The 144179-nt window shown below is 43.9% G+C and overlaps 2 protein-coding genes across 10 annotated transcripts in view; one reads left to right on the top strand and one right to left on the bottom strand.

The window, feature by feature from the left end:
• MUS81 (MUS81 structure-specific endonuclease subunit) overlaps nucleotides 1-28985 on the top strand; it is a 219811-nt gene extending 190826 nt beyond the window's left edge. For all 8 annotated transcript variants that reach the window (XM_068260464.1, XM_068260469.1, XM_068260462.1 and 5 more), the window contains 7 exons: nucleotides 7731-7843; nucleotides 9069-9185; nucleotides 11701-11796; nucleotides 13109-13234; nucleotides 16162-16265; nucleotides 25624-25707; nucleotides 27322-28985. In XM_068260464.1, the coding sequence (XP_068116565.1) occupies nucleotides 7731-7843; nucleotides 9069-9185; nucleotides 11701-11796; nucleotides 13109-13234; nucleotides 16162-16265; nucleotides 25624-25707; nucleotides 27322-27388 (707 nt within the window). In that variant the 3' untranslated portion in view covers nucleotides 27389-28985. The remainder of the gene's footprint in view (nucleotides 1-7730; nucleotides 7844-9068; nucleotides 9186-11700; nucleotides 11797-13108; nucleotides 13235-16161; nucleotides 16266-25623; nucleotides 25708-27321) is intronic.
• Nucleotides 28986-47036: 18051 nt separating this feature from the next.
• EFEMP2 (EGF containing fibulin extracellular matrix protein 2) lies at nucleotides 47037-130583 on the bottom strand. Of its 2 annotated transcripts, none has more exons than XM_068261564.1 (11): nucleotides 130493-130583; nucleotides 106283-106360; nucleotides 90405-90453; nucleotides 86578-86847; nucleotides 79691-79813; nucleotides 77190-77306; nucleotides 70937-71056; nucleotides 66209-66328; nucleotides 55973-56099; nucleotides 52950-53145; nucleotides 47037-50140 (listed from the first exon to the last, which is right to left on the bottom strand). In XM_068261564.1, exons 1-11 carry the CDS (start codon nucleotides 130502-130504, stop codon nucleotides 49979-49981), a joined length of 1374 nt encoding a protein of 457 aa, XP_068117665.1. In that variant the 5' UTR covers nucleotides 130505-130583; the 3' UTR covers nucleotides 47037-49978. The 2 variants fall into 2 exon arrangements, with proteins under 2 accessions (XP_068117665.1, XP_068117664.1); XM_068261563.1 differs by lacking the exon at nucleotides 130493-130583 and adding an exon at nucleotides 112631-113055.
• Between the last annotated feature and the right edge of the window lie 13596 nt (nucleotides 130584-144179).

Below are 144179 nucleotides of genomic sequence, written 5' to 3'. Positions count from 1 at the left end.
CAGCCTGCTTGTGTATGGATGTATTTTCTATGTGTGGACATACTGTACATCAACCTACTTCCTGTTTTGGTGGCCATTTTGTTTGTTTATAAACAAACTTTTCAAAACTGTTTTTAACCACTTTTAATGCGGCGAGGAGCGGCGAAATTGTGACAGAGGGTAATAGGAGATGTCCCCTAACGCACTGGTATGTTTACTTTTGTGCAATTTTTAACAATACAGATTCTCTTTAAGTGTGGCTATTTTGAAGCCAATCCTGATGTCATTTCCTGCCCTACTCTCCTTGCCTGATTTGCCCACCCTTCACTATAGAAAGTGCGTTGTCTCAGCATGAGAAATATTGGCCAATCAGAGAGGAGCAGAGGTGTGGGAGGGGAAAACAGGAGGGAAAGAGGCTTCAGCCAATCAGGCTGCATTAGTTAAGTCTGAGGGGAAGTAAAGAAGCAAAAAAAGGACAACTCAGCATACCCTGCAACTTTTTGTGTACAAAATTTTGTGTGTGCCTAATAAGAGTCAGGTAAACTGGGGAATGATCATTTATCAACAAGAAAAGTAATAGTGATTTTAACGTTTGGATTGCCTGGTTAGCATCCTTCTTACTTGTTTACCAGATAAAAATAAAGAATTGATTTTTGATTTTATGCCCAACAGTTACACTTTAACCACTTGAGGACCGCCCCCAGCCGATGGGCGGCGGCAAAGACCGGGCCCAAACGACCGCAATACGCCCATCGGCGGGGGCGGCTGCGGGAGTGTCTGTGCGGCGATCGCGTCATTCGTGACGCGATCAGCCGCCGGGGACTGGCTCCGCCCACCGTTCGTTGTAACCCGCCGGCCGTTCGGAAGCGCCGGCGGGTTACTAGCACCCGGATCGCCGCATGTAACAAGTATAATAGGCTTTGTAATGTATACAAAGCCTATTATACTGGCTGCCTCCTGCCCTGGTGGTCCCAGTGTCCGAGGGACCACCAGGGCAGGCTGCAGCCACCCTAGTCTGCACCCAAGCACACTGATTTCCCCCTCCCCTGCCCCCTGATCGCCCACAGCACCCCTCAGACCCCCCCCTGCCCACCCCCCAGACCACTGTTTGCACCCAGTCACCCCCCTAATCACCCATCAATCACTCCCTGTCACTATCTGTCAACGCTATTTTATTTTTAAGTCCCTAATCTGCCCCCTACTCCCTCCTGATCACCCCCCCACCCCTCAGATTCTCCCCAGACCCCCCCCCCCAGACCCCCCCCCCCCCGTGTACTGTATGCATCTATCCCCCCTGATCACCTGTCAATCACCTGTCAATCACCTGTCAATCACCCGTCAATCACCCGTCAATCACCCGTCAATCACCCCCTGTCACTGCCACCCATCAATCAGCCCCTAACCTGCCCCTTGCGGGCAGTCTGATCACCCACCCACACCAATAGATCGCCCGCAGATCCGACATCAGATCACCTCCCAAATCCATTGTTTACATCTCTTATCTCCTCTAAACACCCACTAATTACCCATCAATCACCCCCTATCACCACCTGTCACTGTTACCCATCAGATTAGACCCTAATCTGCCCCTTGCGGGCACCCAATCACCCGCCCACACGCTCAGATTGCCCTCAGACCCCCCCTTATCAATTCGCCCGTGCAATATTTACATCTGTTATTCCCTGTAATAACCCACTGATCACCTGTCAATCACCCATCAATCACCCCCTGTCACTGCCACCCATCAATCACCCCCTGTCACTGCCACCCATCAATCAGCCCCTAACCTGCCCCTTGCGGGCAATCTGATCACCCACCCACACCAATAGATCGCCCGCAGATCCGACATCAGATCACCTCCCAAATCCATTGTTTACATCTCTTATCTCCTCTAAACACCCACTAATTACCCATCAATCACCCCCTATCACCACCTGTCACTGTTACCCATCAGATTAGACCCTAATCTGCCCCTTGCGGGCACCCAATCACCCGCCCACACGCTCAGATTGCCCTCAGACCCCCCCTTATCAATTCGCCCGTGCAATATTTACATCTGTTATTCCCTGTAATAACCCACTGATCACCTGTCAATCACCCATCAATCACCCCCTGTCACTGCCACCCATCAATCACCCCCTGTCACTGCCACCCATCAAACAGCCCCTAACCTGCCCCTTGCGGGCAATCTGATCACCCACCCACACCAATAGATCGCCCGCAGATCTTCTCTCCTCTAAACACCCACTAATTACCCATCAATCACCCCCTATCACCACCTGTCACTGTTACCCATCAGATTAGACCCTAATCTGCCCCTTGTGGGCACCCAATCACCCGCCCACACCTCAGAACGCCCTCAGACCCCAGCCCTGATCACCTCGCCAGTGCATTGCTTGCATCTATTTCCCCCCTCTAATCACACCTTGAGACACCCATCAATCACCTCCTGTCACCCCCTAGCACACCTACCCATCAGATCAGGCCCTAATTTGCCCCGTGTGGGCTCCTGATCACTCGGCCAAACCCTCAGATCCCCCTCAGACCCCCTTCCGATCACGTCCCCAGTGCATTTATTGCATCTATTTTCCCCTCTAACCGCCCCCTGAGACACCCATCAATCACCTCCTGTCACCCCCCTAGCACTCCTATCCATCAGATCAGGCCCAATACATCCTGTCATCTAAGAGGCCACCCTGCTTATGACCGCTTCCACAAAATTTGCCCCCTCATAGACCACCTGTCATCAAAATTTGCAGATGCTTATACCCCTGAACAGTCATTTTGAGAAATTTGGTTTCCAGACTACTCACAGTTTTGGGCCCGTAAAATGCCAGGGCAGTATAGGAACCCCACAAGTGACCCCATTTTAGAAAGAAGACACCCCAAGGTATTCTGTTAGGTGTATGATGAGTTCATAGAATATTTTATTTTTTGTCAAAAGTTAGAGGAAATTGGATTTTTATTGTTTTTTTCACAAAGTGTCATTTTTCACTAACTTGTGACAAAAAATAAAATCTTCTATGAACTCACCATACCCCTAACGGAATACCTTGGGGTGTCTTCTTTCTAAAATGGGGTCACTTGTGGGGTTCCTATACTGCCCTGGCATTTTAGGGGCCCTAAACCGTGAGGAGTAGTCTAGAATCCAAATGCCTCAAAATGACCTGTGAATAGGACGTTAGGCCCCTTAGCGCACCTAGGTTGCAAAAAAGTGTCACACATGTGGTATCGCCGTACTCAGAAGAAGTAGTATAATGTGTTTTGCGGTGTATTTTTATACATACCCATGCTGGGTGGGAGAAATCTCTCTGTAAATGGACAATTGTGTGTAAAAAAAATCAAATAATTGTCATTTACAGAGATATTTCTCCCACCCAGCATCTGTATGTGTAAAAATACACCCCAAAACACATTATACTACTTCTCCTGAGTACGGCGGTACCACATGTGTGGCACTTTTTTGCACCCTAAGTGCGCTAAGGGGCCCAAAGTCCAATGAGTACCTTTAGGATTTCACAGGTCATTTTGCGACATTTGGTTTCAAGACTACTCCTCACGGTTTAGGGCCCCTAAAATGCCAGGGCAGTATAGGAACCCCACAAATGACCCCATTTTAGAAAGAAGACACCCCAAGGTATTCCGTTAGGAGTATGGTGAGTTCATAGAAGATTTTATTTTTTGTCACAAGTTAGCGGAAAATGACACTTTGTGAAAAAAACAATTAACATCAATTTCCGCTAACTTGTGACAAAAAAAAAAAATCTTCTATGAACTCACCATACTCTTAATGGAATACCTTGGGGTGTCTTCTTTCTAAAATGGGGTAATTTGTGGGGTTCCTATACTGTCCTGGCATTTTAGGGGCCCTAAACCGTGAGGAGTAGTCTTGAAACGAAATTTCTCAAAATGACCTGTGAAATCCTAAAGGTACTCATTGGACTTTGGGCCCCTTAGCGCAGTTAGGGTGCAAAAAAGTGCCACACATGTGGTATTGCCGTACTCAGGAGAAGTAGTATAATGTGTTTTGGGGTGTATTTTTCCACATACCCATGCTGAGTGGGAGAAATATCTCTATAAATAGACAATTGTGTGTAAAAAAAATAAAAAAATTGTCATTTACGGAGATATTTCTCCCACCCAGCATGGGTATGTGTAAAAATACACCCCAAAACACATTATACTACTTTTCCTGAGTACGGCAATACCACATGTGTGGCACTTTTTTGCAGCCTAACTGCGCTAAGGGGCCCAAAGTCCAATGAGCATCTTTAGGCTTTACAGGGGTGCTTACAATTAGGCAACCCCCAAAATGCCAGGACAGTGAACACACCCCACAAATGACCCCATTTTGGAAAGTAGTCACTTCAAGGTATTCAGAGAGGAGCATAGTGAGTCCGTGGCAGATTTCATTTTTTTTTTGTCGCAAGTTAGAAGAAATGGAAACTTTTTTTTTTGTTGTTGTTGTCACAAAGTGTCATTTTCCGCTAACTTGTGACAAAAAATAAAATCTTCTATGAACTCACCATGCCTCTCACTGAATACTTTGGGATGTCTTCTTTCCAAAATGGGGTCATTTGGGGGGTATTTGGACTATCCTGGAATTTTAGCCCCTCATGAAACCTGACAGGTGCGCAGAAAAGTCAGAGATGCTTGAAAATGGGAAAATTCACTTTTGGCACCATAGTTTGTAAACGCTATAACTTTTACCCAATCCAATAAATATACACTGAATGGTTTTTTTTTTATCAAAGACATGTAGCAGAATAACTTTCGCGCTCAAATGTATAGGAAATTTTACTTTATTTGAAAAATGTCAGCACAGAAAGTTAAAAAAGTCATTTTTTTGACAAAATTCATGTCTTTTTTGATGAATATAATAAAAAGTAAAACTCGCAGCAGCAATCAAATAGCATCAAAAGAAAGCTGTATTAGTGACAAGAAAAGGAGGTAAAATTCATTTAGGTGGTAGGTTGTATGACCGAGCATTAAACCGTGAAAGCTGCAGTGGTCTGAATGGAGAAAAAGGCTCTGGTCCTTAAGGGGCGAAAAGACTGTGGTCCTGAAGTGGTTAAAGTGAACCTCCGGACTAAAAATCGACTCAGCAGCACTGAAAAGGCCTAGTGTTTCTTTAACAGTTTCACAGCATCAGAACTTTGTTTCTCTTATCCTAGCCTCATTTTTAGCTGCACAGAAGAAAACGGCCCGGGCTTTTTCCCCCTGATGCTGTGCAAAGCATGATGGGATTTCTGATGTTGTTGCTCTTGTTCTGCTGTTTTGGTGCAATTTTTTTTTTTTTACATTTTGAATTTGACATTTGAAGCCTAGCGTGTGCAGCTGGGAGGGGTTATCGGGACACAGGACAGTTGGAACTGTGTCTCCTGCTCCTTGTCACCTCTTTTCAACCAAAAAGATGGCTGCCCCCATGACAAAGATGGCAGCCCCCATGAATCACAAACATTTGCCTGTTCTTGTAAAACAGGGTGGGTAAAAAATTATATTACCTATCTATTCTAATTAACATAACTAATGTAACTTAATGACAGTATGTTTGTTTAGGCTGAAGTTCCCCTTTAAGAAGAGTAAAGTATGCCATCTATGTCACACTGAAACAACCATCCCTATAAAGGGGAAAGGGCCTTTGACACCATTTGTCATCGTCATTTTTATTATAGATATAGGGCTCTATTCATAAAAAACTTGTGGCGTAAATACTCGTAGAGGTAAAATACCGCAGCGGTATTTTACACTTCTGGGTGGTCATTCATAGAAATCTTGCCAGCTGAGATAGCAGAGCGGAGATCTCCCGCTGAAAGCTGGCGGTAAGCTGTCGGAAGGCATGCGGAAACACTTCAGCCGGCAGAGTCCCTCCGTGCGCTGCTCTCTCTGGGAGGTCTGTCCCATTCACTTGTATGTAATCCGCAAAATCAGAGGAAGCGGTATTTCCCGTCCACATACCGCTTCCTCTAATCTTTATGAATGGCCATTTCGTTACTTTTTTCTAGATAAATCTAGAAAAACACTGGAGAAGGCGGAAATTTCTCGCTCTGCTGGGGGATTGTAGATTTTCATGCGGGAACAGCTTTTATGAATGCCCACTTTGCTAAATGGACGGGAAAATCCGCTGTTTTGAGCGGAAAACTTGCGGTAAGGTTTTATGAATAGAGCCCATAGTGATATAGTGCCAGAAAAGTCTGTGGTGCTTCAGAGTTACAGTGGCACAAGCAAAGTATGGAGAAAAGTACATGGCATCAACTAGGATAGCACAGATAATACACAGCCATACAAAATACTGGGTATGAGACACAAAGGAGAAAGGTAAAACAGCAATTCTGTGCACATTTGATTTTATGCCCGACCGTTACACCTTAAGGGTAGAGAGCCAATAAACTACACTGTACTCTAAATTAACCCCCTTGGCGGTATGAAAAATACCGCCAGGGGGCAGCGCAGCAGTTTTTTTTAAAAAAATTTTTTGTAAATCATGTAGTGAGCCCAGGGCTCGCTACATGATAGCCGCTGCTCAGCGGCATCCCCCCAGCCCCGCCGATCGCCTCCGGCGATAGGCGATCAGGAAATCCCGTTCAAAGAACGGGATTTCCTGGAGGGCTTCCCCCGTAGCCATGGCGACGGGGCGGGATGACGTCATTGGGAGACCCGATCCACCCCTTGGCGCTGCCTGGCACTGATTGGCCAGGCAGCGCAGGGGTCTGGGGGGGGGGGGGCGCGCGCCGCACCAGATAGCGGCGATCGGGCGCGCGGCGGCGGCGATCGGGGTGCTGGCGCAGCTAGCAAAGTGCTAGCTGCGTCCAGCAAAAAAAAATTATTTAAATCGGCCCAGCAGGGCCTGAGCGGCACCCTCCGGCGGCTTACCCCGTGTCACACACGGGGTTACCGCTAAGGAGGTTAAATTGCCTCTTATTACCGGAACATATCTTATCATAGTTAGGGCTCAAAGTTTATTCATTCTTTTTTTAAGGGCCCTCTCTATTGACATTAAATAAAATGTTAGAATAAACTCTCTAACCTTCTGCCCACAAGCACTTTGTGTTTGTTGCCCCAATGTTATATCAGAAACCACGACTGCAAAGGCTGACTCATCTCTGTTTCTTCTCTGGCTCTGAAAGAGGCTCACTGTATCTGAAGACGCTAATTGGATTCAATTAAACCCCCAGCTGGGTAGGAAATATGTGTTGATCATGGAAAAGGCACTGTTGGATGCCTTCCACTTCTGATCTGAAGAGGTAAGGGCAGGTTAGATTTCCATTGTGCCTAGTAAGGGCGTGACACCCTTCCACCCCCTCCCCCACTCCCCCATTAAACAGATCTTCCTGCCCCCCCCCCCCCCCGCCCTTCTGGAGGGTATGTGGGCTCGCTCCTCGTCCGTTCTCCCCTTACAGAGTGAGCGCAGCATAGCACTGTCAGTTCTCCTACTGAGTCCCCCCGCTTTCACTCTACTACAGCATGCCTGACTCCCGATGCATGTCATGTAATCCGAAGCCAGATGGGGCAGCATAGAGCAAGTGGCTGCTGGGAGAAGGAGATGCAATGGGTAAATATACAGTATTTACACAGCGCCACTCTGCATGTGGGTGGGGAGAGGGCCCCCACAGCCCCTGGGCATTGCGAGGGCTATTGCTATAACCCTGGTGCCTAGCATTGGGCTGTAAGGAATTGATACTACCGAAACGTAATTGCTGATTTTTCATGTGTATGTATGGGCTGTAATTCATAATGATTGTCATTTGTAGGACAACTGCGTATCCCTCAGCCTCGGGAGCTGGTGCTAGATTATGTCATTGAGAGAAAGAGAATGGACGATCTTTGTGGAAGCATTATAGACGGCCGTTTTCGGGAGCAAAAAGTAAGTGTTGGCCTGAAGGAGAACTCTGTAAAGTGCCGTTGGATTGGGCGTTCAATAGGAAATTTGTTCTTCACACATCATCAGCTACACAAGTTTGAAAACTTAGCTAAACCTAAAACTGAACATGTCCAATTCTGAAAGCTGTCATGCTAATTAACATAAATAATAGGTATAACCTTTACAACTCTTCTAATTGCAGCCTGGGGCTGATTGCTTGGCTCCCACCCATGAAAGGAAGCCTTCTGCTTCTCGTTGCTCCTTTCGCTTTAAAGGGCGTTGCGTGCAATTTAGCCAAGTAGAGTACATGGACTCTCAAAGGCTACCAGGAACAATCATGAATGATGTAGCCAGGAAAGATGTCTCATTTTGAAACCTTAAAGGACAACTGAAGTGAGAGGAATATGGAGGCTGCCGTGTTTATTTCCTTCTAAATCATACCAGTTACCTGGCAGCCCTGCTGATCTATGTGTTTGAACAACACCAGAAACACTTATGCAGATAAACTTGTCGGATGTGACAATGTCAAACCTCTGATCTGCTGCATGTTTGTTCAGAGTCTATAGATAAAAGTATTAGGGCCCTTTTCCACTAGCAGTCGCTAGCGTTCACGCTGAACGCTAGCGATTGCTGAATCGCAATTACCGGCGATTCCCCGACGTTTGCGGCCGCGATTTTGCTATGCTATACACTGCATAGCAAAATCGCGGCAAATATCGCTCCGCCGCGCGTTCGCGTTCCCGTAAAAAATGAATCGCGGTAGTGGAAATGACCTACCGCGATTCCTATGTTAAAAAGCAAACCGTAGCGATTGTAAAATCGCTAGCGGTTTGCGTCTTTGCGATTCAGCCAGCGCAAACGCGCTGGTGGAAAAGGGCCCTTAGAGACAGAGGATCAACAGAATAACCAGGTAACTGCTATTGCTTAAAAGGAGATAAACATGGCAGCTTCCAGATCCCTCTCACTTCAGTTTACATATTACAATTTTTTACTTTTTTTTTTTGATTCAACGATTTTGATTGTTTTTTTTTTTTTCACTTGAATGAAAAAAATGGCTCTTGGAACCAATGTACAGCACATGTATATTCAATTTTGACACAATCACAACAAAAATGACATCAAATAAAGCATATGTATTGAATTAAAAGTAAAGTTGTCATGTATCTGGTCAATAAAATTTATGTTCATGCCGGTTATTTTCTGCATTTCAATATTTATCTCTCCTTAGTTTCGCCTTAAGAAGTGTGGTTTGCTTCACCCAATATATCTAGTTGAAGATTTTGGCTCTGCACAACACCTGAGTATCCCAGAGGCTACTTTGCAACAAGCCATAGTGAACACACAGGTAATGCCTGGAACATTCACTGACAATGCGCAATCTCCTCTACCTGACTTGTCGCAGCAGGTTGCTGCTAATATTAATATTAATTACTAATATTAATTACGATTACCTACGGGCAGCTATAGAGGGTTTATAGGGGGGGGGGGGGGGGGAATATTATTACCATTTGATAAATGACTAATCTCCTCCCAAACGGTTCTCTTATAAGCAATTCCTTCATAAACTCTTAACTCCTCAGATGAGAACGATATGAATAATATATTGTACGCAAGGGCCTTGTGAATTAATGCAACTAATATTTGGAGTTACGTAACATGATTAGATAATTGGGCATGTGCAGTTACAATTCTACATAGAAGTAGGCTGTGTTTATTTTGTTTGTTCTATTTTAGACCCTTTAGCATACATATGTGTTGTTGGAGGATTGTTTTATGACATTATGCACTCTTTTGCAAATGTTTTTTTTTCCTGTCAATAAACATTTAGAGACATGCATTGACGTCAGTTGTTTTACCTTTCCGACGCCAATGCAGCCTATACCATTCTGAAAGAGGGAGGCATCTTGTCCTGTATAGTGAGTGGCCGTTATTTTCCACCCCTCCGGCCATCTCATGTATTTTTGCCCATCTTGTAACTGCTCTATCTCCATGATAACCTGACTGGCTTTTTGCTCTGCGCAGGTTTGCGGTGGCGGCATCAAAGAGCTCACACAAGCCCTGTAGCTGTGTGTTGCTCTTGTTTGCAATTTCATTTCTGCAAAGTACTTTTAAAGTATTTTTTAGCTGAGAAAGCAGGTAGATATTTATCTGTGAAATGAATACACATCAATTTGCAAACAAGAGCAACACACAGCTACAGGGCTTGTGTGAGCTCTTTGATGCCGCCACCGCAAACCTGTGCAGAGCAAAAGGCCGGTCAGGTTACCATGGAAACGGACAACAATAGGTGTCCGTTTCATTGCCTGCATAGGAAAAGGGGGTCCTTGGTGGCCGGGCAACGTACACGCAGCCGCTCACAACATAGTACGCAGCACGGAGGAGGCTGCATCCATCTCTTTACGGCGGCTGCTGTAAGCTAAGTAACTGCTCGATAGAGCAGTTACAAGATGGGCAAAAATACATGAGATGTCCAGAGGGGTGGAAAATAACGGCCACTCACTATACAGGACAAGATGCCTCCCTCTTTCAGAATGGTATAGGCTGCATTGGCGTCGGAAAGGTAAAACAACTGACATCAATGCATGTCTCTAAATGTTTATTGATAGGAAAAAAAAACATTTGCAAAAGAGTGCATAATGTCATAAAACAATCCTCCAACAACACATATGTATGCTAAAGGGTCTAAAATAGATAAATTTAGCAATAGTGCCCCTTTAAGAATCCAGGGCTGTAAATCCGTTTATTGCCTCTTACTGATAACTTACTAAAGCTGATAAAATTATTTGTAACTTGTACCAGAGATGACATGTGACATGATGAAATAGACATGGGCATATACAGTGGCAAGCATAGAGACACTCATGCTGTGCTCCTTTTTCTTTCTTTTTTTTTTTCCCCCTGCATGAAAGAGTTTATAATTAGCTATGGAACTGACAGTTTTTCTCCCGCCAGGACTCACTGATAACAAATTACAGCTATAAAACACTTTCCTTAACAACAGATGCCCAGGCTTTTTACTGTGAGAGGAAAAGATAAAAAGGTTACTAGTTCATGTATTTTCACTCTGGGATTCTTGAGACACCGTAATTGAGCAGAGACTATGAAACATTAAATCTGCTTAGTAAATGTTTATACATAAAATAAAACCTTGAGATATCTAAAAGAGTCATTTTTAGGAGTAGAAGAACAGATCCAATTATTTATCTCATTAGTTTATTTTCATCCCTGGTTCACTTTAAGCTGCACATACACTACAGTATATAAGAGTTGGTTGAAGCACCATTGGTGTCCCCCAACTGGTTCAAGATTTTCTGTGCGGTTCTGGACCTTTCATAGTTAAAACTATGCCACAGTTGTGGCTGCCGAAGCCTGGTGCGGCGTAGTTTTAACGCCGCCCAATCCCAAGCATGGGATGCAATAGCTCATCCCTGCCGACTTGGATCTCAGTAACTCGGTCAGGAGCCATTTTCATTGGCTCCAGATCATCGTGCGCCAATCATGGATATCGGGAAGTGTTAAATAAAAGTAAAATAGGTTAAACTACAATCAAATACCTGAGACAGTCAAGAGGTAAGGAGGATGAATTTGAAGCACTTCGCTGTATGAATTATAGAGGTGTGTGACATTGGTGATCCATCCCAATGCTTTGCCAATAATCCCCTCAGTGACATCAGGGGACACCAGTATACAGCGATTATTCAACATATGTCAAGCCAATGAAGAACTGTCACTTCAGTCAGATATAATGTGTATATGTAGCTGTAGTGAAAGCATTTCTTCCTTGAATCCATATTTATGGAAGCTAATTGGACAATTTTGTACGCACCAAAAGCAGAATAGTTTCTCTTCTTATTCCCTAGGTGGTGGATGGATTCTTCATAAAGCGTACCAAGGATGTACGTGAGTCTGCGGCCTACCTGACTATTATGACCCGCTATCTGCAGAACATGTTTTTGGTAAGGAATAGTGTGTGTATTTATTAATATTAAATGCAGCTTGCACTGTTCTCCCTCCTTCTCTTGTTATCTCTTCTGCTGTTTGCTTGAAGTTATTTCAATTTTTGTGGAAGGCTGCAATCAAATGCAGACTAAATAGGCATATTATTTTCCCCATGTGGAAAGTGCGCAATCACAAATGAAAGGCAATTGACTATCTACACAAGCCCTGATTTTTTTTTTTTTTCCACACAAGCCCTGATTTTTTCCACACAAGCCCTGATGTTTACCACATACTAGTACACTTTGTTTTATACAGTAGATTAATAAAATGATACGCATTAGGTAAGATTCCTTTACATTCAAAAATGTTGATGAAATTTTCACTTGATAAGCAAGCAACGTCTTCATATACAAGCGCAGAACATATATAACAGTGTCATGCTGATGGTTCTTCTACTTTTGATGCTGCAGGATTGTACTTAATGTAGGGACCGTACAACGTCACATTTAAGGGCAGTAGGCAAAAGCAACTGTCATTGGATAAGTTTCTCGTTAAAGAGACTCTGAAGCCTTTTAAAAAACCTTTTTATTAGCCATTTATGTAAAGCAGTATCAGCCAAGCTAAAACGCTGCATTCCCGCTGCAAAATTAGGTAATTAAACCACCCCAAATACTGGGGCAAAATTCCACGACTTTCAAGATCGTGGATTTTGCTGCCCAGGGAGGCAGAGCTTAGCGCTGTACCTCTGCCTCCATTAGCGTCATTCACAAGCTAATCACCGCCTCTCTCCCGCCCCTCTCAGTGAGAGAAGATTGACACGAGTAGAGGCAGAGCTACAGCGCTAAGCTCTGCCTCGATCAGGAAGCGCTGGGTTTAATTACCTAGTTGGGGGTTTAATTACCTCGTTCTGCCGCAGGAATGCAGTGTTTTAGCTTGGCTGATACTGCGTTACGTATCACACACATAAAAGGTTGGGGTGAGGCAACACGTAGCAATAATTCTGTTAGTTATAGTGAAAGTCCTTTTTTTACATTTTTACTTTATACAGTACAGTACTTTGTATAAAATATTTTCCTATAAATGTTTTTGGATTGTGGAACAAATCAATGATTATGGAAAATTCCCTTTGATAGAGTGTTTTGGATTACAAGCATGTTTTCTGAACAAAGTTATGCTCGCAAATCAAGGTTCCACTGTACTTTTAACTTTTGCCAGATTGAATATGATCAGATCTGAATATGCATGGAAAGCATTAGTCCAGTGTCCAATTTGCGTACATCTTTCTAAACTGTGTTTTTTTTTTTCCCCCTAATTGTTTTATATTTACAGAACAAAACCTTGCTGAGCTGCACTAAGGAGGAGGCTAGTAAATGTGGGCGTACTTTGCAACAGGATGCTCAAAGCTGCATTTTGATTGAATTTAAAGAATTTAATGAGGGAGCCATGAAGAACAAGGTACTGGTGCTCAGTTACAGAATATGTCTGTGGACACAATTACTTTATTGCCCCTCCCTAAACTATTATTAGCATTGGTACATTGTATTACTTTACACCACTGGTTACTGTGTATACTCAAACAGAACTCCTTTGAGACAGCTGGTAAACATGGTTGACTCAATTTTAAGCCAGTGACACCTTTTTGTTCCCCCACTGTTGCTCTTGCCAACTCACTGCCCCCCCCCCCCCCCAACCCCCCACCCCCTCACCCTGCTCAAATTCTCTTTTGAACGTGAATAGCGGCAATGGAGGTCATGAACCGAAGAGCACCTGGAAGATGGTGGCAGCAGAAGAATCTAGGAGACATCCTAGTGGTAGAACCCAGATGAAGTGTAAAGCATGCAGGCGTGAGTAGATGGCTGGAGTTTGGTAGCTATCACATGCCTCCCCTGCATGCTACTTGCTGAATACTCAGGATGGTGGGGGCTGAGGGGTGGTGGGGAGGAACCAATGGCAGGCTGGAAAGGCTGGAAAGTGGATGTCCACACTGCAGCATTGTACACTGCAATACATTACAGGGAGCCACCAGTGAATACTGGATGTGCTGGGGCAAATATTTTCTATGGCACTTGACCCTGAGGCAGGGAACACACTTGACTGTTTTCGTGCACGTTTTCTGCACAGAAAAACTGAGAACTCGTGTTAATCAATGTGCTAGTACACACTTACTGTGTTGTTCGCGCGCAGAAAAAAAACTGACATTCTGCATCCTGATTCTGCACATTTTGGCAGTTTTCTGTATCAATTACATCAGCTGCTGTGAAAAAAACGCGCGCGTTTTCCTGCGTAGGAACACACTTAGTGTGCAGAAAAAGTATGCAGAAAAACGCGCGCGGAAAACTGAAAGTCAAGTGTGTTCCCTGCCTGAACCTTCATCTAAGGGACCAAGTCCTCATCCGTGCGCACTGGGGGACTGGATCTCGTTGTCTGGCTGTCATGCTTGTCGGGCTTGAGGCTTTAGTTGATTTTTGAGTCTCACATACATGCAACCAATGGGAGTGAAAGCATCTGATGTGCATGCATATTCTGGGCCAGTGACTTATCTGAAGTGAAAAATTCACTTCAGGTTTTACATATACCTATGTTCAGAGATGGCTCTTGATACCATAGAGCATTTTCAGTTCGTCCCATCATTCCTGCCACCTAGTGGGTTAACCACTTCAGCCCACAGGGTTGTTCATTTTTTGCATCTCAACAACTTTCACCTCCCATACATTTGCCAATAACTTTAAAACCACTCATCACAATGAATTGATCTATATCTTGTTTTTCCCGCCACCAGTTAGGCTTTCTTTGGGTGATACATTTTGCTAAGAATTATTTTATTCTAAATCCATTTTAACAGGAATATTAAGAAAGAAATGGAAAAAAAATCATTATTTCTCAGTTTTTGGCCATTATAGTTTGAAATTAATACATGCTACCGTAATTAAAACTCATTTATTTTATTTGCCCATTTGTCCTGCTTATTACACCAGTTAAGTTAAGTCCCTATCACAATATATGGCGCCAATATTTTATTAGGAAATAAAGGTGCATTTTTTCAATTTGCGTCCATCACTATGTACAAGCCCATAATTTAAAAAATATATATTACTATACCCCTTTGACATGCATATTTTAAAAAGTTCAGACCCTTAGGTAACTATTTATGTTTTTTGTTTTTTTTATAGTATTTTTTTTTTTTTTATTAAAAAATTGATTTGGGTAATTTTTGGTGTAGGAGGTAAACAGCTAATTTTTAAATGTAAAAAATGTATTTATTTAATAAAAAATGGATGTGGGTGTAGTTTTACTATTTGGCCACAAGATGGCCACAGTCAAAACGTCCTAGAAGCGTACGATCACGCTTCCAGGAACATGAATGAGGATGGGAAACTTTTTTTTAACTCAGTAAAACCGTCCGCAGCCTCTTATTTTTTTGCGGGGGGCTTCGATCAATGAATGGGAGCTGTAATCCCATTCATTGATCGCCGAGCTAACGGCCAGCGGGAACGCGCGCGGCCGGCGGGAGTGCGCGTAGCCTATCTGGATGAGAATGTTCATCCAGATAGGCTGAAGTGGTTAAAAAGCTTCGGCACTCCTTAAACCCGTTATTCCTGCCGCCTTTTGGGTTGAATAGCTCTTCGCACTCCTCAGTCCCATCCTTCCTTCCACCTGATGGGTTGAAAAGCTCTTTGGCGCTCCTTAGTCCTATCATTTCTGCCACCTGTCCCGTCATTCCTGCCACCTCCTGGGCTGAATAGCTCTTCGGCACACCTTATTCCTGTAATTTCTGCCACTTCTTTGGTTGAATAGTTCTTCGGCACTCCGCAGTCCCTTCATTCCTGCCACCTGTTGGATTAAATAGCTCTTCAGCACTCCTCAGTCCCATCATTCCTGCCACCTGTCCCGTCATTCCTGCCACCTCTTGGGTTGAATAGCTCTTTGACACTCCTCGTGCAACCTTCGGAACTGCTCATGTCCCCAAGTAGTTCCGCAGATAAATGCATACATACTATGCACACGTGAGCCCGAGCTTGCGCATGCGCACTATGGATGTGCTTGTCTTTGGAACAACTCGCAGATGCACGAGAAGTGCTGAAAACCTAGAAGAATGAGTAGCTTCCCCCTGGGATGACACAAGAACAAAAGAATGGACCAAGGAACAGGAATGCTCTATGGTATCCAGAGCCCCCCTCCCCCCATATATATTTATTTAAACTATAAAAAATGTATAGGAAGAGATTGTTTCTAGTCTGATGTAAATATGTGGTAGATTAATTCTTAAAATAATGCACAGAGAAAGTCCATGTTCAGTCATTTGTTGGTGTTACAGAGCAATGGAGCAATGTCACAATATGTCACATTTTCCGACGTAGTGACGCAATGTCTTTCCACTGCAGGCTCAGACTGTGAAAGAGGTGTTTGCTCGGCAGCTGATGCAGATCAGTGGGGTGAGCGGAGAGAAGGCGGCAGCCATTCTGGAGAAATACAATACTCCAGCCAGGTAAAGTAACGCTACGTGTGCAAACTTTGCAGTCCTGCTTGTGCAGGGTTTCAGAAACTGGACACATGTGGCATGTTTTTCAGCACTCTTCACAGAATCATAGGTTCAATTATTTTTGTGTATACAGTGGTTTGCAAAAGTATTCGGCCCGCTGGAAGTTTTCCACATTTTGTCATATCACTGCCACAAACATGAATCAATGTTTTTGGAATTCCACGTGAAAGACCAATACAAAGTGGTGTACACATGAGAAGTGGAATGAAAATCATACATGATTCCCAACATTTTTTTTTACAAATAAATAACTGCAAAGTGGGGTGTGCGTAATTATTCAGCCCAGTGCAGTCAGTTCCCATAGACATTGCCTGATGAGTGCTAATGACTAAACAGTGCACCTGTGTGTAATCTATTGTCAGTACAAATGCAGCTGCTCTGTGATTGCCTCAGAGGTTGTCTAAGAGAATATTGGGAGCAACAACACCATGAAGTCCAAAGAACACACCAGACAGGTCAGGGATAAAGTTATTGAGAAATGTAAAGCAGGCTTAGGCTACACAAAGATTTCCAAAGCCTTGAACATCCCACAGAGCACTGTTCAAGCAATCATTCAGAAATGGAAGAAGTATGGCACAACTGTAAACCTACCAAGACAAGGCAACAGGCTCACAACTCATAGGCCAAACAAGGAGAGCTCTGATCAGAAATGCAGTCAAGAGGACCATGGTGACTCTGGACGAGCTGCAGAGATTTACAGCTCAGGTGGGGGAATCTGTCCATAGGAGAACTATTAGTCGCAGGGGCGGACATACGGCCGTGTAGGCCGTGCAGAGGCACAAGGGCCCCTCAGGTTCCGTTTCTAGAGGGGCCCATTCAGTACCGCTGATGATTTTAAATTTTTTTACAGTCAGGCTGTCAGCTGCAGGATGTAGGAGCCGAGGAACGCTATTTGGCCACACCCTCCTTCCCTCCCCTCCCCTCTGGCTGGTGGTACTGAGAGAGACGTCAGTATCAGACATGCGCATGCTGATCTGACGTCTCTGCGTAAGCCAGTAAGTGGCTCGGCGGGAAACAGCTGAGGAGAGGAGAGAGCTGGCAGTAGATCAGATCTTGACGAGGAGCACGAGCAGACAGGAGACTGCAAATCAGATCCAGGGCCCAGCTTCTCTTTGGACTAACCTCCCCCTCCTACCATTGATGGATCTTCGGCCACAATTCTTGTCCCCTGAGGCATATAACAGTGACGCTGCTGGTGATGGGTGAAAAGTCATGCTGCTGTGCCCCACTGACAGGAGACTGAGAAGCCAAAACACACGTGCTGAATCTCCTCTCAGAGTCTCATGCAGGCAAGTAAAACTTCTTGCTCATGCAGGCAAGTGTCTGGATGTGGGGGAAGGGGAGAGCTGGCATGTTTATGTGTAGTCTGAGAGGGGAGATGTGGACATGTCTGTGTGTGTGTGTGGGGGGGGGGGGGATTTGGCTATGGGGGGCAGGTGTGAGTTCTAGGAGAGGGGCTAGATCTGGCTGTGAGGATTTACCTGTAGTGGCAGATTGGGTGTCAGTAAGGATGACATTTGACTGTAGGTAGAAGCAGTAGGAGGGAGATATGGTTGTGTCACTGACACTGAATTGTAATCCATTGATGTTTGTTGGAGGGATTAAGTGTTTATTTTAGGAGGATTAAGGATTTTATTACCTATGGAGGGTATTATTTATTTTTCTTCAGTGAATTTGGGAGCAGTTTCGATGTTTTGCACATATTTTGTATCTTAAAGTCCTATGGGAGAAAAGCACTATAGAAATGTTATTGTATTGTATAAAGGAACCCTGAAATGACTCTAAAAAAGTGTTTCACTTACCTGGGGTTTCTGCCAGCCCCCTGCAGCCGTCCTGTGCCCGCGCCATCTCTGAGCAGTCCTCCGGTCCCCTGTCATAGCTATGTTTCATTATCGTGACTTGGAAGTCGATGGCTGTGTGCATCCTCGTTGGCGCTCCTGGTGCCGGGATCGTCCTGCAGATGCAGTAGCATCGACTTCCAAGTCGCGATAACCAAACATAGCTGCCCCAGGAACCGGATGATTGTTCCGTGATGGTGAGGGCTTGTGGCTGCAGAAGCCCCAAGTAAGTGAAATACTTTTTCTTAAAGTCATTTTAGGTTTTTTTAAAAAAGGGATACTGTAGGGGGGTCGGGGGAAAATGAGTTGAACTTACCCGGGGCTTCTAATGGTCCCCCGCAGACATCCTGTGCCTGCACAGCCACTCACCGATGCTCCGGCCCCGCCTCTGTTTCGCTTCTGGAATTTCAGACTTTAAAGTCTGAAAACCACTGCGCCTTCGTTGCCATGTCCTCAATCCAGCTGATGTCACCAGGAGCGTACTGCGCAGACACAGACCATACTGGGCCTGCGCAGTATGCTCCTGGTGACATCAGCGGGATCGAGGACACGGCAACGCAGGCGCAGTGGTTTTCAGACTTTAAAGTCTGAAATTCCAGAAGTGAACCGGAGGCGGGGCCGGAGCATCAGTGAGCGGCTGCGCGGGCACAGGATGTCTGTGGGGGACCATTAGAAGTCCCGGGTAAGTTCAACTCATTTTCCCCCGACCCCCCTACAGTGTCCCTTTTAAGGTCTCTTAAGATGCATTGGACCTGTACTTTGGATTTCTTGGCCTGCTAGTTACAGAGTACATAGTCATGTCACTAACTGTCCTCAGAGGAGCTAACAGTGTAATCCTACCATAGTCATAATCATATGTCTTACCATATTATTATTATGTATTTATATACCACTGATATCTTCTGAAGCACATTACAGAGTACATAGTCATGTCACTGACTGTCCTCAGAGGAGCTCACAATCTAATCCTACCATAGTCATAGTCTAATGTCCTCCCATATTATGTATTTATATAGTACTGACATCTTCTGCAGCACTTTACAGAGTACATAGTCATGTCACTGACTGTCCTCGGAGGAGCTCACAATCTAATCCTATCATAGTCTAATGCCCTACCATATTGTTATGTATTTATATACCGCCGATATCTTCTGCAGCACATTACAGAGTACATAGTCATATCACTGACTGTCCTCAGAGGAGCTCACAATCTAATCCTACCATAGTCATAGTCTAATGTCCTCCCATATTAACATTATGTATTTATATAGCACTGAGATCTTCTGCAGCACTTTACAGAGTACATAGTCATGTCACTGACTGTCCTCAGGTAATATAATTGCATCTGCACCGGTGGAATATCTATGACGTGCTGTGATCACCCCTGGAGTCACAGGGACATTACATATCAGTTGAAAGGATCCGCACCGTCTAAAAATTGTAGAAATTTATTTAAAGCTCTTTAAAACATCATAGGCAAAATTTGAATGCGTTCCGGATCACCATTGACGCATAGCGTTTCGGATACAATCCTTCCTCAGAATGGTTCCAGTACACACTGACATATTCACTCAAACCATGCCCATTAAACACACAGGTAGAGGACCTGATAGAAGACTTACAACATGTCATAATAATTTGCATACATGCATATTCATAGTAGCTTTATCCAATGAAAATCAACCTGCTGTTCACAAATGTAACAAACCTATGTGCAGGAAGCAACCGAGCAAAGACTCACTTCAGGCCGATCTGACTCGGAGGGATCGCCCAAAAAAGGTTTTCTGCACCAAAGGCACCTCCTCACGCGCTCCAAGATATGTAAAACACATCTAAAGAAACGCTCCAGTCCTCATGCCACAAATGCCAAACAGCGGTGTCGGCTGATCCCAAGCTCTGCCGACCAATTACCGCATTACCTTTGAACTGGGACAGTCCCCCCGTCCCTCAGCTTATCCATAAGTCCCCCGTATCCACTCAGCCCATCAGCATATCGCCGCCAACGTCCGCTTCATAAGCATATAGCCAGCAGCCAATCACAAAGACGCCTACAGCGTCCGCTAGAAGACTGTTCAGCCTGTGGCCAATCAGCGTGACGCCTACTGCGTCCGCCTCTGAAGCTACGCATGGCCGTCCGCATGTACGCATGTGCAGTGGTCAACCAATCGAAACAGCGCCTACAACGTCCGTGACAGAAACTACGCAACCAATCATGCATGGTCCTCCGCATATACAAGACAGCGGTTAACCAGCGGTTACTCAATGTAAGCGGCGCCTGCAACGTACGCCTCAAAGACTATACATGACACCACAATGTGTACAGACTGGCTCCAATCAGAAACCAGTCTACACCATCCGCATATGGTATTGGTCCAACACAGACCAATCTATACATGACGCCACAATGTGTACAGACTGGCTCCAATCAGAAACCAGTCTACACCATCCGCATATGGTATTGGTATTTTACTATATAAAATAGACAGCTATACTAGACACAAACAGCTGCTTAAACGTGAAAATTATTGGTTGACCGCTGCACATGCGTACATGCGGACGGCCATGCGTAGCTTCAGAGGCGGACGCAGTAGGCGCCACGCTGATTGGCCACAGGCTGAACAGTCTTTCTAGCGGACGCTGTAGGCGTCTTTGTGATTGGCTGCTGGCTATATGCTTATGAAGCGGACGTTGGCGGCGATATGCTGATGGGCTGAGTGGATACGGGGGACTTATGGATAAGCTGAGGGACGGGGGGACTGTCCCAATTCAAAGGTAATGCGGTAATTGGTCGGCAGAGCTTGGGATCAGCCGACACCGCTGTTTGGCATCTGTGGCATGAGGACTGGAGCGTTTCTTCAGATGTGTTTTACATATCTTGGAGCGCGTGAGGAGGTGCCTTTGGTGCAGAAAACCTTTTTTGGGCGATCCCTCCGAGTCAGATCGGCCTGAAGTGAGTCTTTGCTCGGTTGCTTCCTGCACATAGGTTTGTTACATTTGTTACATTTGTGAACAGCAGGTTGATTTTCATTGGATAAAGCTACTATGAATATGCATGTATGCAAATTATTATGACATGTTGTAAGTCTTCTATCAGGTCCTCTACCTGTGTGTTTAATGGGCATGGTTTGAGTGAATATGTCAGTGTGTACTGGAACCATTCTGAGGAAGGATTGTATCCGAAACGCTATGCGTCATTGGTGATCCGGAACGCATTCAAATTTTGCCTATGATGTTTTAAAGAGCTTTAACTGACTGTCCTCAGAGGAGCTCACAGTCTAATCCTACCATAGTCTAATGTCCTACCATATTATTATTATTAGGTATTTATATAGCACTGACATCTTCTGCAGCACATTAAAGAGTACATAGTCATATCACTGACTGTCCTCAGAGGAGCTCACAGTCTAATCCTACCATAATCATAGTCTGTCCTACCATCTTATTATTATTGTTATGTATAGAGCACTGACATCTTCCGTAGTACTTTACAGAGTACATAGTCATGTCACGGGCTCTCCTCAGAGGAGCTCACAATCTAATCTCTGCTATATGTATGCCCAATAGGGCATACATTTTCATTAGGAGAAAGGGCTTCATTTAATGTTTCCGTGGTGATGACCACTGTCTTTGAATCACACCACTGCTAAGCTCATGTACATTTGGCTCTGACCATGACCTGTCATTACCACGCCCACTTTCTAGTGTGTGAACACGCCCATTTTTTTGACGCGCAGGTCAGCACCTGCCCCAGCAGAGAATACAGCACCTGCATAGCACCCTCAAAAAAAACAACATCCTGGACCTGCCTCCTGTTTACAATCCACTGTGTTGTCTTCCCAGTGCACCTCCTGCCTCCTAGCTCACTCAGCCTCTGTACTAGGTTCCAGCCTGGTGGTCTTGATTGCAGACTGCACCATCTTTGTCTAGTCAATCCTAGATTTATTTGCATTTGCTCCAGTCAGCTCCACTTTTCAGTCAGAAACATCTGATTTGCATGCTTGTTCAGGGGCTGTGGCTAAATGTAGTTAAGGCAAAGGATCAGCATGACAGCCAGGCAATATGCGTTATTTAAAAGGAAATAAATATGTTGGCCTCCATATCCCTCTCACTTTGGGTGTGCTTTCAAGTTTAAAACACAGAGCCTGTCATGTCAGCCTCAAGGTGGCCACACACTATACAATAAAATGATCCGATTTTACAGCAATTCGATAAAAACGTTCGGATCTCCCGAAAAAATCGAAAGCTTTTTTTTTCATTCGACTGAAAAATCCGATCGGATTTTCCGTTTTCTTCTATTTTTATCGATCCGGAATGCCAGATATTTTTCTTCAATCTTTCTAAAGATTGTATGCGGTGTGTTAGATTGTCAATTTATTAATATACACACTCTAGCAATTTTGTCATAGTTTACAATCATTTTTATCATAATTGAGGAAACATTTAACCACTTCCGGATTCTCGGTGCGTATATATACGCCCCTGAATCCTGAAGTGTATACCATGGAAACGGCCGCTCGTATGAGCGGCCGTTCCATGTCAGTTCACGGAGGGTGTCTCCGTGAACAGCAGGGTAAATGTAAACACACGGGGAAGATCTTCCCCGGTGTTTACATGTATACGGCGCTGCTGCGCAGCAGCGCCGTAGAGGAGATCGGCGATCCCCGGCCTCTGATTGGCCGGGGATCGCGGCATCTGATAGGCTAAAGCCTATCCCATCAGGCGCAGGACGGAAATCCGTCCTGCGCCGCTCACAGGGGAGGGAGAGGGAGGGAAGGGGAAGGAGGCCAGGAAGCGCTGCGGAGGGGGGCTTTGAAGAGCCCCCCCCCGCAAGCGCAAGCAGCCGGCGGCGATCAGACCCCCCCAGCAGGACATCCCCCTAGTGGGGAAAAAAGGGGGGGAAGTCTGATCGCCCTGGCTGCTAGCTGATCTGTGCTGTGGGCTGGAGAGCCCACGCAGCACAGATCAGCACACAATTTCATGGTATGGAAATGGTTAACATAGGTGTGTGGTACATTGGTCATGTTTTTGAAATGTTACAATCCGTCAGAAAAATTGATTGCAATTCTTAAATTGAACAGATATTAAAAAAAATTGTATGGTGTGTGGCCACCTTCAGTCTTAATGATGCAGGGGGTCTACTCTTGGAGATAAGTTTTGCTTTTGTTCAGTAAGCTATATAATGCAGATGTCACATGTATGCATCAAGAAATATTTCTGGGCCTCAGGGAAGGTTGCCATAGACTGTATTGGTAAATAGATGCACTGTGTTACCACACCCAATTTAGTTATGGCCACACTTTTAACTGCATGTTGGGGAGGGGGGGGGGGGGAACAATTGGAATTTTGCACAGGGGCCCGCTGCTGGCTGTGTCCGCCACTGATTAGTCGTGCACTGCACAAAGTTGGCCTTTATGGAAGAGTGGCAAGAAGACAGCAATTTTCAACAGAAAAGCATAAGAAGTCCCGTTTGCATATTGCCACTAGCCATGTGGGGTACACAGCAAACATGTGGAAGAAGGTGCTCTGGTCAAATGAGACCAAAATGGAACTTTTTGGCCAAAATGCAAAACGCTACATGTGGCGGAAAACGAACACTGCACATCACTTTGAACACACCATCCCCACTGTCAAATGTGGTGGCAGAGTCATGCTCTGGGGTGCTTCTCTTCAGCAGGGACAGGGCAGCTGGTCAGAGTTGATGGGAAGATGGATGAAGCCAAATACAGGGCAATCTTGGAGGAAAACCTCTTGGAGTCTGCAAAAGACTTGAGACTGGGGCGGAGGTTTACTTTCCAGCAGGACAACGACCCTAAACATAAAGCCAGGACAACAATGGAATGGTTTAAAACAAAACATATCCATGTGTTAGAATGGCCCAGTCAAAGTCCAGATCTAAATCCAATCAATAATCTGTGGCAAGATCTGAAAACTGCTGTTCACAAACTCTGTCAATCTAATCCACTTTTTACGTGTACACCACTTTGTATTCGTCTTTCACATGGAATTCCCCAAAAATTGATTCATGTTTGTGGCATGACAAAATGTGGAAAACTTCAAGGGGGCCAAATACTTTTGCAAACCACTGTATTTTTAAATATTACTAATTGACACATGGTTATCACTTCTTTGGAGCCTAGAATAATATTTTTGTTGGTCTTCAGAAACAGGAATTACAACTGCAGTCCAGCTGATCTGCAGTAAACAGAGAGACTAATGTAAGAACCTGCTGCAGCAAGTGGGAGGCCAGGGACATCCAGATACCAGAGGATACGATTGGCTGGGAAAATCCAACCCAGTGGATCGGTAATCCACCAACCATGGATGATGCCAGAGGACATTGAGATTCAAATAGAGATAATGGCCAATATGTAATTCACCTTTTTCTCCTAGGTGATATTTTCAAACTTGTCAATAATATTCCCTTTAAACCCCTAACAAGCAAGAAAACGCTCAAAATAATTTTGATAATACTTTAACTACTTTTTGGTACTTTTTCAATTACAACGTGCTGAAGGGTTGTTTTAAGTAGAATAAGTGAAAATGTCACCTAGGAGAAAACTCAGGAGAAAAAGTGAATTGCATATGTGCCCATGACTGTTGCCACAATTGCTTACCGCAAATTGTCCCACACACCGGCCATCTATTGTGTGTAAATGGCTTAAATTGAAAGTTCATGTATCAATTTTACTAGGACTATAATTACAAATGCGGGAAAGAGGCACCCTGGTGTAGGTAAAACTACTAAAACAGTAAAATTAAGAAAATGAGGTGGCTTACCTCAGTAATGAGGTCTTTGTGGAAACAAAGAAATTTTATAAGCATAGGCAACGCGTTTCGCAGGTCTGAACCTGCTTCTTCAGACCAATAACAGTGCCTATAGGACTCTTAACTTTCATATTACTATTACATATAAAAACATTCTATAAACCAGTATTAGCACTCCTCAAATGATTTTGTATTTAAAGTCTATCACCAGGCAAAAACCAAAATCTTTAGCAGAGACATAATACTGTAGTGTAAAAACTCAGAAAAACTGTCCGATCAATTTTAGGTCGAAATCATTTGAAATTCAATTTAGCAATGTTGGGGCAATAGATCACTCTGCTCGAATCTGCCAGAAATCCAACTGGACACTTGGTAAGTGTAGGCCTGCCTTCAATTGAATCAAGGCACCTTATCTTTTTATCTTAGTATAGACGGCCTCCTAAGCACCCAACAAACAAAAAATTATACATGGGAAATCATAGTTAAATTATTATGGAACAACTTCTTTTGATTTTTTGTTTGTTTTTTTTACTTGGAAGTGCTGAGAAGTTATTTGAAGGGGAAAATGTGTGAGATGATTCAGGTTTTGTGGATCTCCCCCACTGTACTATGAAGATCATTCCTGTTGCTTAGGAGGCAGTAATGTACATTACTATATATATATAAATCTTATTTTATTTCTTTTATGTTTCGTTATTCAGCCTCCTGTCTGCTTATGCAGCTTGTTCTTCCAATGAAGAAAAGGAGAAGTTTCTATCCAACATCAAATGTGGGAAGCTGCAGAGGTAGGTGATATATACATATTAATGTACTGAGATATACAGTGTGTGTCCTCTTTGTGTTCCTATCGAGTCTGCTCTACAGTGGACTGTGTACAGAATACAAAAATGTTGTACTCCGTATTAACTGGAAGAGAAATAACTTTCAGCCACTTGGTGCCTTTTAAAACACGTTAATGACGTGACACCACACTAGGTTAAAGAAAACCTGTAACATCAAAAAGTTCCCCTGGGGGTACCCACCTCAGGAGGGGGAATCCTCAGGGTCCCAATGAGGCTTCCCACGCCGTCCTCCGTCTATCGGGGGTCTCGCTGCAGCCCTCCGAACAGCGGCGATGTAAATATTTACCTGCCTGGTTCCTGCGCAAGCGCTGTGGCGGCTCTCGGCTCCGAAATAGGCGGAAATACCCGATCGCCATCGGGTTTGCTCTACTGCGCAGGCGCAAGTCCCCGGCGCCTGCGCAGTAGAGCTGACCCCACTGAGATCGGGTATTTCCGTCTACTTCGGAGCAACAGCGCCCTCGCTGGAGCCTGGAAAGGTAAATATTGAACAAGCTGTCGGATCTGTCTGGCCGCTGTTCGGAGAGCTGCAGCGAGATCCCCGAGGGATGGAGGACGGCGTGGGAAGCCTCATTGGGACCCTGAGGCTTCCCCCTCCTGAGGTGAGTACCCCCAGGGGAACTTTTTGATGTTAGTGTCTCTTTAATACTTACCTCTTTGTGTGCCCTCTGTGGCAGCTACACAGCCTATGCTCCATAGCCTAGCTGTGAGACTCCTTACATTATTCCTTGAATGTGTGGAAGTTGAAGACCAAGTCCTGCCTTCTATCTTTGAAGCACCAGACCTTTTTCATCAACTGTCATTGTAGCAGGCGCAATAAGCAAGTGGCAATATTTTTGTCATTTTGCTCGTGTTGAATTGTGTTGAACTGCAACAGGATCTGCTAAAATCTAAGGTTGCGCACAGCTGTCTGATTTTGATTGGCCAATTTTACCACTTCCATGTAGTATGAGAGCTTATCTACGCAGTCTGTTCATAGTATCAAAATCTGCTGACCCTCATACTGCATGGAAGTGGTAACATTGGCCAAACTAATTTGAATGTGTGCACCTTAAAGGCCAAAATAAACTATAGTTATTTGGGTTGAAAAAAAAAAAAGACATCCGTTCATCGAGGTTAACCAGAAATTATGGTACAACACTAGCCTGCACCCACACATATCTCAGTTGATCTCAGTTTTTGGGAAGTGGGAGGGAACCAGAGAACCTGGAGGAAATCCACACAAACACTGGGAGAACATACAAGCTCGATGCTGATAGCCTTTTGGCCCATATCTGAACCAGTAACCTTAGCATTGCAAGTGTGCTAAATACAATACAAAGCATAAACAAATCGCATCTCTACAGCATCAGCACTGCACTGTCGTCCAAGGGATCGAGTACTTGGTGTGTACAAGGCTTTAGTCCTCTGCTTTTCCAGGCATTGGCTGTTATAGGAATTCTTGGCCAGCACTTGCTACAGTTAGCATAACTTAATCACTTCACACCGTATCCCTTTCCACCAGCCCACACATTTAAAGTAGGTTTTCTTCAGATTTTGACGTCTTTCATCTTTTTGCAGAAATCTTGGACCTGTCCTGAGCCGAACAATTTCCCAACTCTACTGCACTAAAGAAGCCTTATCCTGACGTATCCCCCTGCAACCAACCAGCATTCCCTGCGCCACATGACAGGATGACTCCACCGATAACTGACCAATCGCCTGTTTCCTAAGGAAAGATTAGCCACCATGCAAGGACTCTCTTGACTATTAAGTTCTCAGGAATCTTACGGATATCCTTAATGACTTGTTATTTCAAAATGAAACTGGTTATTTTTCTAATTTAGCTCCCACATGGTTCATTCTGTAACTATGCGGAATAGCATGTTTGTTCTTTATATGTTGACGGTCACATTTTTTTTTTTTCACGTAATGAAGTAACCTTAGATTTCTGAAACTAATAATAATCTTCCATCATTTGGCCGCAGTTCCCATGTAAAATCACTGATGTGTTGTTACAGTAGGCATTGCTATAGGCATTATTGATGAGCTGAAATCAAGAAGGATGCAAGAAAAAGAGCTGTTAGCTCATCAATAAAGGTTAGCTCATTACACTGTTCTCTCTACCTTAAATGATGAGTTTCTCTGGAATTAGGCCTTAATATGGGCCTGAATTCTGCATTCACCTTCTCAATCAAGAAATCTATTCCGGTGCTCTATTCTAGGGCCTCTTTTAGACAGGAGGCTGAACTATGTGCTTGTGTAGCAGTTCAGTGTCCTGTCTGCTGCCTACAAGTGCCATTAGGGTGCAATTTAATAGCATTTGTAATACCACACTGGTCAGTACGTGACGCGGTGGTGTTACCCAGCAGCATGTCACATCTGGGCATGTCTGCGGCCACATTCAGATGTGACTCAATGGGGGGGTTCAGGGGCGTAAATACAAATCATAGGGCCCCCAGCAAAACTTTTATGCTTCCTCCCCTAAAATGCAACCCCCCCCCACACACACACACACACACACACACACATCCCTTCCATTACCTCCTCATGGTAACCCGCCCCACCTGGGAGCCCATCTTGCAAGGGTTACAAAACAAGTGTGGGCATCATAATCTTAAATCAAGCTTAGCTACAAAAACACCTAATCTGAAGGATGGACCCCCTGTATCAGAGGAAATTAAGTGGCAGTTGGGGCCCCTGGCAGTCGCAGTTGCTGCTTCCCTGTAGTCATGCTCCTGGGGGGAGGGGGGGGGGCTGTCCACCAGTGGCACTGAACACTAACAAGCCCCTTGCCAGTGCAATAGAGCAGCTGACAGGCGGCAAAAGAGCCATAATGCTAAAACGGAATAGGGAGTGAAAAAAACCAAAATCATTTAATATGTAAACTACTTGCTTCAATCTAGAAGTTGATTGTTACATGGGACAGCTGTAATCATGCTGGATTGTGCAACTATCTGGCGGATCGTTCAAGTCCAGTCTTATCAGCTGAACGACGGACTGTACACACGCCCGATTTGACGTCCGGATGACTGAACGACCGGATGTCCAGACGACGGATCGTTTAAAAAAATCCGACGTGTGTACGAGCCTTAAATTTGACTAAGATGGAAATAGAGGGTTGTCTCTGATTGAAATGTGAACTTGTTCAATTCCTACAATGCATAGCTGCAGTCTTGGCTAAACGTTGTTTTTCTTTTTTCTATTTTTAATTTTCCTAAATAAATGTTCATGACAAAACTATAGACTAATGTTACACGTAATGTCTGTACAACGCTCACTCCCCACAGTCATATATCCACAAGTTGATCACATAAAGTTCCACTCTTTGCCCCTTTTTCAGATCTCTGCCAGAAATGAATACTCTCACCGATGTGTAGAGGCTGATTTGCCACAGATCAGCTAAATCCATATTTCAGATAAACTTCAAGTCTGCTTTCCTCACACTGGCTCCTCAACTTTGGTTCCACTTGTTCCTCAGAAAGAAAGTTTAGACATAGTGTAAAACTGTAGTTTCAAGGTTCTCTAAACGTGTGGTCATAAGTGCACCTTTGCACCACATGTGTTCCCCACTCCGTGTGCCCGTACTATTCCCATCACCGGATAAAATGTGGGAGAAATTCCTGCTCACCAGATCTCTATGCTGCCCCGTCACAGACCAGCAAGCTCTCGCATGGATGCAACAACATCAATTATCCCTTCACAGGTTTCCAGTATCCTTTGCCTTAGGTTTACCTCAGAGAGAAAGAAGGCCAATGTACATAGCGTAAATCTGTTACAGTCCACAATTCCTATAACCTCTATGTAGTGCCAAGTGAATACACCTCTTCACAGTGAACGACCTCCACACTTAGTGCCCGTATTTACCACTGCCACCAAACAAACAGGTACCCCTAACCGCTCACCAGATATCTTGCTGACCTCACATGGACCAGCAATCAGCGCTTTTTGGTGTCAGTTTAGGAGCTTTCAGCCAGATGTGACATGTAATACCTGCAGGGCTAATATATAACTCTCATAGCGTAATACCGTCTTTATTCCGTCATAAAAGTTTAAAAGTTACACTCACATTTAGTAAAATAGTATGCGCATATCATAAAACCATTTGGACGTCCTCACCGCCGCTCAGCAAGCGTCTTCCTCTCTGCCGCTTGAAGCCACGCCCTACCGGTTTCGTCAGAATGACTCATCAGGGGCTTGCTGGTCAGCGGCAGATTCAGACGCTATACGCTTGTCTCTATGCAAATTTCCTCTGAGCGGTCCCTAGTCTCGCGGTGTTTCCTCTGGAGGTTGCCTAGCAACCTCCAGCCTACGCTACACATCCCTCCCACCCCATAGCGGGTACATATTGGCTGAACCTCCTCTCAAATTAACCCTGTGTTCCCCTTATCAAACTACTCCGTGCTAAAGTGCACATATACTACATGGAGCGCTCATACCACCTTTTTTCCATAAAACTATAGACTAAGTCTTCGTACTTTCAGTTTAGGTCTGCTGTAAGCCATGAATGAGATTGTGGTGTTTCCTGTTCCAGCTAAACCGCTAATATCTGTGACAGAGTATCCTCCAAAGGAAGCACGAGTCATGTTGCACAGGACAGTTTTACATCTCTCTTCAACTGACTGATTTATTTCGAAACGAGCAAGAAAGGTCCTCCAGTGACTCATAGATACCTCTTTACGGTAGATTCCAGTTCCAAGAACTTCTACCAATAACTATCGCCTGCCGTGGATTTTTATGTTGGGCCTGGAGAATTTGAACAAACACTGCAAACAAGCGCTTGTTACGGTCGCAGCAGTCATTGTGTATTTGGTGACTCACATCCTGCAATCCTCAATTTGTCAAAAAAAAGAAAAATATGCATTATGTAAAGGAGTTTCATAAATGCATCAACGTGAACCTGTGCCAGTCCTAGGCAGTGAACTGTATCTCTGTTTTTCCAAAAGCCAATCATGTGCACTGAAAATAGCATATGTAGGAAGTACTCTGGACTTGAGTGGACATTTGAAGTAACTGAAATGAACGTTCACTGCTATTCGCTGTACAGCCTATGTGGGAATGATCTCGGGGGTTATTATCCCTTGCATCAGGGTTATTATGTTTTTATATATTGCTGGAATTGCCTACAGTGCTGTGCAAAGTACATAGGGCTCAATGCACTAAGACCACATTTAGTATTTTAGATTTTTTTTTCCCGAATTCACACATGCGGTAATGGTTCAATAATATACAGAAAAAAACATAGCTTCAATGCACTAAGATCTATTAGGTAAAAAGTAGGAGCCTAACCAGCTGCGGAGTAGGTCTCGGCAGCAAGCTGTGTTCAGCTACAGTGGTGTTCTCCCACTTCTGGCCAGAATTGTGCTGACTCCCACTGTACAATCATGGGGTCTCATGCACTACAATAATCAGCAGGATTCATTGTGTACAGTCAGCAGGTCTTGTGCAGGACTCACACTGTACAATCATGGGGTCTCATGCACTACAACAATCAGCAGGGCTCACACTGTACAATTAGCAGGTCTTGTGCAGTACAATAATCAGCAGGACTCACACTCTACAATCAGCAGGTCTTGTGTAGAATAATAATCAGCAGGACTCACACTGTACAATCAGCAGGTCTTGGTGCAGTACAATAATCAGCAGGACTCACACTGTACTATCAGCAGGTCTGGTGCAGTACAATAATCAGCAGGACTCACACTGTACAATCAGCAGGTCTGGTGCAGTACAATAATCAGCAGGACTCACACTGTACAATCAGCAGGTCTTGTACAGTACAATAATCAGCAGGACTCATACTCTACAATCAGCAGGTCTTGTGCAGTACAATAATCAGCAGGACTCACACTCAACGATCAGCAGGTCTTGTACAGTGCAATAATCAGCAGGACTCACACTCTACAATCAGCAGGTCATGTGCAGTACAATAATCAGTAGGACTCACAACGTACAATCAGCAAGTCTCATGCAGTACAATAATCAGCAGGACTAACACAGTAGAATCATCAGGACTTGTGCAGTCCAGTAAGCAGCAGGACTTGCACTGTACAATCAGCAGGTCTTGTACAGTACAATAATCAGCAGGACTCACACTCTACAATCAGCAGGTCTTGTACAGTGCAATAATCAGCAGGACTCGCACTCTACAATCAGCAGGTCTTGTGCAGTACAATAATCAGCAGGAGTCACACTGTACAATCAGCAGGTCATGTGCAGTACAATAATTAGTAGGACTCACAATGTACAATCAGCAAGTCTCATGCAGTACAATAATCAGCAGGACTAACACAGTAGAATCATCAGGTCTTGTGCAGTCCAGTAAGCAGCAGGACTCGCACTGTACAATCAGCAGGTCTTGTACAGTACAATAATCAGCAGGACTCGCACTTTACAATCAGCAGGTCTCGTACAATACAATGTGAAGAAGATATATCTTTCAATTTTGATGCTGGAACATATTTGTTAATGGACTCCAGCAGTACCTAGCCCCATGACATCATGCATGGTCTACTTAGGGTCTTTATACTATATGTATAAATGTAAAATAGAAGCGCAGTTAACGTCTTTCAGAACTACAAATAGCATTGTGCTGAAATTTCAATGCACTATTCTTGTTTTTGTTCTTTTTTTATTGTATGAAACCACTTTGAGAATAAAAAAAAAGTTTTGTGATAAGAAAATAAATGTAAGCAGTATAATTTCAATACAGAAATCTTTCTTGTGCATACAATCACGTCTTGCTGTTATTTTTCATTTATAAGAAGCACTGGGGTGAGAGTAAATATCTTCTCTCTGGATGTATGGGACAAAAGAGAAGGAAATGTATGGATCATCCATGGGGAAGATGGAAGAAGAGGGAAAGACGTATAGAAAAGCAATGCTAAATATAACTGAGTACTGTACTTGTGGAGCATCTACTTCCCTAGTCCTGCTCGAACTGCCAGGGTACCTGCATATCCACTAACCAGCTAGTCATTGTTACCTGATCTGACGTAAACCTGGCATTTGTGGATTGTATGCAAACAGATTGCTGCGCATCAAATAGTATCCAAAGCACCACAGTGTCCAATTAAGGTAAGTAGTCCAGACACCATAAATGAGAAGGATTATGGATAGGTTCAGTAGCAGAACGTCTAGGAGCTCTGGGAACCGTAAAGGAAAGAAAAAGAGACAGAAAAAACAAGCGAGTCTATATAGTGTAGTATTCTTATAAATAGGATAAGACAGTAAATTACTATTTACAAACCTCGGTTCCTAAAGGTAACCACAGTAATGAGAAAGTGGAGAATCCAGTCTCTTCACAGATGTCTCTGGATGAAACGTATTCAGAATTATTGTTGGTGGCCCACTGGACTAAGTCACTCTCTGAGGCAATCCTTTGCTCCAGACAGCTAACCCCAAAACACTGTTTTTTTCTTGACCGGAAGAAGCAGATAAGAAATGCGTCATCCTGTTGTGTCCAATAAAAATGTTTGTCTTATACCTTATGCCAGTGTTTCTCAAACCTGTCCTCGTGACTCCCCAACAGTGCATGTTTTGCAGGCAACATTACCTATGCACAGGTGGGGTAATTAGTAACTCAGCTACATAGAATCCACCTAGCTGATACACAAATTATCCCACCTGTGCTTAGGTGAGGTTGCCTGCAAAAACCTGCACCTTGGGGAGTCACGAGGACAGGTTTAAGAAACACTGCCTTATGCCCTCAGTTGAAATAAGGGCCCGTTTCCACTATACCTAGGTGAATCCGCGTAGAAAAAAATGCCTGTGAATTTCATGTGTATGCAAATTCACATGCGTACGCAAATTTTTATTTTCCATTTATTACTATGTACTTCCAAATGCAAAGACACGGAAAATTGTTACAGATGCGACTGTTTTATTTTGGGGGGGGGGGCCTGCGGGGGTAAGCGAATTTCGCCTGTAATGGAGCCAGAACCATTGAAATATGCGCATGCAGATAATGCATGTGAATTCACGTAGTGGAAACTGGCCCTAAGATTGCTTGACAAATGTTGCACACACAGAATTTTTTGTTTGGGCGCTTCCTGCGTCCATATGTTCCTTTCATATGTAATTTAGGCGTAAGGAGAAGCCGAAACAGGGTCAGGAGGTAATGAAATTGGCTTCTGATCGGCTCACGGAGCTCTGCTGTCATAGCGACTGCAGAGCGAGTGGCCTTCAGCAATGGGAGAGTGGTGCAAACAGTGAGAGCGATGTGTCCATGCGGCGTGACGTCAGTGAGCCCCATTTTTTGTACAAGCTGTCCCTGGTCCTTAAAGCGGATCCGAGATGAAAAACGGATCTTATCTAAAGTTTAGATGCAAATCTAGCTGCAAACAGATTTATTAGAAAATGATTATTTCTTCCTGTGATACAATGACAGCAGTCATGTTGTTTGTAAACATTACACAGAGGCAGGCTTATCTGCACCATCAGCACTCAGACTGTGAAAAAAAACTAATTCCCCCTCCTCCCCTCTGCCTCTGAAATCAATGGCTAGTAACACCTCCCCCTGCCCAGACTGAGCTCCCCCTTGCTACTGCCAAGGCTCTCTGAAAACCTGTGGACATGGTTTATTTAGTTTATAGGGAATTGGAGTATTAAAACAAAAACAAAAAAGTATTTGGCTTGAGGAATGCCCTATAAACAATAGGAAAGGAACACAATTATGCAATGAGTAAAAGTTCACCTCGGATCCACTTTAAGTGGCCAGAGACTACTGGTATTCAAGTGGGTAACGTCTCAAAGTTTTTTTCTTTAAGGAGGATCATAGGCTTAGACCCCCCCCCCCCCCCCCCCCCCCCCCCTCCCTAGTGACCAGGCTATTTTTTACAATTTAGGCCACTGCAGCTTTAACAGCTCGCAGGGCCGTACATCTTGGCACACAAATGACTGTTGCCCCCTTTTCTTGCTACCAACAGAGCTTTCTGTTGGTGGCATCTGATTGCTGCTGAAACATGTGTTGTTTTTTTGTTTAGTTTTTATTCATTTAAATGTTCCTCTTTTTTTTTTTTTTTTTATAAAATTGCCTATTTTTTTGTTAACTTGTTACCCTCCCTCTTCCCATGAGAGCAATTCAGTGTGATCAGCTGTCATAGGCATCAGCCTATGAGAGGCAATCATCTTTTGAGCCAATCGAGGGGATAGCTCAGTGAAAGAGCTGTCCCCGTACAGCACTGCAGGACATCGCAGCGCTGTACAATGTAAATAAACAGCGGTTTCGCCATCTAACAGTCTGCCGGCAACGATCGCCGCTGGCAGACTGTTTACGGAGCTCCGCTCGGTTACTCAAGCGCACTACACTTCCCCCAATACTTGATGCCAATCGGCGTTAGGTGGCCCTAGGGGAGCCAACTTGCAGCCCCCGATCGGCGCTAAGTGGTAGTAAGGTGGTTAAGCACATGCAATAATAAATTGTTTACATTTGTTATATACGTTTATGTACAATTTGAATTGATGTTCCTTTTTTTCTTAAAATTGGTTAAAAACAATGGAAAACAGAGACCGATGCTGCCAAGAGATTGTGTTCTACTACTTTGGGGTTCCCTGTGATTTAGGACCCCGAATGTAAGTGTACTATGTTTGTAATTTATACCGCTTATTGTTTTTTGTAGGATTTTTAACATGTTTCCCTTTATAATAAAAGAAGATAATTAAGTTTAAAAGTTCAAGGAGTATTTTCAAGATCCAAGACCTAAATACACTTACTACAGCAGAAGATATGTCCTCCATGTTTACCATCTGTACGGCTCTCACAATGTATTCCTTGGACTTATCCTACTAGAAACAGCTGACCAAGAGACTGGTCCTGAAATATATTGTAGCTACAGGCAATGCAATCAGCAGACAAGGTGCGCAGAACCACAGTGAGAACCTTTATTCTATTCTTTATATAAATTCAGGTTGTCCCAGGTTTATTTGTGAATTACAAATGCAATCACTCAAGCATGCACAATGGAAATGTTATTTACATTGCATGTGTTTGTATTTTACTAGTATAATTGTTATTATAACTACATTCATTAAACTTAGTTTTACTCAGGCGCTAAGCTCTACTATGGCCTCAATTCACTAAGCAGTTTATGCTGGGAATACACGTTTCGTTTTTGCCTTCGTTTTAGCCTTCGTTTCGATTGTGCCTTTTGTCCTTTTCGTTCCCGAAATAATCGAACGTACGGTTAATATCACCACCCATGGTTTCGTTTTTTTTTCCGATTCTGATGGTTTCGTTTTTCCAATAATCGAAGGCTGCAAAGAAACGAAACGAAAATCCCTTTTTACAGGGACAGACTAACATAAACGAACATATAATCGATCTGAACAGCCATCAAGCCTACCAATGGCTCGATTAGATGGATAAAGAGAGATAATATCAAACATGTTCGATCACTAGTCGTTCGTTTTTGGGGTCTATTAATCGAAACTATAATAAGATTATGACTATTTTCACATACGTTTTCAACACTCGATTCGTTTACTGAACGAATCGAAGGCTAAAACGAAGGCAAAAACGAAACGTGTATTCCCAGCATTAGACTAGTCTACTGATTGTTTGTTTTTAGTCTACTGATGGTTTGGTCAGTTGCATCAAAGGGGAATTCACTATTACCAAATGGTTTAGACCTGTTTTTAGACCTGGATCCTTTTCCTTTGATGTGCTTTCCTCTGCATACAATTAAACTCCTGCATAATTAATTCAAAAGGTCCCATCCTCACATCTAAATATATAGGGGCCCATACACCTAACGATTTTCCCGCCGATATACAGCAGATTCGATCACTGTGATCGAATCTGCTGTGAAATCTTTGCGCAAACGCTGACAGAACGATCGATTTCCATCCAAAATCAATCGTTCCCGTCGATTCGTCTGCGGAAGATTTTGCTTGATCGCCGGCGGGTCGGGAGTGCGGCAATAACGGCGTTCGAATGCCCAACGACCAACGCTAGCTGTAATAGATTACCTGTTCCGCCGGCGCATGTCCCTGTTGTCACCGCTGCGCCTTCTGCGCGCTGGGCTCCGAGTCCGGCTGGCTTCACTGAACTTCCTGTCCCGGCAGGAAGTTTAAACAATAGAGCGCCCTCTACCGCTCCCTGGACAGGAAGTTCAGTGAAGCCAGCCGGACTCGGAGCCCAGCGCGGAGAAGAAGACAGCGGAGACTGGAGGTCTCGCAGCGGCGGAGCAGGTAATGTATAGCTGGGGGGGGGGGGGGTCTGGGCGACAGCGGCAGCTTCACAAATTTGCAGTAAAGGCAGCCATACGATCCCTCTCTGATCAGATTCGATCAGAGAGGGATCTATCTGTTGGTCGATCTGATGACAAATCGAGCAGAGTCTACCTTAAGATATACCTCACAGAATTACTTTACCGACAACAAATCAGCTCGTCTAATCTCTGTCAGAAAAAGTGGGCGTGGTTAATCCTTGTTTGCCTTTGTGAATTGTGTAATTACTGATAGTTAGATAGACCAGGTCTAAAAACAGGTCTAACATTACCATCAGTAGACTAAAAATCATCTGTAGACTAGTCTAAACTGATTAGTAAATTGAGACCTATGGCTCATTGGAGATTTTACTCTCTTTATATGCCTAAAGAAGCAGGAACCTAGTCCCAAGAAATGTGTTGCAGTACTTTTTTTTTATTTGGATCAATGCAATGACAGTTCTTAACTTAACCATTGAGTTTTTTTCTCCCAAGAGGAGGCAAGTTTACCTTTACTCCTCTATTTTTAAACAGTTTTAAAACCACTTTGTCCTCCTTGACGTATAAAAACGTCAAGGAGGACAGGCGCGCTCCCACGGCCGATCGCGCGCGTGCACGCGCACTCCCGGCCGCGGAGTCGGTAGCCACGGAATCAATGTATCGGGCTATGGAGCCCGATCATTGATTCCTCTCCCCTGCTGAAAAAGCGACAGCTTCTCTCGGAAGCTTCGCTCTTTCTGAAGCTGTGTCCCTCTAAGCGTACATTGTACGCTTAGAGTGACGTCATGTAAAAAAAATCGAGATTGCCATCTTGTGGCCAAAAAGTAAAACTACAAGTAAATGCCCAAAAACATTACAATACACCAATATTTCCCCAAATAAAACACTTTTATATCCCACCCTCCCAAAAATGCCCACATAAAATGTTTAATAAAAAAAAACAAAAAAAACATTACTATAAAAAAAAAAAAAAACACATAAATATTTACCTAAGGGTCTAAATTTTTAAAATATCTATGTAAAGATGAAATATTTCTCTCTATTTTTTTTTATAAGCTTGTAAATAGTGATGTATGCAAAACGGAAAAAATGCTCTTTTATTTCCAAATAAAATATTGTCGCGATACATTGTGATAGGGACATAATTTAAATGGTGAAATAACCGTGACAAATGGGCAATAACAATACGTGGGTTTTAATTATGGAGGCATGTATTATTTTAAAACTATAATGACCGAAAACTGACAAATAATGAATTTTTTCATTTTTTTTCTTATTCTTCCTGTTAAAATGCATTTACAGTAAAGTGGCTCTTAGCAAAATGTACCCCCCAAAGAAAGCCTAATTGGTGGAGGAAAAAACAAGATATAGATCAGTTCATTGTGATAAGTAGTGATAAAGTTATAGGCTAATGAATGGGAGGTGAACATTGCTCGGATGCATAAGCTGAAAACGACTGAGATGTTAAGTGGTTAATATTTTTTTTATTTCACTTTGGCACCTCTGAACCATGTACATTAGTTTTATGGTTACCGTATGTTATGGAATAGAACTGCTGCTATATACATTAACATGGGTTGCTCAATGAAACTAGTACATCTAAAACTAGTAAAAATCTAAGAAACATTAAAAAAAAGTTTGTATACAGAACGCTTCCCTGACTGACTATGCCTGCAATGCACACTTTTTGCCCACCCATCAATTCATGCCACAGTGTCCCATATGGTGCACCAACTGGAATGACACAAGTATCCTGTAGACTCCAGGTATTAACTGGTGGCAGCCAGTTAATGCCAACACCCCACTTAAATTGTATACATAACTCGCTGAATATACAGAAAATTCTGCTGCACGCGGTGAGGGATTTTGGAGGCTCTGTTCTTGATAGTAGTACACCTGAAAGGGTGGGACACTTACCAAAAAGCAAGGTTAGGATTGGTTCTAAATAGACAAGACAAGACAAATAACATTTATATTGCTCCTTTGTTGCTGGAGAGTAACATCTCTACTTTTAGAGAACTGGTTGTTGAAGATCTAAATAGGTTCTCACTACAGGAGAAAGACAAGCTCTTGATGAGCTGTGCTGGCATAATGGCTTTGTGATTCTGCATAGCGACAATGGCAATAATGTAGTTCTGTAGAGCAAAAGTTTGTATTTAAATGAGGCATTGAAACAGCTGGGAGAAAAGAATGTTTATGAAAAATTACACAACAACCCATTTCCAGATGTGGTCAAGAGCAGAGATGTTATTGTGGCAATCAGGAGGGAGCAGCGTCTCATTTTGGACATAGAATATCACTTTATCAAAGTGAGTCATTCCCATATGCCAATTCTATATTTAATCTCCAAAACTCACTAGTGTCTAAGTAACACTCACCCATCTAAATCATTCTCTACCCCCCCCCTCCCCCTCCTTAATAGTTTCATCTGTGGGCAGCCAACTAGAAAAGGGTGTTATTGGATGTGGTGTTGGAGGGGATAGTGGAGAAGCTTCCGTTTACATTTGATAGACTGTTTTCAGGTTTGCCAGGGCAACATTCATTTGGAACTGCTTGTAGGGATGTATATAAATATGCCGATTTTGATGCACACTTCGCCCTCTGGTTACGGTATATTGACAATGTCCTCCTCTTCTGGAGAGGCCCTCGTGAGAGATTTGACTCCTTCGGCAATTCCAATAATCGAAATATACATTTGGCCCACACTACTAGCGATGATGCAAACACATGTTTATATTTAACATATAAAATTACTGGGAATAAGTTGACAACATGGACATACAGAAAGTCTACTGCAGGCAATCTGTACTTAGTTTCATAGCTTTCAATTGGGCACCCTGAAGAGCAACATTCCCACAGTACAGTGGGGATTTCATTTTTTTATTATTCTGATCATTTTCATTTCAGGCACTCAAATGAAACAAATGCCAATTTATTAGGTGTCAAGATTAACGTTATCATCCACAGTGAGTCCTCAGTGGGATTAGTAGATTGTAGGTGATGGAGATTAATTGAACAGTTAATTTGTCAGTTATTTATTGGATTAGGTAATAATGCAAAAAGTATTGCAAAGATGATACATTTGCAAGAAAATGGAAAACTGCTAAACGGCACAATGTATTTTTTTGTTTTGTTATTGCTTCATACTCCATAAAGATGTATTAAGTTGTTTGTTTTCAAGACAGTTATTGCTTCATACTCAGTGAAGATTGATTAATTTAAAAAAATGTTTTTAACAAGACAGTTATTGCTTCATACTCAGTAGGGATTTATTTATTTATTTATTTTTTTTATAAAAAAGTTATTGCTTCATACTCAGTGAAGATGTTTGTGCCCTGGACATATGTCCTCTGATTTTCACACCAGAATGGGTCAGAATTTGTCTTGAACACTTTTAACAGGTCACTTGTAATACAACTACACTGACACACTGACTATCTCTGTAAGGGCCGGTTCACACGGACGTCTGGACAACGCTACTGCCGTGGTGCTCTTTGTTTATGTTCTGTCCATTCAGGTGAAGGAACAGCCACCATCACAATTGTTTACCATAATTAGCGCTGTCAGGATTTCCTGGTGGTTGCAGTGGAACTGCAACCAGGCAGTTCTGATTTCTCTGCATGCATTCAGTTGTTTAGTTTTGCTTACATTCACAATAAGTGACATTGCCATCTGCAATCAGTCTGTAGTTCAGAGCAGCTCAGGATGCTGTCATGAATCCACCTAGGGCTTGCTGCAGCTGAACTGCAGCCAGACAGCTCTGAATTCCCTACATGCAGTGCTCAGTCCTTTCCATCTGCAGTCAGCCTGTAGTCTTCAATCAGACTAGCACAGCATTGAGTAATTACCATTCAGCTGTGTGGGCATAAAGGAGGCAGAAATTCAGAAGTGTGCCCCCCTCCCTAGTACAGGAAGCCTTAGGTCCCCCGGTACAGAAAGCCATATGCCCCACCACCACCACCACACCACCATAAGTAGACATATGTCCACCTTCCCCCAGTATAGGTATCCAGATAACCTCCTCTAGTCACTGATCACTTCTGTTAGAGTGTAAGAGAAATTTAGACTAACAGATAGCTGTGTATATAACTCATTTGGAGTGTACAAAATCATTTTGCATGGTATTGGATGCCTAATTAAGACCCCTGAGATTAGAAAATACAATGTATAATCTGATGGCACATTGACACATGCACATATTTAGCTAAATTTGTGTTGCCTGCCAGGATTGATCTCAAGCCACTTGGTGACACTGCAGGGACCCAAAGCTGTGCACGCTGCTACCTGGCAATGTCGTCTGTCTCTATGGAGGTGGAGGAGAGATGACAGCAGAGCAGCTTCTGTTGGTAGGGCAAAAAGGGGAATAATGGATTCTGCTGCCACATGATCTGGTGTGCAAGATCATTAAAGCAGCCTTGGTGGACGCGTCCGAGATGAATGGGCGGCGGGAGACTTGGGAGCAGGATACAGCCGGTATATGGCTGATCCTGCTGCCGCACAAGTCCCGGCCGTGTTAATTACTATTCCCCCTCCAGGCTGCCATGGATAGTGGGGAATGATGTAATTCGGCTTCCAGCGATTGCTGGAGGCCGGATTACGGTGTTTTAAATGTAACTTCAGCTCCGTCTTCTGACGGCGTCGAAGTTATACTCTGTGCGCTGCTATATCCGTAATTCCTATTACGGCCTGTGGTGGCGCCGGATGTGTCCAAATCTCCTGCGCTGGAGTCTTAGTGTTCATGGTGGACACCTGCACTCAATGGCATAGATGCAGAGGTTGCGACCACACCAGGGCACCTGGACCAGAAGGGCCCACTAGAAGCCCTCCTTCATCCATCTTATTAGCTTTTTATCGGTACTATGCTGGCAATGAACACCTTTATATGTGCATGGAAATGTGGTTATCCTTAACAAGCTGCTTCCTTCCTCTGATTACACCTCACTGACTCTGCAGATTTCCTTGGTAGGTTTTGGGGTTTTATATCAATACAGTTATTGGTGTTATAAGGTGGATGATCCTATATACTGAGTGGTATCTATTTACTCCTATGTGCACAGGAGGAGCGATCTGGATAGGTGGTGTGAATTTGTAGAGACAGCAGTTGTATGATGGTGGCGTGGTGCGGCTCTATGATGACCCCTCACTGTGGTTAGTAGAATATCTGTATAGACAGGGATGGCATAGGGACAAGACAAAAGGGGAAGAGCGCACTCCATTTCAAAACAATATATAGTCGACAAGCCTCTCCGTGGAATATTCTCACCTCTATAAGTTGCTGACTCGCCCGTATGGGTTGGTCAGTGTTGGTGCTTTTGTCCCTTTGTAGGCCAGGTACATAGGCTCTGGATACAGTGTTGCCTTCGCCTGCTGTCTCCTTTCGGTCACAGGATAACTCCGCCTCGGTCCTTCCAAGTGTGGTCTCCAAGCTGGCTGGTACTTGTAGTCCTCCCGGTTTGGGGATAGGTGATGGTGGAATGTGCGGAGTAATAAAGCAGAGAGGTGAAGAGGAGGGAATGGATAGTAGTGCGGCACAGGTGACTATGCGCCCAGTGCCCCTTGTAGCCAGGTATATACAGCCTCACCTGTGGAACGGTGAGAGTGGTGTTCTGGCTGGTGGGGCACACTTGTACGGTGTCACTGGCCATAGAAATGTGCAAGGGAGAACTATGGTATAGCTGCCCGGAGGGAGCTGGTTACATAGGGGAAGAGCAGGTGCGCTTGCAGGTCAGACACTCTGTGCTGCGGCGGCTGTGTGAAACCGTCATGCAGACGAGTGCTGTACTTCAGCGCTCCAAGTGGAGGTGGTTGAGCGAAGCAAGACACTGGCACGCTGTCTGGAGTTGTCACTCACCGCTGCACAGGCTGATCTCAGATGGTCCTGCAGATGAGTGTTCCGCTCCAGCGTGCCAGCAAGATGTAGATTGAGCCTCTATGGAGGAGGCTGTAGCACTTGGCGGCCAAGAAGTGCTGGTAAGGAATGCGTGCAATAAGGAGACACAACGTGTCTAGAATAAAACAAAAAAAGTGAGTTTATTTTGCAACGCATTTCAGTAGATCTTTCTCCCTTTATCAAGCTGACAAAACCCAGCTTGATAAAGGGAGAAATTACATTATTTTCACTGGAGTTCCACTTTAAAGTGAACCTCTGGACTAAAAATCTACTCGGCAGCACTGAAAAGGCTTGGTGTTTCTTTAACAGTTTTACAGCATCAGATCTTTGTTTTTCTTACCAAAGCATAATTTTTAGCTGCATTTTTATCTAACCTCCACCCATCAAAGAAAAAAAACCTGGGCTTTTTTTCCCTGATGCTGTGCAGAGCATGATGGCATTTCCTATGTTGTTGTTCACGTTGCCTAGCAACTGGGAGAGGTGCTCAGGACACAGGACAGTTGCTCCCTGTCACCTCCTTTCAACCAAAAATATAGCTCCCCTCATGAAATCAAACAGTTGCATGTTCTTTTAAAACAGGGTGGGTAAGAGATCATATTACCTATCTATTTTAATTAACATAACTAATGTAACTTAATGACAGTATGTTTGTTTAGGCTGGAGTTCCTCGGTTCGAAAATCCTTTACAGTGGAGCATCTGGTTATACTACTAAACAATCGATTCCTCTCTGATGCGAATCAATTTTATCCATACGCTGCAAAACAACTTTCAGTAGATTCCAGCAGAGAATCTACTGAAAAACGATGCGAGAGAATCATAATTTTGCCCCTGCCCAAAATATCAGTACAGCACTGTCTACATTTTTGTTAGCAGTTCACAAAATTTTATCATAGCACTGTAAAGGATGCAGAGCAAGGCAGCTACATTTTTAAAGCATGAAGTGCAAAAATGTAATTACCTTTTGCTTGATTCAGTTTTGTAGATGGAAACATTATAATCAGCTAAAACATTATTGCAATCTTTCTTATACCTTGTGTCACTACAGTAGCTCTGTTCCAAAAAAGCACGGACTCCACAAGACTTCTAAAGATGTACTTTGGTATTTGCTGCCAAGATGTTAGCTGTAGATCTGCTACTTTAAGACCGCCTCACGCCAACGGGCGTGACCGCGGCGGCAGCCCCAGGACCGCCTAACGCCAATTGGCATCAAGTCCTGGGGCTGCACTTTGCAGGAGATGGCGCTCAGCTTGTGCGCACATCTCCTGCTCGGGGGGCAGAGCTCAGATTGCCGCTCGGGAAACTGTTAGACGGCGAAACAGTCAGCCTCGACCAGGAATTAAGTTCAGGGGGTTGGAAGGCTGTAGCTGAGGGGGAAGGAGGGGACCAGTGGGCATGAGGAGAGCGCACTAAATATGCTTGCTGCCCTTTAATTTTAGGTTGCGCTAAGGTATATTTTAAGTGCCAACACCACGTTCTGATCCCAATTATTTTTCTTTTAGCATTGCTAAGCGCTACGCCTCTGTGTTTCACGCCTCTGTGTCCCCTGCGGAGGTAAAAAAACACTGTGTGCCAGGAGGTGGCGCCGAAAGCCACCAAATGCTTTTCTGCACACTTGCAAAAAGCTTTTGAGCAAGACGCCAAGGAATGCCGATGTGAATTGGATATAGTATATACTGTCATGGCCCAAATTGTTGGCACCCCAGAATTTTTTCCAGTAAGTCAAGTATTTCTCATAGAAAAGTATTGCAGTAACACGTTTTGCCATACTGTACACATTCCCATTGTGTGTATTGGAACAAAGCAAAAACGGAGGAAAAAAAGCAAATTGGACATAATGTCACACAAAACTCAAAAATGGGCTGGACAAAATTATTGGCACCCTTTACTTAATATTTGGTTGCACACCTTTTGGAAAAAATATCAGTCACTTTCTATAACCATCAATACATTTCTTACACCTCTCACGCAGAATTTTGGACCACTCTTCCGTTGCAAACTGCTCCAGGTCTCTCTTATTGAAAGCAAGGGTCTAGTCCTGAGAAAATAGGTGAGTGGACTCACCTGGGAAAAATGGGCGTGATCAAGCATAATGTGGGCATGGTCACGGGTGGGGCCAAATATACATGACCTTAGCAGTGATGTAAAAGGTCTGCCGGGGAAGTTTGAGCTCTGCCGTAGTGTATCCCCCCAAAATAGATGTAATCTGACAGCATTTCACCAAAAAGACACATAATCTGGTAGAAGTTCCTCCAAAATACAGATAATATGGAAGTGGTTCCCCCAAAATAGATAATGTGGCAGCAGCAGTTCCCCCAACATACACATAATTTGGAAGCAGTTCCCCAAAATACGCGAAACCTGGCAGCTGATCACCTAAAATACACGAAACACCCAAAATACATATAATCTGGCAGCAGTGGTCCCCCAAACATACACAAACTGGCAGCAGTTTCCCAAAATACGCGTTATCTGGCAGCAGCCGTTCCCCTAACATACACATAATTTGGCAGCTGTTCCCCAAAATACATAACAGCGGTTCCACAAAAATGCAGATAATCTGACAGCAGTTCCCCCAAAATAGGTACCCCCAGCATAGGTAGCCAGGTCTATAGGTGTCCCCAGTATAAGTAGCCATGAGTATAGTAGTCCCCAGTATATGTAGCCAGAGGTATATGTGCCTAGTATATGTAGCAAGGGGTATATGTGCCAGTATATGTAGTCAGGGGTATGTGTCCCCAGTATATGTAGCCAGGTTGTATGTGTCCCCAGTATATGTAGGCAGGGGTATATGTGCCCAGTATATGTAGGCAGGGGTATATGTGCCCAGTATATGTAGGCAGGGGTATATGTGCCCAGTATATGTAGTCAGGGGTATATGTGCCCAGTATATGTAGGCAGGGGTATATGTCCCAGTATATGTAGGCAGGGGTATATGTCCCAGTATATGTAGGCAGGGGTATATGTGCCCAGTATATGTAGCCAGGGGTATATGTGCCCAGTATATGTAGGCAGAGGTATATGTGCCCCAGTATATGTAGGCAGGTGTATATGTGCCCATTATATGTAGCCAGGGGTATATGTGCCCATTATATGTAGCCAGGGGTATATGTGCCCAGTATATGTAGCCAGGGGTATATGTCCCAGTATATGTAGCCAGGGGTATATGTCCCCAGTATATGTAGTCAGGGGGTATTTGTGCCCAGTATATGTAGTCAGGGGGTATATGTGCCCAGTATATGTAGTCAGGGGGTATATGTGCCCAGTATAGGTAGGCAGGTGTATATGTCCCAGTATATGTAGCCAGAGGTATATGTGCCCAGTATATGTAGTCAGGGGGTATATGTGCCCAGTATATGTAGCCAGGGGTATATGTCCTCAGAATAGGTAGTCAAGTGTCTCCCAGCATGCGGGGAGCAGCGCAGTGGAAGGAGAGCTGTGAGCAGCGGAGGAGAAGAGGGGCCATCTCCCCCCCCCCCCCTTCCCTCACCTTAGGGCTCTCCATCCCTCGCTCTCCCCTCCAGAAGTAATGTGCGGGCAGCCGGCAGCGGGCGGTACTTACCTCTCCTCGTTCCGGCGCGAGCACTCCACTGCCGCTAGACTGGTCTGGTCCAGACCAGAGCAGCGGCACGCAGATCCAGCACCGGAACGAGGAGAGGTAAGCCCCGCCGGCTGCCCGCACATTACTTCTGGAGGGGACAGCGAGGGATGTAGAGCCTTAAGGTGAGGGAAGAGGGGGGAGATGGCCCCCCTTCTCCACCACTGCTCACAGCTTTCCTTCCACTGCGCTGCTCCCCTCCACACACACATGCCAGCCTTGCCAGGGTGGACGGCGTCCACCCTCGGGAAATAGTAAGTGGACGCCGTCCACGCCCCACTCGACCCCTGATTGAAAGGGTGCCTTTTCCCAACAGCAATTTTAAGATCTCTCCACAGGTGTTCAATGGAATTTAGATCTGGGCTCATTACTGGCCACTTCAGAACTCTCCAGCACTTTGTTGCCATCCAGGTGTATAGCAAAACGTGTTACTGCAGCTTGAAAATCTGGGGTGCCAACAATTTCAGCCATGTCTGTAGTTAAACCTCTGAGTATTCTTCTGTTCTCCAATATTTTCCACTGTTCTCCAACTTCGGAGAACCTTAAAAGAAACTGCAGTTAAAATTTCCCCTTTCTCCAACAGATTAGCCACACCATAAAAAGTCAAGGGACAGAAATGTTTAATAAAAACTTACTGAAAGTGTTAAAACACTGTGTTTCACTTTGCTACTAAGGCTTATCAATTACATTACATTGCTCTTTGATCACTAATTGCAGTAGATAAGACACAGCAGAGATGATAAAACACAGCAGAAAGTTTCTCTGCGCAGGATTCAGTGACTGAATTTTCTCCACATAAGAGCTTTTTGAATGAATTAGATATTGTAATGCAATGGCGGTTCCCATCACTGGTACTGGGAAGGGGGTTGATTTTTACACAAATTACATTACTTTGAGACAAAGGCAAGTAGGATAACTATATGGACAAAGAGTATGAGTAACAAGTTTTTATTGTATGCTATCCCATACTGTAATATCACTTTAAGTTATGTACAAATATTTTCGCAGGACAAAATAATTGTCTTGACTGAAATTTTAGAATGTGTACAGCTGTGTCCCAGCATCGCTGGACTCCCTTCCAATGAAGAGGGATGGATCACTCTCGTCCAACTGCTGTTGTCGCTGCAGGAACATCTTCTGACATTCCGCAGAGGGGCACCTAGTAAAACAGGTCCCAGTATGTTTTTCAAGTCTGTGTCTTAAAGTGTATCTAAGATGAAATAACTCAGGATTTATACTTACCTGGGGCTTCCTTCAGCCCCTTTGAGGCCGCTTGGTCCCTTCCTTGCCGTCTCTGTGGGCCGTTTCAGTCCCCCACTGGACGGCCTGGTACTCGATCCGAATCACGCAACGTCATTGCCGGGAGCAGTCTGCGTGGTAGTACTGCGTGATTAAATGGCACTCAGCCAGAGTATTGGGATGTCCAGCGGGAGACTGGAGCGGCCTGGGGAGACAGTGAGGGACCAAGCGGCCCTCAAAGTGGTTAGAGGAAGCCCCAGGTAAGTATATATTCTGAGAGTTATTTCATCTCAGGTTTCCTTTAAGCTAAATATTTTTACTATCAAGACACAGAGACTCAAATTGAAGCTATAGATCTTGCTTTCCATTTCATTTCTGGTTGATTCAATAACTTTAATTGAATCTGCCAGTAATCTATTGCCCAACATATCCCACCGATTTCTTTTTGATCCATTTTAAGAAGTGTATCAATTGAAAGTCAGATTGGACAGGTTGGAAAATGGATCAATGGCCAAACAGCGTGGCCCCGCGTACAACAGTACAATGCTTACAGATTGGTCGGAACATAATAGATATCTGCTCAAATCTATCAAGACAGAGCGTGCAGTGTAGGGAACAAATCTATCTCATTCTGATAGAATTCTAATTGGATACGCATTGGTTGATTGGTTTGGCATATCAGGCCATAATTGACCAGTGTATGGCTAGCTTTAGATGTATGAGAAACATGCATTGAGCTGCCCCAAGACAGGTTTGTAAAGTGCCAGCCTTTGAACACTGGTTAGTTTGCTAGTAGGTTTTTCCTAGTTACTTGATATAGACAACATGGCAAAATAACATAAACAAGACATTTTTGCACAACAATTTTACACATTCCGTATCTCTAACAAAGCTAAATGTTGCTTATATGCCTGAGTCCTTAGCATTTCTCTGATGCCTTGCTACCTGGAAGACAAGGTATACCTCGGATAAGGCCTATTACATCTCTTCCTGTACAACAAATATAAACCCAGCACAATATGAGCCTATCCCTGATTCACACCATATAAAAGAGATGACTCTACTATTTGTAGAAACCCAGCAGAGTCTGCATTATAGCAACTAATAGTGTGCTATTGTGTAGCCACACTGTAATGCTAGGTATACACCATACAATTTTCTGGCAGATTTACCTGCCAGATCAATTATTTCCAACATGTCCGATCTGAATTTCGACCGATTGTTTTTGGTTCTCCGATCATTTTTTTATGGTTTTTTTGAATGGCTTTTATCCATTTTCATAGAACTGAACGGAAATCGATAAAAAAAATTTAAGAAAAATGATTGTAAAATCGATCGAAATTTAGATCGGACAAGTTGGAAATAATCGATCTGGCAGGTAAATCTGCCAGACAATTGTATGGTGTGTACCTAGCATAATACCCTAAAGCATACATGTCGAACTCTGGCCCATGGGTCAAATCTGGCCGCAGAGCCATCAAATTTGGCCCCCAAGTGGTTTCCCCACTTTGCATTATGTTTGGCCCACTATAGACCACCAGGGAAGCTATTTTGGAAGTGAAGCCCTAGAACCCCAGGGAAGCCATATGGGAGAAGGAGGGGAAAAGCACTAGACACCAGGGAACTGTATAGGGAAAAGAGGGAGGTCAGTAGACACCAGGGAACTGTTTAGTGGTGCCAGGGGGACCACTAGACAACAAGGAACTGTGTAGGGGAGGTAGGGGGACCACTAGACACCAGAGAACTGTATAAGGGAGTGAGTGGGCCCACTAGACACTAGGGAACTGTATAGGGGAAGGAGGTGGGCCACTAGACACCAGGGAGCTGTATAGGGGAGTGAGGAGGGCCACTAGACACCAGGGAACTGTATAGGGGAGGGAGAGGGTTCACTAGACATTGGAACTGTATAGAGAAGGAGAATGGGGCACTAGAAACCAGGGAACTGTATGGGGGGGGGCATTATACACCTGGGAACTCTATAAGGAAGGAGGTTGGCCCACGACTTGGTCCCAGTGTTCAATTTCAGCCCACATTTTATTTGAGTTTGACACCCCTGCTCTAAAGCCAGAACGTTGTCAGTCTGATTTTGGATATTTTGTCAGCTTATATTGGAGAAGCCCGAGGCTTTTTCTGGCAAAGACCAGGTCAGTGCCAGAATCTTGCAATGCCTTGCATTGAAAAACTGTTTCAAAACAAACATTTTTATTTCACAAAAAAATAAACTATCAGTGAAAAAATATATCTGACCAAAAGGAAAGTTTGTTTGTTGTTTTTTGGCCCAGTAGACAACACGAAGACTTCTTGGATTAGAAAGGATGCGCTCCTACGAATATGGTGAGCCTGAGCACAGAGCTGGAGCGATAGCTGAGCAGGGAGTTAGACGTTACCATCTCCAGGTCCAGGACGTACTCCTTGGGGCCGGTGACAGGACGGGCCAGGACAAGCATTGCACTGATGTTATTTATTTGCTGTAAGATAAAAGCCAAGATACATAAGAGAGACATTCTAATTCAAGAGCATTCACCAAAAGGAAAAAAAAAACTGAAGCGAGAGGGATGTGGAGGCTGCCATATTTATTTTCTTTTAAGCAATACCAGATGCCTGACAGTCCTGCTGAATCCTCTGCTTCTAATACTATTAGCCATAGACCAGTGGTCCTCAAACCTAAGGCCCACCGGCCGAATGCGGCCCCCCAAGGCTTTTTCACTGGCCCCCAAACACATAATGTATAACTTATAGATGCGGCCCACTGCACCATTAAATATCGGAGGCCCACATATAGAATAGCAGTGCTGGCATCCACATACTATAGAAGCCAGCGAGCAGTCATTCGCTGTCTTCCAATGCAATTCTGCATCAGGTGACACTGCTGTTCAACTGGACGGAAAGTTGTCCCCTAGGTATGCTCCATTATCTGGTGCACAAAGACGTTCTCCGGGCGCCGCGTGACTCAATGGCTACTACTGGGAGGTCTCCTCCGGGCATGATTGGGGGGAATCAATACCTGGCCATCCAGCAGTCTGAAGTATGTTGACCTGGCCCTTGACCAAAAAAAAGATTGGGGACCCCTACCATAGACCCTGAACAAGCATGCAGCAGATCAGGTGTTTCTGACATTGTTGTCAGATCTGACTGGATTAGCTGCCTGTTTGTTCCTGGTGTTATTTAGACACTACTGCAGCAATAGATCAGCAGGGCTCCCAGGAAACTGGTATTGTTTAAAAGGAAATAAAAATGACAGCCTCCATTTCCTTCTCAGTTCATTTGTTCTTTAAGTGGTGTTTTTATAATATATAAAATTTTGGTGAACTGAAGATGACCGCAGTGCACAGCTGTGCAAAAATGTTGTCCTCTGTCTGAAAATGGGGAGAGCTCAGACTTTTCCATGATGACAATCAGTACAGACTATCTGATTACAACAGCTCGATTCACAGGCAAGCTACTACTGGACACAAAATATTACTGATCCAATTTCTAGCTAAAAATTGGTCGAGCGATCAGATAATTCTTTTTTTTTTAAACCTTTTTTTTATTAATTTTTCAATAAACAATGAAAGCTGAAATGATCTTCACAGCGAAGATATAGTGCAAATTAAACAGGATAGACAGTTCAAAGAACCCCTTCCCCCCTCCCCCCACCCTTTCCCCTTTTTTCCCTTCCCCTCCCCTTGGCCACTCCTGCTTAGCTAGATTAGAGTCAAATGGAATCTCTTCCAAGGTCCCTAAATTTGGGATTGACGTCCAGTGTCCAGTAGGGTAAATCAAGCTCTTAGTTTCAGTCTGCCCAGAGAGCCAGATAAATCAGCCTTTGCGTACCACGAGGAGTACTTGAAGGGCTGCACGAGGCGTTGTAAGTCAGAGTCCGACACTGTAAGCAGTAGGAAAGGTTTCCATCTCTTGAAAAAAAACTTTGTCCCTTTATCCATATTCATTGTTGCATCCAGTTTTTCCATTAGCATTAAATGTCTTAGTTCCTCTTGAACATCCCATAATGTGGGAGGTGTTGGGTATATCCATCTATTAAAGATTGATTTACGCGCTGCTAGCATTGTTATATGTACTATGTCCTGTATGCGCTTGGATTGAATTGGTGTATTTTCTTCAGGGGTAGCATTAAATAGAAGCAGGAGCGGCTCTTTTTCTATGGTGCAGTTTCCCAATTTACTTGCAAAAGTGCATATCGAGTCCCAGAATGTTTGAATTGAAGGGCAGTTCCAAATGCAGTGGGTCATGTTAGCCTGAGGTTGATGGCATTTAGGGCAGTGGTCTATGTATCCCGGTCTCGGGGTCTTATAGATTATATTAAAGGCATATTTTGCTTTATATATCATTAGTAGGTGGGACTCCCTCCATTTCTCGCTTACCACTACTCTCCTCACAGAATTATTGCCTTCTAGTATCATTTTCTCCAAGTTGGGAATTTGAAATGTTTTTGACCAGCTACTCATATTATGTATTGCTTTTTCTTCCATCCTAATTGCTATAATGGATCTTTGGATCTCCGTTAGGGAGATCAGATAATTCTGATCGAAAGTGAAATCGTTCACTACACCATCAACAAACCAATCTTTGCTTTCTATCTATCACAACCAACAAGAAAATACAAATTTTGGTATGACGTAAAATCCAATCAGACGACTATTTTTATAATCGTTCGTAATCGATTGTGCCCATCAACAGAGATTATTTACAACCAACCTGATCAGAATTTCTGATCGCTCAATCCATTTTTCGCTAGAAATTGGACCGTTAGTGGCCACCTAAATGTGATGCAAATTTTGTTGCAATGTGTATGCAGTTTGGGACTGGGCCAATCCAAATTGGCATCAAAATTGGATTTGTCCAATTTAAAGTGGACCTGAACTCTTGCACAGGACAGAAGGAAAACCGAGAGAAATCCACTCTGTATGTATTTACAGAGTTTAGCCTGTCTAATTCCTCCTCATCTGTGACTAATCAGAAGGGTAATTTGATCTCTCAGCTGTGTCAGCTGGTAAACACAGGATGTTAACCTTACATCTGCTTCCATGAAAGTAGGAAGTAGACACACTGCAAATTTATTGCAGGATTTGCATCAGCTGTAACAAAGAAATGTTTTTCTTTAAAGGTTATTATGCTGTTGCTTATCTTCTAGAGCAGAGAGGAAGTTCTGTGTTCAGGTCCGCTTCAAGCCTGCATACAAATGGCAACAAAATTTGAACCAGGTTTGTGAAAGGAGTCTCTCATAAAGCATCTATACAGAAAACCAGGAAGATGTCATCAATCTTCGGCACTCACCCTGATGTAGAAATCTCCCTGCTCGTTCCCCGAGCGGATCTGGAAAGCATTGTAAGCTCTGGGGTAGACGGTGGTGGCTTGTATTTGGAATATATCGGAGGGGGCGCTGCGTTCCGATGTGATGCTCATGTAGCGGTGCACAATGGAGCCAGGTTCCTCATGGCACAGCGGGTTAGTGCTCGGGCACATACATCGGCTGCAACACAAAGCACACACTGATGGGCTGGTAAGTCTAAAGAGGAACTTTGCCGAAATATAGCAGTGGGGGGGGGGGGGGGGGGACAATACAATACATTGCAAAGTAAGTTAAAAAATAAAAGCTAGATCAAGAAGTTATTGATATTCGCCATGTAATTCGTTCATGTTTGTTCCACACATGAGCCTGCAGGTCATCATCTTTACTATTGGCAGGCATTAAAAAAAAAAAAAAAGACCATCTGGCAATACACATATCGTTGGTTTCCAGATAATTCAATAATTACAAAGGGAATCAGAATGGGCTGCCTCAGTGTTTCCAAACAAAAGCATATAAGGCCTCTTTTCCACGGAGGGTTGAACTATTCGTTTGTCGAGCAGTTCAGCCCCTCAGATGCCCGACACAAGCGCCGTTCAGCTGCAGTTACTTGTAGCCGAATGGAAGCCTGTAGTAGCACCGCTCATCACGTATGACACGCGGTGGCTTTACCTGGCGGTCTCGTTGTGTCTGAGCACAGCAATCTCTGTACTCAGATGCAACTCCGTGGGGAGGGGTCCGCCTGTCAACCGCTCATGCCGAGCGCTAGAAAGTGGCCAGTCGGTGGACGGAAGCAGCTGACAGGCGGTGATTTCACCACCTGTCAGCTGTTCATAGAAAAGAAGCCTAAGGCTATGTTAATAATAATAGCAGTATTTGTATAGCACCTTTCTCCTGTTGGAATCAAAGCGCTTGTGAGGCAGCCACTAGTGCGCACTCAGTAGGCACTAGCAGTGTTAACAAGACTTGCCCAAGAAACTCCTTACTAGTTTAATAGGTGCTGGCTTACTGAACAGGCAGAGCCAAGATTCGAACCCTGGTCTCCCATGTCAGAGGCAGAGCCCTTAACCATTACACTATCCAGACACTGCTGTTCACATTATAAATCGCAAACGTGATCGCAAGCGCTAAGCTTTTTTGTGCGTGATTTTTTTTTCAAGCGATTCCCGGCATTTTCTGAGCATTGGGCGATTTTGTGTAAGCGCTTTTCAAAACGCTTTTGATGAGTGATTGAGATTTTCACTTCCTGACGTCAGTCAGGAAGTGAACTCTTTGACCTGGAAAAGAATAAATACAATGTACTTATCCTTAAAAGTACTTGGGAAATCACTATACAAAGCGCTTTTTCAAGCGTTTAGCGACTTCCGTATACCATCCATTGAGCCAAAGCGCTCAGAAAATGGTACAGGCAGCGCTTCTGGAAGCGGATCATAATGAACCGCTCATATGTGAACACTCTCATAGGGAATCATTGCACAAGCACTTTTAGGGCGATTTCTAAAATCGCCAGTGCTTAAAAAAATACACAAACGCTCATAGTGTGAACAAGCCCAAAGTGTCTGCATAATGTTTGCTAAAATTCTTAAAATGTTTATAGCAGACCTGGTGATAAATGTTTATTTTTTCCAGGAATATAAGTTGGTTGCTCTTAAGCCAAAGAGGACCTGTAATGAGTGTAATTGAATAAAATTGCTTATTTTTTGTTTGTTTTTACTCTACTGACTTATTTAGTCAGTGCTCACCAAATGTAAAATCTCACTTCAACCTAATGTACATTCATAAAATTGTCAGTGATGCTGGCATCTTTACTGCTGGAAAGTTGAATTAGGCCTGGAACCCACTACAGAACGCTATCGCTAATCGCAATCGCTAGCGTTTTGTATGAGCAGTTTGTAAGCGATTTCATGAGCGTTTTAGGGAGCAATTTTAAAAAGTGTAAATTTGCCAGTGTTTGTATAGCGATTAGCGATTTAACCTTCCTGGCGGTCGCACAGGAGGTTTTCTCAGGCCCTGCTGGGCCGATTTGAATAATTTTTTTTTTGCTGAACGCAGCTAGCACTTTGCTAGCTGCGTCAGCACTTCGATCGCCGCCGCCCCGCGCTCGATCGCCGCTATCCGCGTCGCAACACGGCAAGGGGTGGATCGGGACTCCCTTAGACGTCACGACGTCCATGACGTCGGTGACGTCATCCCGCCCCGTCGCCATGGTGACGGGGAAGCCCTCCAGGAAATCCCGTTCTTTGAACGGGATTTCCTGATCGCCTATCGCCTGGTGCGATCGGCGGGGCTGGGGGGATGCCGCTGAGCAGCAGCTATCATGTAGCGAGCCCTGGGCTCACTACATGATATAAAAAAAAAAAAAAAATCAAAAAAACGGCTGCGCTGCCCCCTGGCGGTTTTTAATATATCGCCAGGAGGGTTAAAGTCTGATTGGTCCTTTCTATTAATTTTAATTTTGTTACAGTGTGCAGTAACTTCAAAACCCTAGCAAAATCGCTCCGTGCAGGTTTTGATGAGCGATTACGCCAACGATTATATACTTTACATTGAAGCGCAAATGCTAACAAAATGCTGCATGTCCTGTGTTTGCGATTTTGCTAATCGCAATCACTTCTGTGGAATTTGCACCATCCATTTACATTGGCAGAGCGTTTAGGGAAATCGATAGCGATTTATCACGCTCCCTAAACGCTTAAAAAATCGCTCTAGTGGGTTCCAGCCCTCACTGTGTAATGCCTCCCCCCCCCCCCCCCCCCCCCATATATGAAGTGAGCATAAGTACCAGTTGATCTCTGAGAGTGCTGTGCAGCAGAAGACTGCATGATATTATAGCCTAGCAATGTACAGCAACATACAGATATAAAAAGTGTAATATTAATGTAAGAATGGGTATCGGGAATAATTTAGGCTCTGCTATGAGCTGTTACGAGTTCTCTATGCATTGATAGGATGACTACAATACATTTTGTATTGTCTCTGTGATAACCTGAACAACCAGCTGGAGACTCACTTGTCAGAAACTTGAATGTATGGCTCAACGCAAAGATTCTTTTCCACACAACGATAACCACCGTGATAGTTGACGCAGGTCTGCTGATCATTGCAGGTGTGGGTCCCAGTCTCACATTCATTGATATCTGCTCACAAAATCAAGATTATTACATCATTGAAACAAACAGCCTGGTTAAAGGACACCTGATGTGAGAGGGGTATGGAGGCTGCATACATGCAAAAACGCTCCCGGGAAATTTGGGCGCAGGGTGAAGCAGAAAAAAGTTAATTCGGCTGCCAGCTGCCGCTGGCGCCCAAATTATTCACATTACAGCCAATGTCTGGCGCCCTTTCTGTCTGCCTCAATGGAGGCTGCCAGATTTCTTTCCTTTTAAGTAATACTGGTTGCCTAGCAGTCCTGCTGATCATCTGCCTCTAATACTTTAATTCCTAAACTCTGATCGCCGCTGGCCATCTGCCCCACTGCTGTGCCCGCTACTTTACCACATTTCTCCCAGTCAGGGGTGTCACTGCTGGGGCTGGTCTGGCACGGCATCCCCCTATATGAATCAAAGTTTCGATCTTCTCTAGCTGAACTGTGTAATAACAAAATGACTTTGGCACTCATGCAAGGGGCAGAGGTACAGCGTGTGAACTGGGGCTGGCCTTACCCACCACCATTGATGCCATGTAGTATACAGAGGCGCCAGTAGAATAAAATTAGTACCAATTAAAATCAATAAAAGTGTGGGTGGTGTGGGTGGATCTACCCGCCCAACAACAAAACACAAGCACTGCTGTGTGTAAAAATGGTCAATTTAATAAAAACTCCCAATAAAATTGTACAGTTTGCAACGCGTTTCACGGGTCCCAAGCCCGCTTCCTCAGGCAAAAAAACTTTTACAAGCAGGAGCAACTGAAAGATACAAAAAACATAACAAAAGACCCAACTGTAAACAACAATCAGAAATCAAAAATCAAAGATGAACATCAGTCAATATTTAAGCTGAACATAATATAATACAATCTCTGATTACGTCAGCAAATAATAACATAACATATATGAAAGACAAGAGACATTGCATCCATGAAAAACACAGACATATACTCTTGTCAGCCATCTAGTGCCATGTAATCTCGCACTTGCTTGGTCCACAAACGCATTGTATATATTTGCCAAAGTCTGGCCATCTACAGTCCATATCCTCATACATGCAAAAATAGCACCTTCTCCTATCCTATATACATATATATGAGAAAACACACAATAAGTATAATATACACCACCAAAAGAGCTTTTCAATGGATGTGTCTAAACTTGAACATGGAAAGTTTTGTAGAACCATGCGGATAGAGCGGTGGGGGGTGGCCAGACTATCGCATACTAACGAGGGACAAAGGAAGTGAGGGGAGCAAAATAAACACTGGATTTGGGAGGAAAAACATCACTTACCAGTGTCCTTGTGCAGACGAGTGTGGCGCCTTTGCTGCAGGTTGGCGCCACACTCGTATCTAAAAAACCTTCCGTATCGTGACGTCCGGGTGATGGGGGGCGTGGTGTGTCGCGTGTATTGAAGGGCGTGACTAATGGATCTCTAATGAGGGAACGCGTAATCCGCCTATGGAGACCTGTACAAGGCGGAAATGCGTCAGCTAAGGGTATGATGGCTGAGCCGCCATCTTACTAGTGGGCATGGTATACTTATGTGATATCCACATAAGAGCAGTACGGAGCGGAAGTGCGTAGGTTAGGGGCATGATGGCTGGGCTGCCATCAAACTAGTGGGCATCCTACTCTCGTGTGACATCTCATACGGAGATACGTAATGTGTATAATGTGGGTCTCAACAATATTCCTTATAAAAACATATGGTATAATATAATAATGGAAAATATATATACATACATAAGGATTCATGTTCAGATAAACCAAAACAAAAACAAAACAAAAAAATACAAAAAAATACAAAAAAATATACAAAAAAATACAAAAAATAAAAAAATAAATAATAAAACAAAAAAAAAAAATAATAATACAAAAATACAAAAAAATACACAAAAATATACAAAAAAATAATAAAAAATATTATAAAAAAATATAATAATAAAAAAATAATAATAATAAAAACAAAAAAGTACTAATCAAATATAAATAATGGAAAATTCATAATGCTTAAATGGATTGGATTGTCAGACCAATCTAGTAACCATCCGTGGTGGCCTATGTAAATTAAGGATAGAGGATAATTATTGATAGGCCTATGTAGATTAAGGATAGAGGATAATTATTGATAGACAAAAATTGAAAATAAAATAAAATATATATGTATATATATGTGTAATACGCACACATACATACATATAAAGGGAAGGGGGGGGGGGGGGGGTAAAAAAGCAGTGGTAAAATGTAATATATAAATTATTATTAAAACCATAAAAATGATTAAAAGAGAGTGACAATTGTGAACATGGGTCATGGTCATAAATATCTGCCTAAATAGGTCAAAATATTGCCAAATTACTGGTATACTATGCAGGGACGGGGAGAAAGGTAAGTACTGTAATTGTGGCCAGATCTCCTCCATACCCAACGCTGTAGGGTAAGGGGCGGAATGTAAGTGTGGGATAAATATATTCAAAAAGTTTTCTCTAGTTGTTCGTTCAGTCCTAGGGGTGTGAGTGTCTTTAATGTTTGGATCCAATATATCTCTCTGTTTTTGAGTATTTGAATTGCATTTGGTTTCATAGGGTTTATAGCCTCTAATGCTATGAAAGAAACTTCTGTCGTGTTTCTGTTATGGGCCTGATCAAAGTGTCTTGACAGGCTGTGAGTAGCAAGCCCTTTCCAGATATTCCGTTTGTGTTGGCCTATTCTTTCTCTAAGTAGTTGGCTGGTGCGTCCAACATATTGTACTTTACATGGGCAGGTAGCCACATAGATGACAAACCTGGTGTCACAATCTATGTGCTTAAGTATTGGGTATACTATATTGTCATGGTGGGATACAATATGATCAGTACTGGTAATGAAGCTACAAGCAAGGCATCGTTTTTTAAGGCAGGTAAAAGATCCCGCCGGTAGTGTATTCATCTTGTTATCAGATTTGAGCTTGCTGGGAGCCAGTAGATTTCGGAGATTGGGCGCTCTCCGGTACGTCATGATTGGTTTCTTGGGGATGTGTTCACGTAGATAGGGATCTTGTTGCAAGATTTCCCATCTCTGGGTGAGGATATCTTTTATAGCTGTGTGTTGAGCATTGTATTTCGTGATGAACCGTAATGTTGTGTCTTGTGGGGTATCGTGTGTAGGTCTTGGTTTTGGGGGTTCCATGGCCTTAAATTTTGCATTCTGTATTAAAGTCTTGGGATATTTCTTTTCTTTGAATTTATTTGTCAAAATTCTGGATTGTATTTCATAATCTTGGACATCTGTACATGGTTTAACTTTAGCAGTTTTCATCATAAACCATGGACAACCAACACTCCATACAACCAATTCAGACGCATTCATAAGAACTGTACAGATGTCCAAGATTATGAAATACAATCCAGAATTTTGACAAATAAATTCAAAGAAAAGAAATATCCCAAGACTTTAATACAGAATGCAAAATTTAAGGCCATGGAACCCCCAAAACCAAGACCTACACACGATACCCCACAAGACACAACATTACGGTTCATCACGAAATACAATGCTCAACACACAGCTATAAAAGATATCCTCACCCAGAGATGGGAAATCTTGCAACAAGATCCCTATCTACGTGAACACATCCCCAAGAAACCAATCATGACGTACCGGAGAGCGCCCAATCTCCGAAATCTACTGGCTCCCAGCAAGCTCAAATCTGATAACAAGATGAATACACTACCGGCGGGATCTTTTACCTGCCTTAAAAAACGATGCCTTGCTTGTAGCTTCATTACCAGTACTGATCATATTGTATCCCACCATGACAATATAGTATACCCAATACTTAAGCACATAGATTGTGACACCAGGTTTGTCATCTATGTGGCTACCTGCCCATGTAAAGTACAATATGTTGGACGCACCAGCCAACTACTTAGAGAAAGAATAGGCCAACACAAACGGAATATCTGGAAAGGGCTTGCTACTCACAGCCTGTCAAGACACTTTGATCAGGCCCATAACAGAAACACGACAGAAGTTTCTTTCATAGCATTAGAGGCTATAAACCCTATGAAACCAAATGCAATTCAAATACTCAAAAACAGAGAGATATATTGGATCCAAACATTAAAGACACTCACACCCCTAGGACTGAACGAACAACTAGAGAAAACTTTTTGAATATATTTATCCCACACTTACATTCCGCCCCTTACCCTACAGCGTTGGGTATGGAGGAGATCTGGCCACAATTACAGTACTTACCTTTCTCCCCGTCCCTGCATAGTATACCAGTAATTTGGCAATATTTTGACCTATTTAGGCAGATATTTATGACCATGACCCATGTTCACAATTGTCACTCTCTTTTAATCATTTTTATGGTTTTAATAATAATTTATATATTACATTTTACCACTGCTTTTTTACCCCCCCCCCCTTCCCTTTATATGTATGTATGTGTGCGTATTACACATATATATACATATATATTTTATTTTATTTTCAATTTTTGTCTATCAATAATTATCCTCTATCCTTAATCTACATAGGCCTATCAATAATTATCCTCTATCCTTAATTTACATAGGCCACCACGGATGGTTACTAGATTGGTCTGACAATCCAATCCATTTAAGCATTATGAATTTTCCATTATTTATATTTGATTAGTACTTTTTTGTTTTTATTATTATTATTTTTTTATTATTATATTTTTTTATAATATTTTTTATTATTTTTTTGTATATTTTTGTGTATTTTTTTGTATTTTTGTATTATTATTTTTTTTTTTTTGTTTTATTATTTATTTTTTTATTTTTTGTATTTTTTTGTATATTTTTTTGTATTTTTTTGTATTTTTTTGTTTTGTTTTTGTTTTGGTTTATCTGAACATGAATCCTTATGTATGTATATATATTTTCCATTATTATATTATACCATATGTTTTTATAAGGAATATTGTTGAGACCCACATTATACACATTACGTATCTCCGTATGAGATGTCACACGAGAGTAGGATGCCCACTAGTTTGATGGCAGCCCAGCCATCATGCCCCTAACCTACGCACTTCCGCTCCGTACTGCTCTTATGTGGATATCACATAAGTATACCATGCCCACTAGTAAGATGGCGGCTCAGCCATCATACCCTTAGCTGACGCATTTCCGCCTTGTACAGGTCTCCATAGGCGGATTACGCGTTCCCTCATTAGAGATCCATTAGTCACGCCCTTCCATACACGCGACACACCACGCCCCCCATCACCCGGACGTCACGATACGGAAGGTTTTTTAGATACGATTGTGGCGCCAACCTGCAGCAAAGGCGCCACACTCGTCTGCACAAGGACACTGGTAAGTGATGTTTTTCCTCCCAAATCCAGTGTTTATTTTGCTCCCCTCACTTCCTTTGTCCCTCGTTAGTATGCGATAGTCTGGCCACCCCCCACCGCTCTATCCGCATGGTTCTACAAAACTTTCCATGTTCAAGTTTAGACACATCCATTGAAAAGCTCTTTTGGTGGTGTATATTATACTTATTGTGTGTTTTCTCATATATATGTATATAGGATAGGAGAAGGTGCTATTTTTGCATGTATGAGGATATGGACTGTAGATGGCCAGACTTTGGCAAATATATACAATGCGTTTGTGGACCAAGCAAGTGCGAGATTACATGGCACTAGATGGCTGACAAGAGTATATGTCTGTGTTTTTCATGGATGCAATGTCTCTTGTCTTTCATATATGTTATGTTATTATTTGCTGACGTAATCAGAGATTGTATTATATTATGTTCAGCTTAAATATTGACTGATGTTCATCTTTGATTTTTGATTTCTGATTGTTGTTTACAGTTGGGTCTTTTGTTATGTTTTTTGTATCTTTCAGTTGCTCCTGCTTGTAAAAGTTTTTTTGCCTGAGGAAGCGGGCTTGGGACCCGTGAAACGCGTTGCAAACTGTACAATTTTATTGGGAGTTTTTATTAAATTGACCATTTTTACACACAGCAGTGCTTGTGTTTTGTTGTTGGGCGGGTAGATCCACCCACACCACCCACACTTTTATTGATTTTAATTGGTACTAATTTTATTCTACTGGCGCCTCTGTATACTACATTACGATTGATCCACCTGGTGGATGGGTGTTGACACCCTCTTTTTTCTATCTACGGAGAGCGACATTTTTAACCTGAGCGGGGACAGGTTTAAATTCCTCGCCTGCGATTTAAGTGGTTGCCTGGACTCGGCAACCCAGACTTGTGAGTATAACTTTAATTGATCACCCTATGCCAGTTGTATTACAATAATACACTATCGGGGGCTCTCGATTGTCTTTTTCTCTTCTCTACCATTGATGCCAGGTCACCCTCCCCCCAGCACTCTGAAAAAAAAACAGGTGCTGGGGAGGGTGGGGGTAATGTGGGTGATTGGGAAAAAGGATTGGAGAGGGTTAAGCGTCAGGAACTCCCACTCCTGGAAGAAAACTCAAGAGAACAGTTAAAGTGGACCTGAACTCTTGCACAGGACAGAAGGAAACCCTAGAGAAATGTGTATGTGTTTATAGAGTTTATGCTGTCTAATTATCTTTAAGAGCAGACAGGAGTTGTGAGTTTAGGTCTGCTTTAATTGTTGTACCTCCAGAATGCACTGCTATGATGTGACTCAGAGGCGGCCTTTGGGGGTGGCAAGTGGGGCGATCGCCCCAGGCTTTGCACATGAAGAGGGCCCCGCATGTCATGCCCGCCATCAGAGCCCGGGACAAGGTCCTCCAGCACCCAAGGCTGAGACACCAAAGTGCGCCCCTCCATCCCTCCCACCCCAGCCGTCACACACTGATTGCTATTAGACTAAGAGGGCCACAGGGCCCACAACCTCCCCAACACCTTAATATCTAGTTATCTGGCTTGCAGTCACTGCTATGTATCCCCTTTTCTTATTTCTTTCTGCTTCATACACAATTAGGAATGACAGCTGAATGAATTGTGCGCCCCCTCCTACGCTGCGCCCTGAGGCTGGAGCCTCTCCAGCCTATGCCTCGGCCCGGCCCTGCCCGCCATACCATGCTCATTTTGGTGGTTGTGAAGGAAAGGTCTACAGAAGTCTAGCTGTTTGTGTTCTGAGCAGTGTGTCATTTATAAATACTCAGATTTTCCTATTTTGTTTACACGCCTTATATATTTTGCACCGCCCCCTCCCTTTATTGCTTAGGTTTTCGTCTTCAGCATGCTTTACTGTACTATGCCGTTTGCATTTTTGTAATGAATTTCTGCACTGACATGAAGCTTGCCAAATGTCAGATTAAGGTAACATGCAAGAGCCTCAGCCTGAGGGCCCCAGGGGCATTTAGATCAGTCAAGCATGGACTGGAGCTAGAGGGTGCTCAGGCTGGAGCTTCCAGACTGGCTGGGGATTGGTGCTAGGTTTCATGGGGAGCTAGGGATAGGTAGAGGCTGGCTGGGGAGTTAGGGATAGGTACAGTTTGATTACATTACGTATTGTAATTGTTCCTATATTGGTTGGCTTAGTTTTTAAACAATAATAAGGCATACTGCTTTAGAGGTGGACAAGCCTGTGACTGTGGTGGTACGGTACATGGCCTACACTTATGGCTCTAGGCCCCGCATATGACACTCGCCCCAGGCCCCGCATACTCTAAAGGGGCCCATACACTCAGCCGATTTTCTGGCCGACCGATCGATCCCGATCCATCGATCCATCGATTGCAAATCGGTTGGCCAATCGACCGATCGATGGCCGATTTCGATCGATTTCAATGGATTTCCATCGAACTGGCAGGGTGGAAAATTTAGGTCGATCTGATGAGATTGCTTATCAGTTTGCATTGGCCTTAAAGGGGAACTGAAGAGAGAGGTATATGGAGGCTGCCATGTTTATTTCCTTTTAAGCAATACCAGTTGCCTGGCAGCCCTGCTGATCCTCTGCCTCTAATACTATTAGCCATAGCCCCTGAACAAGCATGCAGCAGATCAGGAGTTTCAGACTTTAAAGTCAGATCTGACAAGACTAGCTGCATGCTTGTTTCTGGTGTTATTCAGATACTACTGCAGAGAAATAGACCAGCAGGGCTGCCAGGCAACTGGTATTGATTAAAAGGAAATAAATATGGCAGCCTCCGTATACCTCTCACTTCAGTTCCCCTTTAATGGAAATCTGATGGCAAAAAAATGCCATCAGATCGAATTTCAATAGATTTCAAACTAAAATCTATTGGAATTCTATCCTGGTAAAAAATGTTCTAAAAACGCATCAGATAGATCATCAGATGCATTTCTTATCTATCTGCTGCCAATATGACGAGTGTATGGGCACCTTAAAAGGCCGCCTCTGATGTGACTGTACTCTGGGCTTGCTCTGGTAGGCTGAGACAACACACAAAGCATTCAGTAAAACCCCAGCTCTGCTCATTGTTTACCAGACAAACTTTTAAGTAGAATGTTCTAAAATAAAATTAGAGAGTACACAAGTGCTATTTATATGGTGTTTGATGACAAACCACTTAAAATAGCATCAGTTTGTTTTCTGAAATCACAGGACCCAAAGCACAAGTTAGAAAAAGCAGGATGAGCCCATGTCTGAATTTCTGTAAAACTCACAATACACATGCCATTACAGCAAGGTGGTAACTACATACATGGAGGGCCCCCAACATAGATGTGTTGGGTCAGCCCCCATCCCTACATTCCATCCTGCCCCTCTGGTGATTCCCCCATTATTTACAACTAATAGACCATCATAACCTCCTTAAAGGGGAACTTCAGCCTCAACTGTCATTAAGTTACATTAGTTATGTTAATTAAAATAGATAGGTAATATAATCTCTTACCCACCCTGTTTTAAAAGAGCAGGCAAATGTTTGTGATTTCATGGGGGCAGCCATCCTTTTGGTTGAAAGGAGGTGACAGGGAGCATGGGACACAGTTCCAACTGTTCTTGTCCTGATCACCCCTGCCAGTTGCTAGGCAACAAGATCAACAACATCAGAAATCCTTCATGCTTTGCACAGCATCAGGGGAAAAATGCCTGGGCAGTTTTATTTGATGGGGCGGAGCTTAGCTTCTGTGCAGCTAAAAATGAGCCTTTGGTAAGAAAAACAAAGTTCTGATGCTGTGAAACTGTTAAAGAAACACCAAGCCTTTTCAGTGCTGCTGAGTAGATTTTTAGTCTAGAGGTTCACTTTACGTGCGGTCACCTTAAGCAACTTTTTTTTGCCTTATAGCGAGAGTACGGCTACTATTCCCAACCCCCTCCCCTTCTCCCTACTAATAATAAGTGCAATACACAAAAATACCTTCCCATCCCCTTTTCTTCATATTCCCTAAATGTGGCCAGCAACTCCTCTACCACAACCCTAGCAAGTATGGCCATATAACATCCCTCTAACCAACCATAAAAAATGTGGGCACTGGCCAGTGCAATCTCACCCCCCCCCCCCCCCCAACACACACACAGAGTAGCTGTGGCCCCAAACCGTCATAATCTCGGGTGCAAACACACATACAATTTTGACTGGCCAATCACTGACCGATTTTACCACCTCGATGTAGCATCAGAGCTTTTGTACACAATCTGTTCATAGTATCCAGAATCTGTTGGCCCTTATACTACATGGAAGTGGTAAAAGTGACCAATCAAAATTGTACAAGTGTACTCACAACTAAGGTAAATTATTGAGGGATAGAGGATGGAGCAGTTAACCTCATTGCATACATGGGGAGAACATACAAACTCCATGCAGATAGTGTCCTGGCCAAGATTTGATTACTTGTTCCAGTGACCCTCAAGACATCAGAATAACTATTTCACCACTGAGAGGGAGGCTGGAACAACATCCCAAAAAACCATTAGGATTGGGTACCACCGTCATAGTAGCTTGTTCTGACCGGTAAAGAGTACTCATGTGCATAGAGCAGTGATGTAGACGGCCAGAATTAATCCTTCATTGAAATTACATCATTAAAATAAATATGATTGTCTACAAGGGATTACTATACCGTTCAGTTTGCACGTTATTGCATGATTAACTAATCCAATTAGTAAATGTAAATAATACTGTATTTGAGATGTAAAGTACTAACTATGAAAGATCTTACCTTGGCAGAGGCGGGTGCCCAGTAGCTGGTATCCCTCTGGACAAACACAGGAGAAGCGCCCAGGCTCGTTCACACACTGATACTGGCACAGGAAGCTGGAGTAGCTGCACTCGTCAATATCTAGAAATGTTTAACATCACTTCATTAGTCAGAATCAAACATTCAAATACTGAATAGTAGTCCAGAGGCTTCCCATGCCCTCTTGACCCCACCGTTGCTACGCACGGATCCTCTGAGCGTATCTGACAAGAGCTATTCGGCTCTCAGCTGTACTGTGCCTGCGCAGGTTTGGCCGAAAGCAAGCCGAAGCTGCTCGTTCATGAGCGCCTTTGTGCTACTGCGCATGCCTGGCCGTATTCGCACAGGTGAAGTACAGCCGCACTCGGGCAGGAAGGGAAGCGCAACTGTGAACTAAAAGTGGGTCCCGTCGTCCCAGCCAGTGGCGGAGGGGTTGAGGAAGTGTTTGCTTTTGTTTTGTTTTTTTAATTTCATCTCGGATTTGCTTTTAAAGCAAAGTCAATAATAAAACTACATAACATTATCATGAAATCCTTATTTTAAGCACATTAATTAAGTGTAAGTGTGCAAACACTCAAATATAATTCATCAAAGGATTTATTTTATATCAAAATCACCCATACGGATGTTTGCGATGTCATTATCATAGGCCCTACATGGCTTATTTGTCTCTGTAGATTGGTTTTCCAATTTTCCACGGATTATGGTTAACTGCCAGTTGATGATTATGTCTCTGTGATTAAATATCATCTGAGTTCTTCAATAACATTTTAAATAAAAAAAATATTTTGCTGACTATTTTTGTTGCTGCTGGCACATTAGTACTTAATCCATATTAAGCATTTTATATATTGCATTTGTGCATTTTGATTTGAGTCAGGTTCTACAGAGCAGGCTAAACCAACCTTTTAGAGGTTCTAATAAAATAGAGTGTGTGGGTACTGGGGTTCCAGTTCCAACAGTCTCCTTACCATGCAGAAAAATTAGCCCTGCTCCTTTTGTATAATGGGTCACTTTGGTTCATGCAGTGCTGGAGCAATCATTTAAAGTGGAATTACAGTTCAAAATTTCCACTCTGTTCCAATGGATTACCTACAACATTATAATTTCAAGGAACAAACGTTTGTTTTGAAAGAAAGTGCCTGAGTGGTTAACATATTTAATTTTGTTTTTCGTTTGGAGCCTTATCAGTCACTGAGCTGGGCTGCACTGAGCCAGGGGATAAGGCTTGTTTTACAGCAAGGAGATCCAGTGTGCAAACCACACTGATAATGATAAACACACTGCTATGTAATCGACTGCAATGCTTTCTGATTAAACTGCATATCACATCATTATGCAAGATGTCTGCTTCACATGATAGCTGATGGTGACTTGTCAAGGGAATTCGTGATTTACATTATTCTGAGCCAAAACAAAGTCAGGTAATAAAAAATGAATTTATGATGGGAAACTACATGATCATATGTTACCTGCAGATAAAACTGCAAGGTCAAACTTTCATTAGTTCCAGAGATTTTACCATTTAAAATAAAGCAAATTGGAGTTGAAAGCTCAGGTCTAGATCATCCCTATTGGTCACTGAAGCCTATCATGACATTATGGACACGAGGAAGACGTGAAAAGTCTGGTCTGAATAAAACCTGAATCTTTGGAGACGTATTGCTTAGAAGTGAGTTTTAAAGCAGAAGATCTGTAAGAAGCAGTGATCCTTTGTAAGTATCAACACATGAAGGACTGCTAGGAATCATGTCCTGCCACATTCGCTTGCTGGTGGCAGTATTGACTTTGGCTACAGCAGACTTCCACTGTCCACCAGCAGGTGGCTCTGTCCTGACATTTATTGCCCTGGACTTCCTTTGTTCACCATCAGGTGGCCTACTGACTTTGGGAAAGACCTGCAATGCCTGGACTTGCTTGCAGGTGGTTTTAGGAGCGTCTACTGCAAGATCACCCCACCAGCTGCATCCTGTTGGTGATTAGGCATTGACTATTTATAGTGTACCTGAGACGAAAGCCATCTCAGGTGCCATACTTACCTGGAACAGCCCCCTTGAGGCCACTCAGTTCTTCGTTGTCGAGGGACTGAGTGACGGTGTCTCCTGTCCCTCGCAATATGGCCCGAAAGCCTGGCCTGGTCACGCTTGGTCACGCATGCGTGGCCCAGCCAGGCGCGCTCCCCCGTCGCACTCCTGTCTCTGGGAGCTTTCTGCGCAATAGTACTGTGCAAGCGCAGAACACTCCCAGCAGCTGGAGTGCGACGGGACCGCGCAACTCACCAGGCTTTCTGGCAGTATTGCAGGGGACAGGAGCCACCTGGAGAGACGAGGCAAGACAAATAACATTTATATATCGCGCTTTTCTCCTGGCGGACTCAAAGCGCCAGAGCTGCAGCCACTAGGGCGCGCTCTATAGGCAGTAGCAGTGTTAGGGAGACTGGCCCAAGGTCTCCTACTGAATAGGTGCTGGCTTACTGAACAGGCAGAGCCGAGAATCGAACCCTGGTCTCCTGTGTCAGAGGCAGAGCCATTAACCAGTACACTATCCAGCCACAAAGAGGGACAAGCGGCCTTAAGGGGGCTTAGGTAAGCCCCAGGTAAGTATTGCACCTGAAATTGGCTTTCATCTCAGGTTCACTTTAAGCCCCACCCTTCCTCCTGCTAGGGGCCAAAACATTGTATGCTGCTAGTTCCGAGTCTTAGGACAAACCGAATTGTGATCCCCAATCCTGTTTTTGTACTTGCTTACCTGTTGCCATAGTCTGCATTCTGCCCTGACTTTGCTCTTGCCTGCTCCCCCCTCAACCGTTGCCTGGTTGTACATGCTGTGTAAATTTTGTATATATTTTCTGTGTGTGTATCCTATGTATATATTTAGTTAGATAGTTCCTGTGTGCACGCTATCTGTCATGATACTGTGTTTCCGTGTGTATCCTGTATATAGAGTGACTGCATTTTATTTGCGTGATATTATTGTATGAACATTTGTGCACAAAAGTGCCTTCCAATAACCCTTATTGCACATTATTCCTTGTCTCAGTATTTCTGCAAGCTGTGGTCACCCCCTGGTTTTCTGACCAGTATTTGTAACAGGAACTCTGGTTGTGCGCTGAGCAGGTACATTCATGTAGGAGGCTACGTGCGTCTTGGAAGGGAACATTTGTTTGGATCATTTGTAAACATCTGACTATCATCATATCTCTGCGGGAGACCTGACAACTGAAGACCACATGTATGACTGTATGACGCTGTAAAAATGGAAACATTTTAAAGCACTTAACAGAGGGGAACACATCACAGGAGGAGAGCAAATAAAAGTATGGAGAAATACTGTGGTGACTTTGTTCTATGTGCAATGTTATAAATCTATAATTGTACAATATGTTTGGTATGTAAGTCTGGTATGTTTTCTTTTTACAATTTCAATAATCAAGTGGAGACAAAGATAACAAAAAATGTAGGATTCTATGCATGTAGACCATACATGTCAAACTGCGGCCCCCGGGGCCAAATCTGGCCTTTAGAGCCATTAACCACTCTTAGACCGGCTGATGCCAATTGGTGGCCGCAGAGTGGCTCCCCCAGGACCGTTTAATGCCGATTGGTGTGAAGTCCTTGGGGCTGAGATTAGCAAGGAATACGCGCATGCGCGATCATTCCCTGCCAAAACACAGAGTGGAGCTCCGTGATCAGCCTGCTAGTTCACAATCACGGCTGGCAGGCTGTTAAGAAAAAAAGCTATTTACTTTGTACAGCGCTGCGATCTAGCGCAGAGCTGTACTGGGGCTGTCACTGTCTGTCACTGAGCTGACTGCTCGAGTGGCTCACAAACTGAGCTGATGCCTATGAGAGGAAATCAAGCTAATTGGATCTCGGGGGGAAGGGAGGGAAAGTGGGAGTTAGAAAAAAAAGAAAAAGCCAATTTTATTAAAAGAAAAACAATAATTAAAAAAAAAAATGACAATTGCAGCAGCAATCAGATGCCACCAACAGAATATATACAAAAGTATATCAAGCACCTAACATCATATGAGCTGTCCCCATTTATTGTATGTATTACAGACCTAATTATACACCTCAATGGGTGTATGATACCTTTTCGAGTGAACCCAGGGCTCAACGGGAAGTATCACCTCGGCTCATGCAGCAATAATTCGCTCCAAGGTCTGGGGAGTAACAGTGGGAAGAACTACCTGGGGATATGCTAAGGCGAGAGCCCAAAAAGAAACAAGGACAAGACGAAGAAGAGAACAGGAACAAAGGTGAACAGTTATTTTTACATTGCTGATGGTGGTGGGGGTTAGGTTGGTGAGGGTCATCAGAGGGCATATTGCCAGAGCAATAAGAGGGAATAGTTTTTAACATGGGGAGGAGGTGGAACTCTTTGACATGGAGATGGGATAGCTTTTTTTTACATTGGGGCTAAGTTGAGGAGCGGTCATTGACGGGAAGGTGAGGTCAGGCTACTTTTTATTGTAACAGTGCATGCACATGCACAGTCAGTCCCTTGGTTGACAGTTTTGCCATAGTCTGTTGTTGGTACAAGATGGGAGACTTGACGCATCCATACGCTGAAAGCTCATAAAGACAGGACAAACTCTCTTTCCTGTAGAATTATCTGCAAAATCAACATCCATGTAGCCACTGCCAGCACTTGTATGCTTCTCTGGGATAACAATCAATATTGTCATAATACTCTGTAGTTACTTACCATTACAAGTATAGCCGTCCTGATCCAACTCATAGCCTTGATTGCAGCGACAGAGGAAGGTGCCGTAGGTGTTGTAGCAGCGCTGTTGGCACGGTGCGCCCATGGAGCATTCGTTTGCATCTGTAAGTGATATGAACATCGTGTCTAACGCATTTTGTTGATTAAGAAAATAACCACAAGGAACTCTGTCTTGAACTGTGTGTGACACCTCAGCGATTCAGTATGAGCTTTTCTGGATGGCAGCCAAGCCACACTTAACAGCCTGTTTAAGTTTGACATTTCAGAATTTGCACTATTATATGCATGAGTTCCCAGCCCTTTCTCTGCCAGAGAAACTCTCTAGGGACTTCCTATGATGACTCTTTCTCACATGGTCTCTTCCAACACTTCCACAAAGCCATATGGTGTGTACAAATACTGACCACACAACTTCCTGCAAGCCATTCTTTCTGCCTTCTTTCCATTCTTCCCACTAAACCTATCTAGCTAGCTACACCGAGCCATAATGGTTCCTGCGTAAATTTGATAAAGGCGCCCGCTGTAAAGGCCACAGGAAATGGCTGGTAGTAGCATATCAGTAAACTTACAGATATTCTACTATTCATTCATATACGGGAGCTAAATATCAGTTATATTTCCTGATATTTTACTACAACCTAACCTCTCCCTATACTAACACATACAGTGGTGTGAAAAACTATTTGCCCCCTTCCTGATTTCTTATTCTTTTGCATGTTTGTCACACTTAAATGTTCCTGCTCATCAAAAACCGTTAACTATTAGTCCATGATAACATAATTGAACACAAAATGCAGTTTTAAGTGATGTTTTTTATTATTTAGTGAGAAAAAAAGCTCAAAACCTACAAAGTCCTGTGTGAAAAATAAATTGCCCCCTGAACCGAATAACTGGTTGGGCCACCCTTAGCAGCAATAACTGCAATCAAGCGTTTGCGATAACTTGCAACGATTCTTTTACAGCGCTCTGGAGGAATTTTGGCCTACTCATCTTTTCAGAATTGTTGTAATTCAGCTTTATTTGAGGGTTTTCTAGCATGAACCACCTTTTTAAGGTCATGCCACAACATCTCAATAGGTCATACCCATGCTGGGTGGGAGAAATAACTCTGTAAATGGACAATTGTGTGTAAAAAAATCAAAAGATTGTCATTTACAGAGGTATTTCTCCCACCCAGCATGGGTATGTGTAAAAATACACCCCAAAACACCTTATACTACTTCTCCCGAGTACGGCGATACCACATGATTGGCACTTTTTTGCAGCCTAACTGCGCTAAGGGGCCCAGAGTCCAATGAGTACCTTTAGGATTTCACAGGTCATTTTTGTTTCAAGACTACTCCTCACGGTTTATGGCCCCTAAAATGCCAGGGCAGTATAGGAACCCCACTAATGACCCCATTTTAGAAAGAAGACACCCCAAGGTATTTTGTTAGGAGTATGGTGAGTTCATAGAAGTTTTTATTTTTTTGTCACAAGTTAGCGGAAATTGATTTTAATTGTTTTTTCTCACAAAGTGTCATTTTCCGCTAACTTGTGACAAAAAATAAAATCTTCTATGAGCTCACCATACTCCTAACGGAATACGTTTGGGTGTCTTCTTTCTAGAATGGGGTCATTTGTGGGGTTCCTATACTGCCCTGGCATTTTAGGGGCCCTAAACCGTGAGGAGTAGTCTTGAAACCAAATATCGCAAAATGACCTGTGAAATCCTAAAGGTACTCATTGGACTTTGGGCCCCTTAGCGTACTTAGGGTGTAAAAAAGTGCCACATATGTGGTACCGCCGTACTCAGGAGAAGTAGTATAATGTGTTTTGGGGTGTATTTTTACACATACCCATGCTGGGTGGGAGAAATATCTCTGTAAATGACAATTGTTTGATTTTTTTTTACACACAATTGTCTATTTACAGAGAGATTTCTCCCACCCAGCATGGGTAGGTGTAAAAATACACCCCAAAACACATTATACTACTTCTCCTGAGTACGGCGATACCACATGTGTGACACTTTTTTGCAGCCTAGGTGCGCTAAGGGGCCCAACGTCCTAATCACAGGTCATTTTGAGGCATTTGTTTTCTAGACTACTCCTCACGGTTTAGGGCCCCTAAAATGCCAGGGCAGTATAGGAACCCCACAAGTGACCCCATTTTAGAAAGAAGACACCCCAAGGTATTCCGTTAGGTGTATGGCAAGTTCATAGAAGATTTTATTTTTTGTCACAAGTTAGTGAAAAATGACACTTTGTGAAAAAAAAACAAAAATCAATTTCCGCTAACTTTTGACAAAAAATAAAATCTTCTATGAACTCGTCATACACCTAACAGAATACATTGGGGTGTCTTTTTTCTAAAATGGGGTCATTTTGTGGGGTTCCTATACTGCCCTGGCATTTTATGGGCCCAAAACCGTGAGTAGTCTGGAAACCAAATGTCTCAAAATGACTGTTCAGGGGTATAAGCATCTGAAAATTTTGATGACAGGTGGTCTATGAGGGGGCGAATTTTGTGGAACCGGTCATAAGCAGGGTGGCCTTTTAGATGACAGGTTGTATTGGGCCTGATCTGATGGATAGGAGTGCTAGGGGGTGACAGGAGGTGATTGATGGGTGTCTCAGGGGGTGGTTAGAGGGGAAAATAGATGCAATCAATGCACTGGGGAGGTGATCGGAAGGGGGTCTGAGGGGGATCTGAGGGTTTGGCCGAGTGATCAGGAGCCCACACGGGGCAAATTGGGGCCTGATCTGATGGGTAGGTGTGCTAGGGGGTGACAGGAGGTGATTGATGGGTGTCTCAAGGTGTGATTAGAGGGGGGAATAGATGCAAGCAATGCACTGGCGAGGTGATCAGGGCTGGGGTCTGAGGGCATTCTGAGGGTGTGGGCGGGTGATTGAGTGCCCTAGGGGCAGATAGGGGTCTAATCTGATGGGTAGCAGTGACAGGGGGTGATTGATGGGTAATTAGTGGGTGTTTAGGGTAGAGAACAGATGTAAACACTGCACTTGGGAGGTGATCGGACGTCGGATCTGCGGGCGATCTATTGGTGTGGGTGGGTGATCAGATTGCCCGCAAGGGGCAGGTTAGGGGCTGATTGATGGGTGGCAGTGACAGGGGGTGATTGATGGGTGGCAGTGACAGGGGGTGATTGATGGGTGATCAGTGGGTTATTACAGGGAAGCACAGATGTAAATAATGCCCTGGCGAATTGATAAGGGGGGGTCTGAGGGCAATCTGAGCGTGTAGGCGGGTGATTGGGTGCCCGCAAGGGGCAGATTAGGGTCTGATCTGATGGGTAACAGTGACAGGTGGTGATAGGGGGTGATTGATGGGTAATTAGTGGGTGTTTAGAGGAGACAATAGATGTAAACACTGCGCTTGGGTGGTGATCTGATGTCGGATCTGCGGGCGATCTATTGGTGTGGGTGGGTGATCAGATTGCCCGCAAGGGGCAGGTTAGGGGCTGATTGATGGGTGGCAGTGCCAGGGGGTGATTGATGGGTGGCAGTGACAGGGGGTGATTGATGGGTGATTGACAGGTGATCAGTGGGTTATTACAGGGAAGCACAGATGTAAATATTGCACTGGCAAATTGATAAGGGGGGGGTCTGAGGGCAATCTGAGCGTGTAGGCGGGTGATTGGGTGCCCGCAAGGGGCAGATTAGGGTCTGATCTGATGGGTAACAGTGACAGGTGGTGATAGGGGGTGATTGATGGGTGATTGATGGGTAATTAGTGGGTGTTTAGAGGAGAGAATAGATGTAAACACTGCGCTTGGGTGGTGATCTGATGTCGGATCTACGGGCGATCTATTGGTGTGGGTGGGTGATCAGTTTGCCCGCAAGGGGCAGGTTAGGGGCTGATTGACGGGTGGCAGTGACAGGGGGTGATTGATGGGTGGCAGTCACAGGGGGTGATTGATGGGTGATTGACAGGTGATCAGTGGGTTATTACAGGGAAGGACAGATATAAATAATGCCCTGGCGAATTGATAAGGGGGGGGGGGTCTGAGGGCAATCTGAGCGTGTAGGCGGGTGATTGGGTGACCGCAAGGGGCAGATTAGGATCTGATGGGTAACAGTGACAGGTGGTGATAGGGGGTGATTGATGGGTAATTAGTGGGTGTTTAGAGGAGAGAATAGATGTAAACACTGCGCTTGGGTGGTGATCTGATGTCGGATCTGCGGGCGATCTATTGGTGTGGGTGGGTGATCAGATTGCCCGCAAGGGGCAGGTTAGGGGCTGATTGATGGGTGGCAGTGACAGGGGGTGATTGACAGGTGATTGACAGGTGATCAGGGGGGATAGATGCATACAGTACACCTGGGGGGGGGGGTCTGGGGAGAATCTGAGGGGTGGGGGGGTGATCAGGAGGGGGCAGGGGGGGGGATAAAAAAAAAATTAGCGTTGACAGATAGTGACAGGGAGTGATTGATGGGTTATTAGGGGGGTGATTGGGTGCAAACAGGGGTCTGGGGGGTGGGCAGGGGGGGGTCTGAGGGGTGCTGTGGGCGATCTGGGGCAGGGGGGGGGGAGAAATCAGTGTGCTTGGGTGCGACATAGGGTGGCTGCAGCCTGCCCTGGTGGTCCCTCGGACACTGGGACCACCAGGGCAGGAGGCAGCCTGTATAATACACTTTGTAAACATTACAAAGTGTATTATACACTTTGTATGCGGCGATCGTCGGGTTAACATCCCGCCGGCTCTTCCGTATGGCCGGCGGGATGTTGCGGCGGGTGAGTGGAGACAGGCGCCGGCGGAGGATCGCGTCACGGATGACGCGATCGCTCCGCCCATGCCCCTACAAGGACCGCCGCCATTTGTCAATACGGCGGTCCTTGCGGGGTCCACTTCCCGGCCGCCATTTGTCAATACGGCGGTTGGGAAGTGGTTAATTGAGGCAAGTGAGGCCTGCAGTTCTTTAGATGTTGTCCTGGGGTCTTTTGTGGCCTCTCGGATGAGTTTTCTCTGCGCTCTCGGGGTAATTTTGGTCGGCCGGCCACTCCTGGTAAGGTTCATCACTGTTCCATGTTTTTGCCATTTGTGGATAATGGCTCTCACTGTTGTTCGCTGGAGTCCCAAAGCTTTAGAAACGGCTTTATGACCTTTACCAGACTGATAGATCTCAATTACAGTACTTTTGTTCTCATTTGTTCCTGAATTTCTTTGGATCTTGGCATGATGTCTAGCTTTTGAGGTGCTTTTGGTCTACTTCTCTGTGTCAGATAGCTCCTATTTAAGTGATTTCTTGATTAAAACAGGTGTGGCAGTAATCAGGCCTGGGGGTGACTACAGAACCACAGTTAAGTTATTTTTTTAACAAGGGGGGCAATCACTTTTTCACACAGGGCCATGTAGATTTGGAGTTTTTTTTCTCACTAAATAATAAAAACCATCATTTAAAACTGCATTTTGTGTTCAATTATGTTATCTTGGACTAATAGTTAACGTTTTTGATGAGCAGAAACATTTAAGTGTGACAAACATGCAAAAGAATAAGAAATCAGGAAGGGGGCAAATAGTTTTTCACACCACTGTAACTCCCCTGGTGCTGCCTAACCATAACCACCCCTCCCGGTGATGCTTAACCTTAAACCCCCCCCCCCCCCACCACCACCACCTTGGTAGTTGCCTGACCCCCTTCATGGACGCCTAACCTTAACCCCAATGTACTGCTGCTCTTTTCAACAGGGTATGTCTTGCACCCTTTTTAACTGCTCCGCCAGGCACGTGCCATAGCATCTGGATATATTAGGAATAATTTATTCATTATGCCTGAGTTACAGTGAGGAAGGGAGTGTTATTCCCAAAACTGTTGCCTATCTTACTTTGCAATTTGAAAACCTGAACTTTTGAATACTGATTTTGATTAGTGAAACTAGCTGGCTGTGGTTTTGTGTCCAAACTATGAGAGTCATCCACAAAGTAACAGTTGTTAACTTTGATCCGCCAGTTAAGGTATTCTTTCTGTGTAATTTAACATGTATATGTCAGGTTCACCCCTTCTTTCCCTGCACCACTTGTCACGTGACTGCAAAGCATAAGTAACTGTTCATCATCAGCAGCATCATCAGCAGCAGTGTGGCATCCTCACAGGTAAGGTAAAGTATCGGCTTTGGGCGCTTTTTTCCAGACAGGTACACTTCAAAACCCATCAGGATGAGCATGGCTGGCTTGTGCACCGTCGGTAAGGATGTCCTTACTCAGTGCATACATAACTGATGATCAATGTCTTACCTACACAGGAGCGATTATTAGATGCCAGCTGGAAGCCCGGCTCACACTGACAGGCGAATGATCCGGGGTAATTCACACAGCGATGCTGGCAGTATCTGTATCTGCACTCGTCAATGTCTGGAAGACAGAGAGATTACATCAGATTATTGAAAGGGAGCTGTACATTGTGGGATTACAAGGAAAGCGGGACAGTGCACACAAGTATGTGGATACAGTATGAGCCCACCTCTGTGCTTACCTTGGCTAGCTTTGCCTCAGTCAGGTATACAATTAAAGCAAACCTGAGATGATTATAAACTGATTAGATTAACAATTGTATCTATCCTTTGAGTCCTAAAAATTACTTTTTTATGTCTAGTAAACACAATTCAATTTTCTGTCAGATTGATGGTCGAATCAATTATTTCTGACATGTCCAATAGAGTTGGGCGAACAGTTCGGCTGTGTTAGCCGAACTGCAGCCGAACTGTTCGGCTGCCCAACCTGTCATTTTGCTGTGGCTCTTACTACTTCCGGGTCGCAATGACCCGGAGTAGTACGTCTGCGCTGGCCCGGCGGAGCGCGTCCTAGATCTCTGCGCATGTGTGTGACGTCATGAGTGATGTCACACACATGCGCAGAGAGTGCCCGGCAACGGGAGCGCGATCTAGGACGCGCTCCGCCGGGCCAGCGCAGACGTACTACTCCGGGTCATTGCGACCCGGAAGTAGTAAGAGCCACAGCAAAATGACAGGTTGGGCAGCCGAACAGTTCGGCTGCAGTTCGGCTAACACAGCCGAACTGTTCGCCCAACTCTAATGTCCAATCTCATTTCCGATCGTTTTTCTGGTCTGTTTTTTTATAGATGTGATCAAAAATTGATCAGAAATCAGATCGGATCTGTCAGAAATAATCAAGAATGTTTAATATTGTATTGTCTCATATGCTGACACAGTCTTTAAGTGTCATAGAAGCTAAAATATATGAACTAGTGACTTTTTTTTATCTATCCCCTGTTCTCAGAAGCCATTCTCTGCCAGTAAAGGCTTTTATGTCTGTAATTCCTTATCAGTGAGCATTATGCTATAGATCAACTTAATCCTGACTTGAGAGAAACTATCACTTGCATACCTAAATGTTAACTCTTTCAGGCAGAAAAAAAAGTAATACAGCCTAGTTATTTGTATGCTTAGCACTATACTTACACATGTCTATCTCAACATGGGATTGGTAGATAATAGGATAACAGAGGCGCCAATAGGATAAAAAACACTAAAAGAACTTAAGTTCTTTTAGTGTTTTTTATCCTATTGGCGCCTCTGTTATCCTATTATCTACATCAAGTCCACCCTTGGTGGAGGGTTGTACCCTTCCTTCTTCAACTACAGAGAGCGACTTTTTAATCCTGCTTTGACAGTGGTTGCCTACTTGGTAACCCTGGTTTGTGAGTATTAAATTAATATTATTACTCTATCAATTATACCTTACCAGTACATACTACACTATATTGGGCTCTTGGTGTTTTCTCTTTTTCTCAACATGGGATTGATTCTCTAAATCGGGGTAATACTGCCATGCACAGACAATGCACTGCAGTATTACCCTCATTTCCAGCCGCATGTAGCCCAAGTTACGCTATTAGCGCAACCTGTGGTACTCGAGTGGCGCAACCATTACTATGGTAATGTGCACTACTAACGGTAACGCTCATTAGTAATGCGCATTACCGTAGCAACGGTCATGCTACCCGAGTACCGTGGGTCATACTAAAAGCGTAACTCGCGATCTTGCAGCGGGAAATGAGGGTAATACAGACAGCGCACAGCAGTATTACTGCAATTTAGAGAATCAACCTTTATGTCACATTTTCTTTAAAAAGAACCAGAGACGAAGCACCCCCATGTATTTTACCATATATATCAATGGGAACATGATAGTAAACACCTACCCTGCTCTCTGTTTCATTCTTCTCTGCTAAATCTGCCTGTTAGCAGCGCTGATAAGAATCCCTGACTGAGCATTCAGTCTAGCTTTCCCCGGAATGATTATAGCTGAGTCAGTCTTCTGTGATGTCTTTTCAAGCCCAAGTCTGCCCCCTTGTGGCTCTGCTTTGCTGCTATTTATCCTTGATGCAGCAAAGCAGAGCCACAAGGGGGCAGACTTGGGCTTTAAAAGACATCACAGAAGACTGACTCGGCTATAATCATTCCAGTGAAAGCTAGACTGAATGCTCAGTCAGGGATTCTTATCAGGGCTAATAACAGGCAGATTTAGCAGAGAAAAATGAAACAGAGAGCAGGGTAGGTGTTTTCTCTAATGTTCCCACTGATATATATGGTAAAATACATGAGGGTGCTTAGTCTCTGGTTCCCTTTAAGACCAGTGAACAGACCCTGTAATTGTTTCAATCATCAAAGCAAAATATAAAGATATTAAACTTCTCATTCTGATCATTTAAAAGTTTTTTGTGCGTCACTGAAAATTTTCTGGAGCAAATCAACCCCTTGTGGTCTTGTACTCACCTACACACTCATTTCCAATCTTCCTGTAGCCATCTGGACACTTGCAATGAAAGCCACCCTGTGTATTCACACACTCCTGGCTGGGGAGACAGTCGTCCATCTCAAAGGCACACTCATCAAAATCTGTGAAAACAGCACTGATTTATGAAGGTGACAAGTACGGTAATTACATAGCTCCAAAGTGTCCTCTTTTGGAGGGACAGTCCCTCTATAGGAACCCAATCCCTCTGTCCCGGTTTCTTCCTTATTTTTGTCTCTCTTTCAAGATGTACAGCTCTATGTACTTTTATCCTGAAAAAATGTGTTTGATTGACTCTAAACTTTATTCCCATCCTTTAATCTGATATATTACTAATTTTCAAAAGTTAATATAAAGGTTAATGAACCCGAATAGAGAGGGCCAGTGTGGTTTGAATTATAAAACAACATATTTTTCTTATGAAATCTTTATGGTACGCGTGGTTAGGGGTGTGATAGGGGCGCGGCTTAAGTGTCCCTCATTCTTATCTCCATAAATATTGCTTAAAGAGACACTGAAGCGAAAAAAAAATGATGATATTATGATTTGTATGTGTAGTACAGCTAAGAAAAAAAACATTAAGATCAGATACATCAGTCTAATTGTTTCCAGTACAGGAAGAGTTGAGAAACTCCAGTTGTTATCTCTATACAAAAAAAGCTATTAAGCTCTCCGACTAACTTAGTCGTGGAGAGGGCTGTTATCTGACTTTTATTATCTCAACTGTAATTGAACTGTTTACTTTTCCTCTGCTAGAGGAGAGTTCATTACTTCACAGACTGCTCTGAAAGACTCATTTTGAATGCTGAGTGTTGTGTAATCTGCACATATTATAGAATGATGCAATGTTAGAAAAAACACTATATACCTGAAAATAAAAATATGAGAATATTTTCTTTGCTGCTAATCTTCTAGTAATTATTCATAGTACACAACCAATTCATTATATCATATATATTTTTTTCGCTTCAGTGTCTCTTTAAGGGGAATTTACTGCCTGGAGGTTCATTATCTTGGTTGCTGAATTTAATAACAAACCTATGCTCCTAGTGAATTTATATACACCCAACATGGTGTGATTTGCTACTGAATATGCAAATTATCTCTTTTCGCCCCGTAAGCCAGGCAAGCATTCAGAACCACTGGTGTATAGCAAGCCTATAGCTTTAATTACACAGTAACATCAACCCCACATGTAGACAGCCTGTTTCGGGCTTTTGGTCCTCATCAGTACATGGCAGGGATTGATATGACTGTATGGGATAGGGCTTGGACCAGTACAACAGAGTAACCAAGCAGCTTGGGGTGACTCCACTCAAACCAAACTGCATTTGTTAAAAAAAAAAGTGGTAGAACTTGCAAAAAAAAAATGCAAAAGGGGAACATCAGTCTTTTGGGGGATTTTAACCTCCTTTGCGGTTATCCCAAGCTAGGGTCGGGGCGGAAAACAGCAGCTAAGAGCGGTAATCCCGACCTCTGCTCGGGGTAGCCGCAGGAGGCTGTATGCAGAGCAATACGCGCAGCAGGAGCGTTTCTACATACCTCCCGGGGATCCCGACGTCGGCTGGCATTCTTCTTCCTCTCCTCTGGGGCTCTGCTTCCTGCTGGTGAGATCACGGGCTGTCGTCATGACGACAATTTAACTTTAGAGTTGCAGCGCCACCCGGAGGATGGAGGTATAACTGCAGCACTGGAGCCAGGGAGGTGAGTGATTGCTGAGCTGCTGCAGCTCTCCCTGGCAGCATGATTTTTTTAAGGTTTTAGAGTCTGAAAGGGCGCAAAAAAATTGCACCGCTTCTAGATCCTAAAATCCGGAAAGAATCAGAATGCCAAGGGGGTTCATTCTATTCTAGATCCATCTTTCTTATCTCAAAAAGTTGTGAGGTATGGGTAATTGTAGGGCATTGCCTGGCCAAACACTGCTGTCACATGGCCAAATGCTGTTGTGTTTTTGCTTTGTGTCAAGAAAAACGAGAATCCTGATTTCCAGATAATGTTTATACTTTGTGTCAAGTAAAATACGGCATTTGATTTCCGTTTTGAACAGAGAATGAATTTACTAAGCTGTTAAAGAGCTGGAGAATGTCACAGAATACAAGTGATCTACCAAACCAGCCCTGAATTGGTTACAATTCAATGCGCTGTCTATGCAGCTGATAGTTTTATGGACTGTCCACACACGAGAATTTGCATGCGTTTCCAAATGTGCAAAAACGCCATTCATCTAATAAAAGTCAGTGGAAAATTGCACTTCTGTTAAAAATGGCTAAATTGGGTATGCATTTCCACCTGCGTGAAAAAATGTACTTCCTGCATCATATAAATCAATAATAATACATTTACCCGTTGCATGTGATTTCCATTGACCATTATCTGCGGTGAAAAAATGCATTTAAACGCGAATAGGGTTCGGAAAAATCCTGCCAAAAATAATTAAAAAAAAAAACATTTCTTTGTTACAGATGATACAAATCCTGCAATAAATCTGCATTTTGTCTACTTCCTGCTTTCATGGAAGCAGATATATTGTTTACATCTTGTGTTGAAAAATTAGCAGGAGGAGATTCCTGAGCTGACACAGTTGAGATCAAGCAGGCACAATGTAATTAAAGGACCTCTGTCGTGAAAATCTTAAAATGTTAAATACATTCATTCAGGAACCACGGCAGATTTGCATGGATGCCCTAAATGTTCCTCCATTTCCCCAGATCTAAATCATATGCTCTGGAGTTGTCCTACCATTCAACTATTATGGACAATGGCTCTTAAATTGATTAAAAAAATCACAGATAATAATAGAGACCTTCACTCTTTTTATTGTTTGATGCATAGCCCTGACTTCCTTAGTGGAGATCAAAATAAGACTCTATCCAGATTTGAGCATTTGACATTACTGGCTACTAAAAAACGTATACTAAGGCATTGGCTTTCTCCTACTATTTTTACTCTAAATATGTTAAAAGAAATATTAGGCCAATTAATGCATCTGAAATGTCTGAATTTGGAGCAAGAAAACAAACATTCACTAAAAAAGTTCTTTCAGACGTGGAGAACGTTTTTGGAAAGGGAATGCTCTAGGCCTAGGGAACAAATTTTCAGTGTGATGTCACCTCTCCAGGACACTACTTGGTATTTGAAGCAAAAAATAGGAGGTTATTTGGGAAAATTAGAAGTCTGATTCAATAGGAAAAACTGGAGTAAGCAATATATATAGGGAGACATCTAAACATTGAGAGAGAGAGGGAATTAGGGCAGAGACACCAAATTGTACATAGTTATGGGGTAGAGAAATAGTGTTGATTATGTTCTCAAGATTGCTATAGAACACCTTGATGATGGGCCGGTTCCAACTTATGACAATACAACACCATTATCATACAAAGTATTGATGAATGGAAATACCTGTGTATATTGTTATCGTTTTGAAATATATCTCATGAAAATTGGAAATACTGAGGATCTGATTCTATATGTTGAACGTTGACACTAATGGTGTGTTTTGGGCACATTGTTAACTTTACCTGCTGATCTTCAATAAAAATATATTTAAAAATAAATACATTTTTAAATACATATAAACATATACAAATAAGTGTGTTTCTTCCAGAGCAAAATGAGCCATAAATTACTTTCCTCCTATGTTGCTGTCACTTACAGTAAGTAGTAGAAATCTGACATTACTGACAGATTTTGGACTAGCCCATCTTCTCATGGGGGTTCTCAGGGTTTTCTTTATTTTTAAAAGGACTTAGTAAATGGCAGTTGCTCCGTCCAACTGCCAAAAAAGTGTGCAGCGAGCAGGGGGGGCTGGCCAGCATCTTTGTATACATCCTTTTCAGGGAATATCTTTATAAAGAATAAAGGCCATGCAGAAAATCCCCCATGAAGTGATGGACTAACCCTAAATCTGTCGGTAAAGTCAGATTTCTAATACTTACTGTGAGTGACAGCAACATAGGAGAAAAGTAATTTATGGCTCATTTTACTCTGGAAGAAATTAACTTTTTATTTGTATGTGTTTTGAATTGTAAGATTTTCGCAACAGTTCCTCTTTAAGCCCCTGATGATAATACTGGGTTATACCTTCGTTTTCAAGCTCCATCAATTTGCCTACATGATTTTTATACTCTTGCATCATCTCGGAATTTTCTGCATCTCACTGACCATCCCGACATGAAAGTTACGCTGTAGGAGTGATAAAACATTCAGTACAGCAGAAAAGAGGGACTCGCTAAAGCTACCTTATTTTGCTTGGATATAATATGACCTGAAGAATATTTGCAGAAATGTTATACTTATCAGTTACATTTCAAATTGCTGTCAGCCTTTCGAACCAGTAATCTCCCGATTCTTGAAAGAATCCACTTAGCACGCACCTTCTGCAGAGCCTCTGCAATGTGGCTGGATGGTGTAATGGTTAAGGGCTCTGCCTCTGACACAGGAGACCTGGATTCGAATCTCGGCCCTGCCTGTTCAGTAAGCCAGCACCTATTCAGTAGAAGACCTTAGGCAAGTCACCCTAAAACTGCTACCGCCTATAGAGCGCGTCCTAGTGGCTGCAGCTCTAGCGCTTTGAGTCCACCAGGAGAAAAGCGCGATATAAATGTTCTGTGTTAGTTTTGTTTACAATGCACGTACCTGCCATAGAGCGCCTGCCCGTACGGGCCCCTCCCCCCCGCGAGCATAGTTGTTGGCAGTTGTAATATGTGTGTGCAGCTCTGCATCAACCCCATGCATATTACAACTGCCTTTTCCATTAGGATCAGTTACTATTTTAGCAGTGCATGTCAGACCTGCTTTGGCACACTGAACTTGATTCCCAAAACTTGAATTGTCTAACCTTACTTAAAGAGGAACTCAAGTGAAAATAATTATGTATAAATGATTTAGTCAGTGTTTGCCCATTGTAAAATCTTTTAAATCACTGATTTACATTCTGACATTTATTACATGGTGACATTTTTACTGTTGGCAGGTGATGTAGTTGCTGCATGCTTTTTTGGTAGCTGTAAACAGCTATTTCCCACAATGCAGCAAGGTTCACAGACAGGAAACTGCCAAGAGTACATACTCAGAATTTCTTTGTGGGAGGGGTTTCACCACAATATCAGTCATACAGCGCCCCCTGATGGTCTGTTTGTGAAAGGGAATAGATTTCTCATGTAAAAGGGGGTATCAGCTACTGATTGGGATAAAGTTAAATTCTTGGTCAGAGTTTCTCTTTAAGCCTCATCTACATGGTACAATTTTCTATCAGATAGACGGATCTATTAGATAGATCTAATAAGAAATTGCATCGTGTGTAGACGTCCAAATTGTTTCAGATCAATTTGCGATAGATTTTGCTTTGATAAGTGCCCAAGCAGCCCAACATCTATTGTAAAATCTAACGCAATCCGATTGGGCCAGTTGGAAATGATCTAATAGATCCATCTAATAGATCCGATCTGACGGAAAATTGTACCATGTAAATGAGGCTCTCCTTTTTACCTAAACTATGAGAAGAGCTTATTCATGAGATACACAGATAAGGGGAGAAAGAGTATGAGATCATTAGATAAGGACTTTAAAGAGAACCTGTACTGAGTAAAAATATTTAAAATAAACACATGAGGTAACTTCAAATGAACATTACAGAGTTACCTTGCCATCAATTCCTCTCAGAAGCTCGCCATTTTCTTCTGACAATTATCCCTTCCAGTTCTGACAATATTTTGTCAGATCTGAAATATATCAGTTGCTGTCAGTAAAATATCAGTTGCTGTCAGTTATAGCTGAGAGGAAAACTGATGTACCAGGTAATTTCCATGTTTCCCTATGGCTCAAGTGGGCGATGTTACAGTTTAACTGTGTGCTGACCAGAAAGCTGTTATGGGTAATGACCATTTTCAAAATGGAGGACGGCAAATTCCCTTGATCACAGGGAACAAACAGGACGTGGGACAGGAGAAAGACACTGAGGAGTAGATTACATGGAAGGTAAGTATGACTCGTATGTGCCTATTTTGACTTAATTCTCAGTTCAGGTTTTCTTTAAGTATACCTGTAGGGGAAAAAACAGCCCTTACAGGGAACTCACCTGGAGTGGGAAAAGCCTCTGGATCCTGCCGAAGCTCCCCCCGTCTTCCTCCACTTGCCTGTTCCAGCACTGAGACCCTCGAAAAACCGCTTGTTGCCTGCTCATGCATGCACGGTAGTCTCGTCTGCGCAGTCTGTTACTCGATATGGCTTGGCTTTTGCCACCAGAGCCCGAGAGGGTCCATGCTACTGTGCAGATGCATTGTGGCCATGCTTCGGAGGTCTCATCAATGGATCGGCCTGGCTGAGGAGGACTATGGGAGGTTCCAGAGAGGCTTCCTCCTCCCGAGGTAAAGGTGGCCATACACTCGTTATTAGCAGCAGATAGATGATCAGATAGATTTTCCGATCTATCTGATGTGTTTAGGAACATTTTTTACTAGGAACAGATTTCCAATAGATTTCAGTATGAAATCTATTGAAAATCGATCTGATGGCATTAGGTCCAATGCAAATTGATAAGCAATCTCATCAGATTGACCTAGATTTTCCAGCATGTCAGACCGATTAAAATTGATAAAAATTGGGCGCAAATCGATCGATCGGGCAATCGATTTGCGATAGATTTCGATCGATCGGACGCTAATTGGCTGAGTGTATGGGCCCCTTAAGTATTCCAAATTGGCTGTAGCAAACCTTACAGGTTTGATTTAATTATGAGAAAAGTCAGATAAAGAGAGAAATTCATTTTGTGAATCACCCTCGTAATTTATAAAGCAGTGTACAGACAGTTCTAGGCCACAGTAGCTGATCAGATGGATTGCCACATACAAAAGAGAGCCTCACTTACCTACACAGGTGCCCCGTCCCTCAGCATCTGGTTGGTAGCCATTTGGACAAGGGTTGGGCCTTAGATCAGATCCAACTTCGCTATGAGGGCCGCCAGCAGGTCCAGCAGGGCCACCAACAGGTCCAGTAGGTCCGCCAACAGGTCCAGCGTCTGGGTGGGATTCACTAATCACAGAGGCTGAACGAGGTAGGCATAGATAACCCCCAAAGTGATTGATGCACTTCATTTCTCCCTTGCAGGCATCAGGGATTGTCTGGCATTCATCAATATCTGCAGGAGATTTACAGAAAGACTGTGAGGTCTAATCGGACAAGAACAAGTTACATCATATCTTGGGACTGATTTAAAGAGACACTGAAGCGGAAAAAAAATGATGATATAATGACTTGGTAGTGTAGTACCGATAATTACTAGAACATTAGTAGCAAAGAAAATATTCTCATATTTTTATTTTGTTACTGTATATAGTTTTTTATTAAAACCATTGCATCATTCTCTAATATTTACAGTTTACACACTACTCAGCATTCTAAATGATTTTACGGAACAGGCTAGTGAACTTTTGAACTGACCTCTGTAGAAAAAAAAAAAAGATACAGTGACAGACACTTGAGATAACAAGCTTCAGAAGACAGAGCTCTCTGCAACTTTGAAAAGTCGTGGAGCTCAGTGGCTCATTGCATAGATAACAACTGGAGTTTCTTAACTCTTCCTGTACTGGAAACAATATTAGACTCATGTCTATGCTCCTAATGTTTTATTTCTTAGCTGTACAACACATACAAATCATTATATCATAAGTTTATTTTCACTTCAGATTCTCTTTAGCGTTTACCTGAGGCGACATGTTACATGATGACGAGGTAAACATGTGTATGTGCAGTGCAAAACATTAATAACCAGGCTTTTTTTTTCATTTTGCTGCCTGAAAGAGTTAATTTTCAGGCATGCAAGTGAAAACTACTGTCTTGTCAGTACCTTAAAGTGGATCCGAGATAAACTTTTACTCATTGCATAATTGTGTTCCTTTCAAATAGTTTATAGGGCATACCTCAAGCCAAATATTGTCCTTTTTTTGTTTTGTGTTAATACTCTAATTCCCTATAAACTAAACAAGCCTTACCCACAGCTCCTTTTGTGCCTTGGCACTGTAGCAAGGGCTTATGAGAGATCCGTCTGGGCAGGAGGATGAAGAGGTTACTAGCCACTGATTTCAAAGGCAGAGGGAAGGAGGGAGAAAAAGAGGGGACTGAATTTACACACAGGCAAGCTGATAGCATCTCCAGCCCTCAGCCTGTGACAATGTGACAAACAGAACATGGCTGCCCTCATTGTATCACAGGAATAAATACGGTACTTATAAACTTTTGAAGCTGTTTGCAGCTAGATATGCTGTGTAAACTATCTAAACTTTAGATAAGATATATAGACAAGTTACTTGTTATAGTTAGTTTTTCATCTCGGATCCGCTTTAAAGGAATACTGTAACCCTGTTTTTCAATTCAATAAGGACTACTGGGGTATATTGGGTGTGTTGTGACATACCTTTTCGCCAGTTAGTCCATGTGATATCGCTCCCGGTGGCCTCAGTATACTCCTTTAAAATCTCTGACATTAAAGTCTGATATTTCAACCCAGGAAGAAGATGCGCTCTTCCCTGTTTGCGTCCTGCGTTTCAGCCCATGCATGCCCCCTGCAGCTCCTCCGCCCGCCCCTCCATGCGAGCTCCTGTCCATTTTAACTCGTTCCCATGGGTGGTGGTGGGTGGTCAATCTGACACTTGCCCGGTCTTGTTTGCGCAGCTTATCTTCCAATATCCAGCTGCCGCAGGTGCGCTGCGCTGAATAAAGCTGTGCACGCTGACACTCTGCACAAGCACGAGAGGACGTTCTGCGCATGCCTGATAATGACGTCCTCTCGTGTGCAGCGCTATAGGGAAGTGCCCAAATCATGGGTACTTTTTAAGGCTCGCAGCCATATTGATCAGAGGCTCGCAGCCATATTGAAAACCGGAGGAAAGATAACAGGGGAAAAATACTGGCGGAACGGGGATGGAGAGCGGCAAAACATGCACAAAAATAATCAGGGAAACAGGATAATACGGTACATATGTTTTGTTGGGGGTTTTGATAAGGGTTACAGTACTCCTTTAAATATAGTAGAATATAGTGAACCTCACTGATAAGCAAAGTACAACCATACAAGTTTTCCTGGCAGAATACAACTTCTGAGGGCAGGGGATAGATAGAAAAAGTCAATAGTTCGTGTATTTTAACTCTAGGACACTTAATAGGCTGCCAATAAGCAGAGACAATAAACATTTATCTGCTTTGTAAATGTTTAAAGGACAACTGTAATAAGATAACTATGGAGGCTGCCAAAGAGACTGTGAAGCAATTTTTTTCACTTTTTTTTTAGACTGCAATCCTTATGAGCAATACCTTCCAAAGTGATCCGCCGCATATCCACAGCAGAAATCCAGTCCCCAGAAATCACCTATATTCTTTCCACAACTCATACGGTCATAGAATTTGCTACCAGGAAGAGGCAGAGCTGTTTACCGTAGCTCTGCCTCTTCAACAGACAATTGCCGATTATCTCCGCCCCTTCTAATCAGTATCCTGCCCGAAGCTGTGAGACTTGCCGCATAGATACTCACTGCAGCCTGAGAGGCTCACAGCAGCAGAGAAGTTTGAAACTGTGCGGGCAACCAGCGCGTCGGAGAGCGTCCTTGTGTTCCGACTGGAGCCGCGTCCCGGAAGTACTCACAGGGGTCGCAGCCATTTTATGCCAGAAGCTACCGATATTTCAAAGCTCAAAAACCGGAGAAGGCGAGGCGGTGGAGTGGCGGTAATTAGCCCAATCAAGACAACTACTTGTATGTAACGCTACCCAGAAATATCCTTTTTAATGAAATCTAATTTCACTTCAGATTCTCTTTAAAGCAATACCAGTTGCCTGGCAGCCCTGCTGACCCTCTGCCTCTAATACTTTTAGCCATAGACCCAGAGGGTAGGAACACACTAGGCAGAATGGCGTATGCGTTTTCCATAGCACATACTGGAAAACGCATATGTGATTCTGCCTAGTGTGATCCTACCCTGAACTCAGCATAGGCAGAACTGGTATTTCTGACATTTTTGTTAGAACTGACATGATGACATTAGCTGCATGCTTGTTTCTGGTGTTATTCAGACACTACTGCAGCCTAATAGACTAACAGGGCTGCCACGCAACTGGTATTGTTTAAACGGAAATAAACAATAGCCTCCATATTCTTCTTATCCTTTAAATATAAATTGGGATACCTAAAAAAAGTAATTTTTTAGGTATAGGAGGATAAATACAATTGTTTATCTCATCAATTTATTATCCTTAGGGTACACTTCAAAGAGAAGCTGGGGTGACATTCCAGTCAAAAGTTTAATACTTGCCAAAGGAGAGAGGATGACGTGGGAAGACTCTAGGTCCTACAGTGTAGGGGATCCAGAGGCCATCCTCTAGCCCTCCACTGCCGCCCGGGACCGTGCTGCACACTGCGACCTCACTCCTCTTCCTGCATCTGCAAAGTACCATAGTGGACCATAGTAGAGCATGGGAAGTATCTACAGGATCCAAAGGCGTCCCTCTCTTTAGGTAAGTATTTAACTTTTGACGTAAGGTTCGCCTCGGGTACACTTTAAAGAAACTAGAGCAAAACTGTAGCAAATGCCCATAGCAATCGGTCAACTTCTCTTTGGTTCAAAAGTTTTTCACCTGGATGCTATAGAGACAACAGCTCCAGGTTTGCAGACCTTTCCTTTGTCCCTGGGTGTGGCTGAACGTACCTTTACAGTGCTGTCTCTCTGAGTCCCACTCGTATCCATCTGTACACGCCTGGAACATACAAAGAATGTTACCAAACAATTGTTCATCCAGTTTTGGACATTAGATTCCAACATAAAAAACAATGCAACTTTAAAAGTAAAGTTTGAAATTATTATTATTAAGCATTTAAATTGCACTGTCATTCCCCAGTGCTTTTAAGAATATTTATATAGTCTTGGGACTATCTGTCCCTCAGAGGGGCCCACAATCTAATCCCTACCATAGTCCTATGTCCATTATAGTGCATGGCCAATTTAGGGAGGGGAGCCAGTTAACCTATCTGTATGTTTGTGGGATGTGAAAGGAAACCACACGTAGACATGTTAAGAACATACAAACTCTGTGGAGTAAGCAGGGCATAGACAAGGCAGAGGATGAGGAGGCACCACACCAGTCTCTGGGCGCACAGCCCTGAGGATGCACGTGTGGTTTTCCCTTTGCATGCCAACATGCAGAATCGTGAGCGGAGCTGTGGAAATGCTGTTACTCACCACAGAGCAACGGGATCTTCTGTCCGTCACAGGCTTGTAGCACTAAAGGTGCGTACACACGTCAGATAAAAGTCTTTGGAAAATGAAAGATCACAGACCAATTTTACCCCCTTTCATGTAGTATGAGAGCCATACCTACAGGGCAGTTTCTAGGCTAAAATACACCCAGGGCGAGGGTTAAAATTGCGCCCCCTCCCCCGCGAAGCCAGGTATGCATGTCCGCAGTGTAGGTTAGCCAGGTCTAGTTGCACTTAGCATAGGTAGCCAGCTATAGGTCCCCCCAGTATAGGTAGCTAGGCATAGTATAGGTAGCCAGGCATAGGTGCCCCAGTATAGGTTAGCCAGGTAGGTGCCTCCAGTATAGGTAGCCGGTATAGTTGCCCCCAGTATAGGTTAGATAGGCAGGTGCCCCCGGTATAGGTTAGATAGGCAGGTGCCCCCGGTATAGGTTAGATAGGTAGGTGCCCCTAATATAGGGAGTCAGAATAGTTGCCCCCATCCTAGGTTAGATAGGTAGGTGCCCCCAGTATAGGTTAGTTAGGTAGGTGCCTCCAATATAGGTAGCCAGTATAGTTGCCACCAGTATAAGCTAGGTAGGTAGGTGCCCCCAATACAGGTTAGATAGGTAGGGGCCCTCCAGTATAGGTTAGATTAGGTAGGTGCCCCCCAGTGTGGTTAGATTAGGTAGGTGCCCCCCAGTATAGGTTAGATTAGGTAGTTGCCCCCCAGTATAGGTTAGATTAGGTAGGTGCCCCCCAGTATAGGTTAGATAGGTAGCTTCCCCCAATATAGGTTAGATTAGGTAGGTGCCCCCCAGTATAGGTTAGATTAGGTAGGTGCCCCCAGTGTGGTTAGATTAGGTAGGTGCCCCCCAGTATAGGTTAGATTAGGTAGGTGCCCCCCAGTATAGGTTAGATTAGGTAGGTGCCCCCCAGTATAGGTTAGATTAGGTAGGTCCCCCCCCCCCCGTGTGGTTAGATTAGGTAGGTGCCCCCAGTATAGGTTAGATTAGGTAGGTGCCCTCCCAGTGTGGTTAGATTAGGTAGGTGCCCCCCCCCAGTGTGGTTAGATTAGGTGGGTGCCCCCCCCAGTATAGGTTAGATTAGGTAGGTGCCCCCCAGTATAGGTTAGATAGGTAGCTGCCCCCCAGTATAGGTTAGATTAGGTAGGTGCCCCCCAGTATAGGTTAGATTAGGTAGGTGCCCCCCAGTATAGGTTAGATTAGGTAGGTGCCCCCCAGTATAGGTTAGATAGGAAGCTGCCCCCCCATAATGGAGGGGGAGCCGCAGCCGCGGGGAGGGCAGCCCGACCTCTCCCTCCCTTCCTCTCCGGGCGCCCTCCATGCTCCCCCCTCTGAGTCTGACTGCACAGGAAGCGCTGTGTACAGAGCGCATTAGCGCAACTCACCTCCCTCCCTGGTTCCAATTGCCGCCGGTCTCCTCTTCTGTCTTCTCCTCATAGCCGCTGACACGCTGCTTCCGGGTAAACAGGAAGCAGCGTGTGTATGAGCGGCTATGAAGAGAAGAGGAGACCGACGGCGATTGGAACCAGGGAGGGAGGTGAGTTGCGCTAATGCGCTCTGTACACAGCGCTTCCTGTGCAGTCAGACTCGGAGGGGGGAGCACAGAGGGCGCCCGGAGAGGAGAGGGAGGGAGAGGTCGGGCTGCCCTCCCCGCGGCTGCGGCTCCCCCCTCCGTTACTGCGCCCACAGTCCTTCGCCGCCCAGGACGCCCGCACGGGCCGCACGGCCCTAGAAACGGGCCTGCATACCTACACAGTCTATTCTATGGAGCTGAACTCCCCATCAGATAAAAATCTTTGCAAGATGCTGCACACAAAGATGCTGTACACATTAACAGATCAGTATCTGCAAAAGATCAATCCCTGCAAAAGATCCATTCCTGCAAAATGCATTCATAGTCTATGATATCTGCAGATCCCATACACACCTTGTTTAATGGACATTCATCTGCAGATCAGACAATTATCTGCCGATCTGAAGATCCAACCTGGTGGATCTGATCTACAGATAATTGTCCGTTAAACAAGGTGTGTATGAGATCTGCAGATATCATAGACTATGAATGCGTTTTGCAGCAATGGATCTTTTGCAGGAACAGATCTTTTGCAGATACTGATCTGTTGCATGTGTGCAGCATCTTTGTGTGCAGCATCTTGCAAAGATTTTTATCTGATGGGGAGTTCAGCTCCATAGAATAGACTGTTCTACACAGTCTATTCTATGGAGCTGAACTCCCCATCAGATGGCTCTCATACTACATGAAAGGGGGTAAAATTGGTCTGTGATCTTTCATTTTCCAAAGACTTTCATCTGACGTGTGTACCCACCTTTACTCTCTATGTCTGCCTGTAATGGTGCCTCTCAATACATGTGTCACTGGAGGGAGACATAGAGAGCAGATGCTGCGAGCCTGCGGCATGCTGAAGATCCCGGTGCTCTGTGGTGAGTAACAGCATTTGTACAGCTCCTCTTGATACTCCACTGGATCCATCCTACCACCCCTAAAGTGTGCAACACACTATCCATTTCCTCCAACCTGTTCTCCCTCAATGTCTACCTCAATCCCATCTGTGCTTCCACCCTTATACTGCACAGGGCCAGATTTAGGCCAAGGCCGCCTAGGCCATGGCCTAGGGCACCACAGGAGCAAGGGCACCAAAGCAGCAGGCTAAACTGGTGCAGCATTTGCAAGCTTGCAAATGCTGCAATGCAGGGAGATGTGCCTGACTGCGGTTAACGACAGAAAGGAAAAGGAAGCTTCTGCACTGGAGACAAGTGGAGAAAATGAGTGACACTGATGGTTGCTGCGGTGTGTGAAGATGAGTTGGCTACCTATACTGAAAGGGGGGGGGGGGGGGGAGGGGCGTGGCCTGAAGCTCATGGCGTAAGGACGTGTGGCAGCAGAGCTCCCGTCCAGCGTTACCCTTTTTAACATCCTGACCGCTCTTAAACCCGCTAAACTCACACTAAAAGTGTCTACTAACCCTCCTGAAGCGACGGGCTTGGACGATGGCAGCTTCCCGGGCTTCGCAGGCTGCAGCCAAGCTTGAAAAGTTTTGCCGAGACCATGACAGCAACAGTCAAGATGGCGCCGCAGCATCAGATTTGCGGGTTCCAGCGGAAAACACCTCTCCGCCTGAACAGCCCGAGCCCACTCTCGCTCAAGTATTACAAGCAATCGCGGCCTGCCAATCGTCCCTGGTAACGATCACCTCCACACTGGACTCAGTTAAAACGGAGGTCACCTTCTTATGCCAGGACCTGCGAACCCTCAAAGACAGAGTGGGCCAGACGGAAAACCGTATCAGCGAATTAGAAGACTCTGTGCATCCCCTGCAGAAAGAGATGGGTCAAAGTCAAAAGGGCATTAAGTCTATTGCTGACAGACAGGAGGACCAAGAGAATCGCCAACGCCGCTCCAATGTGCGTGTCGTGGGCCTCCCTGAAAAGGTCGAAGGCCCCACGCCTGAACAGTTCACTGAAAACCTTCTTAAGACACTATTTGGTGAGCATACCTTCTCCCACGTGTTCGTTATCGAGAGGGCACACTGAATCTCCCCCACTGTACCCGCGCCAGGCCAGCCGCCACACACCTTTATCTTCAAGCTCCTAAATTACAGAGATCGGGATGCTGTACTTCGAGCTGCTCGTGAAAAAGGCTCCATCAAGTATGGAAATTCCACTATCTCCTTCTACCCCGACTTTACTACAGAGGTACAGAAACAACGCGCCAAATTTATCAACGCCAAGCGTAAGCTCCGAGATGCGCAATACAAGTATGCCATGTTATACCCTGCACGTCTCAAGGTTCTCACGGACAAAAAATCCTTCTTTTTCACCGAACCAGAAGACGTGATCACATGGCTTGAGGGCCGCGGCCGCGGATCTAACCGCTCTTCACCCCACCGTTGATCTTCCACTTTGAAAGCTGGGTAAATATCACGCTATTAGATGCCCCACAACCGGTCACCAGTTAATGCGCCCCTCTTCCCCTCCTTCTGCCTCTCCCACAACACCCCACATTTGCAGTGTCCCTACCTCCACCATGCGTACAAATGTACTTTTCGCCCATACTGCTATACGCAATGAACTGAACTATGCTACGCACTCAGGGAGCACGCTGCAAGGGATAACCTATCCTCCGCTACACCTGGAGCTCATACCCCCTTTATGAGTGACTCATGCTAAATGTTGAACTATATTATCACTACTAGCCTTATGGTTGCACGCCCTCTTGTACATCTAAATGTTGTTGCTCACACTGGAAAACCTCTACTTCATGTTGTCCTTTGTAATATGTTCCTATATGTTAATTGTTATATGCTATACGCAACCCGGACTGTCTAACATATTTGGTCACTAATCTCCCTAATAACTATAATGAGTCTGTTTATAAAGTAAAGTTCAGAAATCCCCCACTGCCGCTCCGTATACCCACTTATGAATATCAAGCCCGTCGCCTACCAAATCTTCATAACCTCAACCTACCATTATAAGGTCCCTATCACTTTTAGCTATGCTGGGCGACGCTGCTTCCTATCGTCCTGTCACCACCCCCCATCCTCCTTATTCCTATACTAATAGTGTCCTCCACAATCTGTATTTACACTGAGTGACTTGGAAGAGCCTTCGGCCCTAAGTCTCACTCTTGACCTAATATGCGTTCTTGTTGGGTAAAGGCTTCACTTAGCTGTTACAGTGAAGCAGGGTGTTTATTGGGTTATTTGTTGTTATGTTACATGTTACTCATTGACCATGCTACTAAATGTACGATTTACCTGTATTTACCCGATGGACCCCCACTTATAGGATATGTGAATACGTTGAATGCGTTTTTTTCCCTCCTCCTTGACATTCAATATGTACATTCTTGTCTACTTATTTATCTCTAAATGACACGCATTACGGCTGATCTAAACATAATTAGTTGGAACGTAAGAGGGCTCAATGACCCAATCAAACGCTCAATTATTCTTAATTATATCAATAAGCAAAAACCAGACATATTGGTATTGATCGAGACACATATCACTGGCAGTAAGTCTAAGTCCCTGATACGACACTGGGTTGGAAAGGCCTTCCATTCAGATTTCACCCAACTCTCTCGTGGTGTCTCCATACTCATCCGGAAATCGGTCCCATTCCACCTAAACACCTCCCAAATCGATCAATTTGGCCGATATGTTTTCTTACACGGCCAACTATCAGATAAGCCTATTACCCTTCTAGCCTTTTATATTCCTCCTCCATACTCCTCCTCTCTCCTCAAAGAAGGCCTTCGCTTTGCCTCAAAGTTTCCCCAAAGCCCGGGTATTTGGATGGGTGATTGCAACATGGTATGTAATCCCTTTTTGGACCGCCACCCAGCGGCAAACAACAAACCCACTGCCTTTTCCCTTCTTATGTCTGAGATGTCATTATATGATGCTTGGCGACTCCTAAACCCTAATGCACAGAAATTTACGTGCTTTTCAGCAACATACAACACTCTCTCTAGACTGGACCATTTCTTCCTAACCAGTAATTTACTGCCACTGATAAAAAGCATTACCTTTCTACCTCGCATAGTCTCTGATCACTCCCCAATATGCATATCTCTTGCATGGAATGATTCTCCCACCGATTTTGTATGGAAATTCAATCCCTTCTGGATTACTTTGTTCCCCTCGGAGGACTGGCTAATTGACAAACTGCACACCTACTTTGAAGTCCATAGAGATAATACTGACAGAGCACTGGTTTGGAATACTTTCAAACCGTATTTACGGGGTATCCTTTCTAGTGCTGTATCCCATTATAAAAGAGAATCCAATAAGACCATTTCCAGCCTTCAAACACAAATTCCTCTATTGGAACAGTCTTATGTGGCCGACTCCTCTGAGGCGAATAGAGGAGCGTGGAAGAGAGCACAAACCCAACTATCCTTATTACGTAAAGAAAAAGCACAAGCCAAAGCCTTTTTTTACAAACAAACTTTTTATGAACACGGGGAAAAAACTGGTACAATATTAGCCAAATTAGCTAAGGATAGGTCCACGTCCGGACACATTTTCTCTATCAAAAATACTGCCAATCTACTGATTACAGGACCCAAAGCCATTAATAACTGTTTTGTTTCATACTTCCAAGACCTATACACCGCTAGGACCACTTTTACCCGTGAGGACGCCGAGATCTATTTAGCAGAAATAACTCTCCCCCGACTATCCCCTGAAGACACAGAGATGTTGGACTCCCCTATCACTTTGGATGATATAACATTAGCCATACACTCTCTCCCCAACAAAAAGGCACCAGGTCTAGATGGTATCCCCAGTGAAGTGCTTAAACGCTTCTCTGAAATCATCGCAACCCCACTCCTGCAAACCTTTCAACACGCGTTTGACGAGGGTATTCTCCCTCTTTCTATGCGCACGGCCTTGATTGTCCTGATCCCCAAACCTGGGAAAAATCCATCACTTTGCGATTCATATCGCCCGATCTCATTACTATCAACAGATGTCAAAATTCTTGCCAAGATTCTTGCCATGCGCCTAAATAAGGTTATACTATCCCTAATACATAACGATCAAACTGGCTTCATGCCTGGCAAAAAAACTTCACTTAACATTCGTAGGCTGTTCGCCAACATTCAAGCCCCCCATGACAATTGTGGCAACCGTACAATAGTAACTTTAGACGCAGCTAAAGCATTCGATGCTGTTGAATGGCCCTTTCTATTTGCCACTCTCTCCAGGTTCGGATTCGGAGACAACTTTATCCGATGGGTCCAAATCCTATACAAAAACCCCCTAGCACAGATCTGCACAAACTCTATTATTTCAGAGCCCTTCCTAATAGGGAGAGGAACTAGGCAGGGCTGCCCTCTTTCCCCCCTATTATACGCAATATCTGCTGAACCACTTGCATGTAAAATACGTAAACACCCTGACATCATTGGTCTCAAAATAGGTGGTCTGGAGGAAAAAATCAGCCAATATGCTGATGACACCATACTTTACTTAGGCGACCTACACAAATCCTTATCCACTGCATTCAACCTCATCTCCGAAATGGGAGAATATTAAGGTCTAGCTATTAACTGGAATAAATCCGCCATACTGTGTCTTGACAAACCAGAGATCTCGGCGTCCTCGCTGCCCTGCCCACTACAAGTAGTGAACTCATTCAAATATTTGGGGGTGGTAGCCTCCCCATCTAACTACTACCAAGATAATGTAGTCCCTCTCATCCAATACACTCAAAACAAGCTCTCTGCATGGACCAAACTCCCTCTTTCAGTCATGGGCAGGATTAACTTAATCAAAATGGTATTAATGCCCAAAATCCTCTACATTGTCCACAATTCTCCCGTATACCTACCCAAGACCTTCTTCCAAAAGCTAAGATCCTTAATACTCTCCATCGTATGGAACAAATCACGTGCCAAACTCAAATACACCACATTGCAATGTCCCGCAGATTTGGGTGGGGTGGCCCTGCCATCTCCTTCACTACACTACCTGACATCCCAACTTGAACAAACCTCACACTGGTTTGTGTCCAACTCTCTACAATCCCCTGAACTGTTGGGGTTCTCTGCCACAGACTACTTTAAAAACTTGCCATTCGCCTTACTTAAAGGTACATTGGTACATGGAAGAAATGCTGTGCACCTTGCTCTTGTATTGCTTTTATTGGAATCCTCTACCAACAGCCAGCGTACATGACATGGAAAACAAAGATTGTCAAACCTGGGTCCACGGAGGTGCGGAGGTGAGTAGGGGAGAGGTGACCAGGGGATGTATGGACGGCACTACAGCCGTTTCACGCCGTCTGGCGCTTGCTCACGTGCATACGTTCTAAACGGAGCAGCGCTGAACGGCTTCCTTCATAGGATCTTTAAGCCGCACCCCCAGCGCTGCCCCATTGGTGTAGAGTGTCTGGGAGTGGAGGTCGGGGGTGAAGAGGCGGAGACTCGAGAAACAAGCACTAGGCTTGTATTGTGATGCTTGGGTAAGCTGTATAGTCAAATATGTGTGAATGGTGCATATAAATCTACTTGTGCATACATTCTCAGGTGTGACATTTAGTGCCGTGGCTAAATGTCACACCTGAGAAAGTATGCACAAGTAGATTTATATGCACCATTCACACATATTTGACTATACAGCTTACCCAAGCATCACAATACAAGCCTAGTGCTTGTTTCTCGCCGCTGCGCGGCGAGTCTCCGCCCCTTCACCCCCGACCTCCACTCCCAGACACTCTACACCAATGGGGCAGCGCTGGGGGCACGGCTTAAAGATCCTATGAAGGAAGCCGTTCAGCGCTGCTCCGTTTAGAACGTATGCACGTGAGCAAGCGCCAGACGGCGTGAAACGGCTGTAGTGCCGTCCATACATCCCCTGGTCACCTCTCCCCTACTCACCTCCGCACCTCCGTGGACCCAGGTTTGACAATCTTTGTTTTCCATGTCATGTACGCTGGCTGTTGGTAGAGGATTCCAATAAAAGCAATACAAGAGCAAGGTGCACAGCATTTCTTCCATGTACCAATGTGCTCCAGTTTGTGCCCTGCACTAATCATAGCTCGCTGCACTTCTCTTTGCTGGGACCATTACCCCAGGAGCGCAGGTGCAAACATATGGGGTGAAGCTTTTGCAGATTTATAGGAGCTTGCTCTATCCCCTGTTCATTCAGCAGAGTGCCAAGTGACTTTTTCTTCTCAAGTGTACCATTTACTTAAAGGTACACTCACCCAAAATGACCACAACAACACCATCCTAATCCAAGCTACGCGTATTTGGCACGAAGTTACCAAAATAATCCCCTCATCTATATGGGAACATCTCACACCCCTTTGGCGTAACCCCAAATTACCAGAACTTGCCAAACTCACTAATATTTCTCTATGGATGGACAAAGGCATACATTACCTCGGTCAGATCCTCCAGAATAAAGGCCTCCTTACCTTTGAAAACCTCTCCAACAAATTCTCTCTGCCACCCCAGTTTCATTTTATGTATCTTCAACTCCAACACGCTCTGCAAACCCAGTTCCCCTTAGGCCTCCCTTTAACCGGCACATCTCCCATTCTTGAATCTATCAAAGACGGCCCACTCACACATCATATCGGAACTCTATACTCAATCCTATCTGAGCACATGGCCAGCCCTGTGGTAGAACAATCCATGAACAAATGGACACAACAAGGTATACAACTTGAGGACGAGGAATGGTAGGACAGCTTAATGACAATACGGCAGGTATTTCCATGCATTAAAGATCGCCTTACACAACTATATATTACTCACCAAAGCTACCTTACTCCAAGTCGCATCTCCAAATTCAGCCCAGACTCTTCTAACCAATGCCCTAAATGTACAGCTCTCAACCCCACTTTCATACATCTTCTGTGGCAGTACCCGCCAATAGCCGACCTTTGGAGGCAAGCAGTGGACTTCCTCCACGATAAAATGGGATCCCCTATCACCCTAGACATTAAGAGCTGTATCCTAAATATATATGAGGAAGAAATTAACAAATTTGATAAGTCCTTTCTAATAGAATCCACTTTCATGCTCAAACAATGTATAGCGTTTAGATGGCTCTCTCCTGTTCTCCCTACCAATGCCGACTGGCGCAACAGGGTCAGAAACTCTATACTCCTTAAAAAACTGGTCTACCACCATAGGGGCTGTCCTTCGAAATTCAACAAAATTTGGGACCGATGGATTGATAACACAAATCATTAACATATATTATATTATTCCATGTTGCTTTCTCCCCACTGTGCCTTGGCATACAGTCGCCTCATCTTTATGTCTCCGCTTAACCCTCTTCCCCCTTCTCGCATAACTACACCCCCTCTTGGAGCTCCTGAGCTCCCTCTCACCAACTCTCCTCCCTCCCTACCATCCCCTCTCTCTTACTCAGTCTCTCTGCAAAGATACAATGTGTCAGGATACTGATGTACATATACGTAAAATGTTCTTTAAACTGTTAAAATATGCACTAATGATATGTTGTGCCATTGTTTGTACCTCTGTCTTTTACCTGAATAAAACTTTTGGTCAATGAAGGGGGGGGGGGGATTAAGGGAGTCACCTGGCTACCTATGCAAGGGGGGAGGGGTCATCTGGCTACCTATACTAGAGGGAAAGGGGGGAGGTGTCATCTGGCTACCTATACTGTGTGTGTGTGTGGGGGGGGGGGAGGGGGGGGTCATCAGGCTACCTATAGTAGAGGGAAAGGGGGGAGGTGTCATCTGGCTACCCATACTGGGGGGTCATCAGGCTACCTAGAGTGTAGAGAAGGGGGGATGGGACATCTTACTACCTATACCGAAGGGGGGAGGGAGCGGCTGGTGACAGTGGCCTTGGGCAGTAAAGAGTACAAATCCAGCTCTGATTATGCACTCCCTTACCTTGCTCAACTCCTTCATCTAAAAATATTTAGCACTACCACTAACTGCTCCGAACCACTCACCACTCCTCCCACCTATGTTCTGTCTTTTCACGCTTACTGAGTACACACTAGAGACTGTTTGTATGACAGGGTGATCCATTTTAAGTGTTCTGTGATTCAGATGGTGTTAAAAGATCACTTTTGACATGTTTGCAAAAGGTATTTAAAGACACACGGTTCCCTGGTCTGCTCGTTTCCATTTAAGGAAACCTGTATTGGGAAATATATACAGGGCGGCACTGCTGAGCCCCTTGTATAAAAAAAATTCTGGTTGCCTGACTGGTGATTATCTTTTAGCCTCTGGTATACTTTCTTGTCATTTTCAAATTTACCATAAATTAAACTGAAACGTAACAAACCTTTTTTTTTTGCAATGTCTATGTCTTTTTGTCTCTGAACAGCAATCTTATGTTTTTGGGTTTGGTTTTTTAATAAAAGGGCAATGTAAAAATAAAAACACACATTTTGTTTAGCAAATAATCAACACACTTTGAGTATCTCTTAAAATTTATCAGCATAAACCACTTATTAAGGCTGGGCGCCCCCTACACATTGCAGATGCTCAGCGGTTTTTGCTAGCGTTTTATACAGCGATTTCTAAAGCGATTTCCAGCGTTTTATGTAGAAATTTTATTTCTAGCGATTGCGATTTGTATTTTTTGGGGGGTGATTCAGGCATTCCAAAGTGATTTTGCAGCTTTCCTATCTTTTGTATTTGAACACAATCGCTTCAAAGACGCTGCAGGACCCGCAATTGCGATTTCCCTAATCGCAGTCGCTCCTACGATTGTGATCAGAAGAAACGCTGCTAAAATGACTCTAGTGGACTATAACCCTAAGGATGCATTCACATGTGGGGTTTGAGAATTCAGTTAAACCTTTATCAATCCCTCAAACGTTTGTTCAAAATATCAAATAAGGCCACGTCAAAGAAATAAAAAAGATAACCAAAACGATCAGGAAATCAACAAGTACCGGGCAGATCTGATCATGAAAAGTCTGTAGTAGCTTCTTCCACAGAGGTAGTTACAAACCATGGGCCAAACAGCATAGTTTTTAAGACAACTTTGGCACTGGGCACACTTGAGCAAAAGCACCCGTTACTCCATGTATGTGAGTGGACTGGGCATTGTACACTGCATACATGGTAAAAGAGGCGTCCATTTAATAAAGTTGCATACTAATTTGGGCACTGGGTGATAGTAGAATACATAGCCGGGTCAAGGCCCTCCAGCACCTAAGGCTGAGACACTAAAGTGTGCCCCCCATCCCTTAAACACTGCGTGGTATTAGACTAAGAGGCGCCCCAGATCCTCCAACCCCCAACACCTTAATCTCTAGTTATCTGGCTTGCAGTCACCGCCATCCCCTTTTCTTATTTCTCTCTGATTCAAACACAATAAGGGAATGATAGCTGAGTGAGGTGTGTGCCCCCTCCTACACTGCGCCCTGAGGCTAGAGCCTCTCTCGCCTCTGCCTCAGCCCGGCTCTGGTAGAATATCGGTAACAGAATGGTACGGATATTCTACCTATCGGCTTTGCGACCATTGTTTTATTTTTCGGGCCAGTTTCCAATTGAACCCCATCCTAAAACTTACCCCATATTAACTGCTTAAGTCAGAGAGATGTGTTATAGCCCATCAGAGCAGAAGACCCTTGAGGACGAGAATCACTTCCTGCTGCACTGCCCCAAATATACTGCAACCAGGAAAACCTTTAATAAAGTCATGGAACTATTTCCAGACTATCACACATTAGAGGATGAGAGAAAACTCTACATTCTACTATAAGAAGAGAAATCCACAGTGACAATCGCTGCACACTATGTCACAGCATACCACAGACTGAGAGGAGCATAGATGAACTGTAATCCCAAAAATGGCCATGAAATGCTAACCCACTGTACCCCTACCCCACCCCGTTCCATGTCCCTCATTCCCCACAGCTTTGGCAATGCCTGTATGAATCTTGGTCATGCCAATAAAGCTATCTTTGATTTGATTTGCATGCAGAGCCTGCTGAGGAGCTTTACCTCTCCCAGAATATGCGATGTTAGCAATGCCACTACTCTTCCCGCAGGGTCACACACACACTGCCACTAGTGTCTAGTGATCACTGGGTTCAGCAACACAAAAAGTAAACAGGTCAGTGGACAGTTTAGGAGCCAGAAGAGCCTGACCCCCCTTTCCGGAAGCAGGAAATTTGGGCGCATGAGGAAGGTGGACAAAAAGGGCGCCGCCATTCACTCCTATAATAAATATAGTTTAATGGGCGCCCAACAGGAAAAAAAGGGCGCCGGAGAAAAATAAAGTTTTACAAGCGGCGCCCGGAGACTTTTAATGTTTTATAACTGCTTCTCATGATTACACATTATTTAATGATTTATAATTTTTTAAACATTATTTTTAAAGGAAAAACAGTACAATATTTTTTTAAAACATCATTTTTAAACGAAAAACAGTACAATATTTTTTTTTAAAACATTATTTTTAAACGAAAAACAGCACAATATTTTTTAAGACGTTATTAATGCTTATCACAGGGGGGTCTTAGGGTTAGGCACCACCAGGGGGGGGTCTTAGGTTTAGGCACCACCAGGGGGGTCTTAGGTTTAGGCACCACCAGGGGGGTCTTAGGTTTAGGCACCACCAGGGGGGGGGGGTCTTAGGTTTAGGCACCACCAGGGGGGGGGGGTCTTAGGTTTAGGCACCACCAGGGGGGTCTAGGGGTTAGGGGTAGGTTCTGTGTAAGTATAGTTTTAGTAACATTCTTATTAATCTTTTATAAAACGTTATTATACATTTCACTTTTTAAACAGGGAAGATTAACGTTTTTACAATTCCCGATTTTATACACATGATTTAATGATTTATAACTTTATAAAACATTATTTTTAAACGAAATATAGCACAAATTTTTTTTCCGCCCAGATCCTAATGCACTTGCTATGGATACAGCCCTCTTCATATTAAAGTAATCAATTTCTCCAATGATCACAGTATCTTAACTAATTATTTAAGGCTATGTAGATACCCTCAATATTGTCTATGCTTAGCACTGGAATTAAGCTTGTAGCCAGTGAAATCAGTAAGACCCCAAATACCTGATCTACATACAGAATATGTGTTCTGAGTTAACATGGTCTGTATATAATAATTTAATGCACTGTAGGCAACATGTTCTTACTCCACAATACTATTCATACTAATTAGCTTGCATGAAGGGAAGTATGACTTGGGCTATCACCGTCCACAATGAAAAATAAAGTAAAAGCAACACAAAGGGACACAGTACAATGAATATATGATCTGCTATGGTATGTACGGTAAGGTCCATAAATATTTGGACAGTGACAACTTTTTTCTAATTTTGGTTCTGTACATTACACAATGAATTTTAGATGAAATATTTATGGACCTAACTGTATCATGAGAGAATAACGGCAAGACACTAAGGACAGTAGATGCTCCAAAAGAAAAAGATACAGTAGGTATGAAAAATCTATATTTCCTATCAGGTTGTCATATTCAGACCACCATTGCAAGAGGAGGAGCCTTCTTATGTATATTGCGCCATTCAGCTGCTCTGTCTGAGTTCTTCACAGTTCACTTCTACTGTAGGTCCATAGACTTGTAGGTTGTTTCATCAGTGGTCCACACTTGTAGACATGTAGACTTCCAGGCCACTTCATCAGGGATCTACACTTGTAGAGTCTATACTTATGGACCTATAGACCTGTAAACCACTTTATTGGAGGTCAGGTCTACATTGATAGACTTATATACAAGGTCATTGGAGGTCTACACTTGTACACTGTAAGTCCATGCTTATAAACCTATAGCATTGTAAACTACTTCATCTGAGGTCTGCACTTGTACATCTGTAGACTTCTAGGTCACTTCATCACCTGCCACTGGGCTCACATTTTTATGCTAAGTTAAAGAGGAGCTGTAACCAAGGATTGAACTTCATCCCAATCAGTAGCTGATTACCCCTTTTCCCACAATAAATGTTGACCTTTTCCCCGAATAGATCATCAGGGGGTCTGTGTGGCTGATATTGTGGTGAAACACCTCCCACAGTGTGATGTCATGACCATGGTCTTGACAGTTTGCTGTCCGTGAACCTTGTTGCACTGTGGGAAATAACAGCTTTTTCAACTGCCGAGCAAGCAGTATCTCCCTCTGTGCATAGAACTCTCAGTAACAAACATTCTGCACAGATCATCCTGGCAGAACTAAAGATGTCACCACCAGTGATACATTTCAAAATGTAAATCAGGGAGAGGAAAGATTTTACAATGAACAAACACTGACTACATAATTTAACTACTTCCGTACCAGCAGTCTCTGGCCCCTTAAGGACCAGAAACTGCTGGTACCGTAAAATGTCGCTTACCGGCGCTTCGCCGCATAGACCCGTCGCTCCCGCCAGTCATGCCGCTCCTCCATCCCAGCTGACCCCTTTCTCTATGACAGCACAGCTCTGTATCCCCGTCAGGAGCCGCTTTATTGGCTCCTGACCCTGTCAATCAATGTAAGCCAACGCGATTGGTTTACAGTGATCATGCGGTCAGGAGCCAATGAAATCGTCTCCTGACCGGCTCACAGAGCTCTGCTGTCGTATTGATGGCAGAGCGAGTGAGTTGTGGAGGGGATAGAGCGGCACGATCAGCTGGAGCGGTGGGACAGCGCAGCAGCGATGTTGAAATCTACGTCCTGTCAGAGCCGCGCAGCCACAAGCAGGATATAGATTTCAACCGCACTGGTCCGGAAGCGGTTAACAAAATAATATTGTAAACAATAAGCAATTTTATTTATTTTGTCATTTTCACTACAGTTGCTCTTTAAGGAGTGTGGAACATGCAGATATTTTACCGTGAAGGTGTTGGGCTCCTCTTGCTGTAGACTGGGAACCAGGAGGGCACAGAGTACCAACGAACAAGAAAACAGCATCTATGAGGAAGGATGGGAGAAGGAAAGAGGTTAACAGCACATCTTGTAGAAGAGTCTACTTTCAGGGACAAGAAGTGCATATTCAGCTTACAAGGAAGTATCTGATTTATTAGTCATTTTCAGAAATGGCATAGCCGAAAGATTGATTATCCACAAATACATCTTATTGATTCGCACTCTACCCTTGCAGCACTAGAGCCCAAGCTTTCATTCCTGGATATGATACTATTTGCAAGGAGTTCGTAGTTCTTCCATGTTTGTGTGGGGTTTCTCCAGGCATTCCGGTTTCCTCTCACATTCTAAGATATTCTGGTAGGTGATTTGGCTTCCTCCAAATTGTTCCTAGATTAGGGTAGTGATTGCAATCCCCATTAAGGGAAACTTCATTACACACATTCCAAGCACTTTAATTTTAGGGCTCGTTTCCACTATTGCGGTGCAGAATCGTTGGCTCTTTTGTGCGTTTTTTCACTGCCTAAAAAAAACGCACATCACCAACGCAACAGTGGAAACAGGCCCATTCACTTGCATACCATGTGCGAATCCACATGCGTTGGACGCATGCGGATTCGCGATAGTGGAAACGAGCCCTCAAAGTGCTTCAAAAATGTCAGTATTACATCAATGGATTATAGCAAACAATGTTTTCACCCAAGGCTGGGGTTCAGTAGAGCCTTAATGCATATGCTTCAATTACTGTGTTTAGCTCTGTTTTAAAATACAAGCATGTCACTGTTGTTCTCTACACCGCAAGCATACCTCATCGTTATCCCCTACTGTGCTCAGAGTTTGCTGAAGTGGTGATATATCCTGCACAGGGATGATAATGAGTGTACAAGGCTGATTTACAACTGCAGCTAATTTACTCTCAGCATAGACCACAATGTAATTTGTGACAATGGCAACGTGGACTTAGTAAATTGGGAGACAGGATTTAGCTGTTATATAAGTCTAGTGTTAGGTGTAGGTATTGGGACTGAGAGTTAGTGTTAAGGCCCATACACACGTCCGATTTTTGCGAACGACGGGTCGTTTGAACTCTGACTTGATCGCTCAAACTCAGTCTTATCACGCGAATGACAGTCTGTACACACGCCTGATTTGGCGTGCGGACGACTGAACGACGGGACGTTCAAACGACCCATCGTTCGCAAAAATCGGACCTGCGTATGGGCCTTTAGGTGTAGGTAAGGGGGAGTAGTGTCAGGCATAAGTATGGAGGATGTGTGTAATGCGTATGCGGTAGGTTAGTGTTAGGCATAGGCTGGGACGGCTAGTGTAAGGTGTAGGTAGGATTAGTGCTAGGTATAGTTATGAGGGAGGGTAGTGTTGGATGTAGGTGAGGGGTAGTGTTAGGTGTAGGTAGGAACGGTTAGTGTTAGGCATAGGTATGGGAGAGGTTAGTGTTAGCATAGGTAGGGAGGATTAGTGTTAGGTGTCAGTAGGGATTGTTAGCGTTAGGCATAGGTAGGGAGCATTAGTGTTAAGGTGGCCACTAACTGTCCATTCTCTAGCGAAAAATCGTTAGAGTGGTCAGAATATCTGATCGGATTGGTTGTAAATAATCTCCATTGGTGGACACAATCGATTATGAACGAGTGAAAAAAATGTCGTCCGAATGAATTTTCGTTGAACCCAAATTTGGATTTTCCTGTTGGTTGTGATAGATAGGAAGCAAAGATTGGTTCGTTGATGGTGTAGTGAACGATGTATTACAATATTTCACTTCCGATCAGAATATCTGATCGCTCAAACGATTTTTCGCTAGAAATTGGATTGTTAGTGGCCAGCTTTAGGCATAGGTATGGGCTGGTTAGGCATGAGTACTGAGAGTTAGTGTTAGGTGTAGGTGAGGGGGGAGTAGTGTCAGGCATAAGTATGGAGGATGTGTGTAATACGTATGCGGTAGGTTAGTGTTAGGCATAGGTGGGAGGGGTTAGTGTTATGCTGAATACACACGGTTCGTTCCCGCATCGAATGCGCCGCTCGATTCCCGACTAATCGATTATTCCCGAACATTTCCGAGCGCATTTCGATGATTTTTAGGTCGATTGCCATGTAAAGTATGGCAAATCGACATGTCGGAAATAAACGAATCGACGGGAATCGAGCGGCGCATTGACGGGAATCGAGCGCGGGAACGAACCGTGTGTATCCAGCATTAGGCATAAGTATAGGGAGGTTAGTGTTAGGCATAGTTATAAGAGGTTAGAATTAGACATACGTGTGGGGTAAAGAGTTAGTGTGACGGGATAGGTCAGGGAAGGTCATAGTTAGAATATGGCTACATTACATAACTAATATTCAATTATCTGCAACAGCATCAGAAATTGAAAAAAGTACCAAAAAGTAGGTGAAAAAGTACTATCAAAATTATTCTGAGTATTTTCTTGCTTGCTAATGGTTTAAAGGGCATTTTATTTATAACTAGTGGACCTAAGCCCGTTACAATAACGGCCTCTAGGCCACCCTCACAACCCTACTCCCCTTCCGCCCTACACCGCCGCCGGCCGCATGTCACCGTGCATGCGCGGTAAGACAAATAGTATGTTTTTGGATCTTTTCCACAACTAACACGTAACCACACCTCACTGTCTTTAGCTAAAGATTTTAGACAAATCAAAGGTATATTTACATAATAATTAAGTGGTTATAAAGAAAGTAGAAATCATAGTCATGCTAGTGATGAATAGGCATTTTACTATGGAACAATAACACAGACTAACTAGTCTGCATAACTTATCATTCAGCTGACTTTACTAAAGTGACTGATTGCCATGGATTACTGGTACAGTATAGGTTCTCAATACATGGTGTGTGTACCTTATATTAAGCTCAGGGTGTACTTAAAGCAAACGTGAAGCAAAAATAAATGTATGATATAGTGAACTGTATAAGTAGTACAGCTAAGAAATAGAACATTAGTAGCAAAGAAAAGTATCATATTGTTTTCCAGTACAAGAAGAGTAAAAAAAAAACCCCTCAGTTGTTATTTATGCAAAATAGCTTCTCTGAGCTATTTGACCCACTGAGTTGAATACAGTCCTGTTTTCTGAAGCACTTAAAGGATACCCGAGGTGACAAGTGAGATGATGAGATAGACATGGGTATGTACAGTGCCTAGCACACAAATAACTGTGCTGTGTTCCCTTTTTTTCTTTCTCTACCTGAAAGAGTTAAATATCAGGTATGTAAGTGGCTGGCTCAGTCTTACTAAGAAATTACAACTATAAAACACTTTCCTAGCAGAAAATGGCTTTTGAGAGCAGGAAAGAGGGAAAAAAAAGGGTCAATGGTTCATAGATTTTAGCTCTGGCATACTTTAATGAACGTGTCATTGAGCAAAAACAATAAAACAGTTAAAACTTAAAAAGTAGATTTAAATATAAAATATAACTGTGGAATATCTTAAAAAGTCATTTTTTAGGAGAAGGAAGATAGAAACACTCGTTTATTTCATTTGTTTATTTTCGCCTCGGGTGTCCTTTAAACAAAGAAACAGTGAGAGACAACTTGAGATAAGGTTTTACTGCAGGAAAGTTCTAAGGGTCATTATTTCTGCTTTGTTTTATGCTTTAAAAGAGAGAGAGAGAGAGAGAGAGAGAGAGAGAGAGAGAGAGAGAGAGAGAGAGAGAGGGGCCCAGTGCACACCGAGCGGTTTTTGGAGCGATCCGCCGGCCGCATCCGCCTCTAAAAACGCTTGTCTAATGTATTGCAATGGGATGGTGCACACCGGCGGTTTGCGTTTTTTGCCAAGCCGCAAACGCGCCTCCTGCTGCGCGTTTGCGGTTTTCGGAAGCGTTTCGTCCTCAATGTAAAGTATAGGAAAAACGCAAACCGCTCTGAAAAACGCTAGTTCAGAGCGGTTTGCCAGGCATTTTTGTTACAGTAGCTGTTCAGTAACAGCTTTTACTGTAACAATATGTGTAATCTGCTACACAAAAACGCAGCCAAAACCGCTAGGTATGTTTAGAAAACCTCTCTAAACATACCTAGAATCGCTCTGAAATCAGCTCCCAAAACCGCTAGCGTATTGCCGATCTGCTAGCGGTTTTGGTGTGCACTGGGCCAGAGAGAGAGAGAGAGCTTTTAAAACAGCAACTGTGACAGAATGATGCAATGTAATAAAAAACAACAACTATATAACTGAAAATAAATATATGAGACTCTTTTCTATGCTACTAATGTTCTATGAATTATCCGTACACATACAATTCATTATATCATAAGTTTTCATTCTTGTCACAGTCAATTCAAGTAATTCTTGGTATCAAAAAATATCAATCCTATATAAACATAAGTAGTTTCAATTCATTGAAAGCATAAAGCAATGCTTGAGAAACAGGCATGCAGAATATGTACACACAGTACATGCCAGGTGTAGTTAAGCCAATGCAGCCCATAACATGGCCGATGCAACACACATGCAATCAATGAACTTTTTCTCCTGAATTTTCTCCTAGGAGATCATTTTTTATCCTCTTTCTTTAAAATCATTTTCAGTACATTGCAATTGAAAAGATACCAAAGGTAAGTGAAAAAGTTTTGTCAAAATTATTTTGAGTATTTTCTTGTTTGCTGATGGTTTTAAAAGCATTTTATTGTCAAGGTGTGAAAATATGACCTAAGTAGGAGAAAACTAAGGAATAAAAAGTGAATTGCATAAGGGCCATATTAGGGAAACACTGTCTGTCATATGGGGGCCTACGCTATAATAATGTTGAGGTCTCTTTCACACTGGAGCGTTGCATTGGCTACGCCAGTGATAGTCTATGGGGCCTTTCACACCAATGCGGAAGTGGCGTAATCACTGCAACCCTGACGCGAGCGCATACCTACATTACCGCCGACCGTGCGGTTGACCGGAAATTATTCAATTCATGCAAGTCTATGGCAAAGTGTATATTTTAAAAAATTTGAATGACCCTCGCACCGCACCGTAAACACCCCTCCCCCCACCAGTTAGCAGTGTGAAACGGGCCTGAGAAGCATTAGGCGATTGCGCTCATACATCAGCAGAATATCAGTACTCACTGCCTTACGTGCTTCATAGAAAAACGACATTATCTATTTATTAATTCCATTATTATCCATTCATCATTTTGTATGGGGGGGGGGGGGGGGGGGGTACCCATATGAGACCTGAACAGAGATATTTTTATTTATTTATGATTGATAAATATATAACTGCACAATTCATACTCTATGTGACTTGTTACAGACATACCACAGCACACACCACATATACAGATAAGGTAGCAATACACTTCTCAGTTTTTCCATTGATATCTGGCTGATTTGATCACTTTGCTAGAAATTGCTGCCATGGCTGGCTGATCGATCATCCGCTCAATTTTCATACGAAATCGGTCAATTGAAGATATCGATCAGTGGTGGGGGCAAGTTGAAGGCCCATAGCGTTGTACTGCATTGAATAATGCACTGCTGCTGTGAGATAGATTTTAATAGATTTCATGCTGAAATCTTTCAAAAATCTATGCCTGGCGTGTGGCAGTAATAGATCCCTCTATGACCAGGTGTGATCTCATAGGGATCTATCTGATGGTCAAATATGCAGGGCATCTACAAAGACAGATAGATAAATGTGGTTACCGAAGAATTGTCCCTAGTGCAAACTCCCCCCCAACACACACACCCCCAGAAGAATTTTACATAGCTTCAGTAAAGTGAGGACAGGCCCTCTTCAGCAGGGACCAGCAACCTCTATTCCTGTGCCACTGTAAGATAGATAGATAGATAGATAGATAGATAGATAGATAGATAGATAGATAGATAGATAGATAGATAGAACTTAAGCAGAATTATCTCTAGTGCAAATCCCTCCCCCACAGAGTAAATGCAGTGATGTAGCTAAGGCACTATGGGCCCCGGTGCAAGTTTTATATGCCCCCCCCCCCCCACCCCCCAAGTACTCTATGCATAACAAATGATCCGGCGCACCAAAACCTGCCAGGACAACCACAATGTCAGAGGAGGAAGAAGGGGATGGGGAACAGCTTGTTAATCATTATTATCATTCAAAGCATCTATAGAAGTGATCATCACAAGCACAGAACCAATAAAGGGTTAATACTGCGGTTGAGTGAGGGCCCTATGGGGCCCCAGTGCTGTCAATAACTCTTCAACCCCTATTGCTATGCCACTGAGTAAATGCCAGTAAAGTGCAGAAGGGCCCTATGCAGCAGGGGCCAGTGTGTGCCTGCACCCTCTATTTCTGTGCCACTGTAAGATAGATAGATAGATACTTACAGTGCTCTTCTGCATGTTGGGTAGAAGTGGCGTATTAAGTTTATCCACACCAGTGCTGTGTCACGTAAACTGTTCCAGTTCCTCCAGTACTTCTCTGTCCTGCAAATTCACACTCCCCCTTCTGCGCTCTCTCCTGTTTTAAATGTCTCCCTTGTTCCCTTCCTCCAGGCTCTCTCCTCCTTCACTTGCTGTGTTCCAGGAGCTGTCTCCTTCTCTTTGTCCCACTTTCTCAGTCTTACAGACTTCAGGCCTCTCAGAATCCAGGATCACTGTCCCGCTCTGTCCTTCAGTGTTTCTACCCTTCTTGCTTCTATCTCTCTGGTCTCTCCTTCTCCTCTCCAAATTCCTGACTTTATGCCAATCCCTCCCTACTTTCCAGTAAAAATCCCCCCACACCTGGTTTTACTTAAACACAGACACACAGCTCTTTCATGTCCAGCTGTTCACCCCCATCTGGGTCCCCCACCCCTTACACACCCCTAGAGACCTGTGTCACCACTCCTTCCCCTACAGATCACTAGGACTCTTAAAATGGTGAGATCTCTCCTTAAACAGACCCCCCTGCAAGCTTTGCAAGATTAGCTCTCCTCCCCTTAAAACATATTTCTAGACCCGCATTATTACACTTCCGTAGCTAACTCCTCCAGCCACCATACACCTTTCACCTAACCGCATAAGTACATTTACTTTTCTACTGTGAGGGGCCCCAGAACCCTTGAAGACTTCAGAAGACTTTGGCAACTGCAGTGTGCAAATCTCCACGGTAACTTGCTCACTTACAGCCATCCATATCATTCCAACACTCATCCCGTGTATGTGAAGGGCGAGAAATAGTTTGCACAGATTTGGGAATTGTCTGTATCCAGAAATGAATACATCCTAAGATTTAGAGAGATCTTCATCTAAAGTTAGGGCAGGAGTTCACAGTTGTTAGGGATTGCCTGCGATATTCACAGAAGGACTTGCAGAGGGTGCATAATATTGTACTCGCTAGGGATAGAGACACCTTGCTACATGGCAATTCACATAGAAGCAACAGGAATGAACAGAATGAGAATACACCAGCCAATTGCATCATGACCTACAATCAGCAGTATAATCAGAATATCCAAGCAGCTCAAGGTGACCTAGAACTGCTAGGAAAGTATAGAGGACTAAAGCCTCTTGCACACTACAAATCCGATTTACCATTTGTGATTCTGATTTTCCCTGAATGCTATAAACATAAGAAGAAAAACGCAGAAAAAGCGCAGCATGCAGTGCCGATTAAAAATCGCAAATCGGAATTGCATGTAAAGTCGTGTCAAACAAGTAATTAGCTGCACGGAAGCCATTTTACTCATATGCAAATTAGTACCCTTAATGTCAAGAGGACGTTCCCCAGTACCAACAGAAAGTTAAGCCTCTTCCCTTTGACCTTTAAAAGTTTCCTATCGGTTCTTTAATAAGATGGTTTCATATACCAATAGGTAATGTCACTTCACACTAAGGCCTCAATTCACTAAGCATTGCCGCATTCGGTAATGCAGAAAACAGCTGATGTTACCGATCACCTTGCCAACTACCAATTCACTAAACATTACTGACTAGTGCGGTAAATACTGCAAGAATTTGCAATTCACAAAAATTAAAGCATTCCGTAAATCAAGTAAAAGTGTTTGGAAATTTTTCTCCAGCTCTAACCAGCCGGTAACTTAGAATTACCAGGTGGTAAAAGTTGACAGATGTAGCAAACAGCCAATAGGGAGAGCCACACAGCCATGCTTCTCACCTCATTAGAGCAGATATTCTGGCGGGCGGGAATTTGGAATGGCAGAACAGGAGAATGAAACATTTAAAAAGGCTTTTTTGTATCTCTTCAGATGTGCATAGAATATATGAACATCTATAGCAGGGAGCGAGTCCTGCGTGAACGCGGGTGAGCGATGTCCATCTACTTTTTTCGGAGAGTGGACATCATCCACCCTAGCATGTGGAGGGGAGACAGCGCAGTGAAGGGGAAGTGGTGGGCACAGCGGTGGGGAAGGAGGGACGTCTCCCCCCCTTCCCTCACCTTGGGGCTCCCCGTCCCTCGCTCTCCCCTCCAGAACTAAACATTTGCGGCTGGCAGTGGGCATCAGCGGGCAGGGACTTACCTCATCCTCATTCCAAGCGCCAGAAGAAGTTCTGCATGCTGCTGCTCTGATCTACACCAGACTAGCGGCAATGCAGAGCTTCAACTTGCGTCGGAACGAGAAGGAGGTAAGTCCCACCTGCTGATGCCTGCTGCCAGACGCAAATGTTTAGTTCTGGAGGGGAGAGCGAGGGAGGGGGAGCCCCAAGGTGAGGGAATGGAGGGGGGGGGAGACGTCCCCCCTTCCCCACTGCTGTGCCCACCACTCCCCCTTCACTGCGCTGCCACCCCTCCTTCTGGGACACCTGGCTACATATACTGGGGACATATACCCCTGGCTACATATACTGGGGACACGTATACTCCTGGCTACATATACTGGGGACACCTATACACCAGGCTAACTATTCTGGGGACACCTATACACCTGGTTACATATACCAGGGACATCTATACACATGGCCACCTATTCTGGGATTATCTATACACCTGGCCACCTATTCTGGGGACATCTATACACCTGGCTACCTGTTCTGGGGACAACTATACACATGGCTACTTATACTGGGGACACCTATAGACCTGGCTAGCTATACTGGGGGTACCTATTTTGGGGGAACTGCTATCAGATCTGTATTTTTGGGGAACGGCTGCTGCCAGGTTACGCATATTTTGGGGAACGGCTTTCAGGTTATGTGTATGTTAGGGCACCTGCTGCTGCCAGATTATGTCTATATTGGGGGAACCTCTGCCATATTACGTGTATTTTTGGTGAAATGCTGTCAGATTACATCTATTTTTGGGGGATACACTACGGCAGAGCTCAAACTTCCCCGGCAGACCTTTTACACCACTGCTAAGGTCATGTATATTTGGCCTCACCCATGGCCACGCCCACATTATGCTGCGTGACCACACCCATTATTCAGTGCGCCACATTGTGCGTGGCGCAGGGCTTTTTAGGGTGAGTCCACTCACCTCTTATCTCAGGACTAGATCCCTGAACTAAGGGCATGCTGGAGATGCACCAGACAGAAAATACAATGGCTTATGCACACAGATGTGTAAGAGAAGACTTAGAGAATAGCTATAGCTAATAAAGAAGAGAACTAACTAAGGGAATAGCTTGCTGCCTGACCTGCTCCACAGCTGATGAGACTCCCGAAGAGGGCTTTATTGGATTGCAGCATGTTTTTTCAGTATATTACCAAACTTGTGCAGGAAATATTAGTGAATTTGGAAAAACAGTGTAAAATACAGAATGCGGCATTTTACCGACCTAAATTATTTTACCGAACTGCCCTTAGCGAATTGCGGCCTTTGTGTTGTAAGAGCTGCTCCAGTCTCTGAGACTAATGTAATAATAAGCCTGCAGTGCTCACTGAACACGGCCTCTGATTATGAGCATGCCTGCTTGTTTGATGCTCAGTGTCAGTTTAAAACCCTTAGTGCAGCAGAGTCCCCGTTATCCGGAATTCAGCAAACCGGAAGTCTCAGCTAACCGGCATGCCTGATGGATAACGGGGACCTCTGTTTTAGGGTGCTCTGGGGGTTTGCACTGCCAAATACTCACGAGCCTCCACAGATCCCCCGGTGATGTCTTGCATCACCTTGCAGGCTCCTAGCGGCTTCTGGCATCCATGCATGCAAGTCAGTGTGCCAAATGACCCAATGCGGGTCAGCTGACACTTCATCCTCCGTGCACGTGGGAAGTCAGAAAGCCGCTAGGATCCTGTGAGGTGATGCAGGACATCACTGGAGGATCGGTGGAGGCTCGATGAGTATTCTGCCTGCATCTGCGGGGGGGATTTGTGCTTTTTTTGCCGGTTGCTCAGGCAAGTGGCAAGCACATGTGTCCGGCATCAGACGGTCCCCGCCTATGCCGGATACTGGGGACTGTGCTGTACGCTGACTGGTTTGCTGTAAAAAGAATCTGTGTTTACAGTAAGAAACAGCTGCCTCGAAGACAGAAGAGTCGGCTCCATGATCCCTCATGTCAGACAGATGTATCTAATGAGACGGGCCCCGGGGCTTTCTATGTATGGAAAAGGTCCCACTGGATATGAATTTTCCTTCCTGGCCTATTACCGGGCTTCTTTGAAACCATAAATTAACCCTTTCAGCCTCACTCTGAAATCCACTGTAATTTTCAAAATTTGTAAATACTAAGATATGGTACTAATAAAAAAACAAAAACAGCAGTCGCTTGCCACAGATCACGAGACAGCTACACTATCTCACAAAAGTGAGGACAACTCTCACATTTTTGTAAGTCTTTAATTATATATTTTCATGGAATAGCACTGTATAACTTAGCTGTCCTTTACCAATAACTCAACACTCCATTAATGTCTAAACTGTTGGCAACAAAAGTGAGTACACCCCTAAATGAACAATGTCCATATTATTTTCCAGCACTGCCTTAAAGGATACCAGAGCTGAAACAAAAAGTAAAAATGTTGGGAGCAGACATGTGTAGGAAACAGTCCTCATGCCCACAGCTTCCCCTATGGTCCGCTCTACTTGAAATTCATGTTCTGTTCCGAATCAGTTGGAATATCGGAACGCTCATGCCTATTAAAGACCTATCACTCCTCTAGCTTTCATTTGAGGATGCCCCACAGATGCTCAGTTGGGTGTAGGTCAGTTTTTTAGCAAGGCGGTGGTCGTCTTGAAGATGTGTTTGGGGTTGTTATGTTGGGATACTGCCCTGCGGCCCAGAGAAACTCAGACTGCGTGGAAGGCAGAGAGGACAGTGATGCCTAGTGGCTGCAGTGGAGGTAACTTCCAAAGGGGATGGCTCTGGAGCGATCGGATAGAACGAGGACCGGGAAGGTTCTACGGTATCTTGAGCCTTCCCTCTACATGAGTATGTACGAAACCTTAAAGAGGAACTCCAGTGAACATTTTACTGTTGGCAGGTGATGTAGCTGCTGCATGGTTTTTGGCAGTTGGAAACAGCTGTAAACAACTATTTCCCACAAAAGTTCGAACTTTTCTTGTGGGAGGGGTTACTTGTGGGAGGGGTTTCACCACAATATCAGTCATACAGCGCCCCCTGATGGTCTGTTTGTGAAAAGGAATAAATTGCTCATGTAAAAGGGGGTATCAGCTACTGATTGGGATAAAATTAAATTTTTGGTCGGAGTTTCTCTTTAAGGGCCCGTTCTCACTAGGGCGATTAGTGGGTGATTCCCTTTTTAAAGTGCTAGCGCAATAGAAACCTTATGGCAGTGATCTCACTGCCGTGATTGCCGCCGATTGGGGGCATTTTGTGATTAACAGCAATCGTGTTACCCGCAGCATTCTGCCGAGATTCTCGAGCGATCGCGGTACATTGCTTAAACAAGTACTGACTGCGATCGTCGGGAATAGCGGGAGTGTAGTGATTTTATGCGCTAATCGTGGAAAAATCACCCGCACATTAGCGCTACCATTTTGCAACAAGTGTGAATGGGCCCTAAATGAATTTTACCCTTCAGATTTCCCTTTAAGGCTTTCCTCTGTAATCAGTTTGGGATAAGTGCGGCTGCAGGGCAGTGCTGTACCAATTTGTTTTTTTCTGGTTTAAATTGGTGGATGGATTTCCTTTCTTTCAACAACATGAACTATGTAAAGCAGAGATGTGAACGTGCTCATACAACTGTATGCGCAGTGCTTTCAAGCAAACCTGGAGCGATGTTAAAAAAAAAAAAGTATAAACATTGTGGAAACTCAGTTCATCTGCAGTTTCCAGCGATTCAGTGGATACTTATCCCCAGTCTTTTATTTTAAGGTCACCACAGGTTCACTTTACCATACAGCAGCACAGCTTGCAGCAATGTACATAATGTGAATGCATTCTCACTCTGTGCAGCCTCCTTCTTACTTCTGCAGCAAGATGGGAAGTTTCAGCTTCAGGCAGTTTTGGAAATTTTATACCTGAACTGAAAATTCAAAAGTTAACACCACTATGTGTATGTAGTAGTTTTCAATTAAAGCAGAGATTCACCTTAAAGGGGAACTGAAGAGAGAGGTATATGGAGGCTGTCATGTTTATTTCCTTTTAATCAATACCAGTTGGCTGGCAGCCCTGCTGGTCTATTTCTCTGCAGTAGTATCTGAATAAAACCAGAAACAAGCATGCAGCTAGTCTTGTCAGATCTGACTTTAAAGTCTGAGCCACTGAAACATCTGATCTGCTGCATGCTTGTTCAGGGGCTATGGCTAATAGTATTAGAGGCAGAGGATCAGCAGGGCTGCCAGGCAACTGGTATTGCTTAAAAGGAAATAAACATGACAGCCTCCATATACCTCTCTTCAGTTCCCCTTTAATGTTGGGAGATTATGGCTGGATCATGGAGGGGGGATAGTGTATTTATGTTGCATTAGGAGCTGAGAGCGAACAATCCAAATTTAAGCAGGAACAGGCCCCTGGCTGCCTCTACTAACCAGGATGTTCACCATATGTCCAGTCCTGCCAAGCACATGAACAGAGGGGTAACTGCAAAGCATGGGGCCACATAAAAAAAAAATATTGCGATTGTTCCTCAAGTCCTTGCCATATTACAGCCTCCCTCACCCCTCCTCTGTGGATATGAGTAGATATGGTATTATTAAAGACACATAGTGGCTGGATAGGCACCACCTTTGACATGGGAGACCAGGGATCAAATCCTGGCTAGGGTGAGGGTCAGTACCTCTTTAGTAAGGGTTGAATTCGCAGAGTTCCACTAGCGCGGAAACCAGGCTGAATTTGCAGCGTTTCCCCGCAGGCAAATCACAAGGGGAAACTATGGCATTGGAAACAATGGCGCCACCGGCCGAATCGCTTACCTTAGCGATTCGTCCGACATTGTCATCAGTTTCCGTGCGGGAGGCTGCGAATCCCATAGCCGTGCATGGCACGGCCTATGGGATTTGTAAGCGTTCCTGCAGATCAGGAAGTGCTGCGGCGTGTCTCGCAGCCGCACACGGCACTAGTGGAAACGGGCCCTTAGGAGTTCAAGGCAAGACTCCCTAACACTGCAGGGTGGACTCTTGAGTGCGGTCCAGTGGCTGCAGCTCAAGTGCTTTGAATCTGACAGGAAAAAAAGTGCTATACAAATGATTGGATTGGGTTTGGAGATATAAAATAGACATGTATACAGAGTCGGGCTGAGGTCCTCCAAAAGTGCCCCCTCCACCCCTCCCACCCTGATTGCTATTAGACTAAGAGACGCCCCAGGGCCCCCAACTCTCCCCCCCCCAAATACATTAATCTGTAGTTGTCTGTCTTGCATTCACTGCCAGGTATCCCCTTTTATTTTTTCTCTCTGCTGCAAACACAATAGAGGAATGATAGCTGAGTGAGTTGTGCGCCCCCTCCTACACTGTGCCCTGAGGCTGGAGCCTCTCTCACCTCTGCCTCGGCCCAGCATGTATAATTACTTCACCATGTTTCTGGTGGTCACAGGAAGAGGACCACAAAGACATTTTAAAAGAAGGTTTTTGATCATCCGGGTCCCCCTGCTATTGGGCCTCATGGGAGCAGCTGTTGTTAAAGAGAACCCAAGGTAAGCATATGGAAACTGCCATATTTCCTTTTAAACAATGTTAGTTGCCTGCCAGTCCTGTTGATCTTCTGTCATCAGTAGTGTCTGAGTCGCAACCCTGAAACAAGCATGTAGCTAATCTATTTAAGTCAGACTTGAGTCAGAGCACCTGATCTGCATGCTTGTTCAGGGTCTATGGCTAAAAGACACACAAGATCAGGGGGGACATCCAGGCATTGTTTAAAAGGAAATAAATATGGCAGCCTCTGTATCACTCTCACCTCAGGTTTCCTTTAAAGCATACCTGAATATCTTCCACAGAGCTGTATATAGTATATTGTCTTGTCACTAACTGTCCCTCAGAGGAGCTCACAATCTAGTCCCTACCATAGTCATATGTCCTATTGGTCGTGTTGCAAGCCTCGCACCGGTGCACTTCCTCCTTCCGGCTTGCAACGTGACCAATAGGACATGTGCAAGCTCTTTGGAACGCAGGGCGGATGGCGGAATTATGGGTAAATAACCCCTTGTATCCCCGCCGCACACCTGCGCCAATTAAACCTAATTTGAATCACAAGTAAGATTACTCATGAGAGCATCCGGTGAGCATCCCTGTCGCCGATCACAAGCACTCGCTCATACAGTATATAGATTGTGAGAGAAGACTAGGGGCACTGAGGAATTCCAGGCATTGCAGTCAGCTACCCAGGAATCCCAATATAACTCAAAATAAACAGGGATCAAACAGAATATTGGTACAGGAACTGTAACCACAGAGCTGATGGCTACGGGCCTGATGACAGCAGGTGATCATAACAAATGTGCCTGCAGGCTGGGTGGTCTGAGGAAGGCACAGCTGTCACTGGGTAAAATAACACATCAGGCCAGCAGAAGCTAAGAGGAAGCTCTAACCATGATAATCTGTTACTTACATTACCAGATAAGGCAGTGTGAAAAGCCAAACAGAAAGCTGACATTAACCAAACATTAAGAGAGCCTGCTGTGTGGATGCCAGGCACAGGCAAACCCTGTCAGTATCAACACTGCTCACTGCTCTGCGAAGCTTTGTTGGGAGGTGCAGCCAATGCCTGGTACACACCCTGCAATTTCTAGTCAGATCGATGGTGTCAAATTGATCATTTTCGACAGGTCCGATCTGATTTCCAAACGGTTTTGTGATCATTCGGAAATCAAAAGGAAGGAGAAAGTCTGCACTTGTCCACAAAGACTGCTTTATTGCTGGACATATCCAGAAGTCCACAGGAATCACACAGCTCATATTTCGGATGTCTAGTCCTTAAAGGAGTTATCAGGCAAATAAAAGAAAATAAGTGCTACATACCCGGGGCTTCCTCCAGCCCCAAGCTCCCAGCATGTCGCTCGCCGCAGCCCTCCCTTCAGCCGTTCGCCGCAGCTCCGTCCCGGTCCCCGGCGATGACGTCAGTGCAACCTCCAGGTCGGCCTGTACTGCGCCTGCGCGAGCGGCGCTGTCAATCACCGCCACGTGGGCGGAGCGGACTGCGCATCGCCCTGACATCATCGCCGGGGACCGGGACGGAGCTGCGGCAAATGGCTGCGGGGAGAGCTGCGGTGAGGGACATGCTGGGAGCTTGGGGCTGGAGAAAGCCCCGGGTAAGTAGCACTTATTTTCTTTTATTTGCCTGATAACTCCTTTAAAGGACAACTGAAGTGAAGGGGATATGGATGCTGCCATATTTATTTCCTTATAAGCAATACCAGTTCTCTGGCCATCCTGCTGACCCTCTGCCTCTAATACTTTTAGTCATAGACCCTGACATTATTGTCAGGTCTGACTGGATTAGCTGCATGTTTGTTTCTGTTGTCATGCAGCCAAATAGATCAGCAGGTTGGCCAGGCAACTGGTATTGTTTAAGAGGAAATAAATATGGCAGCCTCCATATCCCTCTCACTTCAGTTGTCCTTTGATCATAGCTAAATTAACAAAGGCCCCACCGCCACGCTATGATCCCAGCTCCAGACCTATATGTGTTTTAATGCCTTTAAGAAACAGCTATTATTAAGGACTTGAGGACCGAAATGTCAGCTGTGTTTCCTGGATACGTCCAGCAATAAAGCAGTCTTTGTGGACACGTGCACACTTTCTCCTTCCTTTTGATGTCAAGTGGGTTTGCCGACCCGCTCGAGCACTGCCCAGAGGCTTTATGAGGTGAAGCCGTATACACAAAGAAACATTCAGAAATCAGACTGGAACTGTCGAAAATTAACAATTCAACTCATGGATTTGACAGTAAATTGCATATTGTGCACCAGGCATAACTCGTTCACACATAGACCCCCCCCCCCCCCCCCCTCCTGAAGCAAAGACACCGCCTTAATGACAGCTTTATTTAAACAAGTGATTAGCATCATTTGCATGAAATTCCATTCATGAATTTTAAATATGTTCCTTTTTGGAAGTGTTGTTATTTCAGCACAGCTGTCAAGACTCCAGCATTGTTTGCACCTCCACCCACAAAGTCAGAACAAGACTTTTGTCTTCTGCCACCCTTTATTCATTCTATAATATTATTACTTAGTATTTATACAGCACCAACATCTTCTGCAGCGATGTACAGAGTATATAATGGGCTCTATTCACAATCACACATGCGGTAAGAGATTTTTTACCGCTATATTACCGCCAGTGATAATTTCCGCATTTTTTCCACATTCACTAAAAATGTTCCGCATGTTTCCCGCATGCGGGGACAATGCGTAAAAAGATTTGGGAAACATGCGTAATTACATAGTAAACATGCGGAAACCATGCGGGAAAAAAAAGTGGCATAGAATAACTTGTCCAAAAAAAAAATTAAAGTTCAAGCAAACACAGCACTCCAGGCTCCAGACTACATTTAAGTCAATGGGAAGCGAAATATGTCACCAAGTACTAGTAGGTGATAAAAAATCTGTAGTTAAGTCAGAAATAAGGCGCCCCTTTTTTTTGTGAACTTTGATTTTTTTGCGGGAACTACCGACTTTTACCGCATTTTTTACGCATGCGGTAAATGTTCACGCGTGCAATTTTGTGAAGGTCAAGATGGTCTCATTTCAGTCGGGAATTTACCGCAAGTGCATTTCCGCATGCAGAAAATGATTGTGAATAGAGCCCATTGTCTTTTTTTCCTAACTGTCCCTCAGAGGGGCTCACAATCTAGACAAAGACGAGACAAATAACATTTATATCGCGCTTTTCTCCTGGCGGACTCAAAGCGCCAGAGCAGCAGCCACTAGGGCGCGCTCTATTGGCAGTAGCAGTGTTAGGGAGACTTGCCAAAGGTCTCCTACTGAATAGGTGCTGGCTTGCTGAACAGGCAACGCCGAGATTCGAACCCAGGTCTCCTGTGTCAGAGACAGAGCCCTTAACCATTACAACATCCAGCCACCGCTATATTACTGCCAGTGATAATTTCCGCATCTTTTCCACATTCCCTAATCCCTATAATAGTCATATGTCTCGTGTATATGTATCGTGTGTGTGTGTATCACAGTCTAGGGCCAATTTAGGGGGAAGCCAATCCACTTATTTGTGTTTTTTGAATGTGGGAGGAAACCCTTGCAAACATGGGGAGAACATACAAACTCTGTGCAATAGTGCCCTGGCTGGGATTTGAACCAGGGATCCGGCGCTGCAAGGCGAGGGTGCTAACCACTACGCCATATTCCAACGTTCAATGGGATGAATTAGGCCCCCTTCACACTTGTTTGCAGTGCAATTTTTATATGATCGCATTGCAACAGTCCTGAAAGGTCCCACCACCAGTCACCGCTGCTGTGCAACCATACTGTGAGGCATGCTTCCCAATGAAAATATACCTCACTTCCAGGATCATTGCGCACAACGCACAGGTAATCTTGCAGCATCACGATGGGGTGACATGAAGCAACAGACTGCAGGAAGTGCGGAAGGGACCTTAGGGTTTCCTCACACGCAGTTTAGAGCGATGCATCAAAATCTGCCACAGTAATGCATTGTTGTGCATTACCGGACTATATGCACGTTTACATTTGCAGTGAAAATTTTTTTATGTACTGTATGCTTCACCACAAGCATCTCAATACATGTGTAACAGGCCATGTGACTTTTTCCTTCTGTTGTGTTTTGATCCCGCTTTTCAGGATGTGCAACGCAATGTCTCAGTATGAAACTAGCCTAAAGCCGCATCTACACGCGTAGATGCGGCCGCGATGCTCCTTATCAATCGAGCCGCTGATGCGGCTCGATTGATAAAATCCGACAGGACGGATCTCCGCACCGCCGATTCCCTGCTCGATCCCCGCGAGGGGACAATGGCAGGGAATCGTGCGGGAGATAAGCGGCGCCGGCGGGGACGAGCGGGGAATCGAATGCGGGGGACGCGGCGGGCACGCTCGGGGACGCGCAAGAGGCTGCCGATCGCCACAACATCTACCCGTGTAGACGGGGCTTTAGGGCCGTTCCCACCAAAACAGTGTAAACAAAAGCATAGAAAACGTGTGCATTATGCTGTGCATTTCTTGTGCTTTTGCGATTCAATGAAAGTGATCATATGGGCTGGGCAAATTACAGAGCGATTTCCGCAGAGCTTTTGCAGCTGGTAATGACAGTGGTGACCCAGTTGCTTAATTTGATGATCGCGTCTAATATCACTTCAGTTACACCACCTGGGTATCCATTTCACCTTTCGATGTTTTTGTCTTCACAGTCCTCGTTTTCAATACCTCAATAAATGTAAATGCACCAAGATTACAGCATTGGGCAAAACAAGGAACTCCAGTGAAAATAACGTAATGAACAAAAGTGCTTCATTTTTACAATAATTATATGTAAGTGATTTAGTCAGTGTTTGCCCATTGAAAAAATCTTTCCTCTCCCTGATTTACATTCTGATATTTATCACATGGTGCATTTTTACTGCTGGCAGGTGATGTCAGTGGAAGTAGCTGCTACTTGCTTTTTTTTGGCAGTTGGAAACAGCTGTTATTTCCCACAATGCAATAAGGCTCCCACAGTGTGATGTCAGCACCATGGGCATCACACTGTGGGGAGGGGTTTCACCACAATATCAGCCATACAGAGCCCCCTGATGATCCGTTTGAGAAAAGGAAAACATTTCTCATGGCAAAGGGGGTATTAGCTGCTGATTGGGATGAAGTTCAATTCTTGGTCACGGTTTCTCTTTAATTTAAAACCAGCCTGTAGCTGTCGGTAACAAAAAAATCAGCCATACTGTAAAATGGACAAACAAAGGAGAAAGCCAATAGAGCCTCCCCATCTTACTACTCACCCCATTTGATCCAATATACTGCCAGTCATGACATCAGAAATTAAGAAACCGGGGGCGTGGCTTCCGCGGTGGATGAGACGGCCGCAGCCTAGCAGAGCTCCGGAGAGAAAGAGGGCAAAGCGGCTCACAGCGACAGTTACCGGCACCCTAAGTGATGCAGCAGACAGAGGGGTTGGCGATGGAGACGGAGATCTCCAAAAAACGGAAGCAGGGACTACCGGCTCCACGCAAAGTCACAGACTTCTTCCATCCTCGGCAAGTTGAACAGGCCCAAGATGGCGCCGGGCAAGAGGGAGGAATGCAGGCCGCCCAGACTTCAGCACAGCCCAACACAGAGCACTATCTATAGAGACATTTCCTATCTCTGAAATGGCAGCTACACAATCATTTATAACGGACATTCTGATATCATTCAGAGCCTCTCTCATGGCAGACATGGCATCACTAACCGCAGGTCTACATACAGAGGTAGCATCCTTGGGGAACAGAATTGAGAATGTGGAGGATAAAATGAGTGAACTCATAATAGAACACAATGCTATGGTTGACACTTCTGCTTTCTATACCACTGATATACAATGGCTAAAGCGGCTGATCAGGACAGAAGTCGTCGCAATAACTTAAAATTTAGAGGAATATCAGAGCAAATACAACTGTCAGAGCGCAAACAATACTTGCAAAATCTTGCTAAAGCTGTACTGCCCGGCATATCAGACATAGAACTTCCGATCGACCGTGCACACCGACTCCCTAAACCTGCACATTTAGCAGACTCCATGCCTAGAGATGTAATAGCTCGCTTTTTATTCCATCATGTTATAGAGTATAGAGGGCCTAGTAAATGGAACTCGCAAGGCGGGCTCACTACCAGACCCGTACAAAAATATTGAGATATATGCAGACCTCTCCGTGGCAACTCTTAGTTTTAGGAGAGAGTAGCTTTCCGTGGAGCCTTTCACCAAAACTCTTCAACAACTGCAAATTCAGTACAAATGGGGTTTCCCTACAAAACTGATTTTCTCATACCATAACAAGCAATATATAATCTCCTCATCAGATACTGGTTTCAAGCTGTTTAACCACTTGAGGACCTAGGGCTTTCTACCCCTTAAGGACCGGCCACTTTTTTTCCATTCAGACCACTGCAGCTTTCACGGTTTATTGCTCGCTCATACAACCTACCACCTAAATGAATTTTGGCTCCTTTTCTTGTCACTAATAACGCTTTCTTTTGGTGCGATTTGATTGCTCCTGCGATTTTTACTTTTTATTATATTCAGCAAAAAAGACATGAATTTTGGCAAAAAAATGATTTTTTTTAACTTTCTGTGCTGACAGTTTTCAAATAAAGTAAAATTTCTGTATACATGCAGCGCGAAAAATGTGGACAAACATGTTTTTGATAAAAAAAAAACCCATTCAGCGTATATTTATTGGTTTGGGTAAAAGTTATAGCGTTTACAAACTATGGTGCAAAAAGTGAATTTTCCCATTTTCAAGCATCTATGACGTTTCTGACCCCCTGTCATGTTTCATGAGGGGCTAGAATTCCAGGATAGTATAAATACCCCCCAAATGACCCCATTTTGGAAAGAAGACATCCCAAAGTATTCACTGAGAGGCATAGTGAGTTCATAGAAGATATTAATTTTTGTCACAAGTAAGCGGAAAATGACACTTTGTGACAAAAAAAAAAAAAAAAAAAAAAGTTTCCATTTCTTCTAACTTGCGACAAAAAAAAAAATGAAATCTGCCACGGACTCACCATGCCCCTCTCTGAATACCTTGAAGGGTCTACTTTCCAAAATGGGGTCATTTGTGGGGTGTGTTTACTGTCCTGACATTTTGGGGGGTGCTAAATTGTAAGCACCCCTGTAAAGCCTAAAGGTGCTCATTGGACTTTGGGCCCCTTAGCGCAGTTAGGCTGCAAAAAAGTGCCACACATGTGGTATTGCCGTACTCAGGAGAAGTAGTATAATGTGTTTTGTGGTGTATTTTTACACATACCCATGCTGGGTGGGAGAAATATCTCTGTAAATGACAATGTTTTGATTTTTTTTACACACAATTGTCCATTTACAGAGTTATTTCTCCCACCCAGCATGGGTATGTGTAAAAATACACCCCAAAACACATTATACTACTTCTCCCGAGTACGGCGGTACCACATGTGTGGCACTTTTTTGCACCCCAAGTACGCTAAGGGGCCCAAAGTCCAATGAGTACCTTTAGGATTTCACAGGTCATTTTGCGGAATTTGATTTCCAGACTACTCCTCACGGTTTAGGGCCCCTAAAATGCCAGGGCAGTATAGGAACCCCACAAATGACCCCATTTTAGAAAGAAGACACCCCAAGGTATTCCGTTAGGAGTATGGTGAGTTCATAGAAGATTTTATTTTTTGTCAAAAGTTAGCGGAAAATAGATTTTTATTGTTTTTTTCACAAAGTGTCATTTTCCACTAACTTGTGACAAAAAATAAAATCTTCTATGAACTCACCATACTCCTAACGGAATACCTTGGGGTGTCTTCTTTCTAAAATGGGGTCATTTGTGGGGTTCCTATACTGCCCTGGCATTTTAGGGGCCCTAAACCGTGAGGAGTAGTCTGGAAATCAAATTCCGCAAAATGACCTGTGAAAGCCTATAGGTGCTCATTGGACTTTGGGCCCTTTAGCGCAGTTAGGGTGCAAAAAAGTGCCACACATGTGGTATCGCCGTACTCGGGAGAAGTAGTACAATGTGTTTTGGGGTGTATTTTTACACATACCCATGCTGGGTGGGAGAAATACCTCTGTAAATGACAATCTTTTGATTTTTTTACACACAATTGTCCATTTACAGAGATATTTCTCCCACCCAGCATGGGTATGTGTAAAAATTCACCCCAAAACACATTGTACTACTTCTCCCGAGTACGGCGATACCACATGTGTGGCACTTTTTTGCACCCTAACTGCGCTAAAGGGCCCAAAGTCCAATGAGCACCTTTAGGCTTTCACAGGTCATTTTGCGGAATTTGATTTCCAGACTACTCCTCACGGTTTAGGGCCCCTAAAATGCCAGGGCAGTATAGGAACCCCACAAATGACCCCATTTTAGAAAGAAGACACCCCAAGGTATTCCGTTAGGAGTATGGTGAGTTCATAGAAGATTTTATTTTTTGTCACAAGTTAGTGGAAAATGACACTTTGTGAAAAAAACAATAAAAATCTATTTTCCGCTAACTTTCGACAAAAAATAAAATCTTCTATGAACTCACCATACTCCTAACGGAATACCTTGGGGTGTCTTCTTTCTAAAATGGGGTCATTTGTGGGGTTCCTATACTGCCCTGGCATTTTAGGGGCCCTAAGCCGTGAGGAGGAGTCTGGAAATCAAACTCCGCAAAATGACCTGTGAAATCCTAAAGGTGCTCATTGGACTTTGGGCCCTTTAGCGCAGTTAGGGTGCAAAAAAGTGCCACACATGTGGTATTGCCGTACTCGGGAGAAGTAGTACAATGTGTTTTGGGGTGTATTTTTACACATACCCATGCTGGGTGGGAGAAATACCTCTGTAAATGACAATCTTTTGATTTTTTTACACACAATTGTCCATTTACAGAATTATTTCTCCCACCCAGCATGGGTATGTGTAAAAATACACCCCAAAACACATTGTACTACTTCTCCCGAGTACGGCGATACCACATGTGTGGCACTTTTTTGCACCCTAACTGCGCTAAAAGGCCCAAAGTCCAATGAGCACCTTTAGGATTTCACAGGTCATTTTGCGGAGTTTGATTTCCAGACTCCTCCTCACGGCTTAGGGCCCCTAAAATGCCAGGGCAGTATAGGAACCCCACAAATGACCCCATTTTAGAAAGAAGACACCCCAAGGTATTCCGTTAGGAGTATGGTGAGTTCATAGAAGATTTTATTTTTTGTCGAAAGTTAGCGGAAAATAGATTTTTATTGTTTTTTTCACAAAGTGTCATTTTCCACTTACTTGTGACAAAAAATAAAATCTTCTATGAACTCACCATACTCCTAACGGAATACCTTGGGGTGTCTTCTTTCTAAAATGGGGTCATTTGTGGGGTTCCTATACTGCCCTGGCATTTTAGGGGCCCTAAGCCGTGAGGAGGAGTCTGGAAATCAAATTCCGCAAAATGACCTGTGAAATCCTAAAGGTGCTCATTGGACTTTGGGCCCTTTAGCGCAGTTAGGGTGCAAAAAAGTGCCACACATGTGGTATCGCCGTACTCGGGAGAAGTAGTACAATGTGTTTTGGGGTGTATTTTTACACATACCCATGCTGGGTGGGAGAAATAACTCTGTAAATGGACAATTGTGCGTAAAAAAATCAAAAGATTGTCATTTACAGAGGTATTTCTCCCACCCAGCATGGGTATGTGTAAAAATACACCCCAAAACACATTGTACTACTTCTCCCGAGTACGGCAATACCACGTGTGGCACTTTTTTGCACCCTAACTGCTCTAAGGGGCCCAGAGTCCAATGAGTACCTTTAGGCTTTACAGGGGTGCTCACAATTTAGCACCCCGCCCACTTGCCAGGACAGTTAACAAACCCCACAAATGACCCCATTTTGGAAAGAATACACAACAAGGTATTCCATGAGGGTAATGGTGAGGTCATTGAAAATTTTATTTTTTGTCACAAGTTAACGGAAAACGACACTTTGTTAAAAAAAAATAAAAAAAAAAATTCTGCTAACTTGTGACAAAAACTAAAATCTTTTATGAACTCACCGTGCACCTCACATAATACTTTAGGGTGTCCTCTTTCCAAAATGGGGTCATTTGTGGAGTCTGTCCTGGCATTTTAGGGTCTCTGCAATCATTACATGTATGGCCAGTATTAGGAGTTTCTGCTATACTCCTTATATTGGGTATACAAGTAATGCACTCTGGGCTGAAAGGAAAAATGAACGGCAAACATACCTTGCTCCCCATCAATGGCAGATCTTCCTCCACATCAATGGCAGTGATAACCTCAGGAGAGAGACACCCCGTGCCACCCTGCACTCAGGGTGAGCCACCAACTTATGTGACTGGGCCTCAGAACTTTAGTATACAGCATTATGCCTGTAGGATACAGCAATATGCCTGCCAATAGAGATGACTCTGTGTGGCATTAAAGCATCATCATCGGCCCAAATCACATATAAACCGGGGGTGTCCACACTCAAGGGAAATTCAAACATGCCGTCTTATATCGCCAATCCAGGACAGATCAGCAATATCAAGCATGGAAACCGATCCTTCTTCCCACTTTTATGCTTACCCGTTTGGTCTTCAAGCTTACCTCTCCTCTCCCTGCGACAATGTGCAAAAGACCACTGAGTGTGTGCCTACTCCTGTGTCTGGAGTTCCCTAGGTTCTAATAGTGTACCTGCTCGTGGTACCTCTCAAAACACGGCCCTACGCATAGGCCAGGCTGGTCAGGACAGCGGGGACAATAAAAACTGGTGTCATTCCTTCTTCCAGTCCTGCTGCAGACACGACAACGTTTTCTTCGGATGCGTTGACCTGGGGCACACGGAATCTGATAGGCGTAATGCCTACCATGCAGTCGGCTAGTTGCATCTGGGGGGGGGGGGCCTGGCACCTCCTGGATACAGGATGTCCAGAATGATCTGTTCCTGAAATTGGAGGAAAGATCCAGTTTTCCCAGCCTTACTGTAGAGAACAAAGCTGTTGTAAACTGCCAATTGAATCAGATAAAAAGACACTTTCTTATACCAGCGTCTTGTTTTCCGGGTCATTAAATAGGGCGCTAACCTCTGGTCATTGAAGTCCACCCCTCCCATGTTGACATTATATTCGTGGACGACAAGGGGCTTTTCAATGACCTTAGTTGCCCGTGTAATTTGGACTGTCGTGTCTGTGTGAATGGTGGACAGAAAGTAAACGTCCCTCTTGTCCCTCCATTTCACCGCGAGCAGGTCTTCAGTACGCAAGGCGGCCCTCTGCCCCCGTTGAAGTCTGGTGGTAATGAGCCGTTGGGGGAAGCCCTGGCGACTAGGCCGCGCAGTGCCACAGCATCGGATTCCTTCTAACTTTAAGTGCTGAAAGAGGGCCACACTTGTGTAATAATTGTCCACAAAAAGATGGTACCCCTTCTGGAACAAGGGTGACACCAAGTCCCACACAACCTTTCCACTGCTCCCCAGGTAGTCAGGGCATCCGACCGGCTCCAATTTTGAGTCTTTTCCCTCATAGACCCTAAAACGACATGTATAGCCTGTGGCCCTTTCACAGAGCTTATACAGTTTCACCCCATACCGGGCGCGCTTGCTTGGGATGTACTGTTTGATGCCAAGGCGCCCGGTAAAGCGTAAGAGGGACTCGTCTACGCAGATGTTCTGTTCAGGGATATAAGCATCTGCAAATGTTGAGGACAGGTGGTCTATGAGGGGCCGAATTTTGTGGAGCCGGTCATAAGCAGGGTCTCCCCTTTCAAGACAGGTTTCGTCGTCGTTGAAGTGCAGGAAGCGCAGGATGGACTCAAATCGTGTCCTGGACATGGCAGCAGGGTACAAGGGAACATGATGTACTGGGTTCGTAGACCAATACGACCGCAATACATTTTGTTTCATTAGTCCCAAGTGAAGGATAAGGGCCAAAAAGATTTTAATGTCGGAAACTTGGACTGGTTTCCACCCGAAAGGCTGGGCATACATGCTCTCCGGGTGCTCGGTGATGAATTGTGTGGCTTTACGGTTGGTCTCAACCACAATTAAGTCCAAGAGAACCTGGGTGATGAACAGCTGCAAAAAGTCTAGGGCCGTTCCTAGATGAGCTGTCGCCACCTGGACTCCAGACTGGGCGGTGAAAGGGGGCACTACGGGTGCGGCGGAATCAGGGGATTGCCAATCTGGTTGTGCCAGCACCTCTGGGAGTCTATGGGTACTACGGGCCCGTCTTCTTCTTGGTGGCTGCGACGGGGGTACTACTGCACTTGCCACCGTACCAGTTTCAACTTCCATACTGACGCTCACCACTTCGCCAGGGTCTACGGAAGCACTGGCACTAAGTCCAGGAGATGCTGCGCTGCTGGTGCCTGCCTCACCAAGAAAACTATCAACAGCGCTAGCACCACCCTGCTGCCCTTGAGGCGGATCCTGCGCCACCTGCGGTCTAACGACTTGGGGTCTGGTACGCCTGGCTCTAGCCGGGACCATAGCCTCGTCATCACTATCGGTCAGGGAACCACTGCTTTCTACAGGTTCAAATTCGGACCCGGAAGATTCGACGGATGATTCTTCCCAAAAGAACTCATCCGACTGGTCCATGTACCTGTATACCTCGTCATCGGAAAGCCCCCTTCTTGCCATTTTGGATTGCTAAATTTATGGGGTTTTCCTCCGAGACTACCCAGAAAAAAAGAGCACCTACCTAGCAAAAAGGGAGTATTTGAGAGGTATTGGGGTTGGTGGGAAGTGGGGTCTCAGAGGCAATCAAACAATCACGGGACAATCAAATACAATTACAGCACAATCGACTCCAATCACAGCACAATCAAATCTGATGCACTCGGAAAGGTGATGGGGGGAGGGTGGGAAGTGGGGTCTCAGGCAATCAAACAATCACGGGGCAATCGAAGCCGATCACGGGACAATCAAATACAATCGACTCCAATCACAGCACAAGCAAATCTGATGCACTCGGAAGGTGGTGGTTGGAGGTGGTGGGGGGGAGGGTGGGGTTGGGTGTGGTGGGGGGGAGGGTGGGGTTGGGTGTGGTGGGGGGGAGGGTGGGGTTGGGTGTGGTGGGAAGTGGGGTCTCAGGCAATCAAACAATCACGGGGCAATCGAAGCCGATCACGGGACAATCAAATACAATTACAGCACAATCGAATCCAATCACAGCCCAATCAAATCTGATGCACTCGGAAGGTGATGGGGGGAGGGTGGGATTGGGTGTGGCGGGAAGTGGGGTCTCAGGCAATCAAACAATCACGGGGCAATCGAAGCCGATCACAGGACAATCAAATACAATTACAGCACAATCGAATCCAATCACAGCCCAATCAAATCTGATGCACTCGGAAGGTGATGGGGGGAGGGTGGGATTGGGTGTGGCGGGAAGTGGGGTCTCAGGCAATCAAACAATCACGGGGCAATCGAAGTCGATCACGGGACAATCAAATACAATCGACTCCAATCACAGCACAAGCAAATCTGATGCACTCGGAAGGTGGTGGTTGGAGGTGGTGGGGGGGAGGGTGGGGTTGGGTGTGGTGGGAAGTGGGGTCTCAGGCAATCAAACAATCACGGGGCAATCGAAGCCGATCACGGGACAATCAAATACAATTACAGCACAATCGAATCCAATCACAGCCCAATCAAATCTGATGCACTCGGAAGGTGATGGGGGGAGGGTGGGATTGGGTGTGGCGGGAAGTGGGGTCTCAGGCAATCAAACAATCACGGGGCAATCGAAGTCGATCACGGGACAATCAAATACAATCGACTCCAATCACAGGACAAGCAAATCTGATGCACTCGGAAGGTGGTGGGGGGGGGGAGGGTGTGGTTGGGTGTGGTGGGGGGGAGGGGGGGTTGGGTGTGGTGGGAAGTGGGGTCTCAGGCAATCAAACAATCACGGGACAATCGAAGCAGATCACGGGACAATCAAATACAATCGCAGCACAATCAAATACAAGCGCAGCACAGTCAAATACAATGCACTTGGACGGTGATTAGGGGGGGGGGGTCTGAGGGCGATTTGAGGGGGTGGGGGGTTGATCAGGAGCCTGCACGGGGCAGACTGAGTCCTGATCTGATGAGAGGCAGACACAGGGGGTTACTGATCAAAGATCAGTTAGTGATTGCTGGGGAGGACAGATGTAAACAAAGAGCAGGGGATGTAATCAGAAGGGGGGTATGAGGGCAATCGAGGGCCTGGGCAGGTGATTGGTTACCCCCGCGGGGCAGTTAGGGTCTGCTCTGATGGGTGGGGGTGCTGAGGGGTGATAGACAGGTGATCAGAGGGGGATCAGAGGGTAAGGTAGCTGTATACAGATGTATACAGTATACAGGGGGGTAGTCTGGGATGGGGTCTGGGGGTGATCTAAAGGTAGGGGGGGGGGATCAGGGGTGACTAGGAGGCAGTTAGGGACCTAAACTAAGAAACTGTGTCGCTAGTTAGTGGCAGGTGGGGGGGGGTGGGGGTTTTATAGGGGTGCAAGGGTGCTGGGCAGGGGTCTGCTGGGGTGATCAGGGGGGGTATGAGGCCTGGGGTGGGTGATCAGGGGGCTGCTGTGGCAAAAAAACGCTGTGTGATGGATACTTACAATATGCTTCCTCCTCGCTAGTGGTCTCTGCAACAATGAGACCACGAGGCGAGGAGGAAGCATGTATAAGGCACTTTGTTTACTTAACAAAGTGCCTTATACTTTTTGATTGGTGGATCCCAGAGATCCCTCCGCTCGCCGGGGCTGCTAAGTGCCCGGCGAGCAGAGGCACAATGCCGGGCTTCCGACTCCCGGCGGAGGATCGCGTCACTGATGACGCGATCGCTCCGCCCATGCCCCTACAAGGACCGCCGCCATTTGTCAATGCGGCGGTCCTTGCGGGGTGCACTTCCCGGCCGCCATTTGTGCATACGGCGGTCGGGAAGTAGTTAAGCAACTACAGATTCCTGTGCAACAAGTCTCCCCTTCTTCCTCTGCCGCAGCTAAAGCCTCAAAAATATCTCAAAGCTGGCAACGACAATCAAGACGCTGCTATGTTATAGATATCTATATATGGCACTTTACTTGATGCCCAGTTCTTTCTCTCTCTGTCGCTATACAGTGATTTCTCCCCCAAGTGAATGTGGGCCTGGAACTTTGTCTCACATTTTCAGCGGAATATGGTTTGCCATACTTCAGCAATTTGTCTTTTCTTGCACTTCAGATGTATGTTATTCAGTTTAATGTTAAATATGTTCATGTTCCCTAGTTTAAGTAACCTCATATTGGTGAGGAGGACCAATGACTATGTATTCTGCAAACATTTCAATATGTTATACATACAGGTATTACAGCTCTATAATGCTACATATATATTCACGTGCCTTTAACCACTTCAGCCTACAGTGTCGAAAATCTCATGCATCCGAGTAACGTTCACCTCCCATTCATTCGCCAATAACTTTATCGCTACTTATCACAATTCATTGATCTATATCTTGTTTTTTACGCCACTTATTAGGCTTTTTTTGGGTAGTACATTTTGCTAAGGATTATTTTTTTTCTAAATCCATTTTAACAGGAAGATTAAGAAAGAAATGGAAAAAAAATCATCATTTCTCAGTTTTTGGCCATTATAGCTTAAAATTAACCATTTACCGCCATCCTAACGTATTAAAACGTCATGCTTACCGCTATTAACAGCAACATGACGTTTTAATACGTCGCGCATTCCCGCCGCTGCTACCGCCGTGTGTCCGCCGCTACCGCCGCCATTACCGTCGGGATCCCGTGCTGGGCGATTGGGGAAGAGGACTGAACAGTCCTCTACCCAATCGCAGTGCCTGGAGTGAATGGATGTGACCGCGAACAGCGGCTACGTCCATTCACATAAACAGGAAATGTAACAGTTTAATAAAGTGTGTAAAAAAAAAAAAAAAATGAACACGTCCTATGAGTGTTCACCAGCGCCATCTTGTGGCCAAAAAGTATATTACACTTACAAAATACATACATTTTCAAGTATATACACATCATTAATAAAATTACACTTCCAACCCTCCCCCCCCAAAAAAAACACTTGTAAAAAAAAAAAAAATCAGCTTAAAAAAAAAAAAAATAGTTGCCTTAGGGACTCAGCTTTTTTTATTCTATATTTTATGGGGGAAAATTAATTTTAATTTATTACATAGGGGCTTGTAATTATGGCCAGAACAAACAGAAAAATAACCACTTATATTTCAAAATAATATACTGTCGCCATACATTGTGGTAGGGACATAATCTAAACGGTTTAATTATCGGGACCACTGGGCAAATAAAACGTGTTTGTTTTATCCACAGGAGAATGTTTAATTTTAAAACTATAAAGGCTGAACACTGAGAAATAATGATTTTTTTTCTTTTTTTTTCTGTTTTTCTCATTAAAATGCATTTAGAATAAAATAATTCTTAGCAAAATGTACTATCCACAGAAAGCCTAATTGGTGGCGAAAAAAACGAGGTATAGATCATTTTCTTGTGATAAGTAGTAATAAAGTTATTAGGGAATAAAAGGGAGGAGCGCTGACAACTGAAAATTGCTCTGGTCCGTTAGGATAAAAACCCTTGGGGGTGAACTGGTTAATACATGATACCGTAATTAAAACTCATGTATTTTATTTGCCCATTTGTCCCGATTAAAACACCGTTTACTATTATGTCCCTATCACAATTTATGGCGCCGATATTTTATTTAGAAATAAAGGTGCATTTTTTTCAATTTGCGTCCATCACTATTTACAAGCTGATAATTTAAAAAAATATAAGATACTCTCTTGAGATGTATATTTAAAAAAGTTCAGACCCTTAGGTAACACTTTTTTTTTAATTGTAATTTTTTTTTTTATTAAAAATGTATTTGGGTAATTTGGGGTGTGGGAGGGAAACAGATAATTTTAAATGTAAAATAATGTAATGTAAAAAAAAAAAATGCATGTGGGTGTAGGCAACGGGAGCGCGCGCCAGGGGGTGTGCAATCGCGCGCCGGGGGGTGTGCGATCGCGCGCCTCAGGAAGCGGCAGCAGCACAGTCTATCCGGGCGGATATATCCGTCCAGATAGACTGAAGTGGTTAAAGATCACCACTCTGAATGTTTGAGGATTGAATTCTCCTTACAAGAGACATGTCGCAAAAATCACAAATTGTATTTGAACAAGAAACTCACCTTTTACAAAAAGATACACATTTGTGCACAAATATATTATTCCCAACCATATACCAGAGCACATTTAAGAAAAAGAAAAGAGGCGTCACAAGGATCTCAAGATTGAACCCAATAACATTATCTCAGACCCAAACAGGAGATTTATCATTTTTGTTGGTAAGATCAATGAGGAATCCATCACCTTAGCAGCAATATATGGCCCTAATTCGGCCCAAAAGGCCTTCTTACAAAAAATCTGTACGAAAAGAAAATCAGTGCAACAAGGCCGCTTATTAATAGGCGGGGATTTTAATACCTACCCATCCAAATTAGACTCCTCAACCAATTCTCCACGCCAAACTATTGATAAACAGTTGCACTGGAACGATTTATATGATTCCCTGCCGCATTTTTCAAACCTCTGAACGTGATTATACGTTTTTCTCAAATGTACACAAAACATATTCTAGGAAAGACCTATTCCTAACAGATAAGATATTATTACAGAAGGTGCTGGATTCCTCTATTGGTATTAAAACTTGGTCGGACCATGCTCCGGTACACATCCTGATTGAAGATAAACTGTCCTTGGATAAACCATTTATGTGGACACTTAACTCATCGTTGCTATTAGACGACGCATTCATTGAAAAGCTTGCTATTGACATTCGAGATTTTATTGGAAGAAATTGCACCCCAAATATAAGCATAGCTACCATATGGGCAGCACTAAAAGCATTCACTAGAGGTAACTTAAGAAGACAAGGCACCCTTGTTAAGAGAGAGAGAGAGATAACAAATATTAATATCTGTTAAAACAAATCCAAAGTCGAGAAAAACTACATAAACAAAACCTCTCTCCAAATGGAAAGAGAACTTTTCCACCTGAGACAAGATCTATCAGCTATTTTACAATCCAGATATGAATTCATACTACAAAAAGCTAAACTTAATTTTTATTCCCAGAATAATAAAGCTGGGTCATATCTAGCAAAATTATTAAAGCAGAAACGAATTAAAGCGAAAATTCACTCATTTACGCATCCTATTACGAAACAAACTATTTCACACCCCAAACAAATCGCAGATCTTTTCTGCGATTATTATGCAGATCTTTATAACTTGGGAAAGGACATACAGTGGTGTGAAACCGATTTGCCCCCTTCCTGATTTCTTATTCTTTTGCATGTTTGTCACACTTAAATGTTTCTGCTCATCTGCTCATCTACTCATTAACTATTAGTCAAAGATAACATAATTGAACACAAAATGCAGTTTTAAATGATGGTTTTTATTATTTAGTGAGAAAAAAAAACTCCAAATCTCCATGGCCCTGTGTGAAAAAGTGATTGCCCCCTTTGTTAAGTTATTTTTTTAACTGTGGTTTATCACACCTGAGTTCAATTTCTGTAGTCACCCAGAGGCCTGATTACTGCCACACCTGTTTCAATCAAGAAATCACTTAAATAGGAGCTATCTGACACAGAGAAGTAGACCAAAAGCACCTCAAAAGCTAGACATCATGCCAAGATCCAAAGAAATTCAGGAACAAATGAGAACAAAAGTACTGTAATTGAGATCTATCAGTCTGGTAAAGGTTATAAAGCCATTTCTAAAGCTTTGGGACTCCAGCGAACCACAGTGAGAGCCATTATCCACAAATGGCAAAAACATGGAACAGCGATGAACCTTCCCAGGAGTGGCCGGCCGACCAAAATTACCCCAAGAGCGCAGAGAAAACTCATCCGAGAGGCCACAAAAGACCCCAGGACAACATCTAAATAACTGCAGGGCTCACTTGCCTCAATTAAGGTCAGTGTTCACGACTCCACCATAAGAAAGAGAATGGGCAAAAACGGTCTGCATGGCAGATATCCAAGGCGCAAACCACTTTTAAGCAAAAAGAACATTAAGGCTCGTCTCAATTTTCCTAAAAAACATCTCAATGATTGCCAAGACTTTTGGGAAAATACCTTGTGGACCGACGAGACAAAAGTTGAACTTTTTGGAAGGTGCGTGTCCCGTTACATCTGGCATTGAAGTGACACAGCATTTCAGCAAAAGAACATCATACCAACAGTAAAATATGCTGGTGGTAGTGTGATGGTCTGGGGTTGTTTTGCTGCTTCAGGACCTGGAAGGCTTGCTGTGATAGATAGAACCATGAATTCTACTGTCTACCAAAAAATCCTGAAGGAGAATGTCCGGCCATCTGTTCGTCAACTCAAGCTGAAGCGATCTTGGGTGCTGCAGCAGGACAATGACCCAAAACACACCAGCAAATCCACCTCTGAATGGCTGAAGAAAAACAAAATGAAGACTTTGGAGAGGCCTAGTCAAAGTCCTGACCTGAATCCTATTGAGATGTTGTGGCATGACCTTAACAAGGCGGTTCATGCTAGAAAACCCTCAAATAAAGCTGAATTACAACAATTCTGCAAAGATGAGTGGGGCAAAATTCCTCCAGAGCGCTGTAAAAGACTCGTTGCAAGTTATCGCAAACGCTTGATTGCAGTTATTGCTGCTAAGGGTGGCCCAACCAGTTATTAGGTTCAGGGGGGCAATTTATTTTTCACACAGGGCCATGTAGGTTTTGAGGTTTTTTTCTCACTAAATAATAAAAACCATCATTTAAAACTGCATTTTGTATTCAATTATGTTATCTTTGAATAATAGTTAATGGTTTTTGATGAGCAGAAACATTTAAGTGTGACAAACATGCAAAAGAATAAGAAATCAGGAAGGGGGCAAATAGTTTTTCACACCACTGTACAGACGGTCCAACCCACAGATAAAATTATATCTAACTTTTTGGACTCTATAGATCTAAGTTGACATCTTCTCAACTAGATCAACTAAACATTCCATTCAGTCTTAAAAAAATAAGCGATACCATAAAAGCCTTAAAAAGAAACAAGGCCCCGATGGATTTTGTAATGAGTTCTTCTTGACTTAATACAACACTATCTACTCTACTTGGTAAATTATTTAATGAATTTGCAACAAATAGTTCTATCCCACCAGAATATCTAGTAGCGATAATTACAGTATTGCCCAAACCAGGGAAGGACCCATGCTCCCCATCTAATTACAGTCCAATCTCGCTATTGAACACAGACACGAAACTGTACGCTAAATTATTGGCCACAAGATTAATGCAATTCACACCATTTCTATTAGAACATGACCAGGTCGGATTTACAAAAGGACAACAAGCATCCGATGCTACCAGACGCATGGCCACAAGTTTAGGACACATTGAGCTCTGTCGGATGCCTTCACTGCTATTAACACTAGACACGGAGAAGGCGTTCGACAGAGTCCACTGGAAGTTTCTTGAGGCCACATTGAAAAAATTTGGTATATCTGGCACAATACTCTCAGCCATCATGGCCCTATATACTGCCCCATCTGCCCGAGTGAACGCAGCAGGTTTTATCTCTAAACCCCTTTGCATATCCAACGGGACTCGACAGGGTTGTCCTCTGTCCCCAATCATCTTTGTATTATTAATGGAGACTATTGCCCAAAGGATTCGAACTAACCCACTAATCTCAGGAGACACCATCAATGGCACAGAACATCTAATTAGTATGTTTGCAGTAGATGTGGCACTGCTGCTAACAAAGCCTGAGACTTCGCTTCCCCATCTCTTAAAAGACCTACAAAGCTTTTCTGAAGCGTCCTTATATAAACTCAACCAACAGAAATCATTTATCATGGGCCTCAACATCCATTCTACCACTGAAAGGTATCTCAAGGCAAAATATAAGTTTTCTTAGGCAGAGGGGGCCAGTATCATATCTTAGCATACACCTAACGAGAGTTTCATCAGACCTATTCAAATATAATTTATTCCTCTTATAGCAGACATACAAAAACAATGCTCAAATATGTCGAAATTTTGGCTGTCATGGTCAGGACGAATAGCGGCCTTTAAACTATTTCTCTTACCCAAAATACTTTATATTTTTTTGCACCTTACATATAATAGTACCATCTACTGGTTTTCTAATATCAAAAAGTGTATAAATAATTTTATATGGAATGGGAAGAAAATTCGGACTCCATTTCAAGTTATGGCTCTTGCTAAATTAGATGGGGGTATGGACTTACCTAACATTGAAATGTATTATTATGCATCAATGATATGGCTAGACAATGGTGGATCCAAGCCTTAGAAAAACCTTGGGTTAAACTTGAATTCCAACTCCTGTGAGTTAATTTTAGAGATCTATTAGTCAGTATAGCAACGGGAGCAAAACTTCCACAACTCATTTTTCATCTATACAAGCATTGTTAAACTCTTGGGAACACTTCACCAAACACCCTCCTCCTACCTCTAAAAACATTAATATACAGGCAGCCATTTCGGTCCTGGAACACTTAACACCTAACTTAGACCTGAGGACATGGAAAGCATCAGGAATCACACAATTATCTGACCTTTTTGCAGAGAACCATATCAAATCATTTGGGGACTTATCCCGCCAATATGGATTACCACAAACTCAATTACTCATGTACCACAGAATATTCCACTTAATCAAGTTCACCCAATTATCTCCCCTAGTTCTAAATCATAAAATTGTCACTATGCTAAACTATAAAGGGTACTTTAACCTCTTTCCGCCCGCGTCACGCCGATGGACCGCCTAACGCCAATTGGCGTAAAGTTATGGGGCTAGCTAATGCAGGAGCTAATGCATCTCCTGCTTGGGGGGCGGAGCTCCGCCCCGCCTTCAGTCTCCGAGCGGCTATTGCTATGTACAGCGCTGCTGCTGATCGTGTCACACAGCTGTCCCCCTGGGGGACAAGAGAGCAATCAGCTCTCATAGGCAGAAGCCTATGACAGCCGATCGCTGCAATTGGCTGGCTGTGGGGAGAGAGGGAGGGAGGGGAGATAATTAAAGAAAAAGGTTTTTTTTTTTAAAAAAAAAACAACGAACATAAATATTTATAAAAAAATAAAAATAAACATGGGGGTAGCGCCCAGACCCCACCAACAGAGATCTCTGTTGGTGGGGAGAAAAGGGGGGGGGTCACTTGTGTGCTGTATTGTGCGGCCCTGCAGCTTGGCCTTAAAGCTGCAGTGGCCAATTTTACAAACAATGGCCTGGTCACTTGGGGCTTTTAGCCCTGCAGTCCTCAAGAGGTTAAAGGAGGCATATCGATATGGTACAATACTTTAAGCGACCGCTGAATCTCACCCATCAATAGATAATCATTAGTCTGGTCCTCTGATCTGGGTAGCAGTATAATGGTAGAACAATTAATTATCGCAAGTAAATTAGTCTCTAAAATCTCTAAATGTAACTCACATTGGGAAATGACAAAAAAGATACTGTTTAGATGGTATATAACACCAAGGCAGATAGCTTCTTTCTCACCCAATTCATCTCCAATGTGTTGGAAATGCAGTAAAGACCAAGGAACGAATATTCATATGTTCTGGCAATGCCCGCTTGTTGCTTAAATATGGTCTAAAGTAGAACTGCATATAAGAATGAATTTCATCCCAAACTTCAAATTATATCCCAAATTAGCTCTACTTCTAATAGGGGCCTCAAATTTACCAGCTAAGGTACGCCCACTTATCTGCCATATTATTCTTAGTACTTTGCATATGATCATGGTGAATTGGAAGTCCATTGAGAAACTTTCACTTTCCCAAGTATTAGCCAATACTAACCTCAATCTTCTAATGGAAGAAAAAATTAGAAGGCCTCAAAATTAAAAACTTCTCTATTCCTAAAGCTTGATGACTTAAGTTACTCAGTTAATTGATGCTTCCATATTCTCAGGCCATCACATCTCCCAGTAGGTCAAACAATTCACAGACCATGTTTTGGTTCCTCCTCACTATATATATGTGATGTAGCATAAATCCTCCTTAAATTTCTCATTATGCTCCAATATTAGGTTCAAGAATACAATTTTGGGTTACTTCCTTTTGTAGACTAGATTTGTTTCCACTAAGACTATCCAGTCTAGTGTACTATTAAACTCACTGATCTTACTAAAATTAACATCATCAATAAAGGGGGATATTTCATCGCACTAAGTGACGTTCAATTAAACAGAGATTTGGGTATGATCTCCATTAGACCATAATAAGTTACATTGGAAAAGTCTAACAGAGGGCATATAGACCCACTGGATCTGTTAGGAAACTTCTCTATAGGACAATTCCTTCTCTGGTTACCTATAAGGTTTTGTAAACACCAGCTGAAGACCTGTTACAAGTTAGCATTAGGAAATGATGTTGTACCGGTTTATTTTATACATAATTTACTTGAAGCATGATATATTGTATGGTTTGTGTAACAGCTCCATGTATGTGTTGTATGACGGCTATATATTCAACAAAACTGTTACAGTTTGATTTCTTAAAATGCTTAAAATCAATAAAAAATTTTATGACGAAAAAAAAAGAAAATAAATTAAAACAGGAGCAGAGCACATTCAAAAATGGTTTATCTGCATCCCTGTAGAGGTGCAGGAGAAAGGCTGATACAAGAGATTTAGAGAGACTAGCGAAGGCATGCAGTCTAAAGGGAAGGTTTTTTTTTTGCGCTAGCCTAGTTTAGGGGACGCAGCATGAAACCTCCATAGTGAGCAGTTCTCCAATCGCAGCACCCTCTGCAGCACAAAGCGATTTGCTTGGCTGAATAGTGTGGACGCAGTTTACTACAACCCACCTGAAACCTAGGAGCTCGAGAAGGTGCTGCCTACCCAATCACGTTAGTGGAATTTCCCAATGCAGT

The sequence above is a fragment of the Hyperolius riggenbachi genome, chromosome 11 (assembly GCF_040937935.1).
Source record: "Hyperolius riggenbachi isolate aHypRig1 chromosome 11, aHypRig1.pri, whole genome shotgun sequence".
NCBI classification, from domain to species: domain Eukaryota; kingdom Metazoa; phylum Chordata; class Amphibia; order Anura; family Hyperoliidae; genus Hyperolius; species Hyperolius riggenbachi.
Note: the sequence above shows the minus strand (reverse complement) of the source record. Positions and strands in the feature narration are given on the sequence as shown.

Bases quoted from the DNA above. Each gene is read 5' to 3' on its own strand.
- EFEMP2 (XM_068261563.1), bottom strand. The intron at 77,307-79,690 runs GTGAGTACAAGA...TCTGTCTTCCAG, and splicing joins GATTGGAAATGAGTGTGTAG to ACATTGACGAGTGCAGATAC. The intron at 56,100-66,208 runs GTAAGATCTTTC...TTTTGTGAGCAG, and splicing joins GGGCACCCGCCTCTGCCAAG to ATATCAATGAATGTGAGACT.